Source organism: Cupressus sempervirens, chromosome 3 (genome assembly GCF_028749045.1).
Source record: "Cupressus sempervirens isolate cs-2001-9-10 chromosome 3, ASM2874904v1, whole genome shotgun sequence".
In the NCBI taxonomy this organism is placed as follows: domain Eukaryota; kingdom Viridiplantae; phylum Streptophyta; class Pinopsida; order Cupressales; family Cupressaceae; genus Cupressus; species Cupressus sempervirens.
This window is the reverse complement of record NC_143120.1, coordinates 772601423-772745601: the sequence shown is the minus strand read 5'-3', so window position 1 is coordinate 772745601 and position 144179 is coordinate 772601423. Positions and strand designations below refer to the sequence as shown.

The 144179-nt window shown below is 35.1% G+C and overlaps 1 protein-coding gene across 2 annotated transcripts; it reads left to right on the top strand.

The window, feature by feature from the left end:
- Positions 1–46424: 46424 nt before the first annotated feature.
- On the top strand, positions 46425–139782 carry LOC149569080 (putative ubiquitin-conjugating enzyme E2 16). 2 transcript variants are annotated; one of them, XM_089821866.1, is made up of 7 exons: positions 46425–46607; positions 46718–46821; positions 46986–47088; positions 47172–47235; positions 138234–138322; positions 138450–138575; positions 139409–139782. In XM_089821866.1, the coding sequence occupies exons 1-6, from the start codon at positions 46581–46583 to the stop codon at positions 138543–138545; spliced, it is 483 nt and encodes a 160-aa protein (XP_089677992.1). In that variant the 5' UTR covers positions 46425–46580; the 3' UTR covers positions 138546–138575; positions 139409–139782. The 2 variants fall into 2 exon arrangements, with proteins under 2 accessions (XP_089677992.1, XP_089677991.1); XM_089821865.1 differs by lacking the exon at positions 139409–139782 and having other exon boundaries at positions 138450–138972.
- Positions 139783–144179: the final 4397 nt, after the last annotated feature.

The window sequence follows — 144179 nt, the reverse complement described above, 5'->3', positions numbered from 1 at the left end:
GCTTGATTTGTCTACCGGATTCATATTTAACTTAGATGACTCTTTCCACTACCTTGTGTTACTTTGTCATTGACTCATGTCTCAATAAAATCTCCAACTTTGTGCCCCCAATGTTGCCTAGTAGTTTCAAGAAACTACTCTAAGGCTCTTGACTTATGTAGTTGGAGGCTCCCATCCTAGGATTCCCTCCAAAAATCTATTTGCTTCCCATCCCTAATTTTCCATGTCAAGTGGTCTGTGATTAAATATCTACACTCCAAAAGGAAGTTCCACACAGCCAAGCCCTGGGTGGAACTACCACTATCAAAATGCAATCATCCTCCATGTTGTCAAGATATTTTGCTCAGAGTATCTTTACCCATCTTTGGTTACCTACACTAAAGATCTACCATACTAATTTGGGTCCAAGAGCCAAGTTGAGGAAAGACTAATCCCTTATCCCTATACACCCCCCCCCCACCCCCCACCCCTTGGTCTGCAAACTTTTGATGAAGCCATGAGATGGACCTTCTCACCTTCCTTAGCTTTGTTCCAAAGGAATTTTCTCATACTTTGCATAATTGAATGAATAATTTTCTTAGGGATTTTAAAGCAAGCCATAGAGTAGATTGGCAAGGCCATTATTACTATTCTCAGCATAATAATTCTTCCTGCCAAGGTCAATCATTGTCCCTTCCAACTCTCCATTCTTTTCTTGTAACCTTCAGTCAACTTGTTCCATATGTGCCCTTTACCTGCCTTGCCAAAGAGAGGCATGCCTAAAAATCTACCTGGAGTTGAGCCAATTCTTACTCCAAAGAACTCTCCAATTGCCCTCTGTGACCCCCCTTTGATATTGAAAAAATATATTTATGATTTCTCCTAGTTAATGGCTTGCCCTAAGGCCATACTATATTCAGTCAGGACCCTGTGCATACATTTTGCCTCTGCCATCAAGGCATCCCCAAAGAAATGAGTGTCATCAATTCCTTGAGTAATCAGTATGCCTTTCCACAATCCTTGGGTCCTCTTTCTAGAAATAGATATGCCCAGGGCTTCTGCCAAGATAATAAACAAGAATGGAGATAGCGAGTATCCCTAATGAATTCCTCTATTGGTACTAAAGAAACTCTAAGGGCTACCATTCACTACCACTAAAGCTCTAAAGTCTGAGATCATACTCTTAATCCAAGTCAACCAACCTTCATCAAAACTAAACCTCCTTAAAACTTCCAAAAGAAAGCCCCTGTCAACCCTGTCATAAGCTTTTTGAGTATCCAGTTTGAGCATCATTTTCCTTTCCTTGCTTTTCCTAGCTGAATGAATAGCCTCATGGGCCACAATAATGTCATCTAGAATGCTTCTATTTGGGGTAAAGCCACTTTGTTCGAAGGAAATAATGGGATCTAACAACAACTTCAACCTATTTGTAGCAATTTTTGTAATAATTTTATAAACTATGTTATAAAGCAAAATGGGTTGGAAATCCTCATACCTGGATGGATGAGCTTTCTTTGGGATGATAGAAATCAATGTATTGTTGAAATCTTTCAACATGAAACTTGCACTTCTTAACTCTTCTATGACTTCCAACACTTCCTCCTTAAGAAGCTCATAGAATTTTTGATAGAAGAATACTTGGAAACCATCCGGTCCAAGAACCTTCTCATCACCAAGCCCAAACACTGCAACTTTCAATTCATTCATCTTGATTGGTTCCAAAAGCATTTTATTGTCTTCTTTTGAAATAGTGTGTGGGATTACACCCAAAATCCTCTCTTGCACCCTACTCCTATCCTCCTGATCCTTCCTCCACAAATCCTCAAAAAAAATGACAACCTCCTTGTTGATGCTATCCATATCCTCTATAAAAACACCCTATTATATAGTTGATACATCTTTTGGTCTTCATTGAACTATGAAAATACTTAGTGTTTCTATCCCTAGCTTTAAGCCAATGCTCCCTAGATTTTTTCTTGAAGAAGATTTCATCCCTTTTTAATACTTCCTAGTAATTGCCCAATAAATCTTGCTCCATTTTGAAATCAACATCATCCATCCCTGAACTCAAAAATTTGCAATTTAAAGCCACAAGGTTAGCCTTAATACCCACCCTTAACTAAAAAATTTTTTTGAAATGTGTCTTATTCCATTCCTTGAACCTAGCCTTAAGATGTCTAAGCTTGGAGAAGAAACAAAAGTTTGTGTTTCCTTCAATAGATAAGGCACTAACCCACCAATTTAGCACTTTATCAAAGAAACCTTCCTCTCTAAACCACATCAATTAAAATTTGAATGGACACCTGACTGGTATGCCATCATTCTTTAACACCATTGAAATCGGATAATAATCAAAACCTGACAATTCCAGAATCTTTCCTTCAAAGACAACAAGTTGTGTCTACCATTCTCCTAATAGAGATTTTGTCTAGTATTTCTGCAATATGGGAGAAACCCTTCCTTCTAGTTGTCAATGTCAAATGACTTCCTTTTATGGGTACTTCCCAAAGCATGTTGTTTTGTACGAAAAGATGAAAGTCTTCATGTACCAAGCCTAGAGAGCGCGCTCCTTCCTTTTTATCTGTCAAAGTCAAACTGGCATTGAAGTCACCTACAATCACCCTGGGCTCATTGCCTAGAGAGGCACAAAAGGTAGAACTCTCCCCCCACACAACCTTTTTCTCTTCTAATTTGGTGGGCCCATACACATTGATCAAGACCCTTAAGAAATTGATAGTTAGTGAGGAAAACCTAAAAGATTGCCAAAATCTTGCCTTCATCATGGGATCTCCCTTAAGGATTCTTAGATTTTAGAGTATACCCAATCCACTAAAGGCATCAATCGCCTCAACAAAAAAACCTGACCATTTCTGTCTAACCCCAAAAATATTTGCTACCTCCTCAACTTCCATCTTAGTTTCTTGTATACAAACAATATCTTCTTTTGCTTGATCAAGCATCTTTTTTCAAGAGCATTGCAGCCCCTGACATTCCATGTAAGGAATTTCATGGTCTCCCAAGAGAGACAATGTCCCTCCCAAATCTCAGGTAGGTTTGACCTCACATATTACCTGCATCTACTAATAATTCCAAATTATTTTTCCTACCTTTTTTCTTTTGTGATCCTCCTGACAGCATATTATTCTTAATTGATTTAGTTTGTGAGATGGTACGCTACTCTAAATTCCCAAGGCCTTCCTCTTCCATTGAGTCGCCATCTCCCAACCATTCCTCAACCTCAAGGATTCCTCCAAGATAGGAAACCACCATTTTAGTGGGTGAGGAGAGAGTCTTAACCCCATCATTGACCTCGTAAACCTTTAGTTTCTAAGAAGGAAAAAGTGAAGAAGTAAGGGAAAAACCTCCCCCCCCCCCCCTTCCTATTCACCCACTACCACCTATTCTTCTATCCCATTCTCCAATACCTTTGAGAAATCCTCCTGAGCAACCTTCAAAATGGACTCTCTATTGACACCCTAACCATCCAAAAAATGGTTGTCTATACCTAGATCATCTAGTTCCCTCATGTCCCCATTGACAATACCTTCCTTAACCATCGAACAAACTAGTTCAAGATCCATGCCAGGGTCCGAGCGAGTATCAGTTGAGACATCAGCCCAAACAGGTTCCTCTCCCACTGTTCCTGAAGGGCTAGTGTCCATTCGCAACTCCAAAGGCCCTCCCTCCATTCGTTCCTTCCCTTTCTTGGTGTCATCGCAATCTTCCTCTAAGTGCCCCCAAATCTTGCAAAGTTTGCAATGACTGATGGCTTTCTCTATCTCTATCTCTTGCCACCAATAACCCTTAGTCATTCTAATTTCAATAGCATGAGAGAGAAAAGGATGAGGTTTCCACATAATACAAATCCTAGCACACTGGCTAAAGTCTATCTGTTCAATGCATTCATCCACTTTAATGAAAGATCTCAATCTATCCCCTATCAATTTGAAAATATCCTTGTTCCAATATTCATGAGGGAGATTGTACAACCCGATCCAAATCGACACTTCTTCCACCTTAGCTTGTTTAGGATTGAAATTAGGAACCCAATCTTTAATGAAGAAGTTCACTCTGTCCATCAAAAAGGGCCCATTAAACATAACCCTATTTTTCTCCTATTTGGATTTCATAATGACTTTAAAAAATCCATTTTTCATGGTTTTGATCGTCGTCTACAATCCCCAAGTATCTGTGATCCATCGTTTCCTTTTAGCCAAGGGTGGCCATCCTCCCCCACTTCATAAAGAATTCCCTTTCTCTCAATAGAGATACTATGGTTTTCCATCCCTCATAATCAATTTGAATGTTGATCACCTTATTTTTTACTGTCTCTAGGGTGTCCTTTGTTAAATTAACTACTCTTAGCTACCTATTGACATCCCTTCTAATCCATCGCCCTCTGTCTCCAGTTGTCCTAAACTTGGGTGGAAAAACTTCCCTTTGATGTCAGGGACCCTCATTTGTGTGCCTTTGATCCTCTCTTCAAATCTCCTTGTGCCCTTTTTGTCTTTCAGGCTAGAACCTGGGTGGTCTCCATGGAAACCTAAATCCATTTTGCCGATCTCTGTCCTGCAACAACCAATGCCTTCGACCAACCTCTCGGAACCTTGGTTTCCACTGCCTCTTCACCATAGTCCACTATAATTTATATTGATTATTTTAATTAGTATTAAATAGATTTTTTTAAAAATTATTATCAAAATTAAAATTAAAATATTTTTTATACAAATTGATTTTATTTATTATTCTAGAGGATTATAAATCTTATTATAGTTTATCTCAATTTTGGTATTTTTATTTAATTTTAAAAATATATATTATTGATTATTTTAATTAATAAAAATAGATAAATTGATTTTTTAGATTTATTATCATTAAAAATTTAAATTATATGTTTTTTCAATTAATACAAATCTTTTTTTTATATCAGTAAATGGCCAAGACCTGATATATATTAATAATAATTTTTTTACAATGAAGTAGCTCCGTTCAAACGAGCAACAGTAGGAAAGAACAAAGAAAAAAACCTCTAGTCTTGCCCGAGACCATAGTCCTATATTATTACATATTAAAAGGGGCATACCCTAGTTTGAGAGTTAGAGACTAATTTTAAAATCAGGAAGATACTTTGTGTGTTTAATCCTTTTAACCTTTTGATTATGATCATAATACAACAAGTTTGAACGTATTGCAATTCTTTGGTTGAATTCCACTTTTAGAAAAAGATTTCACTTATTAACTTGTTGTTTTGAAAAACACTTAATGAACACATTAGTATGGTTAGGAACAAATAAGAAAAAAATTAAATACTCAAGTTTTGGGATCAAGATTAAACAAGTGGAATAGGATGGCATAACCATTCATCTTATGTGATTATTTTATCTATCTCTCTGTATCAAAGATATGAAGCAAATATATTCATAATAGAATTCCTATCAAGTAGAAATTGTTACATACTACTAAATCCTAATAAACCATGCATTTGGATTAGTCTAGATTTGTTCTGATTTTTGTTTTGATTATAAACATAGAATAGGATCACTACCAATTTTTATATTTGGACCAAATTCACTAGAGAGATTTGAAGAAATCCAAATTTATTCTATACAAAAAAATAGACTCATTACCTTTAATTAAACTCCAATTTGCATATTAATCAGAATATTGAATTACATGGCTACTGTCCTATTAGTGAGGAGATTGAAGTAAACTTAATTTCTAAGATAATTTGAATAGAAACTATCCTTAACATAAAATCTTGTCTATATTGTCCTAAAAACAAAAAGAACTAATATATCTTAACCAAAATGACAAACATAAATTAGTATCTAGATACCTGGTGAACATTATTTGAGAGGGAGTCTCTTAGCAAACTAATCATTGAAGATAAATCCCTCCTTAATCTATTGCAGATATTATAAGTACCTATAAAAGATCTGAGCACTAAAAACTATAACACTATAAACTACTAAGATAAAATATTATGTTTGCATATGAATATACAAAAGCACAGTCTGAATTAGAAGACCAAGATTGAACCAAATTCCCAAAATAGAATAGGACTGAGGCAAGGGAAAAAAAATAGGGGAAGCCTCATTCCAAAGTCAAAATCCAAAACCCTGATTAGAAGGATATCAACCGATCATACACCTATTTCCAATGTACCATAACTATTTCTTTCTTAGATTGAAAATTTAGTAGGAAAACAAAGGAACTTTTTTTTCCTTACTGGTTTTTTTCCATATTAGGAATAAAAAATTCCAAGCCCTCCAAATTATCCAAAATGACTCTACGCTCTATATATGACTTGAAGATACCAAGATGAACTCAAAGCCAAACTTTATCAAGGTCATCCACAATCCCTCTCCACCTGAGAAGAAAATGTATGTTGGCTTCCATCTTCAGCCATGCTTGGAAAAAGGTAATGTTTTCTCGAATAACAAGAGATAAGCATCTGGGGACAATGACTAAATACAAACAACTAGGAGGGTGTGCCATATACATTTCAGGAGGGTAATCCTAAGTTTATCATCTATGCTCATAATGACTTCTTCCAGACCTACACACCAGACTAGCTTAAAAATATTAGAACACAACCTTAACATATCCTTTTTTTCAATCTTGGCTCTAGCCAAGCATCCTACAAAAGCCCCTATAATATCACCGTTGGTTCTCCATGAAAATTCATAATTGAAAACACCTTCTCCTATGGCACAGCTAATCACTAACCTAGATATATCATCCACTTGATTAAGCACCCTATTCCATCTTTCTGGTTTAACATTACCCCTAAAAGCCATGGTCCTAAACTCTATTGCATGGAATAGATTGATATTGGTTTCCATATAAGCTAGCTACTAGACTGAAAGAAATAGGAAATACTAAATAAATAGAAAGGTAGCCTAATACCAAAGGATCTAGAAGGTCCTAGAGAAATGACATTATTCCTTCTAAAACCTAAAAGCCAACTCAAGCTAAAACTATGATGACACCTATCAATAAATAGAGTGGGTTCAGAAGATGAGATAATAATGAAAAATACCTTCATTAATTAGATTGCTTAAAGTCTTATAAGACTTGTCTTATGAAGTCTTCCTAACCAAATGTTATCATCTCATTTAGAGGGAAGATTATACTAAAGCATTCATATCATATTTATTTATATGTTGATTGATTATTATTTAATTCTTATTTTGGCTTGTCCATATTCCTTATTTGGTAGCTTAATACAATCAGTGACTAGATAAATAAATTGATTTCTGACTATTTATCTTATATTTAAAACTGGTTTCTTCTTTGCTCATTATATTTTAAAATGTTATTAACATCTACACCTTTATTTGCTAATTGATCTGCATTTTTGTTACCTTCTCTAAAAATATGGTAAATCTGAAAGTCTTTGAACTGATCTAGAATATTAAGTACTTCTTCCAGTTTTGAATTTAAGACCCAATTAGGTATCTTTCTCTTTCTAATGGCATTAAGAACAATCTAAGAATCACCTTCAATAATAATCTTAGATATACCTATATTTAGGCATATATGAAGACCTTCTCGAAGGGCTTCTAGTTCTACTAGATTATTAATGGTAGGCTCTATAGATTTAGCCCTTTTGACTGTCCACTTACCTGAATCATCATTAATAATGCATCCAATACCTGAATTTCTAGGATTACCTCTAGAGGCTCTGTCAAAATTTAATTTCACCCACTGAGCAAGTGGCAGGATCCATCTGCAATTATCTCTAGCCTCTCTACTCTTTATTTTATAAACTTGTGGAGGGTTAATAAGATTTACCCATTTCTTTTTCATTAGTCCATCCCAGTTTGAAAAAGATGCTTCCTTTATCTTAAATTTCCTAATATGTGAATTTAAAGTCTCAACTATACAAGCCTCAATCTTTTTTATAAATTCTACTGACTGCATTTCTTGATTGCAGAAGATTCTTCTATTCCTTTCTTTCCACACTTCCCATATAAGAATAGATGGGAAAATATTCCATAAATTACCATATATTCCACTATTATGATTAGTTGGCCATCCTAAGAGGAGATCCACTATGGTTTTAGGCATGAGAGTAGTCCAACTCATCATTTGTCTAAGCCAGTCCCAACAATATTGAGTATAGTTGCAACTATATAGTTTGTGATCAACATCTTCACTCTCTTGCTTATATAAAACACATCTTGACGATCCCTCAATACCTAGTTTTTGGAGTCTATCAGCAGTAAGAATCCTTTTCTAGAATGCCAGCCATAAAAGGTAGATAGGAGGCATCCCAACAAAGATTAAGTGGAATATTCACTTCTTCCCATCTTTGGGAGTTTATAATAGCTCTATATCCTTCTTTGACATTGTACTTGCCCTCTTTTGATGCTGACCAAATGAGATTATCTTTCCTATCTAGTTGCTTTATCTTCCTTTTGTGAATTATTTTCCCAAAAGCCTCTTTTACTACTGAGTCTATGTCCAAGTTTTCTATAGATTTCCATTCCCACTTAATTCCTTCATTGGTAGTTTTCATTATTTTGTAATCACTCACTTTGCTCCCTAGAGTTTGATAAATTATTCTTTACTACTTTTTGGGAATCCCATACTATCTAATGAGGGATGTCCATCCCATGAATCTACCCAGAATAAAGCTTCCTCCCCTTTACCCACATCCCATGTGAGTTTACTAATGAGAGTTCAGCTTTTAGCTATAAAATTCTAGCTTTTTGATCCTTTTGGTAGGGATCTCATTCTAAAAATTGAGAAGGGATCATTAGTGTTAAGATATTTGTTATACATGATTTTTGCCCATTTATGATCCTTTTCTTTAAAAAGACACCAGGGCAATTTAGCCCCTAATGCTTCATTTTGCCAATTTAATTTTTTTATTCCTAAGCCTCCCAACTCCTTTGGTTTAGATATTTTATTGCATTTTATAAGAGCCAATTTTTTTGAGTCCTCACAATCATTCCAAAGATCATTTCTAAATTTTGCCTCTAACTTCTTATTGATGAGTTTAGGAAGTAGAAGACATGATAAAGGGTAGATTGGAAGTGTTGACAAAACTACTCTATTCTTAGTGATTTTTCTAGCTTTTGTCAACCATTTATCTTTCCAACCTCCTATTCTTGCATCTAATTTTTTTTGTATCATATTCCACTCCTTATTGTATTTATTTCCTTTTTCTAATTCTATTCCTAAATATTTACATGGAAAAGTTCCTTTTTTATACCCCATAATGTTACAAATTTGTTTTTCAATGTCAGGTTTGGTGTTAATAAAGTAAATTTTAGATTTGGCAGCATTAAATTTTTGTCTCGATGCTTCCATATATTGTTGAATGATAGATTTAATATTTCTCTTTTATAGTGCTTTCACTTGGAAGAATAGTATCATTTGCATATTGATGATGGGTAATATTGGGAACATTTTGAGTAAAATTAATACCATTTATTATTCCCTCATTATGAGCTTTAGTTAATGCTCTCCCATATACTTCTTCCATAATAATGTATAGGAATGGAGATAGGGGATCTCCTTGTCTTAAACCTCTTGATGTTTCAAATAAAACTTCTAGGGTACCATTGATAAGGATTGAAATTTTGGTTGTAGATATACATTGGTATATAAGATTGATCCATTGGTGTGAAAATACAAAGGCTTCTAGGGTTTTGCATAAAAACCTCCAATCAACCATGGCATATGTTTTCTGGATGTCTAGTTTCATAAACATACTCATCATTTTATTCTTTTTAGTTGAGTGAATAGTTTCTTGAATGACTAGTATTCCATCTAGGATTGATCTTCCTAGTACAAAGCCTATTTGTTCTTCGGATATAAGCTTAGAAAGTATTGGTTTGAGTCGATTTGCTAATATTTTCAAAAATATTTTGCATATAGTATTACATAAAGCTATTGGTCTAAAATCTCCTGGGTTTACAGGGTCCTCTATTTTACGGATCAAAGTTAGAAAGGTAAAGTTGATCTCAGATAATAAGGATCCACCATTTCTTGAGGCTTTGATTGCTTTCCATAGATCTAGTCCAATTATATCCCAACATTTTTTATAGAAGAAGGCCTAGAATCCATCAGGCGCTAGCAATTTTATCAGGATTCATACTGAATAATGTTGTTTTTGACTTCTTCCATAGAAATGGGTTTGTTTAACATTTTATTTTCTTCTGGTGAAACTATTTTAGGTATTGCTTCAAGCATTTTTGCTTGAGCTACCCTATTTGAGCTATCAAAATTGTTTAGTGTATGTTGAAAATGACTTGCAAAAGTCTTGGCTATTTTATCTGGATTGTCTGTGATTAAACCCATGGTGTCTTTGACTATATTTATTTTTTTTATTGCTCTATTATGAAGAGTACTATTATGGAAGAATTTTGTGTTTCGATCTCCTTCTTCTAGCCATTTTTCTGTGGACTTTTATCTCCAAAAGATTTCTTCTTTTTCCAAAATACTTTCCTGTTTGGCTAGTAATTATTTTTCTAAACAAAAGCTATTATTATTAATTCATTTTTTTATTACTTCAGCATTAAGTTCTTTTATTTTTTCTTTGATATCTAATTTTTCTTTAAATATATTATTAAAATGTTTTTTATTCCATTTGAGTATTTTTTCTTTAATCAATTTCATCTTGGAAACAAAGATATACATTTTAGAACCTTTAAAATTATCTTGTTTCCACCAATTTCTGATAAGATTCATGAAGTTTTGGTCTAGAAACCACCTTTTTTGCATTTAAAAGGATTTCTATAAAGTTTATTTGGTTCAGAAAAAACAATTTGAACAAGATAATGATCTGATCCTGCTATAGGTAGGATTGAGGATTGAATATTAAAATTGAAACCACTGAGTACTCCTTTGATGAAAAATATCTCCAATTTCTCAGCTATGTAGGTGAAATCTTTCCTTTTATTGTTCCAAGTATATTTCCCATTATTTACCAGAACATCAGTTAAGTTATTACTTACTACCCAATTTTTAAAATCCTTATTTGCTTGGGAGATTTGTTGTGAACCTCCAATTTTTTCTTCTATGTTTAAAATAGTATTAAAATCACCGTAGAAGAATGGTTTCATTACTATGTTTATTAATAAACATACTAATTTCTTCCCATATGATTTTTTTTTTATCTATGTTATGAATTGGTCTATATATATTTATTAAGATAAATTGAAGATTAGTTTTAATGCTTTGAACTCTACTACTCATCCAGGAATAGCTTAATTTTAAGATGTTGAGGATAACTTTCCTAGGATTCCAAATTATGCCTAAACCTCCTGAGGCTCCTCTAGATTCTTGTAGATAAGCATTCCAACTGCCTAATTTCTTTTCTAGCTTGATTCCTTCTTCCTTATTTAATTTAGTTTCTTGTAGCATAATTAATTCAGAATCAAAATGTTTTAGATTTTGGAATAGTAATTGTTTCTTGCTAGGAGCATTTAAACCCCTAGCATTCCAAGTAGTGATCTTCATGCTGACTTGGGAAGGTTCTTCCCCTTCCCTAGATTAAATATATGATTGATCTTGTGATGTTTTTTTGCCTGCCCATCTGCTTCTCTAAGTTACTTCAGAGATTTCCTACCTCTTTTGGCTTTCAGTTTACCATATTTGGGAACATTTATCCCTTCTTGATTCATTAAAATACCTTATTGCTCTATGTTCTCCTTTGCATTTGAGATGATATCAGATTGTTTTCCTTCTATTTCAATTTTTTCTTCCTTTTCTACTTCTTGCAAAAATTGTTCTGCACAGGTATTATGATCCTCTATGTTATCATTGGCTTGTGTTGTCATAGATTTGTCCTCAAAGTTTTGTTTATCTTCCTCTTCTATGCTTAACAGATCTTTTTTGAAGTCTTCATAAGAATAATCGTCTCCACCCAGTTTAAGCACTCTCTATAATAAATTTTCTTTTTGTGCTTCACTGCTCTTGTCTAAGTTCTCAAAACTAAATACTTGGACTAATTCATCAGTTAGTAGTTCCAAATTGTCTTTCTCACTTTCATTTGTAATTTTCTTGTCCAATTCCTCATTTCTAATCGTATTGTTATTCAAAAGGTCATATAGGTTCTGTGTTATAGTTCCAATTTTCTTGCTTTGATCACTTTCTTTTACCTTGTGCTCACTAACATCATACTTGGGAGACATTTTATAAGTGACTGGAGTTTGCCAAAAATTAATAAATTAATTTTTTCCTTTATTATTGGGAATTTTGTTTTCTTGCTCTTGTTCTACTTTCTGTCGTTGTTGAATCTCTACTATTTCTTTTGTATATATGAGTTTTACCCATTCATTCCTTTCATCTAAGAATAGTAAGTTGTTTTCTAGCACTTCCATACTACTTCTCAACTTATTCAAGTCTTTTGTATTTTTATGTAATGCCTCTCCTTCCTCATTAGGTAATGTAATGCTTTTGTCTTTCTTTACTTTCTTTGTTCTTTTCATCCTTTTTTGCATGTTGATCCTTGTATTCTGTTGTCTAATGCTGCTTAAGTTTTGTGTAAAATTTTCTTTACTTCTGAAGAGCTTTCCATTATTCTGTATACTAGGATCAATTCCATTGTTGACCTCTCTAGTAACCATTTCCTTAGATTCTTTGTTCTTTTTTGGACTTTCTGTTATCCCAATATCCATTTCATGTTGATCTTTATATGTTAATTCTACCACTTTCCCCAAATCTTTCTTTGGAGTAAGTTGTGATCTGTCAAAATTGGAAGAAAATGATCAAGAGGACATATCTTTCCTTACTAAAATATTTTCAACATCAGGTTTTTCTCTTCCTACTGAATCCTAAGTCATCCTCAAGAGATTAAAGGCATTCTTTTGGTGTTCTTTCTGGTTTCTAATCCTAATCATAGGAAGGTTATCCTCAAGATCTGTCGTTAGTTGAATCTTTTTGAGAATGGTTTTCCTTTCATCATTTAATCTAATGATTTATGAGATTTTAACCTCATTCTTGAGGCAATTTACATTATATATTGCTAAATTTGTTATTATTTTAATAGGCTTGAAATTTATTGAGTTGACTTTACAGTTTATCAGTAATCTAACATTATTACAATATTCAAAAGATGCATCTATCCCAATCAAATCTCCCATACAAAATCCTATCTTTCTAATAATTTCTATATGCATTAGTTCTAGAGGCATAGATTGAAGGGTTATCTAGGTTGGAATCAGAAAATTTAGCCTATCTTCCTTGCAATCTGGAAACCATTCAAAGAATCTAACAACAAATCCTTTGAAGTAGCCATTAGAATCATACAGAATATCTTTTTTAACAAACTCATTCATACAGTTAATATACACTAATCTATCAGAATGGTGAGATATACTTACCTAATTTTCACAAATTTTTTCTAGCCAGTCTATAAGATTGAAAAATTCTGCTTTAGGCCCATTCAAAAATGAAAAGATACCTACTTTTTGACATTCCTGCCATCGCTCTTCACTGTTCTAATTGTTAATAACGATGACATTTTCGTTGGGTTTAGGAGGGTTATGAGATTGGTCCTTGGTTGGCCATTTTACTGACATACCAGGATTTTTTGTGACAAAATTCCTACGGTGAGGCAGGCTATAGGGTTTAGGGGGATGAGTAGATGGATGGTTGTTAAAAGAATTTGTGGCATCTGGGTAAGGATTTGAGAGAGATTTTGACTATTGTAGAAACCCTATTCTTGAATTTTTTTCGCATATTTGGTGAGATTAAAAAAGCGAATTTGCTTGTCAAGCTTTTCATTTGAGAAGATAATCGGTTGGGAACAAAAAAAAACCTTTATTTGACTCCGAATTTACTCGAGTTGTGCTATTTTCTTTGCATTTTGGCAAATTTTGGTTAGCCCCTATTACCGTCCTTTTTCTCAAATAAACCCCTACTTATATCTTGCTTGTTTGTTTGTCATTTTGCAAATTCAAGATGATTGTTTCATCTAAAACCAAGAAAGCATTCGTAGTTTTGATCGAAAATGTTGCAGGAGGAACTTTAGAGGGATCATAGCCTAGTTTGACCTATTCTATCTTTCTTTCTTTAGGGTTTTGCCCAAAAAATAGTGTCGTCTGTGTGGATGTCTTAGGCCGTGCTTTGATTTTTCAGCTTCTTTGTTTGGAGCGATTCATATTTTTTGCACTATTTACTGCTCTGCTTGCCATTTCACATTGGAGGAGTGTGGATTAACACTATAAGGCCTATACTATTTTTTAAATTTTTATGTAGATTTTGTTAATTAATAAAATATATGATATTTAGGCAAGAGCCTATAACATAATGGTAACTTGTGAGCCTCTCAATGGAGAGGCCTTGGGTTCGAATCCACTTGAGTTTAACACATAATAATTCATCTCAAATAAATAATAATTAATCTAGGCTTCGACCCATTACCTATCAAAAAAATTTAAAGATATGATATTTATTTTTTATGATATATATATATATAGAAAATATTTATTTAATTTTTAATATAAAATGTAATCTTAAATTTAGTATATAATTATTTTTTAATCAATTAAATAGATGATATTTATTTTTTATGAAAATAAAAATATTTAAAACTATTTATTTAATTTTTAATATAAAAAGTAATTGCAAATTTAGTTTATAAAGTTTTGAAGATATTATTATATTTTTTTAAAAAATTGAAAATATTATCATTGTATTTATTCTTCTTTCTTTATACATTTAGGGATATTGTTATTTTTTAATTGATAAAGAAGAAAATTTATAATGATTAATTAAAAAAACAAAAAAAAAAAATTATGTCTTTACGTAGATTTTTTTATTTAGGTAATGGGTCGAAGCCTAGATTAATTATTATTATTTGTTGAAGTTTATTGTTATTATATGTTAAACTTGAGTGGATTTGAACTCAAGCCCTCCCACATAAGAGGCTCACAAATTACCTGTTGTGGTATAGGCTCTTGCATTTTTTATGTAAATTTTTTAATTAATTAAATACATGATATTTGTTTTAGTGAAGAAAAAAAAATTCAAAAAATGTTTATTAATTTTTATTATAAAAATAATCTCTCTCTTTTTTGAAAAAAGAGAGGGTAAAAATTTATTCAATCAAAATCAAATTACAAAGCAAAGGCCCATGACCCACAATAACACTACATATTCCTGTCTCCTAATAATAGCTGCTCAACAATCCCACTATACTCATAAGGTAACTCGTCCCTCCCACTAATATTCCAACCATCCATGTTCTTTGAAGCCCACTTCACCAAACAATCAACCACGTTGTTTCATTCTTTAGGGATATGACGAAAGGAGACAATCTAAGGAACTACAAAGACTTAAATTTTGTCTAACCAAAGAGGCTAGTTGCCAATTAACATCCTCCAAGCTCTGATTATTCAACATGTCCACAACAATTTGAGAATCAGACTCGTAGATGATCCTCTTCCAACCTAAAGAGCAACCTCTCTCAACCATAATCTTAATAGCAAGGGCCTCCACCATATTATTAGAGTGTTGACCTTTGTAAATAGAGAAGAGAAAAACCATTCCACCATCATTGCCTCTACCTAGGCCCCCAATACCAGCATGACCAAGGTTCTCATGAGAAGAACCGTCCATTTTAATCTTCAAGGTCCAAGTCAAGGGAGGATTCCACCTCCCATCCCGAAAAACCTATTGCTTGACATGGCAAGGTCTTTTTCCAAGAGAGCATCCTCATCTACTATCTCCTAGATTCAAATTCTGCACAATAGCAAGATCACCAGGATCAATACTTTCAGACATATCACACTTAGCAAAAATAGTCTCGTGAAGCCTACTAAGAATCATCTTCCACAATTGCAAACTTCCTAATTTGGAATCACAAAATATTCTGTGGTTCCTCTCCAACCAAAGGTTCCAGAGAATGAGAGTTGGCCCAACCATCCAGGCAACCCGCAGAAAAGAAGTCTTCGCTGGAGGTCTGCCCAAACTCTTCCAAAAATCAATCAAAGAAGTAGCATGAATACAACCATGTTTCCAGGCCTCCCACCATCTATGCCATATCTGTCCCAAAAAAGGGCAAAGAAAAAATAAGTGAGTGATACATTCCTCATTGTTCGAAAAGAGGAAACAAATAGAAGGTCCCTGAAAAATTCTTTTGTGAAGATTCTCCCAAGTGAGGCATTTGTTTTGAGCCAGTAACCATAATAAAAAATAACATTTGGGCTAATAAAAGTTAAACCAAACCTTCTTCCACCAATACACCTCAATTGGACCATGTAGGTTCATGTCAAGCATAGCATAACCTTGAGCCACAATAAACTTGCCTTTTGTTCTAGGACTCCATGCCAAAGCATCCTGCTCATTAAGGAAGCTACAAAACCAACTTTCCAAAGCTTTAGTAAGAACAACATGATCCTCATCAGAGCCACCCATGAGCCACTCTTGAGGGTCCTTCCAGCAAGTCACCTCCACTTGTCCCATACGCTTGACCATCTTATAATGCTATACTATAAACCATCTAGTATTAGTAAAAATGTGGCAAAGAGGCTGAAGTTCGGGGAAGCTAGAAAGAATGGGAGGGTGGTCGTCCCAAGAGTCCTACCAAAATAGGGCATTAGAGCCACTATTACAAATCCAGAAGAGACCCTCCTTAATAAGTTAAGCTCCCTTCTTAAGAGTGTCCCAAATACATGAACCTTTACCTGCCAGAGTAAATCATGGAACATCAAGGCAATTAGCACCCAGAAAATAATTGTGGGCAAGAATCTTGGCCCAATCTGAATCCTAGCTTTTGTACCACTGTCAGTACAACTTGGCAGCCAAAGTTGTGGCAATAAGAGCCATTGATCTAAGACCAAGGCCCTCGGCACGCTTTGGCAAATACACAGACTCCCACTTGACAAGGCTCCACTTTCAAGATAGAAGGTTTCTGAACCAAAGGAATTGCTGAGATAAAGCATCGAAATCTCTCACAAAGTTGGAAGGGGAAACTTGAACACAACACCTATAAATTGGGAGAGATTGCACCACAGTCTTTAGGAGAACCACTCTCCCAGTAGAAGATAACCATCTATAATTCCAATGACAAACCTTACTCCATAGTTTATCCAGAATCCCCTGCCAATAATCTTTACACTAGGAACCCAAGACCAAAGAAATCCCAAGGTACATCAAAGGAAGTGATTCAATTTGAAATCTAAGAATCCTTGCAATCCTGCTTTGAATAAGCCAAGGAGTGTTAAGGAAATAAATCAAAGACTTATCATCATTAATACACTGACCTGAGGCTTTCAAATAGATATCTAAAGCTTGCCTAAAATTCACTGCCTCACTAATTCTAGCCATGCCCAATAACCTAGTATCATCCATAAACTGAATATGAGAGTAGGAAGGAAGATTATTGTTCCAGCTACAACCTTGGATAAGACCTTGTCTCACTTGAGATTTAATAAATCTATCAAGACCCTCCACCATGATAATGAATAAATAGGGAGATAAAGGATCCCCTTACCAAAGTCCCTAAGAAGCCCCAAAAAATTTTGTAGGTTCCCCATTAATGAGAACTGAGAAGGAGGATGAGGTCACACAACTTAGAACCCAATTCACCCACTCCTCATCAAAACCAAAGGCTAAAAGATTTTTCTTTAAAAACTCCCAACTCACCCGATCATAAGCTTTAACCATGTCGAGTTTAATGAACATAGGTTTTGCCTTAGATGTAGCCATAGAGTGAATAGCCTCCATTGCTATCACAACCCCATCCAAAATTTGTCTTCCTTCAACAAAACCACCCTATTTAGAAGAGATCAAAGAACCAAGGAGTGGTTTGAGTCTCTCAGCTATCAATTTGGTGATGATCTTATACACAACATTACACAATGCTTTAGGCCTAAATTGGTCCAACCAGTTAGCCCCTTCCTTCTTAGGTATGATAGCCACAAAACTAGAATTCAAAGACTTTAACATCTATTTATTTCTATGAGATTCCTGAACCACTTCTAGGAGATCAAACTTTATTATTTCCTAGAATTCTTGGAAAAAATCAATCGGGAAACCATCTAGGCCAAGGGCCTTACCTTTTTTCATATTAATAACAACTTTCTCCAATTCAGGTAACAAGATAGGACGTAAGAGGGCCTCATTCATTCAACAGGGACCAGGTGGGGAATGCAATCCAAGATGGCATGTTCCTCAGTCCCAACAGAAAGATCTTCCCTAGTAAAAAAGATTAGAAAAATAATTAACAGCTTCCCTAGAAATTTCTCTACAAGAAGAGAGCTAATCTCCATCAGTTGAGACAAGAGAGGATATGGAATTTCCTGTCTCTAAGCCTTAACCAGGTTATGGAAGAAAGTAGTGTTCCTATCACCTTCTGAAAGCCAATCAACACGAGATTTCTGCTTCTAGAAATTCTCCTCCCAAAGCTCCCATTCCTCTAGTCCCTTAAGAGCCAAGGACTCAGCTTTACTCAGATCAGAGGTCAACCCTTGGTCTCAAATTTGACGAGTAACAGTATCCAACTTGGTCTGAGCAGCTAACTTCTAAGCATGGAGATTCCCAAAATATTATTTATTACATCTCTTAAGAATGTACTTCACATGTTGAAGCCTCTTACTAAAAGTAAACATGGTCATTTTGAGGACTCAGCAATGACAATGTTTGGACTGCAAATGTCCACCCATGGGCCAAAAGAGGACCAGGCCACCTCTACTAGTAGTTCCTGCCCAAGCCAGAAGAAACATTGACCCCCAAAAGTAGAAAACAAGCTTGCCCCAAGCATAGACATCCTTCAAAGGTCGGGCTAGGCCACGCAAGCCCTAGTGAAAGACTAAAATTTGCTCACCATCTATCTAATTTCTATCTTTGTTTCTTATCATATAAAAATAATCCTAACTTCTTCTTTTTTTATTAGTAAATGGTTGAAACCTTATGCATTATATTAATAAAATAATAAAGAACACAAGTGCTCAGTTCAAGCAAGCACTGGTAGGAAAGAACGGAAAAGAAAACCTCCAGTCTTTCCCAAGACTTTTATCTGATTCACTTTTACATCTTAAAAGGGGCATACCCCAGTTTACATGCATGTTCAATTTGTCGACATTTCAAATTGGGAATATCTTAAACATGCTCATTCCAGAACCTGACAAAATTGCTAGATAATAATATTAATGAAATATTGGAGTGATGGACATGACTCTTTTGTATTTGGAAGAAAGGATATCATCCCTCCCCACACACTGGCATAAGACTTATTTGAAACGTTAGTAATGAAAGAGAAAAATATATACTCCTATTTAGCAACCCTTTTGTGCCTAATTGATATGTATCTTTATATTTAGGTAAGTGTTTCTAAGATGCAAGGTTATCCTAATATGTGTTTGAGTTTTATTAAAATAACTAAAATTACCCTTAAGCCTATCCAACTTTGTTGATCCTTAGATGAGTATTAATTGTTATTTTGATTCTTGCTATGTCTCTGTATCATTTTTATTTATCTGTGATGATAAGAAGTGACAATGTGTCAGCTATAAAATGCTACCCGACATGGTAGTAAACTAATAAAAGGCTAAAGTTAAGACTAATTAAATTTTAGTGAATGAATTGTCTGGAGATTAAAAGGGCCAAAAGATTCTAGCCTTGATGAATTCAATAATGATACAAGCTTTAGATCAAAAATTTGAATGTGAAACGAGAGTAGATTCAACAGAATAGGGTGCACAACTACGATATCCTCAACACCACATCTCTGATTATTCCATGTAAAGACACCATTGGTTGGCTTCACATCAATGAGATTAAGGATTAAATCATATCGCTGAGCAGATTTGAAGACAGGTCCAGCCTAGCTAGCCCTCCTTGTTTTTCCTCCAGACTAGTAACAGCATTAAAATCTCCAGCCATAATCCATGGAAGAAAAGGGTCCAAGGACCAGATGAATCTAATATGAGATTTACCTATAAAATTAGTAGGAGCATAAATATTGGATAAAAGACACCTTTCTCCAATCACAAAGCTAGAGGCAACCAAAGAAATGGAGGACCGACTAGAGATCCACCATAAGGGGGAAACTTTCCTTGGGTCCTAGAAGCAAGCCAACACCCCCCCCCCCCCCCAAAAAAAAAAAAAAACTGTTCAAGGCACCCATCCCCTACCAAGAGCCCTAGGGCTAGATATGCGAAGCACAGTTAACCAATCTATCCATTGTAAGTTTAGTTTCATGAATAAAGACCACATCAGGAGACTGAGACTCAATTAATCTATGAACAACCTTTTGTCCGGGGATGTTGTTCAACCCCCTTACATTCCATGACAACACAATCATTTATGGGGGTGGGAGAAATGAGAATCAATGGGTTTTGTAGACCCCAACTCAAGAAAATTTTCACTCATCATCTTCACCTTCTCCTGAACAGTCTTCCTACCACTCTTTGACAGTTTATCTAGAGGCCCCTTTTTGAAGGATTTCTATTATATGCCTAAGGAAAGAGGAGCCTTATTACACTTTGTAGAATCTGAGGTCCCCTTGGGCGTAAGGGGGTTAGGAGTCACCAAGACTAGGCCCTTCAAACCCTGTGACCCATGAAGATCTCCAATATCCTGAACAAGAGGAGGCAAATCAATATCCAACTGTCCATCCTGTTGGTCCCCTGTAGATAAAATCTGATCCTCCCTCTACATATCCCCAACTTGAATCTCATGCTGACCTTTGGCCCCAAAAGAGAACTCAACTGGGATACTTTCTTCTTGGACCAAGTCTCTAAGAGCATCAAACCTATTAAAGGTGCCATCAGTCCACCTATCCATCCAGGTTCTCTTCTTACCTTAGCCTTTGTTACAAGACTTAATCTAAGTAAATCCCTCACTATCAATAGGCCCATTAGATAAAATAGCCTTCCCCTTGTCCTCCCTAAGGGGTCTAGGAGCAACCAAGGTAGGGGACCTATTCCTAGGACATCTGAGATGTAAATGCCCATATTCATGGCAAATTTTGCATCTAAATGGTAGTGTCTCATAATCCAACTATTGGATCTAGGAAGATGATCCCATGCAAATCTCCATAGAATCTGGCAACAAATTATTTAAATCAACTTCTACACAAATACGGGAAAAAGAAATTACCTTATGATCTTGAGTCTATGTAGTTGAACCCATAGGTTTTCCAAGAAGCAGCGAGATTGAGTAAAGAATATCTTCCCTCCAGAATTCCAAAGGAAGTCTATGCAAGTGAACCCACATCAAAAATCGTGAGGGGATTTCCTCGGCCAAGTTAAAGCCCATGTGACAAGGCTTAATGAAGAGCCCCACCTAATTAAATAAATAAGGGCCTCCTTCAAATGCCTTATTTTTGTCCGTCATGCTTGAAAAGGTAACCATAAAATAGTTATTAGCTACTAATAGAATCTCCATATCTCCTTCTAGGTTCCACACCTGGCGAGCCCAGGATTCCAACACAGGTAAGGAAAGGCGAAGGCCCAAAAATTTACAAATATGAGCATGATTGTTCCAGTATTCAACATCCTATGAAACTTGCTCAAGTTGAATAACCAAAATTGGCCAATCCTCGGCTCTCTACAAACATCCATTAACTTTCTTTAATTGAAACATCCCTTTTGGAGAGGATTTGCCTTCCCCCGATTGGGGGTTACCATTCAGATCCTTACTATTGGCATGCATTAATGAAGATGGCTCACCCATCTCCATATCTCTAATAGAAGGCTAGGAGGAGGCCATACCTTGATCCACCATGCACAATTGAACCCGAACTTAACAAAAGAAAGAGGGAAGGACAAGGCAGAAGCCACACAAACACAAACCACCGCAAGCCCCCCACCAAGGACTCAGCAATGACAGTGTTTGGAGTGCAAACATCCACCCACAGGCTGGAAGAGGACTAGGCCACCTGTATTAGCAGTGCTCACCCAAGCTAGAAGAAACATCAACCCCCGAAAGCAAAAAACAAGCTCACCCCAAGCGCAAACATCCTTCACAAGTTAGGCTAGGGCACGCAGGCCCTAGTCCTAGATTGAAATTCACTCACCATCTATCCAATTTCTATCTTTGTTTCTTATCATATAAAAAAATCTTAACTCCTTTTTTTATTAGTAAATGGTCAAAACCTTATGCATTATATCAATAAAATAATAAAGAACACAAGTGCTCAGTTCAAGCAGGCACTAGTAGGAAAGAACAGAGAAGAAAACCTCCAGTCTTTCCCGAGACTTTCATCTGATTCACTTTTACATCTTAAAAGGGGCATACCCTAGTTTACATGCATGTTCAATTTGTATACATTTCAAATTGGGAATATATTAAACATCCTCATTCCATACCCTGACAAAAATTGATAGATAATAATATTAGTGAAATATTGGAGTGATGGACATGACTCTTTTGTATTTGAAAGAAAGGATATGATCCCTCCCTCCCTTCATGCACACATTGACATGAGACTTATTTGAAACATTAGTAATGAAAGAGAAAAATATATACTCCTATTTAGCAACCCTTTTGTGCCTAATTGACATGTATCTTTATATTTAGGTGATTGTTTCTGAGATGCAAGGTTATCCTAATATGAGTTTGAGTTTTATTAAAATAACTAAAATTACCCTTAAGCCTATCCAATTTTGTTGATCCTTAGATGAGTATTAATTTTTATTTTGATTCTTGCTATGTCTTTGTATCATTTTTGTTTATCTATGATGATAAGAAGTGACAATGTGCCAGCTATAAAATGCTACCCGACGTGGTAGTAAACTAATAAAAGGCTAAAGTTAAGACTAATTAAATTTTAGTGAATGAATTTTCAAGAGATTAAAGGGGCCAAAAGAGTCTAGCCTTGATGAATTTAACAATGATCCAAGCTTTAGATCAAAAATTTAAATGTGAAATGGGAGTAGATTCAGCAGAATAAGGTGCACAACTGTGATAGCCTCAAAACCACATCTCTAATTATTCCATGTAAAGACACCATTGGTTGGCTTCACATCAATGAGATTAAGGAGCCAATCATATCTTTGAGCATATTTGAAGATGGTTCCAGCCTAGCTAGCCCTCCTTGTTTTTCCTCTAGATTAGTAATAGCATTAAAATCTCCGACCATAATCCATGGAAGAAAAGGGTCCAGGGACCAGATGAATCTGATATGAGCCCATAAATGGGATTTACCTGTAAAATTAGTAGGATCATAAATATTGGATAAAAGACACCTTTCTCTAGTCTCAAAGCTAGAGGCAACCAAAGAAATGCAGAATCGACTAGAGATCCACCATAAGGGGGAAACTTTCCTTGGGTCCTAGAAGCAAGCCACCCCCCCTGAATTGTTCAAGGCACCCACCCCCTACCAAGAGCCTTGGGGCCAGATATGTAAAGCACAGTTAGCCAATCTGTCCATTGTAAGTTTAGTTTCCTAAATAAAGACCACATAAGGAGACTGAGACTCAATTAATCTATGAACAACCTTTTGTCTGGGGGTGTTGTTCAACCCCCTTACATTCCATGACAACACAATCATTTATGGGGGTGGGAGAAATGAGAATCAATGGGTTTCACAGACCCCAACTCAAGCAAATTTTCATCCATCATCTTCACCTTCTCCTAAACAATCTTCCTACCACTCTTTGACGGTTTATCCAGAGGCCCCTTTTTGAAGGGATTTTGTTGCATGCCTAAGGCAAGAGGAGCCTTATTACACTTTGCAGAATTTGAGGTCCCCTTGGGCATAAGGGGGTCAGGAGTCACCAAGACTGAGCCCTTCAAACCCTGTGACCCAGGAAGATCTCCAATATCCCGAACAAGAGGAGGCAAATCAATATCCAACTGCCCTGCCTATTGGTCCCTTGTAGATAGAATCTCATCCTCTCTTTGCATATCCCCAACTTGAATCTCATGCTGACCTTTGGCCCCAGAAGAGAGCTCAACTCGAATACTCTCCTCTTGGACCAAGTCTCTAAGAGCATCAAATCTATTAAAGGTGCCATCAATCTGCCTGTCCATCCAAGTTCTCTTCTTACCTTTGCCTTTATTACGAGACTTAACTTGAGTAAATCCCTCACTATCAATAGGCCCATTAGATAAACTAGCCTTCCCCTTGTCCTCCCTGAGAGGTCTGGGAGTAGCCAAGGTGGAGAACTTATTCCTGGGACATCTATGATGTAAATGCCCATATTCATGCAAATTCTACATCTAGATGGCAAGGTCTCGTAATCCAACTATTAGATCTAGGAAGATGATCCCATGCAAATCTCCATAGAATCTGGAAATGGATTATTTAAATCAACTTCTACACAAATATGGGAAAAATAAATTACCCTATGATCTTGAATCTGTGTAGCTGAACCAATAGGTTTTCCAAGAAGTAGTGAGATTGAGTGAAGAATATCTTCCCTCCAGAATTCCAAAGGAAGTCTCGGCAAGCGAACCCACACTGAAACTCATGAGGGGATTTCCTCAACCGAGTTAAAGCCCATGTGACAAGGCTTAATGAAGAGCCCCACCTGATTAAATAAATAAGGTCCTCCTTCAAATGCCTTATTCTTGTCCATCATGCTTGAAAACATAACCATAAAATAGTTATTAGCTGCTAACAGAATCTCCATATCACCTTCTGGGTTCCACACTTGGTGAGCCCAAGATTCCAACACAGGCAAGGAAAGGAAAAGGCCCAAAAATTTGCAAATATGAGCATGATTTCTCTAGTATTCAACATCCTCTAAAACTTGCTTAGGTTGAGTAACCAAAATTGGCTGGTCCTCGGCTCTCTACAAACATCCATTAACTTTCTTTAATCGAAACATCCCTTTTGGAGAGGATTCGCCTTCCCCCAATTGGGGATTACCATTCAAATCCTTACTATTGGCATGCATTAATGAAGATGGCTCACCCATCTCCATATCTTTGATAAAATATTGGGAGGAGGCTATACCTTGATCCCCCATGTACCACCGAACTGGGACTTAGCCAAAGAAAGAGGGAAGGATGAGGCAGAAGCCCCACAAACATAAACCACTGCAAGCCCCCCACAGAGGGCTCAACAATGGCAATGTTTGGAGTGAAAACATCCACCCACAGGCCGGAAGAGGACTATGCCACCTGTACTAGTAGTGCCTGCCCAAGCTAGAAGAAACATCGACCCTCAAAAGCAAAAAAGAAGCACAAACATCCTTCACAGGTCGAGCTAGGGCACACAGGCCCTAGTGCCAGACTGAAATTCGCTCGCCATCTATCTGATTTCTGTCTTTGTTTCTTATCTTATAAAAATAATCCTAACTTATTTTTTGATTAGTAAATGGTTGAAACCTTATGCATTATATTAATAAAATAATAAAGAACATAGATGCTCAGTTCAGGCGGGCACTGGTAGGAAAGAACAGAGAAGAAAACCTCTAGTCTTTCCTCAACCTTTCATCTGATTCACTTTTACATCTTAAAAGGGGCATGTCCCAGTTTACATGCATGTTCAGTTTGTCTACATTTCAAATTGGGAATATCTTAAACATCCTCATTCCAAAACCTCACAAAATTGCTAGATAATAATATTAATGAAATATTGGAGTGATGGACATGACTCTTTTGTATTTGAAAGAAAGGATGTGATCCCTCCCTCCCTTCATGCACACACTGGCATGAGACTTATTTGAAACGTTAGTAATGAAAGAGAAAAATATATACTCCTATTTAGCAACCCTTTTGTGCCTAATTGACATGTATCTTTATATTTAGGTAATTGTTTCTGAGATGTAAGGTTATCCTAATATGTGTTTGAGTTTTATTAAAATAACTAAAATTACCCTTAAATCTGTCCAATTTTGTTGATCCTTAGATGAGTATCAATTATTATTTTGATTCTTGATATGTCTCTATATCATTTTTGTTTATCTGTGATGATGAGAAGTGACACTGTGCTATCTATAAAATGTTACCTAACATGGTAGTAAACTAATAAAAGGCTAAAGTTAAGACTAATTAAATTTTAGTGAATGATTTGTCAGGAGATTAAAGGGGCCAAAAGAGTCTAGCCTTGATGAATTCAACAATGATCCAAGCTTTAGATCAAAAATTTAAATATGAAACGAGAGTAGATTTAGTAGAATAGGGCACACAACTGCTGTTGTAGAGGTAATAAAATAGATGAACCAAATCAACTAGTATCACGATAATGAAAATGAGGAAAAAATCCATCAAAGAATGAAATAGAAGTTCACATCTATTTTGAGATAATAGTTAACATATAAATATATTTAGTCGACCCTATAAGGCAAAAATTACATAATCAAAATACCTTGAGAGGCAAAAATGGAATATATAGAGTGAATACAAACAGAACTACCGAAATACCAGAAGACATAAAAACCACACGAGATATATAGAAACAAGGAGACAATCTACCCATATAAGTTAAAACATGAAATAGACATAGTGTTGGGAACACAAGAGAAGAACAAAGAACTAGAAAACCACTCTGAGAAGTTAAAAAATGGAGAAAAGAGAAAGCCCTATCAAGACAACTACTAGAGGAGAGAAAAAGAAGACAAACAAGATCAAAATGGAGCTCAACTCCCAAGATGTCTTCCACCTGGCAGTACCACTCCATGCCCCTCCAGTCGACACAAATGTGCATGTTAGTTACAACCAAAAGAAATATCCAATTACAGGTGATTTGCTCCATGCATAGCATAAAGACCCTCTTGTCTTGCATAATCAAAATAGAGAAAACTTCAACTGGTAGGTCCAAAACATCGTATCGCTCCTTTTGGGGATGCAAAGGTCATCATCAATGTTTCCTAAGACAATATCTAGCTCATAGAGAAAGGGTTCCTTAAAAACAACCTTGCAAAAATCTCTGAGCACCAATATATCCCTATCCGCTTTAGTATATAATTTTTTTAAATTAATTAAATAGATGGTATTCATTTTTTATAAAAATAAAAATATTGAGAAACTATTTTTTTAATTTTTAATATTAAAAAAAAATCTTAAATTTAGTATATAGAGTTTTGAAGATATTATTATAATTTTTTTCAAAAAGGTGAAAATATTATCATTGCATTTATATTTTTTCTATTTTATTCATTCAAAAGTATTATTATTTTTTAATTAATAAAAAAATTGTAATTATTATTTTAATTAATTAAAAATATATTATTATCTTTATTGATAAAAGAACAATTAAATTAAAGAAGAAATAATCTTGTTATACTAACATTTAAGAAAAATATACAAACTTTTTTATACTCTCATTTTACTTATACTTTTAATACTTTATTCAATGAATGCATTTATTTACTCAAAGAAATATAACTTTGGAATTTCTTATAATCAATTTTATTCATGTTTCTATTATTTTTACAATATTATTGTTTATTTTTATTTTTTAATGGGTTAGTAAAAAAGATAATTAGTAATGAATAAAAAATAGGTAAGAAGAGTTTTTTCAAAAAAAAAATTAAAAATATATAATGAAGAACATTATTTTGTTAATATGAAAGATTTTTCAACCACTGCAAAATGGTTTTATGGTTTTCTATAGGTTGTTTTGTGGCTTTCAAAGTGGTTTAATAGTGTGAAACAAAATTTTCAGACAATCCCACATTAAAAGTCTATCAGCTAATTATTTTCAAGTTACAATAAAAAATTTGTGATAGATATTAAAACTATATAGAATATAAAGTTTTTTAAAAATTCAATGTTGTGATTGGACAATTAAATCGGTTCTTTTGTGGCTATCAAAGTGGTTTATTGGTGTGAGACAAATTTTATGGGCACTCCTACCTTAAAAGTCTATTGGCTAATTATTTTCGAGTTACAATAAAAAAACTATAATAGATATTAAAACTATATAGAATATAAAGTTTTTGAAAAATTCAATGTTGTGGTTGGACAATTAAATTGGAAAGTTGGTTTTCATGAATATAATAGTTTCCTAAGGTAGAAACTTAAAATTACATCCTCTAAAATTAAACTAATTTTAAAGATAAATTAAAATAATAATAAAATAAAAACCTAAATGAATTTAAAAAATTAAACTAAAACTAAAAATAAAATCATAGATGATATTAAAAATATATTAGATTTAAATCAATTAAAAGGATAGAGAGATTAACTTGATATTTTAATTTCAAAGTTATTTATTTTCTAAAAAATAGAAAAAAAAATATAGCGAAAGAAAAGTTATCTGGGAAGGGGGCTGACAATAAGCTAGCAAGAAAAATTTATTTAAGGAAGCAAAGGCTCCTACATAAAGCCACCAAAATATTTGTTATGGAAAATTAATAAGAGAAATAAAAAATAAATTACAAAAAGTAGCAACACAAAAAATTACACTCTCCCACAAATACCTTATTGACTAAACAAAATATAAAAATTAAAAAATCATCATTTAATTGAAAATAACATGATTAAATATAGCACACGTAAAAACAAACAAAAACTAAAATAATTATAAAAGCTAAAAACTAAACTAATTTAAAAGCTAAAAACTAAATTAATTTTAAAAATAAACTGAAATAATTTAAATAATTTAAAATTAAATCAATTTAAAAAGTTAAAATTAAACTCGATTTTCTAAAAGAAAACATAGATAAGTCAATAATATATATATATATATATAAGTCAATAATGTGTGTGTGTGTGTGTGTGTGTGTGTGTGTGTGTGTGTGTGTGTGTGTGTGAATAAATAAAGAGATTTTTATTTATTTATTTTTTGATAAGTCAGAGGTCGAAGCCATTTGTTAAACAAAAGTAATTACAATCCAACTCAAGTAGCACCAAGATGATGGAGTTGGGTGATAGTCCTTTAGTACTGTCCAAAATCATTGGATACCAAAGTGAGAAATAGATTCAAATCTTTGGGAGTAGATTTCTTTATTTCTTGTTATGAACAATAAGCCCTTTTGTTTGTGTAACCTGAAAAGATGTAGATGCCATCATCTAATAAGCACTCTATACTACTTTTTAGGGGCTAGTGAAACTTTAAAAAACCTTATTAAGACATTAAGCTATTTTAGACTATGTTGCATCATTAAGATTAAACAACATATATCAAAATTTGAAATGAATCCTGCAACATTTGAAATACTATAACTAAACACATAATTGATAAGAGGAAAGGATCAAAAGACAAAAGATTAATGATATTTCAAAATGCTAGTTTCCGTTCCAATTCATCCATTCATTACAATCCAGAGAAAAGAGAAACATTTTGGTTGAAACTGTGCAGAGACAAATATGGGAGATAGATTAATCGACTAACATATATGATGGGGATGGTGAATCCTCCACCTCTGAGACCGCCTCCTCTGTTGGTGGCAAAAATTCCAAACATTCCATAATCACCTCAATTTCATTTTCCCATGCACCAATACATTTTTTAGCCACATACTAATCCAACCAGTTTCTTACTTGGGTTCTCTTGACATGAAAAAAGAACAGGAGAAAATAAATGTGTCTATGTATGACTGGGAACCATTCAATCACCCTAAGTGGATCAAAACAGGACAAGATCAGGTAGAATGAAACTAATTGACATCCCTGCTAAGGAATATCATAGTGACAAGGTCTGCAAATCAGGAGATCTTCTCTCATGTTAGCCAAAACTTTCTCCAAATTACATAAGTGTTCTAGCTTAAACAAACAGTTGATCATCATATTAATGTTACCCTTATCAATATCAATCAAACTATACATGGCTATGAAAATTGTCGGGATATCACTATGGACCCAATACTAGTCAGTGTTCATAATGAATTCCTTGCCCAAGATTTTGAAAACAACTCGAACTACTAAAAAATGTGTATTGAGGAGGACTTCTTTGAGATGAATACCAGAGATAGGTTCGTCAAAGGCTACTTGAGATGGGGGGGGGGGGGGCTTTTAACCTGATGATGGTATTCATCTTGAACCTCTTGGTATAGCCAATTGGACTCAACCTTTTAAGTAATTAAGAAGGCCCTCCAGATACCTTCTGACACTTTACATACCTAATGACTATTGGAATTATTAGTAGACAAGATTATGAGATGCTTAGGATGATACCCAATCGAATGTAATTGCTATACCAATACAAAAATTTGGAATGAGGACAAAAAGAGGAGAAAATATAAAAGCTTAAGAAAAAAAGTGTACTTTAAACAAGATCATTTATCCTTACTTCGTGTATCCTTTCTATTTTTTTAAATGTATAAATGAGAGAGCTCCAAGGAACTAAAAACTAAAATCTAGTATTGTTACTAAACCTATTTCTTGTTAACCCCTAGATCCTAATTTCTAGTCAATAGATCAAAATGATTTCACAAGCCATTCGAATTCCAAATTATAGATTAAGTTCTAGTTGTTCTTTTAAATCAACAATACCCATTTACGATCCATTATATGAATTAAAGGAAATGATAGAAACATATTATTGCTTGCCTTTGCATCTGTCCAAAATATAAAAAGGGACTAAGAAAGAGTAAGAATGTTAGCTTGAGATAAATTAAAAGAAAACTATTTTATCCATTCTAAGAGTGGAATTACCGCATCTAATTAAATCGTTCCTCAATGAGAGACAAGATATTCAATAACATAGTATCTTATAAATACATACATATAAGTACAAACTTTTTTTAGTTTTTACTGAATAGGACTTGACAACCTTAGGGGAAAAAACCTTTCTTTCATCAATAGAACAATATTACAGACTTTAAATATACCGGTTGTTTCAAAGCTATCTAAACTCCTACTAAAAAGATGATTTTTTTCATCGAGCCTAAGATACTAAGACAAAATTTGGGGTACTCCCCAATATATCAAAAAAGCTCAAAAATGGGTATCATTCCTTGCAAAAGAAAGTGGGTAGAGTTTCCATTATTAAGTCATTGTCAAACCTTTTCCCTTATCATCCTTTCCTCTAGAACTCTAGCCTGTTGACATTTCTCCCTCATGTTTCCTTACCTTAAACTTTCTTGGACATCTATCCTCTTCAAAATCATCCACTTCATCCTCATAATCAAGACAAGTGACATTGGCATAGTTCAAGATGTCCTCATAGCCTTCCACACCTTCCTCCTTCAGGTATTTTACAAGCTAGTTAGGATCATCTAAATGTTTAACATGGAATAAGGCCAATAAGAAATTTAGACTTCTCATTCTTATATTTATCTTATCTTTGAAGGTTTCTAGTCATCAATACTCAACATTGAGAATTCTGGAACTAGCTTACCGTTAACCTCCAACTTATCATAATTCTTCACTCTCAGTGTTGTTAGGTTCAAATTTATTTTCCGCAAGATAGTATCCATATTCTCTAAATACTTTTTGTGAAACAAATTACTACATAAATTTTTTGTTACCTCTCTATCTCTGAAAGAACATTGTCAGGGTTAGGAATGTAGAGGTAATGTATAAGTCCACTCTTGTCCTGTTGGTATTCTCCAAATATTTTTCCCCAAATAAATGCATTACAACTTCCATCACCATAGTGGAGGAAACAAAGTATACCTCTCAGTCTTTCCTTAGTAACAAAATCATTTACCTCTATTTGTTATTTCTTACATTGCATATGCAAAATGGTATCCGTCTCATCTACAATTGTTGATAATGGTTGTTCAATTACCTTTTTAATAGTAAAAACTTAGAGAGGACATGATTACAAGGAATTATCTAGTGAAATTAGGAATAAATGATCACCACTCCTTACCTCATAATGATGGTATTGTACCATTTTCCCATAAATAAACTGAAAGATATAACAAATGTCTTTCTATGGACAATATTTTCCTACATCACAAATATTTAGAGCATATGAAGAGGATCATATATCGATGAAAGACATGTTCATTTCAAATTAAGTATTTATTCTAAAATCTAAGCTACACAAAGACACTCTTTCTAATAATTGCTAAAGGGGTCTAATGTTTAGATTTTATACATCGGTTCTTAGGGATTCATCAATACCTAAGCTAGCTAGCTCATTCGCTCTCTTATTTCCCTTGCGATAGATATGGTTTATTATAATTTTATTGAAGGATTTGCATAGTTCTAAAGCTTTTTCTAGCTTTTTATTGAGCCTCCAATTTGAAAGATATCCCTTTCTCAGAGCATTTATGATAATGGCAGAGTCACCTTCTATTTCTAACTTGTTAGTTTTCATCGATTTACATAACAAGAGACCTCCCACTAAAGTAGAGATTTCTGCCCAATTATTAGTTGCTTCTCCAATGTATTTTTCTATATTAGCAAATTCTTCCCCTTTGTCATCATGAATGTAACATCCTATAACAAATTTTCTTAGGTTTCCCCTAGAGGCTCCATCAAAGTTAAACTTGAACCGACCTTTTTCCAGGATCTACCAAACACATTCTTCTCTTTTAGATTTACCTTGAAATTCCCCTCACCTAGAAAGGGAGGGATTTTTAAACCAATCCACCCACCTCTCATCTTCTCATCCCAGTATGAAATCTTGGTTGATTTGATGTTAGAGTTGAGCAACCTATTATTTGTCAATTCAATTATTGAGATTTCCATCTTATTAATGAGTTGATTAGTAGTCATCTTGTTATCTTGGAAAATTCTTCTATTTAGTTCCCAAAGAACTATGGAAGGGGAGGAGATTCATAAACTATGAAAGATACTATCTACTCTCAAGAGAGGTCATAAAGACAACATACTATTGATAGAACTAGGGAAAGCCATCAACACACCCACTTGAGAACATAGTTATCACCAACACAACCTTGAGTAAGGGCAATGAAGGAAGAGATGATTTCTAGTTTTAAATTTATTTGTTAATTTCTTTTAAAAAATTTTAAAAATCATAGCCAGAAAAAAAAAATCGAGAAAGGGGCTGACAATTTTTCAAAAAAGTTATTTATGGAACAAAGTTCTCACATAAAGTCTATGAGCTTAATAATCCTACAACACAATGATATATAATCTAAGCTCTACATCTAAAACTTATGTGAAGGATAAAACTATGAAAAGTCATGAAACATAAATGCAAAAAGGGCATAGAATAAAATGTAAAGTGATAAAATAATTTTCTTGAACAAAAATAAAATATGCATCGAAATCATCAAAAAATTACATCTAATATAGAAAAGTAGTCATTCCTTAGTCAAGAAAATATATCTTAAACAATGTGATTATCAGTTTGTTAAAGCGTAGGGTGTTTTGCCAACTTAGTTACATAAAAATACAACAATAATAAACCTATGTTACTCTATTGGCATAAAATGGGAGGAAAAAGGCTCCTCGTCATTCTGAATGTCCATCAAGCCCAAAATGGATAATTACATAACCTTCAAATTCACCTCAAACTTATTTTCCAAGTTCTAACACATCTTCAACAACAAATCTATCTATCTAATCATAATGTATTGGGATGTGAGATGTAGGTAGTGGGAAAACCTATGGAAAGATCCTTGAATCTTCCCCACAATAATGAGATGAAAACTATGGTTAAAATTCTAAACAATTCCTAGTTTAGATGGAGTACCTATATTGATATTTCAAATTCTTATGTCTAAGAACTTCTATACCTATATTAGCTAATTCATCTGCTCTTTAATCGCCCTTCAAATGTATATATGTGATTGACTGTGATCTTGTTAAAGGTTTGACATAGTGAGAGGGCTCTAGATAAAATTGAGTCCAATCTCTAATTAATGAGGGATCCTTTCCTTATATCATTTATTATAATTGCATAATCTCCTTCAATCTCTACATTCTTGCAACCAAGAGTCTTACATAGTTCTAGTCCTTCAACTAAAGCAAAATTTCACCCAATTATTAGTTTCTATTCCTATATATATTGCTAACTTTGAAATCTTCATTTCTTATGAGTTATGGATACTACATTTAATGCCCGCTCTACCGAGATTCCCTTTTGAAGCTCTATCAAAATCATGTTTAAACCATCCCTCCTTAGGTGGTTGTTATTGACACATTTCTCATTTTCTCTTTGAAGTTTCCCCCCTGTTCCTATAAAGGGGGTAGTTTTGGACCTATCCACTTGCCTCTCATTTTCTCATTAGCCTCCTCCTTATTTTTATTCAAAACTCAACTGTTGGTAAGTTTGATGACATAAATCTCAATTTTAATTTAAAATTATTCTACACCCATCTTCTTATCTTGAAAAATTCTTCGATTGTGTTCCTTCCATAATTCCCATAAGACTTTGGAAGGTGTAGATATCCATAAAGAGCTATTAATACTATCAATTCGAAGGGGGGGCTAAGCATGTAGCATATCCATTATAGTTCTTGGAAATGTTGATACTCACTCCAATTGAACAAAGTCATTTCCAATATTGACTCAAATAAGGGTAATGTAAAAAAAGGTGGTCAATGGATTCTTCCTCATTTTTTCATAAAGGACATATACTTGGGCCTTGATATACCATTTTCTTAAATATTTATGAGGCAAGGACCTTCCTATTTAAAACTAACTAGGTGAAAAAACTTGCCTTAGGTAGACAAGCTTTATTCCAACATAACATTGTAGGGAGGGAGTCCTTTGTGCTCATCTATAGAGACCTAAGAAATTTATATCCCTCCTTCAAGTTGTATACCCCACTCTTTCTTCCATCCCACATCAACATATCCTTGCCAAAATTGAAATTTACTTTTCCTATTTGATAAGGTTCCTTTTAGATCTTTCACTACCTTAGGTGGAGGGTCCATGTCCTTAAAATCCTTCCATTTCTAACCTTTTCCTCCATCCTCAAAGGTCACATGGTCTATAACTCTTTCTCCTCATCTAGCTTCAAGTGTCAACCTTAATTGGCCTAGTTTACCATCCTTTTCCAAAGTACCATATCCTCCCCAAGAGTCTTTCTAGAAGAGAGCTTCTATCCCTTTCCCCAAGTTCCATGTTAGTCTATCGTAGATGGAGGATCTACAATCCATCATGAAGTTCCAAATTCTTGATCCTCTAGGCAACGATTTCTCCCTAAATATATTGATTGAATCAATATTACTAAGATATTTCTTTATTTGGATATTTTCCCACTTGAGGTGTGGATTCCTATACATTCTCCATACTAGTTTAGCTCCTAAAGTGTTACCTTAGATTTTGATGTCCTTGATCCCTACACCCCCCTTGTCTTTTGTTCTATATACCTTGTCCCAAGCTAACGTTGAATTTTTTCCCTTTTCCCCTATTCCCTACCAAAAGAAAATCCTAAGGAGTTTATTGATTTCATTCCTATTTTTTCCAGGGAGATCAATACAAGATAACTGATAAATAGGTTGTGGTGAAAGGACAAATTGTATCATCACTACTCTACTCGTAGAAGATAGTCATTTTCCTTTCCAGGAGTCCATTTTTATTCTAATATTTATTCTTATTAGATCCCATATTTTTTTCAAAAGTGCCCCTTTGTCTAAAGGGAGACCTATGTATCTACAAGATAAACTTCTTTTGAAATAAAAAAATTGGCAAATTTGTTGCTCTAGATTAGGATGGGTTAAATAAGAAGATTTCTGACTTCTCGGGGTTAATCTCTTGACCTAATAGACTGGTTTATTGACTTATTATTGTTTTATATATGTTTTCTTCCTCTATGGTATTTTTTCCCATAGAGCATAATGTCATCAACAAAGTGTTGGTGGGTTATCAGATCTGGGTCACAAGCAATCCTTATTCATATAATAGTCTTCTCGTACCTAGCATTGTTCATTGATCTACCTAATGATTTTGCCATTAAGATGAAAAGAAAAGGGGATATCAGATCCATGTGTCTAACTTCCTTGCTTATTCCAAAAAAGTCTTTGGGTGATCCATTTACTAGTATTGGTAAATTAGGGAAGGATATGCATTCAAAGATCAAATTCACCCATTGTCTTGTGAATCCAATGACATCTAGAGATTTCCTCAAAAAGCCCCAATCCACTCTATCATATGCCTTTTTAATATCTAGCTAAATTAACATACTAGCTCTCTATTGTTTTGAATGATATGTATGGCCTCTTGGGCAATAATCACTCCATAGAAGATAGATCTACCCTATAAAAACCTTATTTTTTCATTTCCAATCAAGTTTGGGAGAAATTTCTAGATTCTCATTTCCATAGTCTTAGTAAATGATTTTTAGAGAGTATCACAAAGAGCTATGAGACGATAATCATTAAAGGTATTTGATTTCTCCCTTTTCGAGATAAGGGCAATAAAGGTATTATTCACTTCCTTAAGGAGTTTTCCCAAATTACATACTCCTTCTAAAGCCTCAGTTACCTCCATCCCTATGAAGTCCCAACATTTTTTAAAGTAAATTCCACGAAACCATCTGACCGTGGAGATTTCTCAAGATTCATTTGCTTGAGGGCCACACTTACTTTGTCAAAGGTAATTTTTTTCCATAATGTTTTATTTTGTTCTTTGGATATACACTTTGGGATGTTCTTTATGATGCTTTCTTGTGCCCCTATGTTTTGGTTACCCTTACTATTAATATTTCTTCAAAGTACTTTATTTCCTCTTTTGTAATACCATATGAGTCCTCCTGATTTTTCCCATCCTTATTTTGAATGGAAGTTATTCCATTAGTTATTCTACGTTGTTTTGTATTATTGTGAAAGAATCTTGTGTTTCTATCCCCTACATCTAGCCATGTTTCTGTTGATTTTTATCTCCAAAATAGTTCCTTTTTGGTTAAGATGTCTTAATAATCCTTCATTAGGAACTTCTCTTTTTCATATAAGGATACATTCAGCCCTTTCTCTAACATCCTTGTTTAGATTCCCCAATTCTTCCTTATTTTCAAAGATATTCACAAAGCATTTAGAATTAATAGCTTAAGCATTTTCTTAATAATTTTGTGTTTGTTCATCACTTGGTAAATTTTAGACCTAGATAATGTCATTTTATTCCTATCATCTTTAGAAAGCCTCCATCCTTAAACCACATTTGTTCAAATTTAAAAGGACAATTGTTTGGATTTTTATCCTTTATGATGCATAACTCAACTGGGTAGTGATCTCCACCTAATATGGGTTTCACTTTTAATCTAGAGTAAAGGGCAATTTTTCCATATCCCCATTTAAAAGAAACTTGTCCAGTTTCTCTACAAAAAGGATGAATCCATTTCTCCTATTATTCCAAGTGTATCTATCTCTTGAAGTGGAAATATCTATTAGTCTATTTATGTTAATCCATTTGTCACAATCTTTTACTTCTTTAGGGAGTTTATGTGTTCCATCCTATTTTTCTGATGCCTTAGTTATAGTATTGAAATCCCCTCCTATGATTGAAATTTCTCATTTATAAACAGTTAATTTTTCTTCAATCTCTTTCTAGACTCTAATTTTTCCCATATTTTGAATAGGACCATACACATTAAAAATCCCAAAGCTCAACTTCATTTGGGAGCTTCTTTCTAAGCCACAACTCCAATTTATATGATCTTCTAAAGATGTTATAGCCAGAATCCTCAGGTCCCATATGAAAGCTAAACAACCCTAGGCTCCCCTAGCTGGAGGTCCCCATATCTCCCTAAATCCTAGTTTATTTTGTAAAACCTCTAGATCATTCCTATCTAGATTTTTTTCTTGTAATAAAATGAGTTCTAATTTTGTCTTTTATATGCAAAGTTTTAAGACCCGCTGCCTTTTAGAGGCCTTTAAACCCCTAACATTCTAAGTGAGGACATTCATGGTGACTTGGGAAGGATCTTCCCCTTCCCTACATTAAAGATATCGATTAATTTGGACTGACCATGAGAACATCCATCCCTCATTCTCAATTCTTGTAGGGATTTTCTTCCCCTCTTTTTATTGGTTTTTGCACAATCAAGGTTATCATTACTTGGCTAAGTCATGGTTGTCCTCATTTGTTCCTGATCATTTAGATCTCGATCTTCTAGTTCTACTAGTAGTTGTTCCAAGTTCACTTTCTCCATTGGATCATCACCTTTCAAAATTTCCTTGGTTCTTCCTCATCACAAATTTCATCCATAAATTCATTCATTAGCTCATTAACTAAAACTTGCATAAATGCTTAGAAATGTTCCTAACCTCTTCCTCCACTCTAGCTTGGGTATAGGTTCCTCATTTTAAGGGCTTGGTGGACATAATATTTCCTCTTGGATATCTATGTCATTATCCAAGTGATCCCCTCCTCCTCAATCCTTTTCCTCTCTCCTTTCACTTGTTTCAATTCCAAAGCCTTTTTCTTCCCCATTAAGTATTATTGCTATGCCTTTCTAAGGCTTATCGCTTTTGAAGGCCATATCCCTTGCCTTTATGATTTCTACCCCCACATTTTTTCTAAGATCTTGCTTGGAACTTTCCTCACACCTTATTTTGTCTATAACTATTTCTAACTCTGACTGGGTTGAAAGGAGGCCATTCATGATGAGTCTTGAAGCCTCCCCTCCTTGATCTATAGATATAATAGTTTCCACTATAAAACCAAAGAGAGTGAGTGAACACCATCTCTTATTTCCTCCTCTCACAAAACATCCCCTATAGGGGATTCCACAATGTCAAAGCCTTCATTTCCCTTATTAAGGATAATCTATGTGTCTGGAGGAGGATAAAGAAAAGAAGGGCTCCAATTCAGGATGAGAGTAGTTGATGTAGGGTCCTCTATGAAATATCCTTTTGCAAAACTAGGTTCTATCACGAGTGACCTTCCCTTAATGCAAATCTTTAGAGGCTTAGGTTTACAAATGTTGGCATCCATACTAACTATGATAATTGGATCAAAGAACCTCAATTTAGTTTCTACAAAATCTATATACTTTCCTAACTTGTGTACCCATTAATTTAAGAGTTTCTTTTGTTAGTAGTTCAGTAGGGAGATTAAGCAAACTAATATCACGATCTATTATGAAGGAGCTTGGGATGTTTGGGTTAAAGAGAGACAACCAATCAAGGACACTAAAATATTTGTCTTTGAAAATTAGGGCATTACTAAATAAAAATTCTTTTTTTTCAAACTAAAGTACAACAATCAACATAAAGAAAATAATTTTCCAAGATAGTTACTTCTAATTTCTTACCATAAGATTTTTTCAACCATCTCACAATAGATTCTACCTTTGTACTTGTTCTTGTCCATCTAGCATAGAGTTCATACTTTTGGCATTGTCGCTGGGTATATTCCAATTCATACCCTTGAAGATCTAGAGTGAGGATTTCCTCTTGCCAATTACCACTGTTCTAGGGACGATCACTTCCTGTTGGCTTGTTGGGGCTTCTTTACTAGTTAGTTCATCTATGAGATCTATTATGGATTTAGGCAAGGATGATCTCAGAATCAAATGTCCTAGAGGCATGAAAGGATTAGGATCTAAATGATCTCTAGACAGAGTCAATCTTGATCTTCTTGAAGAGAGTGATTTTGACCTATGTGAGTTCTCAAGACAAGGGTGGGAAGGAATTTGAGTTTTTGGGGGATACAACATTGCTTCTTGTCATCTAGGTTGTTTAGATTTTATGATAGTCCAACCCTCATCATCAAATTCATTATTCACTAGTTTAGAAAGATTCCAGGGAGCCAAGTTTGGAATCGATTTGCACTAAAAGGGGAGGGAATATTTTGTGTACCAAAAGATAAACCATTGTTTGTCAAATTCTTTCCTAGCCGTTTGATTTGGATAGATTGAACAAAACACAAAGTTCACAGGATTATTTTTTGCTTCAATATATATGTCAAATTGATGTGATTAAGCCGCATTTAATTTTTTCTTTTGAAAACTAAAATATTTGAACTTGATTCAAAAACTAAATAGAAACCATATTTTTTTGTCAGTATTTCATATTTGTGTAATAAAGGCAAAAATGTGAACCTAAACTTGAACAGAGGGGGAAGTCAATGGATCGAACAAAAGTAGATCTCAAATCCTTAGGAAGTCATTCAAAATTCTAGCAAAATGTGAATATAGAAATGGATAACCTAAACATTTAAATTTGACCTCAATATTTACATAGGGGAAGCTTCACAAGGGGAAATAAACAAAATACTTGTGGTCCCAATGATAATGATGAGGATAAAGATCACGAGGAAGGACAATTGATAATTGCAAATCTCCTAAAATAATGTCATTATGTTGAAGATTGTGAAGACAAATATTGTGATGAAACCCTTCATTTACCAATCTTGCCAGCAATAGCATAAATCTAGGGTTGGAGGGGATCCCATAATTGAAACACTCTATCTACACGAAAAACCACGGTCTATTAATATAAATATTCCTAAAGGAGACAATGATGACAAAGTACACCAAACTTCTAAAATTTAAATTAATGTTACTAATTTATGCAATTATATATTTTTATTTTGAAAAAAAAAGGAATTGTGGCTCTACAATTTTTAGTGAAAATATTTGAATCTTTGCGATCGAAGGCTTTTTGGTTGGCGGCGACGATTTCTTTGTCTCTGCAGCTTTGGCCATTGGCATGTTGGCGTCGTCTGGTGATTTCGATGGGGGTGGTAGGAGACAACTAGAGGTCTCCATGCATACCCTCGGTTCAGGTGATATCTCTCCATCCCCTCTCCTTAATGATATCAGTATGTTAGACATTAATTCCCTCTACAAGTTGGCCAATCCTGTACTTGGTAGCACATCTCTAGTGGTGGTAATTGATGATGGTATTAATGGTGACCTTGGTCATATCACCCCCTCAAGCAATTGACCCAAGTCTTTTTCTAAAGTTGGCTCAATCCTTTGTTGTCAACATGAAGGCCATGTTTGAGCTTGCTAGCCCCTGTACCAATGAAGCCGCTGAAAATGGTAAGTCCTCCTTGGCTTCCCTAGCTCCCTTTGCTATTGTTCCTAATCCATAAATGTTGGATGAGATTGTAAAGGAAAAGACTAGGTTAAGGAACACTGCTATATTTTTCTTCGCTATTGAATTGGATAAATGTCCTCCATAAAATTTATGGATAGTTGGTTTCGTAATTATTGGAATATTAAGCTAGGGTTTCACATCTCGTTATGTCATCAAATTCAAAAGGGTTTGTATGTGATTTTCTTTGTTAACTAGGATGCTCAAAAGGAAGTGCTTAAGAAACAATATTGGACCATGGGTTCTAACTCTTTTAGGGCTTTGGCTTGGTCGCCTATCGGCCCCTAAGTGGATTCTTGTCAAAAATATCCCACTAGTTCTATGTCATTTTTTACCACAATTGCTGGAACCACTTGGGAAAATAATTCTTATGGATGATACTGTGAGGTTGGTTCTTCATATGGATGCCATAATTTTAATCTCTCTCCTTCTTGGCAAAGAGATCCCTGCTGATATTTCAGTTAATATTTTAAATGAATCATATGTTTGTCCAATAGAAATGCTGGGTGGTTTAAATGCTTGTTTCCTCTTTCAAAAAGAGGGGCACCTTAGGAAGGATTGCCCTATTATTAAGAAAAAACCTGCTAAAAACCCTACCCTACCTATCCCTAACCCTCCCTCCAAATCGACCAACTCTGTTCCTCTTCCCACCGTTATTAACATGATTTCGCCTGAGGTCAATTTGGTTAAACTGCCTCCTACCTCCGATTCATTTTTTAAAGAATCCTCAGTCCAGTCCCGAGTTGATCCCTTCTGCAGACTTACCTGTTGATCTAAACTCAGATGATGGATTTATTGTTCTTCGTAATAAGAAGCATGAGGGCAACAACAATACTCGCCCTAGAGCCGTTATCATTGCTCCTAATAATATGGTTGGTCCTCAAGCTCCTCAGGTTCTTAGCCCTGTGGTGGTGCAAAATAACAATAAACCTCAGAGTGTAGACACTAGCAAAAATTCCTAGTCTAAGGACACCTCTCAGAAACTCCCTCCAAAAGTCTTCAGAGAGCTCGGGGATGATTGTTCCTTTGAGATTATCCCTGCTATGCCACATCTTGATGGTTCCTCATGTGTGCCATCAATGGATGTGGATTCCCAATCCAAGTATGAAGAAGATCTTAGAATTGATGCCTTAGTGGCTAAAAATAGGGGTAGGCCTCCTGGTTCCAAGAACAAACCTTCTAGGAAGAAATCGAGAGAGACCTTCGAATAAGGCTTTACCCTTGGTGAATGAAGCTAGAGCTGTGTGTTCTGCCCCTAGTAATGTTTATAAATGAACTTCTTATCATGGAATGTTAGGGGACTTGAATCTCCTAATAGGAAGTTTGTCATTAAGCATTTGATTAACTCATTCCAATCTATGGATGCTTTTATGATGCAAGAAATTAAAGCTGTTTGATTCATGCTTGAATCCAACCTTAATTTTTATATGGAAGGAGGCCATCAAATTTTTCACTAATCATGATAGAGGAAAAGGAGGAATTGCCCTCCTTGTTAACCCTAAATGGGGAAAATTCATTATTGATAATGTAGCTCCCCTTGCCAGAGAGTTGTTTGGTTTACTATTCAATATGATAATAGTTTATTTGGCATTTGCTCTATCTATGCCTCCAATGACCCTAAAGAAAGAATTGCTCTGTGGAATTGGTTGATCAATCTCCTTGATATCCCTTAGTTTTTCAGTGGAGACTTTAACATGATTGAATCTCAGGATGATAAAGTGTGGGGCAACCCTTTTTACTGGAAGGATAATGAAAAATTTCACTGGAATAGATTCTTAAACTCTAAAAATCTTTTTGACCATATTGTTGGTAATAAATATGTTAACCTTGGTATTTGGCACACTTGGTGCAATTTTTAGCAGGATCAATCCCGGATTTATTCTAGACTTGACCATTTTTATGCTAACAAGCATTCTTTCTCCTTCCCTCCTGATAGACTTGGTAATATTGTTCATGTTACTGCTACTACTCTTTCTAACCATCACCCCATCTTCACCTGAGTCAATTTCATTATTGGTCCTCTTCCTTGTAAGGTTAGTAGCCGCAAGTTCATTTTTAACTCCAGTCTCTTCCTAGATGAGGATGTCCTTGCTGCCATCTAGATTATTAGAGGTATCAATAGGGTTAATTTTCATCACCTTTAAGATCTTTATAGATGGAATACCGACCTTCCTACTTGGAAGAGTTTCCTTCAGACTATTGGTCAAAAGTAGGCCAAGGACTATAGATATATTGAAAAGCAATTATGTTTTGATCTTCAGGATGCTGAAAGCAATATTCGAGAGGACTCTTCTAACACTAACCTTTTGTCTCAAGCCATGGCCATTAACGATGCCCTCAAGAATCATCAACAAGTTAATATTCGTGGTGCTAAGGTCAGGTCTAGATCCCATTGGTTCCAATATGGGGACCGAGGTTCTAAGTTTTTCTTTAATCTCCTTAAGCATAAGCATTGCAAAGAGTCCATTGACAAACTCTCAATTGATAACTAGGATATCTCTGATCCTAAGGTTATCATCCAAGCCTTTGTTGATTATTACAAGGAGTTGTTCACCTCTGAGGACTCCAAGGAGGTTGAGGATAGTAGAAATAAGTGTAAACATTTGATTCCTAATAAATTGGATTATAGTAATATTTCTTGTTTATCTAAAGATATCTCTCTTAAGGAGATTGAGACTACTATTAAAGCCCTTAATAATGATAATGCCCTTGGTCTTGACGGGTTTCTTGTTAAATTTTATAAGGCTAATATAAGTTGGATATGTAAAGATCTTCAAGAGCTATATGTTGAAGCCATATCTAATGGCACTTTGGGTCATGAAATTAATAGGGGCATCATCAAGCTTCTTCCCAAGGATGGTGACAAGGCCCTTATAAAAAATTAGAGACCGATTACAGTTCTCAATGTCTCTTATAAGATTTTGTCTAAAATCTTAGCTCTCAGATTGGTCAATATTCTCCCTAAATTTGTTTATGTTACTCAGACTGGTTTTTATCAAGGGTAGATATATTCTTGAGAATCTTATTACTAGTTGGGAAGCCATGGAGTGGGCTAAGTGCTCCCATTAGAATTCTACTATGTTACTTCTTGATTTTGAGAAAGCTTATGATAGGGTTGAATGGAAGTTCATCATGATGATGCTGGAAGCCTTTGGCTTCCCCCTTTTCTTCTGTAATGATGTTCAGGTGCTTCTTAATGATGCCTCTACTCAAGTTGAGGTTAATGGTTCCTTTTCCACCCCCTTTCCTCTCGGCCAATCCATTAGACAGGTTGCCCTTTAGCCCTTACGCTATTTGTGATTACCTCGAAAGCTCTTTTTTACATCCTTAGGGATAACTCTTTGTCTCCCGAGATCTGTGGTCTGTATCTCCCTAAAGATGGTGAGCTTATTAACTATCAATTTGCTGATGATACCACCCTGTTCTTTGAGCTTTCTGAAAGAAACTTTAAAGCCCTTCAAGTCAAGCTTGAATTATTTTGCTCTATGTTGGGTGCTCGTATTTCTCAATCCAAATCCATCTGCCTGGGATGGGAAGAGCAACCCCCTTGCTAGTTTTTCGAGTACAATTTCCAATGGGGTGGCCCCAACAATATTGTTAAGTATCTTGGCATCCCCTTCTCTGTGGAACCTGCTCTTAAAGATATGTGGTCCTAGATTAAGGAGAAGATTGATAAAAAGTTTAATAAATGACATAATAGAACCTTATCCCTTGCTGGCAGAATACAACTCTGTCAAAAGATGTTGTCTTCATATAGTATCTACTACTCCTCTGCCTGGTTGTTAAATAATTATCAGATTTTGGAAATTCAAAAGGCTATCAAGCAATTTCTTTGGTCTGATGGTAAAGGTAATACAAAGATGCATGCTATTAAATGGGCTTGGTGTGATACTAACAAGATCCTTGGGGGGCTAGGGCTCAAGGACCTTAAAATTCAAGGTATTGCCTTATTTGCTAAATGGATCTTTCACTCCATGGAGGGTAATAGTCCTTAGAAGGTGTTGGTTAGGCATAATATTGAAAGAGGTTTTCCTAAGAAAGCTAGATCTTGGAAAAACCTCCCATTTGGGGATCTTATTGTTGGTAATTTCCTGGTCATTGTCCAAGGTTTTGCGGTTTTCAAATCTATTTGGGAAGCTTGGGATCATGTCAGGAATTTCATCACTAACAAGGACTGTTTCAATAATATTCAACTCCATGGTGAAAGATCCATTTGATGGAACTTGCACCTAAATGGAAAACATCTAGCCCTTTCCCAAGGATGTTCTGCCAGGTTGTGGGCTAAGAAGGGTTTTTTTCAATTTGTTGATTTTTTGAGCAAGATCATCTCATTCTTTGGGATGAGCTCAAAATGAAGTATAACATCCCTGACTCTCAAAAGAAGACTTATAATATGATTATTCAGGCCTCTAATAATCTCCCTACTGTTTGCCATGTTGACTCCCATAGGCATTTAAAATGTAAATGGCCGGATGGAGTTGTCATGGCTAATCTCAAGGCTAAAAATATTTACAGAATTATTGACCAAAATAAAGATATTATTGAGCATATTAATACAATTTGGTACTCTTCTCTTAAAGCTGATGTTTGGAAGAATTATTTTGATATCATATGGGCAAGTCCTCTTGAACCTAAAATTAGATGTTTTAAATGGCTTGTTATGCTTGATAAGCTTCCTATTAAGAGAGATTATGCTAATTCTGACATTTGCAACTTATGCAGGCTCCCTGAAACTGCTATTCACATTATTTTTGATTGTATATTTTTGGTAAATAAATTTGGAATATGTTTGGTATCATGTATCCTATTAATATGAATATTTTAGATATTGTTACTAGTCATATCATTAGTCTTCCTAAATACACCAATTTATTTTAGAATATGCCGTCCTCTAACATCCTCTGGTAGATTTGGAAATACAAGAACAAGGAGAGATACCAAGGTAAGCTGAGGGTTCTTACTAAGTTTTTTCAAAAACTCACACATCTTAAAATTTTCTTGCAAGTCCACGCCACTATGATGATTGAAAAAGATAAACTGAGGAGATTCCTTAAAGACGGTCATGCTACCTCCTTCTTCTACAAGCTAAAGCATGGATTTGAATGGAGAAGAACTCTGGATGATTTACAGGCCTTTGAGCAAGCTTGTAAAAGACTGAATAAAGAGATCAGAAAAAATGTCAACACCACAAACGAAGATCTGTTCATGTTAACTCAAATTTAGGAGCACAAGAATGTTGTCTGGATGGAGGGTCCACTTGGCTGGACTACATGGGTTATATCCATTATGATATGCTTCACTAGTTGTTATCTCTTCATGTTTTGATTTGTTGTACAGTTGATACTTTGATTTCGTGGTGAGGCTTGACCTCCTTGTTGTTACTCTTTGAGACATTTTGATTTTGTTTTTTTTGATCCTCTTATATCTAATAGAAAACAATTATATATATTTTTAATTAATTATTTTTTAATGCTTATAACATAAATTTTGCTAAATGCCATTTAATTACCAATTGAACTGCATACTATTTAACTACCAAATGAATATTTATGTTACTTGCGATTTTCGTAGACACCATTATAATTGGCCTATAGCTTTGCTCTAGGTTTTATGGAATTCATCATCTAAATTTAGTTTAAGCTTTAATAACCACGAATTTTCCGTTATAAAAAAAAGCATGAAGACTTTTTGCCCGTAACCTCTGCCCAAATAAGGCACTCGAAAGCTTTTTACTCTACGTCGATGATGTACCATCTTGTTTTTTTAACGGCTGTCGCAGGTTATTAACGTTAACGGGTTTTTGGGAAAGCATTCGTATAATTTTGCTTGGAGAATTGAGAAGCACTGGTTTTTCGATTCTTATATCACTAATCCCTATTTTCCTTTGCAACAATGAGCAGTACTTCAACTTCGAGAAAGGTAACTGAACTGCCTTTATATATTAGTTTAATTATTGGTTTTCAGGTTTCATCGATTGGCGGTGGGCATTTTGGCAATGTAATCCTCATCAAATACTGTTTGGGGTCCAGGGTCTGTCTAGAATAGCCTTAAATAGGCTACAAAAGGAGCTTAATGAATGGCAGTCTAACCCTCCCACTGGATTTAAGCACAAAGCAACCGACAATCTGCAAAGGTCTGTATTTTTAATTTTTGTTTTGTTTTTGTATTGGTTACGATGGTGAAATTGTTATTTCTTTAAGTTTTGAAAGATATGGCATAGCGGGCTGCTATATGGTCAAAGATATGAGAAGATAGTACAACCCGAACTTAAATTTTTTCGGCGACATTTTTCGGTAGGTGGATTATTGAAGTGGCAGGCGCACCAGAGACACTTTATGACAATGAAGTCTTTCAGCTTCAGGTTGATTTTCCTGAGCATTACCCAATGGAAGCTCCACAGGTTCGTTGAGTTTTGTTTGCGACCTTCTTACTGGATGGTTAGAGGAGTAAGTTTTTACGAATTAGGGCTTATTTTGGGTGCAGGTTATTTTTCTCCAGCCAACTCCTATGCATGCCCACATTTACAGCAACGGACACATCTGTCTAGGTATGTTAATACATTGTTTTCATTCTGTTATTTAACATTTGTAAGATCAAAGTTCTTGCAACTGGGTATTTATATGCTAATCATCAGCAATTGCTTGTGAAGAGGAATACAAATATTAAAGTTCTTTTTGGCACATGTCGAGCTTCGTAAACCCATTGCCCAAATTGTTCATTGGTGTTGAAGTTGGTTTATTGGTGCTGCTGTTAAGACTTCTTCATGTAGTCAGTTTTGCGATGTAGAAACGGGAATGCCATTTTAAAATAGGGTTTGGGAGATACTACAATATGGACGTGGTCTCATTATGTTCAAATATATTCTTAAGAAGATGTGTACAATGTCCCTGAGATCATGTGTACCCAGATCCACTATTTTCGTTGCAACATCATATCAATATTTGCAAGAATTGGGGGTATTCGTATTAGAATAATATAATGTTTCTTTAATGGTCATCTTAGTTAGTCTTTAGTTTATTAGGTAGTTTTTATTTCCGTCATTAGTTCACAATTGTTACTTTTAGAAGCACCGTCTTTGTAAATCTATATAAGGAGCTCTCATCTCCTTTGTTTAATACAATTACAACAGCATAGATCTACTATAACATGGCATCACAGTAGGTCGATGTGATTTTGTAAAATTTGGCAATTTTTTTAAGAAAACTTCAAGCCTCTTTATGATTTGGAATTTTTTTTCAGAAATTTGTTTTTTTAATTTTTTGAAATAAAAATCGGTGGAGGTATTTTATGAAATTTGTGGTTTGTCTTCGAAGATTTTTGCTGAATGCGTGATTTCTTAATTTGGGCAAAAGTCTCTGATTTTCAAAGGTTGAATGTATTTGCATGTGAGTTGCATGTTTTTACATGTGCATTTTGTTACTTGCATGTTGCTTGTATATGTTGTTTTACCATCAAAGTCTCGTGTTTTGCCGCATGAAGATTTTCCTGATGGTTTTCATAATTTTTTCCCTAATTTTTTTTTGATTCTGTAAGGTGCAAAGTTGTGTGGATTTCCTTTGTGGGTTTTTAATTTTTTCCTAAAAAATTATATGCTGGGTTTTAATGTTTTTCGTAAAAAATGAAGCTTTTGTATTGTCAGGTTTTGATTGATTTTTCACCTCAAAATCATGTTGGGATTTGATCTATTTTTACCTCAAAATTCGTGTCCCATTTTATTGATTTTTCTCCTAACAAATGTACCTTTTTGCAGTCTGTTTTGGAGCATCATGCTCATTTGCAAATTTTGGAGGGTTTGCTGATTTTCCTCAAAATTGTGCTAGTTATTATCAGTATTTGTCTCTATCTCCAGGGAAGAGAAACTCTATTATCCAACATTAGGTTGGATATTTTATGATGATTTCTGGTTAGATGTTTAGCTGATTCTAGAAGGGTTAGTGGCAGACTCATTGTAGTGGCAGTTTGAAGATGGGAGCACCCTTCTCTGTTTTAGTTTTGTGGATGGCTTCTTGGTCATTAACATTTTGCAGATCCAAGGAGGGTCTTAGCAACAACATAATGTTTTGTAGAATTTGTGACCAAAAGACAACAGTTAATCAATGATTGTTAAGGGAGGGTATTAGAATATTATAATTTTTCTTAAATGGTCATCTTAGTCTTTAGTTTATTAGGTAGTTTCTATATTTGTCATTAGTTCATGACTGTTTCTTTTAATACATCGTCTTTGCAAATCTATATAAAGAGCTTTCATCTCCTTTGTTTAATACAACAACAACAACATCGATTTACCATAACAATTCGAGATCCTAAAAGAAACTGAAAAAGAGTAAAACAATGAGTTAAATGGTAATGATTAGGAGCAAGAATGCATCATTTGTGACCATATGTTTGAGGTAATTTACATTTTGTTTTTGTGTATAATTTAAACCAAAGTAATGAGACTCGGACCCGGCTTGGACTCGACAAGGGTAACTTGACTTGTGACCCAGCTCAGACTCGCTAGTGACTCAGCAAAGTGACAAAACCTTTGAAATTTTGAGATTTTTTAGGATTTAAAGAACATTCCATGCACCCATTATTGAATAAAGCTTAAAGACATAATAACATCATGAAATAGAAGGTAATTTGATCACAATGCACATACTTAAAAGTTAAACATACATCAATTACATAAGTACAAAGGTAAATTACTAAATACTAAATAGTAGCTGAAAGAAATAGAAAACATATATATATATATATAAAATGATAAATCCATGAAACCCATCAAAATGTACTATGATCAACCAATGATGAAGTGGATCCAGTTGGCCCCCTACTCTTTTAAGGGCAACTTTGATTAGCATATTTCCATGAGGTCCATGGCTGAGCATTCAAATTCATTTGTGGGCGGCATTGAGTAGCTCAACAATGGGCATCCTGGGATAGAAAATCCAACACATAAATAGTCATCATTAAATGTTCCAGTCATATGTTAAGTTAAACAAAAAATTTAAAACAAGACTATAGCTACGACTCCTCATTCTCATCCCCAACCTCAATCTCAACCTCAACCTCAGTATAATTTATAAAATGCCTCTTAGTAAGGTGTCTAAAGTAGGTCTTGGATGACTCATTAGCCATAGCATCAGTTTGTAAGGTGCCTCTAGGATCAACTGTAGTCTATGCCAGTTCTTGTGAGGTGCCACTAGGAATAACTGTAGCTCTCTGGTCCTCTGCTGCTATAGCCACGACCTCAACCTCTCTGTTTGCTTTGTCAATCACTCTAGGTCCTTATCATCAAAGACAGGATCAGTAGCCTCAGTGATCCGCTCAAACTCTGGATCAACCTCCTCTAGAGTAATCAAAGAGGTGTCACTATCCAAAATCTCCCTGGTCCTAATGCACAATTTGTAATGCACAAAGACAAGCTTATTCATTTTCTCTACAGACAACTTGTTACGTCTCTTCAAGTGGATGTGCTCGAACGTGCTTCCGTTGTGCTCACATCCAAAAGCACTACTTGGCTAGCTCATTATGCTGATGTCGATTTGCTGAAGGTTTTTGGTTGAAGGTCCAAACATTTGCCACCATTTATCTGAATTTTGAAAAAAAGAAAAGAAAAAAATATTAGTCTCATTTCAAAATTTGAACTTTAAAGTTAGAAATTTAGAAACTAGATTGTATAAGGCTTAAGCTGCAATTTTTACTTGGCTGCAATTTTGTATGACCTTCTTTGCAAATTTGACTTGAAAAAATGGGCTCTGTTGCATTATTGTAGGCATCCATCTCAAGCAATATATTTGTGGCATTAGTGGCCATCTTCGATATCACAGTGTATAGGCCACTAAAAACTCCTCATCGCTTTGAAATCTTCACATAAATGGTATGCCGGATTGAGGTAATAGGCTGTTGTGTGGATGGGTCTATGAAGCTGATTATGCCATCTATCAATTATGTCCCAAATAGGGCCATACTTATCCTCAACTCTTACGTATTTGGCTTTAATAGCCTCCTTGGCCCTATCCATGCCCTCATTTATGTAGCTCATAGCGCGCTTCTCCCCATCAACAACTCAGAGGAGGGATACAAGGGGCTTAGTGATCTACAAAACAATTAAACAAAAAAAAAAAAATCGTCAATGATGAAACTTTGCAAAGTTGCACAACAAAAATAAAACAAAAATATGTATGAGATAAATTAATTTATAAAATTTTGAGACTTAGTTTTTAAGATTCAAATAACCTCCACAATCTCCTTACATGGTTTTTAAAATTCAAATAACCTCCACAATCTCCTTACATGGCTCCCAAAAACCTTCTTCATCATAAATGCATTTTGTTGCATCTATCCTTGTAGGGGTGGTGACAAAAGAGGAACTCCATTGTGGACTAACAAACATGCACCTCCAAGGTAACCTTGAACTCAGCAAGGATTTTAGTGTGATAAAATTAGAGGCAAATCTTGTGATACCGAGACGAGCCAACTCCTTTCCCTTCGTGTATTCCCTCATAATGCTGACGACCAAGGCATGATTATAGATGAACTTGCAAAGATTTTTGATCTTAGCAACACATGATTTCACCCATTCAATCTTGCCAATATCATCTAACATGAGGTCGAGGCAATGGGCCGCACATGGAATCCAAAAGATTCTTGGGTGTCTCTCCATCAAAAGTTTTCCTGCAGCAATTATAAATTAGTTAGTAAATAATTAAAAATTTAGATGTGTTAAAAAACTTTTAATTTTCAAAATTTAATGAAAAATTAAAATAAAAAATTTAGAAACTTGGAAGTTAAAATTTCACCTATAGCAACATAATTAGTTGCATTATCAGTGACTACCTGGACAACATTCTCTTCCCCCACCTCCCTTATGACCTTCTCAATAGCCTTACATAAGAATTTTGCATTTTTGACATAAACATGGTGGATCCTGAAAGTGAAAATAAAACAAAATAAATATCATTGAATAGTCAATAAAACAAAAAATTAGTTATTCAATAATACATTAATTTTAGACTTTGAAAAGAAGAGGATGATGAATTACCTCTGCTAGAAGCAAGAAAATTTAGGAGAGTCCTATTCCTCATATTTGTCCATTCATCTGTCATAATGGTACACCCCCTTTGGCTCCAAATCTTTCTATGGTCCTCCAACTCAAGTTTCATCTCCTCAACCATTTCTAGTGAGAGGGGCCCACTCAACTCATCTTCAGTGGGGGCTTTAAACCCCGCACCACAAATGGAAACCACATCAATCATCCCCTACCAAGAAGGAGTCCTGTTACATTTATAAAAACATTTTAATTAACATATTTCAACATCAAGTTAAAATTATAAAATTTTATTTTAAAAATTGAATTTAAAGCTTAAAATGTAAAACAATCAAATATAAATGAAGTTGAAGTACCTGGTTGCTTAAATGGAATGTTGTAGAAATACCAAAACTTGCAAATTGCTCTTCTTCCAGCTTCACAGATCTCCCTATTCTAGACCAAGCTCTCAAGTGAGGGTTGTGCACCAGGAGTGGAACGTGGTACAAAAAAATTGTCTAACCTAGATTTTCTGACTCTAGGATGAAAGGTAACGCCAGTACTACTAGTAGGGGCAGCGCCACTAACAGTACAAGGAATAGATGTATAGAAGAACTGCCACTAGTAGAAGTGCTAGGATGATAGAGGGGAAGGGAAGAACCTTTCCAACACAACCTATTGAACCGAGGGTGTAAAACTAAATACAAAAGCAGTTCTAGATGAGCGTGGAAGGGAAGTGGAACCAATCTGAGCTAACTCTGTTAATTGTTTTTGTCTTAATTCATTTTCTTGTTTATATTTTTGTAAGGCAACATAACAAAAATGTTGAGCCTCAGGAGTTGCAACTTTACAAGGCTCAACATAATGACCACGTATGCCAGCGATATGGTATTTCAATCTATTTATGCCTCCACTATTAATGACCTTACAAAATAGGCATTTTGTTTGAGTTCTACCTCTACTCGGAGAGTCTATGGTGTACTTCCAACACTCATCTTTTTTATTGCCTTTAGAGAGCTTGCATTTTTTAGTTGGAGGAGCCATTATGAGGAAGGAAAAATGGCAAGGTTGCTGCAATAAGACATTTTAGACCAAATATTACTATTTAAGCATTGTATTTTATGAAGATCTAAAGTAAAACAAAACCTATAAACATACACAAAAATTCATCCAAGAAATCCATTAGCATAGAGAAAAATCATCAAAATCCAAAAAATCAACTCTTACCTTTTTGAAATGAGTTGAGAAGTGTTGAGAAGAGCTCCTATAAATTCCTTGATGATCTAAATGCAAGCATATAATTGCTCCAATGTCACAAATGCAAGCTTTTTCTCCTCTCCCTTTCAGTTGGTTGCAAGACAATGACACTCTATTTCTCTTCTGCCTCTCTCTCTCTCTCTCTCTCTCTCTTTTTCTCACAATAGAGTGTTATGAAAGTCCTTTTAGGGTCTTAAGGATAAAAAAGAACCAAAAAAATGTTAAAAAACAAGCATTTTTATTGTTTTCACTTTGTTGGATGTTGATTGCCGCGGTTGGGTCAAGCTAGTCATGACTTGTGAATCATGCCTTGACTCGCGAGTCATGCGAGTCACCCTCTCTGACCCGCCGAGCCCGAGTCACAGGTCATTTTGACCTGGCAAGCCATACTTGACTCGTTGACTTGGGAGACTTGCGACGAGTCTCGTTACTTTGATTTAAACAATAATATATAATGGTTTTTATTAAGATTCAACTATGTAATTTTAGGTTCAAATTCACTGGACGTGAACCCATATATCATGGGGATTAGTGTTCGATTAAGTAGTTGTTATATCTTGGTAATGTGAAGCATCAAGAATTCTTGGAAGGTAGTCACCTGCCTTTTTACTATTTTAAGTGTGCTTAACCATGGAGTTTGCCCCAAAACCAAGCACTTAGCTTGATACCCAACTTACAAAGCTTTCATCAAGTGTTGTACCTTATGACACATAGAGTTTGGTTTGCTCATCAATTACTAATAGGAGGTATTTTTTGCAGCATGTCAAATAATGATTTTTGATAATATATTTCTTAGCCATTTTATTTCTTTTACTTGGATTGTTGTTTTGTTTTCTATATTTCTTTACAATTGAGATGTATCTTGATAAGGAACAATTTATCATAGAGATCTTGTTTTTGACTGATTAACCAAGTTAAAAGGCAAGGTCCCCTTTTCCTATTTAGTGAATTATTATGTTTTTTGTTTGTCAACTACTAAATTCATATGCTTATACTTTCTATCTTATTGAAAGTGTAGTGTGCTGTTTGTCTTAGCAACATTTCTAGGGCATTAGCTATTTAATCAAAATTTATTTGCAAATCTCTCCCTCCCTTGTTTGAGTGGGCTTGCACTACTATGATTCTATTGAAATTGGGAGCATACCTAGGAGGGATATGATTTCCATGTGGAACTCTAAAAAGCTGAATAATTGTATTAATCAAATACTTGAATAAGTTGGATATATAGAGTTTACAAAACCTTTTAACAAAAAGGCAAAAAAAAAAAATGCAAAGTTGTCTAAATATAGACGACTAAATCTAATCTAATTAAGACTACTAAAAATAAGAACCTAAATGACCATTAACTAAGATTCTAAAATAATGAGCTAAAATTAGCAAGAACCCAAGATACTAAAACTATTCTAATACACTATCTTAATGATCATTTTATCAATTACCTAACCGATTTAACAAAATCTTCTTATCAAAAAGAATAGTAGGCTTACTCCTCTTCAGAGCACTTTGCAATAGGAGCCTGCCTCTGAGACTCTCCCTGATTGGTCTCTTGATCTACCGACCACTTTTTGCAGAACTTCTGGATATGACCAAGCCTCCCACAATAGTGACATGTGATTTTCTTCTTGGAACTTTCCTTAGATGTGCGTTATCCTTTTTGCTAAGTGGACACATCTTTGCCTTTATCTATGGTGGTAAATGCTTGTCTTGTACTTACCATGTCACTACTGTGGCCAAACTACTATCTTCACCTAGCTTGCTGAAACTATTTATTACACAACTTATCAAATTTCAAATCAACATTAGTGGAGCTAATGATGAGTATCTCAATAAGGTGTTTGTTGGAGCATAGTAAACTCTCAGCGTAATCATTGCCATGTCCTCTTCCTAACCAATGACCTCCAATTGATCACAAATATCCTTGATCTTCATAAGATGCTCTTGTAGAGACATCTTCTCATCCATCATAAGAAAAGCAACATGTTCTTTAGAAAAAATGCTCGGCACTTGCCAGATGTGTCATGAAAGGCATTCAAGTGATCCCAAATCTCTTTAGTTGTCTTGCCTGATGACACTTCTAGAAGCATCTCATCTGTGACTGGTAATTTTTGTAGCATAATTGCCTCTCAGTTAATATCATCAAACTTGTCTTGTCCATTGCTTGTCGTTGTACGAGTAGTCCTACCTAGAATGACCACATCTTAACATAGGTACTCAAAAATTGAAAACATCCTTTGCTTCTAGGATTATAGTTCTTGCCATTGCCTGTCATTGTACAATAAGTAGTCTTACTAGGAATGAAATTGAAACCACGATTTTGAGGAAAATCACCAAACCCTTTTTGTAGATGGGGACTATGCCTCAAAACAGAACACAAAAAACCATGATTATTTTTAGGAGAAAAATAAGAAAAAACTAGATGCAATTTTTGAGGTGAAAAATTGATTAAAACTAGAGAGTAGAATTTGAGGCACGGATTAGTATGCAAAGCATTACTTTTGAGGGAAAAATTGGTAAAACCAATCAAATATTTTTTTAGGGAAAATTATAAACCCAACAGATAAATTTTCAAGGGAATAAATTATAAAATCCCATAAGAGAAACCTTCACGCAGCATACACAAGACTTTGTATAGTAAAACAACACACGAAAGGACACAAAACTCACAAAAAGCACATGCAAGTGCATGCAACAAACATGCAAGTACATGCAACCTTAAAAAATTAGAGACTTTTGCTCAAACGAAGAAATTGTGGAATCAAAATTTCGACCAAGCTTGTGATTTTCAGCAAAAATCTTCGAAGAGAAACCACAACATTTTCCTAAAATACTTCCGACAATTTTTATTTCAAAAAACAAAAAATAAATACCTAGAAAAAATTCTAGATCAAAAGAGGCTAGCCAAATATTATAGAATCCCATCAACCCACTCTGGTACCATGTTATGGTAAACTGATGTTGTATTAAACAAAGGAGATGAAAACTCTTTGTTTAGATATATAAAGACGATGTTTCTATTATGAAACAATTGTGAACTAAAGACAAAAGTAGAAAATACCTAATAATGTGAAGACTAGCTAAGATGTAAAATGACCACTAAAGAAACATTACAATATTCTAATAAACCTGTTGATGCGAGTTTTGTGTCACTACATAACATATTAGTAATTGGATGCTTGATACAGAATATCAAATACACAATTCCTCTCTTGAAAAGTTATCTCTCATGGGACATGAGTATAACTCCAATGTTCCTTACACCGTTGGATACTCGCTCAGTTATATCAATGTGATTTGCTGGTAATCACGTAGGCGGCCTTACGTTTTCTTGTTTGAGAAAAATTTGGATCTTGGTGAGAAAATGGAGATGGTGGTTCGGTGTGAATGCTAGATGATGTTGATGGCGCGATGATGGCAATGTAGGGTGAATGGCGATGGAAGGTGAGAATGCCGATGTTTTGGTTTACTTCTCTAACTAACCTCTTCTAAGCATGAAATTTGGCTACTCAACTACTCCTACTCCTAAGAATGGAAGGTTAGTAGATGGACGGGGATCGAATCTAATGAAGGCTAACCAGCGGCCCTACCTCCATAGATGCAACGCTTCAAAGGAAAGTAAACTAGATCACCACACAAAGCCTCCCAACCAGCCGCTAGGATGCTAGTGGCCTAGTGTTGACCCCTATCAAACATCTACCAAAGCTACCATGCAACTATCCATTTTATTTTACTCTTACTCTAACAACTTGAAATGAAATTGCTTCAACTTGAAAAGAAAATTTAACTATGTGGAAGTAGAAAACATGCAATAACACCCAATGTTCTTAGTCAACATGCAATGAAAAAGAGAGCACTTTGGTATTATTTTCGCAACAATTTCTCCAACCCCCCCCTTTTACAAATGAGAGCCAATGGCCTTATATAGAGGTCCAAAATACAATGGACGGTAGAGATCAAAACAAGATCGACGATCCAGATTGGATCCAAAAACCCTAATTAGGGTTGCCACCCCATCGGCCAATGAGAAGATGCCACCTCATCAATGGACCAATGAAAAAAGTGCAAAAGTGGCAACCAATGAGAAGGCACCAAAATGGTGGCCAATCAGAAACAAACACTTGTCCTATTCTAGAAGAAAGAGAAAGTTGCCACTTGGGCTTACATAAGATGATCTTCTAATATAATTCTTCCTTTTTCTTTTGTTCTTTTGGCTAAGGCAATGAACTTAGCTAGCCTTTCGTTAACTTCTTCCATAGGGGGACGAGGTGTGTGCTTCGCTCAGAGTTCTGTTGACTTTGCCACGCTGTTTGCTGCTTGTAGTATCCTTTCGTGATCCTTCTCATATTCCTTTGCAAACCCAATAAAAGCATTGAGTGAGGAAAGGGTGTTCAGATGTTTCCTTTTGACGGCAGCCTTTCCTAACTCATCCAATCTCGATCCAAATCCTGTCTCACTGACATCCTCCTCTCTAATACCCTCAAAATCAAGCGCCACCCCAACGTCGCTCATCATGGTCGAAATGGAAGTGTCGACACTTGGGCCGTGTTGTGCAATCTCATCATGAATTTGTTCAAGTGTTCTGAATCTGGTAGTCAATGCGACATACCAAGATTCAACTATGCTCAATCCTCTCTCATCAACCAACCGGGCTTTTTTGGTTCTTGCTATCATCCTTTTCTATTAGTCCTTGGATATCATCAACTGCGTGAGCCATTACCACCTCGCCTCTCGGCATAAGCATTTGCCTTAACCATAGTGGTGCAGTGCATCTCCCCAAATCCGGATTCGGTTCGACCAACAAAGCATCACCAACGGCCTTAGACGCCTGACTTATCTCTTCAATATCAATCGGCCCATCTTCTTCTCTACTAGTTTCTGCCATATTTCCTTGCTGGTTCTCCGAGAGAGGGGAGTACTCCGTACTTTCACTGTAGCCACTTGATTCCGAATCAGAGCTCACCTCCACTGCGGCCCCTTTATCACTCGAATTGACCTCTTGGCTTCTAGCCTTAATTATACTCTCCCTTGACGGCGCTGCCCGCTGTCTCTTGGCTAGAGGTTCCGAACGTTCTTGGCTTTTCTATACCTCCAAAGCCCTCTTCTTGCTATTTCTAACTGCCTCCGATTGCCGGCCACTTCCTTCACCCTTCTGTCCGATTGATTCTACTAGACCTTCCTTCGGTTTCATCATCTCATAAGTAAGGAGAACCTTTTGTCTTTGTAGCTTTCTCAACTTGGCATTATACCACGACTCGGTATGCAAATCTACTGTCCTTGTGACTGCCTCCAAGGAAGGATCCTGATGATCGTCCCAATCCACTGGATTCAACTCTGTTCCAACTACTGTCTCATAGTCTTCTCTCAACACACTACGATCATCCTCCAATTGATCGGGAATATCAAGGCCTCTCCATCTGATATCTCTCATCATGTTCATCGACAATCTCGAGAAAGCTAGCTTTCTCACGTGAAAATCATCCTTTGCATTGGCCCAAAAGTCCTCTATAGTGGGAACATGCTTAAATTCGCTTTCATGAGATGCCTTGATAAGACCAACAGGGTCGAATCCTTGCCTTGCTCTGTACCATCCTAGATGATACCACTCCAATTCCTTTTCCGCAGCCTCAAAGGCGGCCCGATTTGGGCAACTATCATTGCCAATTATAATTGAGAAGGAAACGCCTGTTTTCCCCTCATTCCTCATTACTCTATCATAGTGCTCAAGCTGCCTAGCCAATTCCATCAAAACTACCTTGTCGGGCGGGTATCTTGGAAGCCTCTTGGGACAAACTGTACTTCCTGCCACTCTAATGTATGTGAATTGCGGGAATTGGATGAACCAACTCCCAAACTTCTTAATCCTTGCTTCTGCTTCCGATGAAAGTCTCTTAGCAGGCGCCCCTTGTAATACCCTTACTGTCTTCATGGCGAATGCATCGCAAAACATCTTGTAATCCTTGTTATTGTGCAAATGAAGCTGCGGATAGCATTCATGCACCAAATATTGCCCCGGCCCATTACCAATCTCTCCTAAGGCCCTAAGTCCCGGACTCTCATACAATCTAGCAATTAAGTAAAACAGATAGGATCCCATGTAGAATTGCCTTTGGTTTTGAACTGTTCTAAGTTGCAACTCTAAATTTTCACTTATGATCCTAGCCCAATCAAATTTTCCTTTTCCCTTTTCAATTTCATCAATGAAGAAGTACATCCAGTTTTCGAATTGCATAGCTTGAGCTAGGCCCATGATCCGGCTGAGAAGAACAATGAGATCGCCATATTCCGGCTTGAAATCTGCCACTGTAAGCCTTGTTGATTTGTTAACTCCTTTCCTTCCTTCGTGTATCCAATTCCGCTTTAGATGTGAGAAGTAGGCCTCTTGGTTACCTTGAAATGATTTGGCCGCCTGATCCACCATTACAACTGTCATGCCCTTGCTTTGGGGAATATTAAATGTCTCTTCAATTGCTTGTTCGCCAATGTTGGCCAACACTCTCTTCCCTTCGCCAAAAATGATGGATTTACTGTCTAGATCAAATCTGGATGCACACTCCATAATCAATTCCGGACAAGGCAAAGTAGGAGGAAAAGCTGCTGCATGTACAATTCCGCTCTTGTATATCCTCTTTGCCAAAGGGGATTGTCCTTCCTTTAGTCTGTCCCTCATCCGTATCATGTCCACTGTAGCGATATTAGTATCGGTTATTTTCTTCATTTTCGAGAAGAAGGAAGTTTTGGGCGTCATATCCTCTTTGTCTTTCTTAGCATTTGCCCGCTTGGGATTCTTACTTGCACTATCATCCTCCATGCTTGTCGCCCTATTACGGGATGGTAGAGTGGTGGACCAAAAGGCAAGAAGAACCAAGTAGTGCAATTCTTAGAAAAGAGCGAAAGAATGGATGTCAGCTTAAGCACTCCTTGCAACTCTAGATGATGACTTTCACCTTAACTAATAATCTTACAGCAACTTTTCGGAACCCGGGATATGACATCAAAGAATTACAAATCCCTTTGCAAATTAGAAAACAAAGCCTCTAAGCTTATCCAACACTTGCCTTCTATGCAAAAATCAAACTTTCATATGTATCTCTTCTCCCAACAAAATTGCCCAAATCTGATATAAAAATTGCAGCCCCTCTAGAAAATCAGAATTTTGTCTTCCTCAAATTTCGACCCCCACAAAATTCGGCTCCCACAAAATTCGGCTAAGCATGAAAAAAAAATCTGCCCTTCCACAAAATTCGCCCAAGCAAAGAAGGAGCAAAATCTGTAAAATCTGCCACCTAGGGCACAAATCGCAGCCCACAAAGTGGAGGAAAAATCCCCAAAAACGCAAAAAATCTGGCCCTTAGACAAATCGCCCAACAATGGCAATGGAGAAATTGCCCAAAAATCGCCAAAAAACTGCCTTCCACCAATTTCGCCCAAGTCTGGAAATCTGCCCTTGCTTCAAATTCGCCCAAGCATGAGGAGCAAATGAATTGATGAAAATGAAATGGGAGGGGACTCCCTTTATAGCAGCTTTCACCTTCCTCCCAGGCTGGCCGACTTGGTCCTATAGAGGAAAAAAAAAACCAAAATTAAAGCTAAGTTAGTGGCCCACTTTAAATACTTTGCCAAAATTTTAATTTTCTAAAATGAAAACTGCACTTTTAATTTACTAATTAACCACAAATTGCAAAACGGAATTAAATGGTGCCTTGGGGATGCTAAAAATTTCTATTTAATGAGGGTTTGCTAATTAATACATCCTTGAAGTTGAATTTTGGCTAACCAAAAGCCATTTCTTAATATTAATTTACCAATTTCATTAAATACCAAAAGCTTTCAAGGCAAATTTAATCTATTAAAGCCAATTTTTGCAATTTTCCTCTAAATCGATTTTGCTAAATAATTAAAATTTTATGACAAAAAATAAAATTGCCTCTAGAGTAAAAATCGATTTTGCAATTTAACTTCATCCTACAAAATTAAATTCTATTTCACCAAAAAAAATAAGATTTTCCAAGAACCTAAGTCTAACGAAAAATTTCCTTATTTGAAAATCATTCAAATTTACAATTAAATCCAAATTTTCAAAAGAAATCGTCTAAGTACAAAATTCACAATCTTATCCTGCCAAGTTGAAATCAATTTTGAACTTATTCGGCCTAAGGATAGAACTGATAGCTCTGAAAATCAAGTTGAAACCGGGTGAAAAATACATCTAACCTTCTCCACTGGCCCTAAAGGCGATTAAAAAGGGGGTCCCCAAGAATTTGGGGCGATGTGTGAAAACCTCACAACAAAACCCTTGCACAATTTATGAGCTTTCCATTTATTAAGATGAGACTTAGAAGCATGATGCACATCTATGACCTTCGATGGTAATGTTTCTCTTGACGATGTTGCTTTAGTGGCAATTTTCTATGGGCATGACTTTTAATTGTAAATTGTTGTGAGGTTCTCACACCATCGCCCCAAAATTTTGGGGAACCCCTTTTCTTCAGTCGCCTTGGCAAATTTTTTGAGTTGTCCAAAAAATTTTGATTTGATTTTTGAAAACTTTAAGTCTTGGACACCTTCAGGCTAGAAGGGAGAGGGCTAGATATATTTTCACTCGGTTTCAACTTGATTTTCTAGAATAACCAATTTCATCCTTAGGCCTCACAAATTTCAAAGAACAACACTTGGCAGGGTAAAATTGTTAATTTTGTACTTAGACGATTTTTTATTTATTTAAAATTTGGATATAATTGTGTAAATTTGAATAATTTTCAAAAAAAATAAATTTTTGTTAGATTTAAGTTTTTTGAAAAATCTTGAATTTTTTTTAGTTGAGAAAATTAATTTTTGTGATGATGAAATCGAATAGGAAAATTGATTTTAGGTTCTAGAGAAATGATTTATTTTTGGCAAAAAAAAAAATTGCATAGCAAAGTCGATTCGGATTAATTGCAAAAATTGGCATTAAATGAATTAAATTTGCCTTGAAATTTTTAAGTCTTTAATGAAATTAGTAATTTAATATTGAAAAATGGCTTTTGGCTTGCCAAATCCGATTTTTTTAATGATATATTAATTACTAATCATCATTAAATGGAAACATTTAGCATCTCCAGGGCATTATTTACTTTATTTTTGCAATCTGGGTCTAATTGACAATTTAAAAAAGTAAATTTCATCTTGGTAAAATATATTTTGGGCTAAGAATTTAATTGGGGGCTAGTTTTGTGTTCTAATTAATGTTTCTTTTGCTCCTAGTGTCCCAGTCGGCCAGCTAAAAAGGGCAAGCAAATGGGGTATAAGAGGAAGTCTTTTCCCCTTATCTCCTCACTTCTCATTCCTCTTCTTCATGGTGCTTGGGTGATTTTGACTAAGAGCAGATTTCTTCTCCCTTGAGCGATTTTGCAAAGGCAGATTGGCATTTTCCTTGGACGAATTTTTCCAGCTAGGGCAGATTGGCATTGTGTTGGCGATTTTTAAAGATAATTTGGAGCTGCTCCCCATGCTTGGCGATTCATTAAGAGCAGATCTTCATCTCCCATGCTTGGCGATTTCCTTTTAGAGCAGACCTCTCATGATCTAAGTCTGATTTTATTCCAGATTTAGCAATTTTTGTCAAGAGGAACATCCTCCATATTGGGCGAGTTGGATAAAGGACAGAATTTCCCTCTTTTGGGTGGTTTTTAAAGGCAGATTTTCATGGTGTTTGGTGATTTTTCCTCTTAGGCAATTTGGATCTGCACTTTCCATTCTTGGTGATTTGCTGTGGCAAAAGAAGACATTTTCAGAATTGCAAAGTTGAGGGGCAGATTTGTTATGGTCCAAGTTCGATTTCATATTTGCTAGAGGGCTGCGATTTTGAGGTCTGATCTTACAACTTCTAGAGGTTGCGAGTTTCTCCCAAGGTTGGACGATTTTTGCTTGAAGAAGAAAACAAGTGGTAAAGTCTGATTTTTGTGGCATGCATGGACAATTTCAAGTGGGCCAAACTCTGATTTTTTCAGCTAGGGCATCAAGATTTGCAAGGGATTTGAAATTCTCAAATTTGATCCTAAATTCTAGAGGAGACCCGGCCATTGGTAAATGTAACTTCAAATCATTTAGAGTTGAAAGGGGTCCTTAAGTGGATTTCGCTCTTTTGTTCTTGTCTAGTTTTGTTTTCCTTGGTTCTTCTTGCATTCATCATCCGCCACTTCATCATCCCATCATAGGTTGAAGTTTGGAGATTGGTAAGTGTCCATGATAGGACATTTGAAGAGGTAGAAATAAGCTAGACCACCCTAGGTATTGGAGAGGGAGATATGAGTGTAGTCCATCCTAAGGCAAAGGCAAGGCAGAAATAAGTGGTAGTCCCACCCTTAGGTTGAAGATTGGAGATTGATAAGTGTATTGATAGGGCATTTGGCGAGGCAGAAATAAGTGTAGAATTCATCGATAAAAAGAAGTTTAGAGATCGATAAGGGTAGTTCATATCACTTAGAACGAAGGGGCAGAAATAAGTGTTTAGGATGGTAGATATTAGTGCAAGCAAGAACCCTAAGGGAACAAATACTAAGAAAGATAGAGGATATGATGCCCAAAACAACTTTCTTCTCGAAAATGAGGCGAATAGCCGATACCAGTCGATACAGTAAATATGCTACAGATAAAGGACAGACTAAAGGAAGGACAATCCCCCTTGGTAAAGAAGATATACAGGAGCGGAATTGTACACGCAACAACTTTTCCTTCCACATTGCCTTGTCCAGAATTGGTTATGGAATGTACATCCAGGTTTGATCTGATTAGTAAATCCATCATTTTTGATGAAGGGAAGAGGGTGTTGGCCAACATTGGGTGATAGGTGATCGAAGAAGCATTTAACATTCCCCAGTATAAGAGCATGATAGTGGTGATGATGGATCAGGCAACCAAATCATTTCAGGATAACCAGGAAGCTTATTTCACACATCTAAAATAGGATTGGCTACACGAGGGAAAGAAAGGCGTAACTAGATCATCAAGGCTTACAGTGGCGGGCTTCAAATCAGAATATGGAGATCTCATTGTCTCAGCCAGATCATGGGCCTAGCTCAAGTTATGCAATTCGAAAACTGGATGTACTTCTTTATTGATGAAATTGAAAAAAGGAAAAGAAGATTTGATTGGTCTAGGATCATAAGCGAGAATCTAGAGTTGCAACTTAGAATCGTATAAAACCAAAAGCAATTCTACATAGGATCCTATATGTTTTACCTAATTAATAGATTGTATAAGAGTCCGGGACTTAAGGCCTTAGGAGAAGTTGGAAATGGGTTGGGGCAATATTTGGTGCATGAATGCTATCCACAGCTTCATTTGCACAACAACAAGGATTACAAGATGTTTTGCGATGCCTTTGCCATGAAGATAGTAAGGGTATTACAAGGGAGACCTGCTAAGAGACTCTCATTGGAAGTAGAAGCAAAGATAAAGAAGTATGAAAGTTGGTTCATCCAATTTTTGCAATTCACCTATATTAGAGTAGTAGGAAGCACAGTTTGTCCCAAGAGACTTCCAAGATACCCACCCGACAAGGTAGTTTTGATGGAATTAGCTAGGCAACTTGAGCATTATGATAAAATAATGAGAAATGAAGGTAAGATAGGGATTACCTTCTCATTCGGAATTGACAATGATAGTTGCCCCAATCGGGTTGCCTTTGCAGCTGCGGAGAAGGAATTGGAATGGTATCATCTAGGATGGTATAGCGCAAGGCAATGATTTGATCCTAATGGTCTTATCAAGGTATCTCATGAAAATATGTTTAAGCATGTTCCCACTATTGAAGACTTTTGGGCCAATGCCAAGGATGACTTTCATGTGAGTAAGCTAGCTTTCTCAAGATTGTCGGTGAACATGATGAGAGATATCAAATGGAGAGGCTTTGATATTCCTGATCAACTGGAAGATGATGGAAATGTGTTGAGGGAAGATTATAATATAGTAGAAGGAATAGAGTGATCATCAGGATCCTTCCTTGGAAGCAGTCACAAGGGCAGTTGATTTGCATACCTAGTCGTGGTATAATGAGAAGTTAAGGAAGCTGCAAAGTCAAAGGATCAACCTTACTTATGAGAAGATGAAGCCAAAGGAAGGTCCAGTAGAATCAGTTGGACAGAAGGGTGAAGGAAGTAGCTGGCAACAAGAAACAATTAGAAACAAGAAATGGGCTTTGGAGGTTGAGAAGAGCAAAGAACATCTGGAACCTCAAGCCAAGAGACAGCATACAACTCCATCAAGAGAAGCATTATTGAGGCTAGAAGCCAAGAGGTCAATTCAAGTGATAAAGGGGCTGCGGTGGAGTTGAGCTCTAATTTGGAATCAAGTGGTTACAATGAGAGCACCGAGTACTCTCCTCTCTCAGAAAACCAACAAGGAGATGATATGGCAGTAACTAGTGGAGAAGAAGATGGGCCGATTGACATTGAGGCAATAAGTCAAGCGCCCGAGGCCGTTGGTGATGTTTTGTTAGTCGAACCAAATCTAGATTTGGGGAGATGCGCCGCACCACTATGGTTAAGGCAAATGCTTATGTCAAGAGTGCGAGGTAGTAATTGTCCGAACAGTTGAAGACATCTAAGGATTAATAGAAAAGGGTGATAGCGAGAACCAAAAACAAACGACAAAGACAGTGGCAAAGGTAATTAGGAGCGACAATGATGGTCACCGAAAGGTTCAAATTGCTATACCAATAGTCAACAAGGCATTGGATGAGATTGTGGCCTAAGAATATGAGATAGTGGAACACAACTTGGGAAGAAACACGGATGATATGGAATGTGAAGAGATTCAGGAGGGTATAGCTTCAATCAGAGAAAGGTTGAGGAAGGCAAATGAAAGGATCATAAAGTTGGAGGCCGAGAACAAATATTGGAGAGATTGCCAGCCTATCTAATAGTTGCACCAGGCAGCCCTTCCTCAAGACAGCGAGAGCAACCTAGAAGAAATATCAGCTCAGCTACATGAAGTAAGGGATTGGATCCATGACACAATCCAAGATGGGCGAAATTTCTTGCCTTCTTTTGTCTCAACATTTCAGTCATTAGTGATTGTCAGAAACAAATTCAGAGTATTTGAAAAGGAGTGGAAGGATTTCTTTCTAGTCAAGGATTTAGCTATTCCCAAGCTACAAGCATTCATTGGGATACTAGAGACATATTTGGAAAGGGCCAAGTTGGTTGATGAAGGAGGATTGAGTACGGATGAATCTTGGTTTGTTGCCTTGACTACTAGATTGAGAACGCTCGAGGAGATATAGAAGGCAATTGCACAACATAGCCTAAGCGTCGACACTTACATTTCAACCATAATGAGCGACGTTGGGGTGGCACTTGATTTTGAAGACATCAGAGAAGAGAACATCGATCAAGATTGGATGAGTTAGGAAAGGTTGCTATCAAGAAGAAACATTTGGGCACCCTTTCCTCCCTCTATGCCTTTATCGGATATGCAAAAGAGTATGAGAAGGACCATGAGAAGACACTACAGGCAACAAGCAACATGATGAAATTGGCTGAGCTTAAGCACTTTTCCACTTTTTTCATTGGTCTATTGACGAGGTGGCGTCTTTTCATTGGCTGATGGGATGGCAACCTTAATTAGGGTTTCTAGGATTCAATCTGGATCGTTGGTTTTGCCTCCTTATCTCTACCATTGGTTGTACATTTGGCCTCTGTATAAGGCCATTTGCTCTCATTTGTAAAGGTTGGAGAAAATTGTTGCAAAGATAATGCCAAAATTTGCTATTTCTTCCTCATTGTTGTGACTTGCATGGTGATTATGAACCTTTGGTATTATTGCATGGTTTCTACTTCCAAATAGTTAGAGTGAAATTTCCTTTCAAGTTGTTAAAGTTGGTTGCATTTCAAGTTTTTAAGTAAGAGTAAAGTAGATGGATAGTTGCATAGTAGCATTAGTAGATGTTTGATAGCGATCAATACTAGGCCGCTAGCATCCTAGTGGCTTGTTGGGAAGCTTTATGTGGTAAACTAGTTTATTTTCCTTCGAATCATTGCATCTATGGAGGTGGAGCCACTGGTTAACTTTCAGTGGGTTCAATCCCAGTCCATTTGCTAATCTTCCATCCATAAGAGTAGGAGTAGGATAGCAAGTAGTTTAGGACTTAGAATTTTGAAGAAGAGAGTTAGAAAGATACCAGTCATAAGAATGTTCACCCCCCACCACCATCACCTTCTCCATCAACACCATCTAGCATTCACACCTAATCACCATCACCATCATTCCACCAAAGTCCAAGTTATCCTCAAACAAACAGCGTAAGGCCACCTACGTGATTACCAACAAATCACATCGATATACTGAGTTAGTATCCACAGGTGTAAAGTACATTGGAGTTATTCTCATGTCCCATGAGTATTAACTTTTCAAGAGAGGAATTGTGTGTTTGATACTCCGTATCAAGTATTCAATTGCTAATATGTTATGTGGTATAAAAACTGACATTAACATAAACATAATTTGATAAGTGGCTAATGCTTGCTTATTAGAATTTTATAATGTTTCTTTAATGATCAATAATTTAATATATTTAATTCTCTATAGATATGATCATTCTATGATCTTCTTAAGTTTCTAATAAGAAACTTTCTATTTTGTACACTTGTAAATTTCTTTATAGTGATCTCTTTGATCATTTGTTAATACATCAAATATTTTACCAATTACTTTGCATAATATGGTATCAAAGCAAATTTGTTTTTAAAAAAACATAAAATTTTTCGAATGAAATTTTGTATGATTTTTTTGAAAATTCTTTTTGGGATTTGTTCATTCATTCGTGTCCAAAAGATTTCAATTTTCAATTTTTTTTTAAAGGTTTTGGAAAAATTTGCTTAGTCTTTTTGTGGCTAAAACTTGACTAGGGTTTTCTTTTGAGAATTTCATGGTCATTTTTTCTCCAAATCGCATTTTTGTTGATGCCATTTTCTGCCATTTTTTGAGTGTCTCCTGGCTGTCATTTTTTCTAGGCATTTATCTTGTCAACTGGGTGTCATTCTTGTTTGCAAATCACAACATTCTTTGGCTACTTTTCCTACAAACCGTGCCATTTTTTGGCCATTTTTCTGCCACTATCAGGGGTTTTTTTTTTTGCAGTTTTGGGTTTTTGCATGGTGATTTCCTCTACTAAGCCCTAGTTTTGACCTTCTTCAAGGTTGTTTCTCAGCAGCCATTTGTACCTGCAACTTCGTTTTTTAAGTTTATCTGTAATTTTAAAAGTTTTTGGCAGCTGGCTAAGGTTTCATTTGAAACTCTCTTTTTTCATGTCAGTTTGAAAATCAAGTTGCAGATTTTTAGTATGTTTATGAGATCTCAACTGGGTTGTCAGATTTTTTCTGTGTGCCTCATTTTTCATGTCATAGGAATTTTATTCTAATTTCAAATTCATTTTGGGTTTTTTGAGATCTCATTTGGGTCTTCGTTGGATGCTTGCAAATATGCAGTTGTCTCTAGTAGGCTCGACTCCCTTGCTCTCTGATTAATAGGGAGTTCTCAAACTTGCCAAGAACCCGGTCTTCCATGAAAGAACCAAACATGTGGACATTCATTGTCACTACATTTGACAGTTGGTTGAAGACGGGACAATTCACTTGCAGTATTTTCCTACAATGGATTAGACTGCAAACATTCTCACCAAGGCTCTTGGTCTAGATAAGTTTATTAAATCCAAGGGACTGCTTGGTGTTGTGGATAGATTGACCATTAAGGGTATTAGAATGTTATAATGTTTTTTTTAATGGTCAATTATGTAATGTATTTAATTCTTGTAGATAAGATCGTTTCTACAATTTTCTTAAGTTTCTTATTAAAAACTATTATTTTTTACACGTATAAATTTCTTTATAATGATCTCTTTGATCATTTATCAATACATCAAATAGTTTACAAACTACTTTGCGTAATATTGCTTGCCTTTTGCTTGATGTAAAGTTGTCTATAACTCAAGATAAGCTTAGAGATTTACTGCGACTTCCATGGGTTCCTGTAACACAAAATATTTGGGACAAATATTTTATACTTGAGGAGGTCTATAAATATTTATTTGAATCAAGAATATGACTTTTGAAACATACATGGTATAGACTTGCTATGAACACATTAGACATGATAAAATCAAGACTTCAGGCATACGATAGGAAGGCACACATTGAAGTAATTATGCTTAAAACACAATAGACATGCAGCAAACCCATACATGTAAAGATACATGAAGCATAGCCATAAATACATGGAAGGCATAGAGTACACACATGGCATGAAGCATAAATATATGCAAGGCATGAAGGCATACACATAAATACATGCAAGTCTTGTAAAACATGAATCATAAATACATGAAGGCACGGAGCAATACACAGAAAAGTCACATTAGGCACTTAAAAACACTTTAATCATGAAACTTACATACAAATACATATTACGCATGGATCAATATACATAAACACATGCAAGGCATGAAACATACACAAATACAAGTAAGACATGAAGCGTAAATACATCTCAGGCATGAAGCACACATAAGGCGTGAGGTGTACATATGACTTGAAAGTTGAAACATGCACATATTTTAATCTGTAGTGTCCTTTCCACTAATCAAACATGGTAGGGTTCTGAGAGGAATGCATGAGAGGGCGCTCAACGAAGCTCAAGGGCATGATATAATGCCCCTTGGTCTGCAAGTGGCTGGAATTGTGTGTGTCCATTGAACATTGGGGTGCCAACTTAGAGGGGTAGCCTGTTTCTTCTCTCCAAATTGTGTTTCCTTACTAACCCATACATGAGTTTTAGCATTCCTCAGTTTCATTTCCAACAACCAACTATCATAGGGATTGGAGAGGAACACAGTATAGCGTGTCTGTAATATTTGCTGCAACTAAGTCCAGGAGCGAGTATGAAACCCCTTGGCCCACAAGTGGCAGGAACTGTTATCCATCCAACATTGGGGTGGCCTACTTAGAAGGTGAACTCGTATCTGTTCTCCAGTCATGTTTCTCACTAACCTATACACAATTGCCTCTTTTCTTTTCCTTCAAATCGCCAACTTCAAGGATATCTTCTTCGTCAATCTACTTATAACATGTTCCTTTTTATTCATTGTTATTTCAGTACTTCTCTTCATCCAAAATCTGATATATTACTTTTATAATTTTATTCTATACTCACATTTTCTTTATATATTTCTGCTCAATGTCTGTTCCAAATCTGCTTTTGTTCATCCGATATTACATTGAAAACTTACCTAGTAACTCCCATCTCACCTTTATTACAATCATTTCATATGACTCTTCACTAAGGGAGGTAATTTTTCATAAGTTCTACTAAATAAAATGCCCCATCTTTGCTTGTAAATTTTCTATAAGTCATAATATATATTTTTCTGTACACACACTTTATATGCACTTAACAAACTTCTTAATATGACTTCCAATGGAGGGTGACTTTATACGTGAACACAACCTTCCATAATGATGCATTTTTTGCTAACACAAAATCCTTCAATCACCGTCTTAACAGTACAATAAAGTGTTGTCTTTTGAACTTAGTCACATACCCTTACCGATAGAGATTTCTATCTTAAGTATATTAATTTCTATATATGAAAATTGCCCCTTTCTCTATTTCTGCTTTTAGCATATGTATAGGCTTGACAATATTGTTCTTAAACATTAATATTTTGATCTGCATATACGATGAATTCAAATTTGGGCAATTGTAAATATAAATGCTGGTGCTCTTAACTTCAATTGCTGCACAGTATTATTTAACTTGAAGGCTTAAATATTTTTTAAGACACAGTCAAAGATCTTTGTCTTCCATTGCTGCTGTTAAGTTTATCTCTATTTATAAATATTGGTTTTTCTTTCTAATGAAATTGCCGCCTCTAACCATATATTTATTGGTGCGTATAAATTTTTGCTTTTTTAATTCTTTATATTTATCTTCTATCTGTGCACATCCATGGCATTGTAAACATTAATGGCTGTGCCTGTGTAAATTTTTCCTCTTGACCCTCAGGTTGGCAGGATCAAAGCTCTGATACCGATTGTAATGCCCCCTCTTTGCTAGTTTCAAATGACTGCCTTTTCTGAATGCAATATATATCTCAGAATTCTGATCTTGATTGATTGCTTATTCCTATTCCATTCACTTTATTTGATTTATCCACTTCTGCTTTCTACATCTGTATGTGTGTACATGTTATGTCCCTTTTTTATTCTCCCTATGATGATCTTCCTTTGATTTATCTTTTTTGTAGACCTTGTCTTTTGAGGAGACAACCTTTCGTATTTGATTCCCGTTTTGTGTAACATTAATTATCTTCCTTTGGGCGCTTTCTTGAACCTGTTCTAAACCTCTCCAAAGCTGGTGTCTAGAACAATTTTCAAAGACTGACTCAATTTTCTCTTCCCAGCCTATCCTCCAAAATTTTCTCTTGCCATTTCATTTGAAAGATGGACAGCAGACTAGGATATTTTTGAATGGGCCCACCCAAATCTTCTTTATGAAATATGTGGCTACCTTAGACACAAGATATGGAAAGATGTAAGGGATGGTGGTGACTGATCATACATATGAGATTAAAAACAGTTATGATAAACTCAGATCTTTTGATCGAATCCTCCTAGAGACCAAATCTCCTTTAAATATTTCAACAGTTCAAATGGTTTGCAGTAGATGAGTTATTTCCTTCTATGGCAGACTTAAATGGAGGTGACCGGACACAGACTGGACTTGGATGGAGACGACCAATTAAGACTAAGACTCCCCGATTCTTAAGACTCCACATAAGCTCCTTTAGTGTTCATGCATATCCAACAGGAAGAATATTATTGTAGTGCTTCCTTCAATGCAGGGTAATATTGACATGCATTTAAGAATTCTTCTTCCATTTGATAAAGCAGTCCATCTGTGATCATAAACTTGCCTATTGGTTATGAGTATTTCCTCACATTGTTTGTAATGGAATGCCTTAATTTCTAGGTGGTGCACTCCAGTAGCTATCCTTCATAATTAGACCATGGTCTGCTTGTAATGTCCCATTTTCAAGATAGGATTCAATAATAAAGAAAATAAAATATAATCAAAATTTAATTAAGTTTAATGAATGATCAAAAGGCTGATATGAAGAGTCGTGACTCTCAAACATGAGATATGAAAGGGAAATCCTTCCATTTGGGGATGTCTGTCCATCAATTGATAATCAATCAAAGAAGGAAGCAATTGATTAATTTGGGAAAAAATAAACAGATGGATAGTTGTGACATTTTCAAAGGGTAGAAATCATGAAAGGTTGCGAACCCCCAAGAATAATGTATAAAAGGGAGATCATTTCCTTGGGAGGAGATCATCAAGCAAGGAATAAATAAACTATAAATTGAGAATGAAGAAAATCAATTTGACAATAAATTATTATTCTCAAAGACAGCAATGATGGTGGTGACTCATTTCTTGTGAAAGGTGGTGATGCCTTAATTATGAAGGGTGGTGACTCCTTGAAGAAATGAATTATAAAGGGGTGAATAAATGATAATTTTAAGGAAATAAACATAAATCAACTAAATAGGAATAGAATCATGCGACGTTGCAAGTAAATTAAATCATGTTTTCAAGAAGTGAGAACATATATAAGAAAACATCAATACAGCATCACTCATTGATCAATTCAATCAGGATAAAAACATCAAGTAGCAAAAGATCAATGCAATCATTTAAATATCAACCATTCAAACATACATCATTCAGATATCCACCATTTAAGTATCAACCATTGAATCATCAATTCAGAAATGCATTCAGCAATCTATAATTTCAGAAATTCGTTCAAGAATCATTCTAAAAGATTTCAAATAATATTCAAAGGATCAATTGCCAATCTGACAAGAAATATTATTCAGCAATAGTCTAGCAAATATACCATATTAGCAAGTTATCAGTTTTGAATTCTAGTTATTGCTTGAGAATCAGACAGGATCTGGGCTTGCAGGGTGGACTAAGATTCGGAAGGCTAGGGCCTTTTCCTAGCTTTTCGCAAGCTAGGGATGCGTGCCTTGGTATTGTCATCGGATGGGGTTTAGGTGTTAGAATGTATAGTCCACCAATACAATTGGGGGGTGTGTGAATCAATTATCCAAATTATCCAAAAACGATATGAGCAATATAATCAGAAACCACAACAAGATACCCATACACAATGACACAGATATTTTAACTAGGGAAACCCTTGATTAGAGGGAAAACCCTGATGGGGATGGTATCCACAAGATGATGTACTACTATAAATATTCCTTGTTAGAGGATGGACCCTATTAGGAGTCTATAACAACATTTAGTACATATTAGTCCTTGTTAAGAGATTTTGAATCCTTTTTAGGAAACTTTGAATTCTTGTTAGGAGATTCCAACCCTGTTAGGAGTTGTGCTAACCCTATTAGGAGTTGTGGAAGACAACTGTACCCACTGCCCAAACAGCTTCACCCACGGCCCAAACAACTTCAAGGTTAAGACCAATGAACCCACTATCCAAATGATCTATGTATTATTCCTTGCAAAATAATAGAAATAAATACTACTTCCTTTGTCCTGTCAACCGGAGCTCTGCTCCTTTTGATCTTGTAACTAGATTACAAAACTCGCATCCAATAATCCTTTGGATCACTTACTCACATTCAGTAAACACTCTGCTCCTTTTCGCACTTCACACTTTATATAACAATCACAACATATATACAAACAAGGAAAACATCTTTCCTTTATACCATATCTTCAAAATAATTCCTTGAGTTAGCCTTGAGGCTTTCCCAATTAATTATAATAAGAGAATTAATTAGTTACAATTACAATAGCACTGTCGGCTTATGCTCTATACAAAAATTCACACGTGCGATACTAGGGCTTGCACATCCGCTGATGTCATCATCCGACTGTCCTCTGTCACTGGCTGATCATGCATCTCTTTATTACATCTCAGATGAAAGATATAATACAAACATCATAAATTGCTTTCCAAGCACTCTTTGTACTGCTCTCAGTCAATCAAGTATAACTTCCATACATCTCCGATTTATGTGTTGCACATTGAACCATGTCATCAGGACACTCTACTAAACATGTTAATGACCGCACATCACTAAACAAGAAAAGCCTTGTCCGTACAACTAAGATCTCTCTCTGCTACTTTGCCAGTATTCACAGACTTACTCTATGTTGACATCAATGACAAACACAATCATGTATGCAACATGCCAATACTCTCCAATGCTTAGGATACTCCCCCAAAGTATTATCATCAGCATTCATGCTAACAATCTCCCACTTTGGTCTTGATGCCAACATAGATGAAAAACATCTAAGCTCCAAGAATACCAAAACAATACTCTGCTGTTGTACTCATCTTCTCAAATCCTCTTCATCAATCAAATCTGAAATCCTCTGGAACACTGCTCTATTCTTCTTCTTCTTTAGGATCGGTAACAGTTGTTCACAGTAAACAACTCACACTACATATCTCCCCCATAGAGATATTCCTCCTCCTTTATATGAATCTTTCTAAATCTCCCTAATAAAGTAGAGATTTTCATGCACTCTCCCTATACATACTTAGGAGATGTTTTTCATGCATATTCTCTCCCCCATTGACATCAATGACAAAGTCCTCATTATGTCATTTTACTGCTCCAAATCTTTAGCTAGTGCAAGTGTACAAAGACACTGTTCAAGACCAAATACCAAGAGTCCTCAATGACTTAGCTTATTACAGATACTCCCCTATACGGGAAGCATCAACATTTAGTCTAGTCTAACAATAGTGCTCTGTACCACTGGATTGATGCACTTACTGCATTATCTACTTAGAAGTAGGTAGGGCCATAACCCCAAGCATACCTCTCAAGTACTCAAAGGTACCTTTAGGTAAAGGCTTTGTAAAGATATTTGCAATTTAATCTTTAGTACTCACATACTCTAATCTGCTCTCTTTTTCTGCTGTTTTCTCTCTCAACACATGATACTTAATATATATATGCTTAGTCTTAGAATGCAATACAAGATTCTTAGACACACTCACTATAGTTGTGTTATCACAGTAAATTATAATAGAGACTGCAAACTCAATTCTGATATCCTTCAGCATCTGTTTCATCCACATCACTTGATTACAGTTATTTGCTGCTGCAACATACTTTGCCTCAGCTGTACTGTGAGAAATACAATCTTGTTTCTTGCTTAACCAAGAAACCAATCTTACTCCAAGAAAGAATGCTCCACCACTGGTGCTCTTTCTGTCATCCATACTGCTTGCCAATCTGCATCGGTATATGCACATAGAGTGAAATCACTTGATCTATCATACCAAATTCCATAGTCAGATGTTCCTTTCAAATATTTGAATATCCTCTTTATTGCTGCATAATAATACTCCTTAGGATCAACTTGAAATCTAGCTACAATCCTAATTGCATTTGTTATATCTGGTCTGGTATGAGTCAGATATTGCAAACCTCCAATCATGGATCTGTACTTCTTCTGCTCAACTGTAGGTGTCTCATCCTTGCTAGATAACTTGTGACCTATTATCATAGTTGTACGAACAAGCTTACAACTTTACAGTCCAAACCTTTTCAACAAATCTTTGAAGGACTTAGCTTGTGAGATGAAAATGCCATTACTGTTCTACACAATTTGCAAGCCTACAAAAAACTTCATTTCTCCTACCATGCTCATCTCAAACTCATTCTTTATCTCTTGAGCAAACTTATCACTTGCTTCATCATTACCTCCAAATATGATGTCATCAACAAATATTACTATTATCAACAAACCATTCTCAATTTCTTTCATCAACAAACCATTTTCAATTTCTTTCAAATGCAAGTTACTATGTGCCGTACCTTTAGCAAATCCAAGTTTTGCCAAATAGCTGTCCAACCTTGCATACTAGGTTTTAGGTGCTTGCTTCAAACCATATAGAGCTTTCTTTAGTCTGCATACCATATCTTTGTCTTTTGTCAGAGGAAAACCTTCAGGCTGCTCAATATATACCTCTTCTTCAAGTTCTCCATTTAGGAAAGCTGATTTAACATCTATCTAATATACTTTGAACTTCTTATTCACTACGTAAGCCAAGAACATTCTTATTGCTTCCATTCTAGCTAGAGGGGCATAAGTTTCCTCATAGTTTATGCCTTCTTGCTATGAGTAACCTTTGCATACAAGTGTGGCCTTGTTTCTCACGACTTCACCTTGCTCATTCATTTTGTTTCTAAATATACTTCTGCTAGGAGTTGTCAACTCAACTCGTTCTGTTGCTCTAGGCTCAGATCTCTGCTCTTCAATCTGATTCCCATTTTGCAAATCATTGTTAGTCTCAATGATAACTTCCACATTTTCATGGTTAGCCTTTGGATCAAAAATAGTTACCGAAGCTATTTCTTCTACTACTTCCTCTTCCTTAACCAATTCAAGCTCATTATCTTTATCATCACAATCATTCAATAATCTTTTTATACTTGCTTCAAATTCTTCATCTTCATTTGAAAGTGAACTCTTTCTAGATTTTCTTGCTCTCTTAGGACATCTGGATGAAAAATGACCAAACTCTTTACATGTCCAACAAACAAAAATTTCCATACCTTCTGGCTCTCTTTTCATAAGCAGATCAATACTTTCTTTGATCTTCATGTCTTCTTCGGATGTGGATCTGTCTTTACTTGTGCATCTATTCTTTTGTATGCAACAAAAGGATTCTGGATTTGGAAACTCAATGCTCAGTTCTTTACACATCTCTGATGTCTCACCAAGAAGCTCCATCTTCTAGGTGTCAAAATTTCCACCATCAGACTTAGGACTGTCCTTTCTGAAATAACTTGCCACTGATCTCCCAAAGCTGTTAAGCTTTTCCTTCAAGGATCCCTTAAACAAACTTAACTATATGGGCAATATAATCATAAATCACAAGAAGATACTCATACATAATAACACCAGATATGTTAACTAGGGAAACCCTTGATTAGAGGGAAAACCCTGGTGCGGATGGTACCCACAAGATGATGTACTAATATAAATATTTCTTGTTAGAGGATGGACTCTATTAGGAGTCTATAACAACATTCAGTACATATTAGTCCCTGTTAGGAGACTTTGAATCCCTGTTAGGAGTTGTGGAAGACAGTTGGACCCACTGCCCAAACAACATCAAGGTTAAGACCAATGAACCCACAATCCAACTAATCTTTGTATTATTCTTTGCAGAATAATAGAAATGAATACTACTTCCTTCCTTTTTCTTGTCGACCACTGCTCCTAATCTTGTAACCAAATCACAAAATTCGCATCCAGTAATCCCTTGGATTGCTTACTTGCATTCAGGAAACACTCTGTTCCTTTTTACACTTCGCACTCCATATAACAATCACAACATATATACAAACAGAGAAAACATCTTTCCCTTTATACCATATCTTCAAAATAATTCCTCGAGTCAACCTTGAGGCTTTCCCAATTAATTATAATAAGATAATTAATTAATTACAATTACAATAGCACTATTGGCCCATAATCTATACAAAACTTCACACATGTGATAGTAGGGCTTGCGTATCTGCTAACGTCATCATCCGACTGTCCTCTGTCACTGGCTGACCGCGCATCTCTTTATTACATCTCAGATGAAAGATACAATACAAACATCGGAAACTGCTTTCCAAGTACTCTGTTTCTATACTACTCTTAGTAAATCAAGTACAACTTCCATACATCTTCAATTTATGTGTTGCGCATTGAACCATGTCATCAGGACACTCTATTGAACATGTCCATGACCGCACATCACCAGACAAGAAAAATCTTGTCCTTACAACTAAGATCTTTCTCTGCTACTCTGCTAGTCTTCATAGACTTACTGCTATGTTGACATCAATGACAAACACAGTCATGAATGCAACATGTCACGACTCTCCAACGCTTAGGATATTCCCCCAAAGTAGTATCATCAGCATTCATGCTAACATTAGGCTCATGAGGTGAGATAGGGTTTGGAAAGATGATGTCTTTTCTTACTTTTGACGAACTATTGACTAGGTCCTTGTTTTAGGAATGAGGTCTTTTAGCTAAGCAGCAGATTTTGAAAAAATATATTTATAGGGAATTCATGATTTGATCAATTTGGGTACAGTGCTAAGATTTTTTGACTTGACTATACTCATATTGATTGCAATCCTTCATAAAATATCTTGAGTGAACTCTATTATTCTAATTAACATCTCGAAAAGAGGACATTAAACTGCTGGATTTAACTCTGGAATCTTGGTGGACTTTGGGGAGTTGAGATTGCCTTTGGTACTTGTTAATTTTAATCTACATGTACAATAATTAATCTATTATATAAGTACAGTGACTTGCAAGTACAGTGATGAGTTGTCTCTGGCAAAGCCTTATACTTTCTCTACCAAATCATGTCTTTTCCGATTTTTTAAAACAAAAATCATGGTTTGTGCAGATCCCTTTACTATTTTTAGTCGGAAAAAGGAAGTTTTCCAAGGTCTGCAAGGGTTCTCTGTTCTTGTGACGGAGGTTGCTGTTTTATCTGATCTTTAGAGGGTTTTGCAAGTTTTTTCCTCAAAAATTGTGATTTATGCTATCTAAGAGTATTTTACATGGAAGGTTTTGAATAATTTCCCCCTCAAAAATCATGAAAGGCTTTGCATGGTTTTTTCTGAAAAGTTTTATTTATTTTTTTATGATTTTTCCCATAAAATTGTGGTTTTTTGCTGCATATTGATTTTGGTTTTTTTTACTGTTTTCTATGAAAATATGGATTTGATGATTTCTTCACAAATTTTTGTTTGATCTCAGCATCACATCAATGGCTTGTTGATTTTTCCACAAAATTATGATGCTGTTTTGCAACAGCTTCTTTTGATGGTTTTTGGCAAATTCACGGTTTTAGAGATTTTTGCTGATTTTTTATCAACAAAGATTGAAGTTTTTTGAAGTTGATCTCAATTTTCATGTCTCTAGATAACGGTAGGGATGGCTTGGTCCAACATCAGGTTGGAAGACAGTCAACTTGTTCTTGTTATAGGTAATAGGAGGAAGTTCTATAGAAGGTGGTTGGCTGAACAGAAGTCCAACTAGGGAGGGTCTCAGAAGTAGGCTAATGTTGTAGAATATTTTGAAGAGAAGGAATTGTGGCCAAATGACCTGCAGATTATGTCAAGTCTTCTGTAGGGCAGTTAGTAGAATGGCTATCAAGAGAGGATATTAAAGATACATAGTAATATTTAGTAAAATGGTCATGTAAGTAACTTTCTTTTAACATAGTATACATGTTGCTTATGTTATGATTGCGTGATTCAATTCTAGGAACACTTGTTTACGTAAGTATTTACTTGGTAAGATGTAACACTAATCCTAATTCGTATCAATTGCGATTCTGGGGAAATTTTATGGAGATGTTACATCTTGCCCCCCCTTAATTTGTGCTACCTTCTTAGTTTTGTAATATATTCTCAGAATCTCTAAAATTTGTGATCCTATCAGAGGGCTTATTATACTTACCAATAACAATGAGTTTATAAGCATCTGTTTTATTGATGAAACTGTATTGTTTCTTAGGTTTGATAAAGTAATATTGGTAAATACCTGTATAGACTTGAAATTTAATGTTCTGCTTCTGGTTCTAGGAAATTCTCTTGTAAATTTACAGTGCTTAGAAAAAATGCTTACCATTCTGACTGCTTTTTAAAATATTAAGGTGGGATTGTGAGGGCCTAATAAAATTGTAAAATATTTAGGCATCCCCTTTGTTGTAGAATCTTCTGTTAAAGATGTAGGATTGTGTTTATCATAAGATAGAAAAGTAAAATAATAAATAGCATGGACATCTTCTCGCTCTTGTGGGGAGAGCTTTACGAATGTCAAAAAGTTTTCATCTTTTACTACATGTTTAATATTACGCTTCTACGAAAATTCTTGAAATGGTCAGAAACTTTCTTAGTCTGAGGAGAAGGGGAGCAGGAAGAGAAAATGCAATGAATTGGAGATGGTGCTATTTTTCTAAGAAATTGACATTTGGAAGTATCTCAGGATACATAACATCATGTTTGGGAATTTCTCTCTCAAGCCTACTGGTTTGTTATTTTCTGTTGTGTATGAGGAGTTTATGAGTCATTCAAGTGGTTGGACATGGCATTTTTCCTAAGGTTGAGGGTCCATGTGGTGGAATCTTGGTTATGACATTTTGATATCTTGGAATGTACAAAGTTCTAGATTCCTGCATATTAAAATAAAACATACTCTATTTAAAAAAAAGCTTTGTATGACATGGAATTCCATGTACAAGTTTACAACCTGGTTTCAACACGAACATATGGATTAATGATAGTTGATCAATACCCTTGAAGTTTTTGTTATTTTAAAATTCACATGGAACTCTTCCCCGTTCAATAAAAACTGTAAGTCATTCTGGTTTGTTAAGATTTGAACCAGAATAAATAGATTGCAATAAAAACTGAAATCACAATAACAAAGAACACAAATATTATCCTGGGAAAAACCCTCCTCACCAAGGGAAAAAACCAAGCCCACAGAAAGATGGATCCTTTATTCAGTTCATCAAATCAATTATGAAGAATCTCTGCCCCTAATAGATATCTTCAACATACAATGATCACTCAATGATCAGAGAGACTAAAATTCAACAGAGCATTTGTGTATTTTAGCCTGCTAGATACTAATATTCTAGTGGTATGCTTGACGTGTGAGCAGCTTCTGTATATTCTTTTCCTAAGTTACCAATTTGGATGCGGATTCCAGAAGCGGATATAGGATGCAAGGATTTTTTTTTTTGGATGCAGATGCGAAAGAAAATATGTGTGTGTGTGTGTGTGTGTGTGTGTATATATATATATATGGGCAAAGAAATGCAAGAAATATCAAATATATTAATATATGTTGAAAGAAATGCAAGAAATATCAAATATACTAATATATGCAAAGAAATGCAAGAAATATACAAAAACAAATCAGTTGATAGTATGACTATGAATCTATGATACTTAATTTTTTATCAAAATTCATATGATATATCAATATCAATATGTGCTCATCCAACATTAGCGTTTGGTCTTGGACAATAAATTCAAATAGGTCATGTTAAAGATTCCAACAAAATAAAAACATAGTTAATGGTTGAAGATTCAATCAATCAGAGTCTAACTTTGAATCATAGGGATTCACAAGAAAATTCACATTCTCATCATCATCTCCAACTGCTGAAAGATCATTTGAACCAAACATGGTTCCACTTATGCTAGATGCACCATGTGCTACACTATCATTATCACCGTCTCCAATTGTAATAAGATCATGAAGTGTTGCATCCAAATCTGCACACTCAGGGGCTACATCCCAAAGCTTTGTTGCCCTTTCCTTGTAATGATCATTCTTATGTGACAAAAGATGCAAGTTGGTGTAGACAAAGACCAAGTCCTCAGCTTTCTTGGAGCCCAACTGGTTGTGCTTCATTGGATGGATAAAGGAGTATGTACTCCAATTTCTTTCAGCAACAAAAGAACTAGCAACCTAGACAGTTGTCACAAAACATACAAATGAAAAGCAAATTAATTTTAAAGAATGTGTGAAACACTAAATTCTAGAATGCAAGCGTAAACATAAAAGTTTAAAACAAATTTACAAAACAAAATAAAAAACTTACTTGTGATAGGACCTTGATTGCGAGAGTTTGAAGATACTTGAAAGGTTGACCATACATGTACCACCATGTGATAGCTCCCATTCTATTTCGGTCCTTTAGTGCAAATGGAGAATGCCTTAACACCAAAGAAAACAACCCAAATTCTTCCCTCACTTTTTCATGCATTTCTTCCAGTGGGAAGAGTCTTGTAAGAGCTTTGTGGCACCCCTCAGCAACCTCCTCATCCGCAAATGGTGCAACTCTACCCAGCATACCAACTACCTCCTCACTATAGTACCTAGGAGATAAGGCATATGCAAGGAGGTGCAATGGGGTAGTCATCTTATTCTAGTGATGGTGGATAATTGCTTGCACTTGTTTGCATAAGGCTTCGCATTGTGTGGGGTCACTCTCATGTGCTTGTATAGAATGTTTTATCTTCTCAATCATGGTGTCCATGCCATCATACACATCCCCCAAGCTAGGTGTATCTGTATTAGCAAAACGGAGCATAGTCATGATGGGCTTAGTGAAATCAATTACATATGCCACACGAGCCCACCAACTCTCATTCAAGATCAAATCCCTGATCCTTTGTGCTCTTTCTGAATTTGAGATCTTCCATACGCCCCATTGATTACCAATGACCATTTGGCTTAATGCAGCTTTTACCTTGAGGAGTCGTGTCATAACAATTGTATGAGATGCAAAATAGGTCTCAACAACCTAAGCAAGTTAACAATATGTCAATTGACAATATAATTATAAATTTTATTTTTAAATTAAATTACAAAACTATGAAACTTAGTAATTTAAATAAATTAATTTACCTTCAGGAACTCCAATTTGGAGTATGTTTTGAAAATGGATTGTGACATGTGTTGGTTGGCCACAAACATTTGTATGTCCTCCCCCTCTTTGTATAGTATCTTCACCCACTCTACTTTTGTGCTAATCCTTTGCATGATCAAGTTAAGGGAGTGAACAATGCATGGGGTCCAAAAAATGTGCTCATACTGACTCTCAACTAAAGTAACCTCACTCCTGCAATTTTTGGCATTGTCTATGACCATTTGTACCACATTCTCACTACCCACCATCTAGATGGCCTCAATGAGAATTCTAGAAACGAATTCAAAATCCTTCACTTGCTCCTCACAATCGACAGCCTTCAAAAATATTGCCCCTTTGGGGGAAACTGCAATCACATTAATTAGTGGCTGGTTTCTTGTATTCTTCCAACCATCTGACACAATAGTTAGACCCGAAGTTTTCCAGTTTTTTTTGATTGGTTGAAGGTCTTTCTTTATAGGTGTCTTCTCTTGTTGCAATAGAGTTGTACGTACCTTTTTATGCCCCGGGCTTGTGTAGTTAGCTGGTGATTCTTTGATTGCTGCCACCATTTACTTCCAATTTGGCGATCTCACCAAGTTGAAAGGAAGCCCATTCGCATAGAGGCAACGTGCAAGAGCTTCATCAACACAGTCTCTTGCCTCCAATTTAAATGTAGTGTGCAATGGGCGTCTTTTGTGGGTTGAAATTCCCACTTCTTCCTCATCCCCTCTTGGCACAGTTCTTTCCAAGAATGGGTGTTGGGAGGATGCAATTGGTTCAATGGGTGCATGCAGCTTGGTCTTTGAGGAAGGACCTTGATAGTAGCTTTTTTCTGATCAATTGATCAATACATCAACAACTTTTTGTTCTCTTACAAATGAAAGTATTTCTACACTAGTCATCCCAGTACCATTTTTGCCTTTGTACATTCCAAATCCTTTGCCAGCAGGGCCCAAAAAATGAAGCTTCACTTGGGAATATGAGTTATTGAAAGGTTTTCCTTTGTTACTCTGACAATAATTGCATTTCCAATAGTATGAGCCATCTCTTGAAACCTGTGATATCCGTGTTGTATGTCTCCATGAGGGAAAACCTATATCAATTTTGAAATTATCAGTCCCTTATCATCCTTGGCCCCCCACTGAACTTTGACTAGCACTACCATTGGTATCCATTCTTGCCTAGTTTTTTGCAACTTATTCTATAAGAAAATAAATAATTTTTAATTAAGTCCTAACAAGTATGAACATCATTCATACAGGTAGAAAGAAGTGAGAAAAAAACTACTAAAATAGATACCCAAAGTTGCTTCTGCATATCTTTCAAAAAAAAAGAATTGAAAAAAAAACTAAAAAAAATCTTCAAGAACATGAAAAAAATCATCAAAAACTCTAAAAAATTCATCAAAATACTGAAGAATGGGATTGATCACTTACCTTGAATGATTTAACTCCTTTGAGAAAGCTATCTCTCCCTCTTTGATTGATCCTCTTCGAAAATGCTTAACTTGGCTTCATAATGACAATGAAAACTAGAGACGAAATGAGAAGTGGCTGCAGGTGCAAAGAAAGTTCCAAAATGAGTTGTGAATGCTTCAATATTCACTTTTAGGGTCGTTTTAGGGTTTCATAGCAAAAAATAGCCTAAAAATCAATTACAACACATGTTTAATTGGCAACTTAAGTCTTATAAAATGTTTTTAATGGTTTTTTTTTTCACTTTATCACCTGCTAGGCTCATAGATGCTTCTGGATGTGTTTGGAAGCCTTGTGGATGCTAGTTAGAAGCCAGCCGTAGGCTCTCAGATGCGTTTGGAAGCCAGAGAGATTGGCTTCCAAATGCATCCGGGAGCCTAAGGCTGGCTTCCGGCCAGCATTTGCAGGGCTTCCGAAAGCACCCTACATCCGTCCGCATCCGATGTGGAAGCCTCTGCCTTCTGAGACGAATCAGTGTCCTAATTCTTTTCTAATGGTATGCTCAATGTGTGAGCAGCTGTCTTTATGTGTATTCAAATTAAGATGTGATGTTGATATCTGAGTATCATGATTTATAAGGTTATAATCTATTGAATGTTAGTCTCTCTAATCATTAAGTGATCATTGTATATTGAAGATATCTATAAAAGCCAGAGATTCTTTCTAATTGATTCAGGAGATGTTCGTTGGTATTCATTGTGCAAGATAGCATGCATGTTGTGCTGATTAACGTATAAATGTTGGACTATGATTATTGTTTAATATTGTTAAAAGAGATAGATGTATATCGATCCTTATTTGTGGGTGTGTTGAGATCTCTCTTAAGGAAGATTAGACAACAAAGAGGTTGGATCAAAAAGCATCAGGATGATGAGAGATTACATAAGATCCAAGTAACCATGGGACCGAGTTGATGGCACATAACTTCAGTCTCTCTGAAGAGGAAGAAATGATATTTAGAGGGAGCTTGAGCAATGGATGAAATGTGCCAAATCCTTTTGTTGAGAACCAACTAGCTTGTGTAGCGGTATGAGTGCTGAAGCTCCTTGCTAGATCTATTTTGTTATGATAATCAAAGTAGTGAGGGAGTCTCCATTTAGAGGGAGTCTGTGAATTCATCACAAGGAACCTTGGACGAGGAGATGAAAATGTTGATATTAGATTTTGAAGGAGTCTGATTTGGTAAGACAAAAGGTTGATATCTTTCGCAGAGACAGCCTTATCATCATGAAGACTTGTTAATGAGTTCCTCTTCGTGAGGGACAAGTTCGAGGTGCAATCCCTTTTTTAATGTGTTTCTCTTTGTGAGAGAAGTTCGAGGTGAAATCGCTTGCTAATGAGTTATTCTCCGTGAGAGAAGTTCGAGGTTGAATCCCTTGCTAAATACTAAAATACTAACGGTATGGTTACATTTATATTTAATGCATGATTGTTCATCATAGAAATAACATGAAGTCAATATGATCACTGAAACATATATCTTTGTAATAATGCATATATTACCATTTCCATATATTTTTATATCAGATAATGTGAAGTAATTATAGACAACTTATTCTTTACGTGCAGTCATATTCAGCAAATGAGTGATTATATATATATATATATATATATATATATATATATATATATATATATATATATATATATATATAAAGACAAGGATGTATGAAATGATTAGTCATTTATAATTTAGTGCTATATATATATATATATATATATATATATATATAGGGAGTTTCTCATACTAGATATCTCTAAGTACTGATACAAATTGCTAGTTGTACTAATATGCTATTTGTAACAAACGGATTTTCATAACAAAATAAAGAAGAACTAATATCTAGATTCACATGGAAATGAAAGAGTTTTCTTCAACTGACTATTGAAACAAAACATCTTAAATCCTTTTCATGAGACATTAACTGATCAAACCACTAATGATTAACTGAAATAATCATTTAACTAATATAACTGAAACAATGATTAACTAAAGTAACTGAAATAATGATTAACTGAAATAACTGAATTAACGTTTTCCATCTTTCCTTGCATACAAGTAAAGTAAATACATAATCTGTTACAAGAGTTATATAAATGTATAACAGAAATAGAAAGAGGAAACATACAAGAAGTAATTGGTAAGTCTTTAAGTAGTTGTGCAAGCTTCGGCTTTCGGTAAGAGGAGAAGCATTGACTTAGGCTTAACCTCCCAACCGTGGACCATATCCATCCCCACACAATCTTTTCAAAAAAAAGACTCCCCCTACTTCGGAATCGGGCTTGAGGTACTAGTAGTCTAGCCATATGAGCATTTCTGGTGTTTAGAATGTCTGCACAATTATGGACGGACATGTTTGAATAATTGGCACTATTGACATCATGTGATTTTAAGAAGGCAAGCATGTCTTTTTAACGACCTTGGCCAAGGTTTTTGGATGAGTTCAATTACCTGATCACCATTGCTTGACTTGACAATAGGAGAACAATAAATATAAACATGCATAGTTGTTATATAGTTGTTATGTCACATCTGATTTTGTTTCCATGTTATTGCAGATTTCTTTCTCACCTCGTCACCTTTTCCTTAGCCATACAGTCAAGTGAGTCCTAGGTGTTTAAATTTTAGAGTAAACAACTCATTCTGCTGATCCTCATCTGGTGTAAGAATAATAACATATTTCAGTATATCACAGCTTTTATGACTGGAGAAATAATCTTAAGGCTTGCAAGAATACAATTCGATTCTGATATACTTCAATAAAATAAGATATATGAACTTATCATTAACAGTTGGTCTTGACGCAGTATGAAAAGACCTGACTCATTGAGAAACCTATTTAGTGATATCAAACAAGGATGAAGTACAACATTTCATGGAAATATTCCTTACTACTGTAAATACAAATATAGTAGTAATTAGATAAAAAAACATGTATCAATCGGATATGGGAAGCCGACCACATAACCTGGTTAGATTTGAAGAAAAGTGAGCCTTGGCTTGATGCTAACAACCAGTTCCTTCATGGGAGCAATCCAAATGCAAATCCCAGAGTGATTATCTATTTCGACTTTCAGTTAAGGTAGTCCTTGAAGAAAATAACGTAACAAAAATTTCAAAGGTAAATCGTGTGGAGGGAGAAATCAAATCATGTTTTACTGGCTTATCTCGGCTTTCATAAATAAGAGGCATTTGAAGATAGCAAGTCGTAACTCATGAATAGTTAAAAGATTTTGCCTTCTTGAATCATCAATATCAAATGCCAAATGTTCATTTCGGCCTCTTAAAAGGAAAATAAATAAATACGGAAAAGAACTTGAAGGTTATAAATCAAAAGAATATTATAAACATATTTATTTACTTACACGTAAATAAATTTAATCAAAATGGCACATAGTAAATGTTTATCCAAGGTCGTAGCTTTTAAATATATATATTTAAATATATGTTTCATCTTGAAAGATTATTTTATCTTCTAGTACATGCATTTAAATGTACGTATTAAATAGATAAAATCTTGTATAAAAATAATACTATGTTGTCATCTTCAATTTTATATCTATGTGTATGTACATAAATATGTATTATAATGAAGTGATGGAAAAGTCAACTAAAAAACATTTGAGACATGTATTAAGTTAAACTGATTAATATTTTAATTGTTTATTTAATAGCTCATGTGTGTCCAATGATTGCATCCTTATATTCAAGTCGCTAGGTCCTTACCAAGATAGTTAGAGGTCATACTTGTCAACCAGATAAATGGACTAAGATAGTACCCAATTCCGTTGATCCCATTAAGCAATGCTTCTCTCCTTCGTCTTCTCCTACAATCACTCGTGCAACATTTTCCACAATAATAACAAGTTCCATGATAAATCCATAATAACATTTAACGCAAATATTAGCAAGGAATTTAATTATTAACCATAACTCTGAAACCAAGCAACTGTTAACTATTATCATCATTATATGACAAATAATTGACAACAACATTTTCATAGAATACAACTGTTATATTTAACTACCCTTTTCACATGATTACGAAAGAAAAATCCATTCAATTCCATGACTACAATAATTTAAATTAGGTCAAAAATTGAAATGTAACACTATTGTGGGTTTTTATTCTATTGATGCTTGTCTAATCTACTCCTTAATATCTCATTTGAGTGTAGGGAGTCACACCTTTTCATTTTTAACGCTCTTATGAAAGGGTCACACACTTTGGTTCTGAAAAGATACACATGTTTGATAACAACTGTTTCACCTTTCATTCCTTTTTTAATCCTCACCTATGTCTTAGTTTGAAGTCAGTCTTTACTACTTCTCAAATCTATAGATATCTTATTTAAGATCTGCATATCCTCTTCTAATTTTCTTCTTTCCTTCTCAATTCTTATTTCAGATCCCTTCTTATACTTCTGTTCTAAATCTGCTCCAGATCTCGTCTATTCCTTTTTTCCCTTATTACATTTAATCCTTCTTCCCCATTATTGTTAAGGTTGTAGCTTCAGTCAGATTGATTTTACCATGAGATACATTGTTGATGGTAAATCATCATTTAGATAAATATCTTATATATAATATATATATATATATATTATATATGTAATAATATATATATATATATATATATACGGTTATTTACATTACTAATGTACTAATATATATTAACTAGTGATGATTAACTGCATGAGAAAAAATAATCCATCACACATACACTTTATTCATTCCTTCATTAATCCTAAAGGGATTTATTGACACGAAATAATAATAGACCAAATTCATTTGGAAGAACCATTTTAGTTCTTGCAGAAAATAACAAAGATTGGAACAACCAACGATATGTGGGAGAAATTGGGGAGGAGGATTGGACATCTTGGTATACTCTATTCTATTTAGACATAGTTTTGATCAGATCACATTGACACAAATGGAACATAGACAAACTAAGGTTTGAAATAACTGCACAATACATGATAATACAATTTGACTATGATGAATAAGATCACATACACTAGCGCATCCTTCCCACTTGCAACACAACGATTGCAGTCATCAAGAATATAATTAGGGATGGAGTATTATCAAGGACAAATAAAAGTCAAGTATATTAAACTCCTTGCTTCCAAAAATGAATTTCATAGGGTGTCATTACACATGCAACACTCGAAGGAGTATTATTGGTGGTATTTGTTGTGAGGTTTTCACACCATCTCCCCAAAATTTTAGGGGACACCCTTTTTTGGGCAAGCCTTGGCAATTTTTGCAAATTTTTGGATTTTTTCAGTTGCCTAGGCAAGTTTTTCGGAGTTGTCCCAAAGTTTTCAATTTGAAAATTTTACACTTTGGACGCCTTTGGGCCAGGAGGGGTGTGGTTGGATTTATTTTTTCACCCGGTGCGAAACTTGATTTTCCAGAACATGTAATTTTATCCTTAGGCCAAACAAATTTCAATAGCAATATTTTTTTTCGATGGTTAGAACAATATTTAGCAGGATAAAATTGCAAATTTTTGGACTTAGACAGATTTTGGAAATTTGAAATAATTGTATAGACTTGAACATTTTCAAAATGAAATTTTTTAGATTTAATTGTTTTGGAAAATCTTAAATTTTTTTGGTCAGGATAGAAAAATTTTGATAGTGAAATTAAAATGGGAAAATCAATTTTGGATGCTAGAAAGTGATTTATTTTGGTTAAAAAATTAAAATTGCGTTGCAAAATTGAAAGTGGATTAAATTGCAAAATCTCAGTAAATTGGTTGAAATATTGCCTAGAAGATTTTTAGAAATGCTAAAGAAAATTGGTGATTTAGAATTGAAAATTGATTGTAGCTTGCTAAATTTGATTTTAATGATATTTTAATTGCTAAAACGTTTTTAAATGAAAATTTTGGCATCTCGTAGGCTTTCCTTATTTTATTTTGCAAATTTTGATCACAATCAGTAATTAAATGTGTTAATTTCACTTTGAGCTAAGCAAATTTAGCATGGCATTTAATCGGGGCCATTAATAAAGATGCTAATTTAATTTTGTTCACCTCCAGGGCAAGTCGGCCAGCTTGGAGAGATATGGAAAATTTGGTATAAGAGGGGCTCCCCCCCTCTTATCTCCTCATTGCATCTTTCTCCTCCTTATGTGTTGGGCAAATTTTCTTGGAGAGGCAATTTCCAGCCTAGGCGATTTTCTTGTTGGAGCAGATTTTCCGTGCTTGAAATTTTTTTTTCTTCTTCCAATTTGGGCGAATTTCTGTCCTAGGGGATTTGGGAGTAGATCTGAAATTTTTCTCTTGCATGGGTGATTTCTTGAAGTCTGATTTTCTTCCAAAGGCTGCGAATTTCTCCCCTAGATTTGGGCGATTTTATTTGGTAAAAGAGATGCATGATCCAAGGTCTGATATTTTGACAAATGTGGGCAATTTCAAGGAGGTCAAAGTTCTGATTTTTGCTAGGGCATCATTATTTGTAAGGAGGTTTGAAATTTTCGAGATCTGATCTGAATTCAAAAAGGGCCAGATTATTGGTAAAGACAAAATTAAGGTAAAATTCTATTCAATTTAGAGGTGAAGATTGTTTTAAAGGCGGATTCCACTCCTTCTTGCTTGGTTTCGTTTATCTTATATTCTTCTTGCATTCATCATCCATCACTTCATCATTCCATTGATAGGTTGAAGTTTAGAGAGATGAGTGTAGATTCCATGATAGGACACTTGGCGAGGCAAAAATAAGCTAGACCACCCTAGGTTGAAGTTGGGAGATATAAGTGTAGTCCATCCTAAGGTAACAAAGAAACATAAATAAGTGGTAGTCCCACCCCTAGGTTGAAGGTTGGAGATTGATAAGTGTAGAGATAGGACTTGGCGAGGCAGAAATAAGTTAGATTCCATCGATAGAGAGAAGGTTGAAGATCGATAAGTGTAGTCCATATCATTTAGAACGAAGGGGCATAAATAAGTGTTTAGGATGGTAGATGTTAGTGCAAGCAAGAACCCAAAGGGAACGAATACCAAAAAAGACAAGGAAAATATGATGCCTAGGACCACCTTTTTCTCGAAAGTGAGGCGAATAAGTGATACCAATATTGGTACAGTGAACATGATACAATTGAAGGATAGATTGAAAGAAAGACAATCCCCCATGGCAAAGAAGATCTACTAGAGTGGAATTGTACATGCGGCAGCTTTTCCTCCTACCTTGCCTTGTCCGGAATTGGTAATGGAGTGTGCATCCTAGTTTGATATTGTTACCAAGTCCATCATTTTTGATGAAGGGAAGAGAGTGTTAGCCAACATTGGCGGACAAGTGGTCGAAGAAACATTTAATATCCCTCAGTACAAAGGCATGACAATGGTAACGATGGATCAGGCGGCCAAGTCATTTCAGGATAATCAGGAGGCTTTCTTCATTCATCTAAAGCAAAATTGGTTGCACGAAGGTAAGAAGGGAGTTACCAAATCATTAAGGCTCACCATGTCAAATTTCAAATCAGAGTATGGCGATCTCATTGTGATTCTCAGCCGATGATGGGTTTAGCTTAAGGTATGCAATTTGAGAACTGGATGTATTTCTTTATTGATGACATTGAGAATGGAAAGAGAAGATTTGATTGGGTTAGGACTATAAGTGAGAATTTAGAGTTGCAACTCAGGACTGTGCAAAATCAAAAGCAATTCTATATGGGGTCCTATCTTTTCTATCTAATTGCGAGACTATATGAAAATCTTGGATTTAAGGCCTTAGGAGTAATTGGCAATGGGTCGGGGCAATATTTGGTGCATGAGTGCTATCCATAGCTTCATTTGTACAACACCAAAGATTATAAAATGTTTTATGACGCCTTTGCCATGAAGACAATAAGGATATTACAAGGGACACCTGCTAAGAGGCTCTGATCAGAAGCAGAAGCAAAAGTTAAGAAGTATGGGAGTTGGTTCATCCAATTTCTGCAATTCACATATATTAGAGTAGCACGAAGCACAATATGTCCCATGAGACTCCCAAGGTACCCACCCGACAAGGTAGTTTTGATGGAATTGGCTAGGCAACTTGAGCATTATGAAAAAATGATGAAACTTAAAGGTGAGACAGGGATTACCTTCTCATTTGGAATTGGCAATAATAATTGTCCCAATCCTGTCGCCTTTGCAGCTGCAGAGAAAGAGTTAGAATGGTATCATCTAGGATGGTATAGAGCAAGACAGGGATTCGATCCTAATGGTCTTATCAAGGCATCTCATGGAAATACATTTAAACATGTTCCTACTATAGAAGATTTTTGGGCCAATGCCCAGGATGACTTTCATGTGAGAAAGCTAGCTTTCTCAAGATTGTTAGTGAACATGATGAGGGCAATTAGATGGAGAGGCCTTGATATTTTCGATCAATTAGAAGATGATGAAAATGTGCTAAGAGAAGATTATGATATAGTGGATGGAACGGAGTTGAATCCAGTGGATTGGGATGATCACCATGATCCTTTCTTGGAGGCAGTTACAAGGACAGTTGATTTGCACACCAAGTCGTGGTACAATGAGAAGTTAATGAAATTACAAAGTCAGAGGGTACACCTTACTTATGAGAAGATGAAACCAAAGGAAGGTCCAACAGAATCAGTCAGATAGAAAGGTGAGGGCAGTAGCCAATAGCCAAGAACAGTTAAGAACAAGAAGAGAGGTTTGGAGACTGAGAAGAGTAAAGAACATTAGGAGCCTCCAACAAAGAAAAAAATGCAACATCATCAAGGGGGAGCATAATTGAGGTTAGAAGCTAAAGAGATAATACAAGTGGACAAGGGGCTGCGGTACAGGTGAGCTCTGATTTATAATCAAGTGGTTACAATGACAACACTGAGTACTCTCCTCTCTCGGAGAATCAACATGGAGATGACATGGCAGTCACTAGTGAAGAAGAGGATAGGCCAATTGATATTGAGGAAATAAGCTAGGCGCTCGAGGCCGTTGGCGATGCTTCGCTAATCGAACCAAATCCAGATTTGGGGAGATGCATTGCACCACTATGGTTAAGGCAAATGCTTATGCTAAGTGGTGAGGTAGTGACTGCCCGAACAGCTAAAGATATCCAAGCATTAATGAAAAAGGGTGATAGCGAGAACCAGAAACAAATTGTAAAAATGGTAGCAAAGGTAATCAGGAGCGACAATGATGGTCACCAGAAAGTTCAGATTGCTATACCAACGGTTAGCAAGGCATTTGATGAGATTGTAGCTCAGGAATATGAGATAGTAGAGCATAACTTGGGAAGAATCACAAATGACATGGAATGTGAGGAGATCTAGGAAGGAATGGTTTCAATTAGAGAAAGGTTGAGGTAGGCAAATGAAAGGATTGAGAAGTTGGACGCCAAGAACAAGTATTGGAGAGATTGCCAACCTATCTAACAGTTGCATCAGACAGCCCTTCCACAAGATAGTGGGACCAACACAAAAGAGATATCGGCTCAGCTACGTGAACTCAAGGATTGGATCCATGATACAATCCAAGATGGGCGAAATTTCTTGCCTTCCTTTGTCTTGACATTCAGGTCATTAGTGGCTATTAGAGATAAATTCAGAATATTTGAAGGAGAGTGGAAGGATTTTCTTCTAGTCAAGGACTTAGCCATTCTTAGGCTACAAGCATTCATTGAGCTACTAGAGAAATATTTGGAAAGAGCCAAGTTGGTAGATGAAGGAGGATTGAGTACGATGGAGTCTTGGTTTGTTGCCTTGACTATCAGATTAAGAATACTTGAAGAGGTACAGAACGAGATTGCACAGCACAGCCCAGGCGTTGACATTTCCATTTCAACCATGATGAGTGATGTTGGGGCTGCGCTTGATTTTGAAGATATCAAAGAGGAGAATGTTAATGAAACAGAATTTGGATCAAGATTGGATGAGTTGGGGAAGGTTGCCATCGAGAAGAAGCATTTGGGCACCCTTGTTTCCCTCAATGCCTTTATCGGATATGCAAAGGAACATGAGAATGATCATGAGAAAACACTACAAGTAGTGAGCAACATGATGAATTCAGCTGAGCTCAAGATGAAACATACACTTTGCCCTCCCATGAAGGAAGTCAATGACAAGCTAGCCAAGTTCATTGCTTTGGCTAAAAAGATGAAAGAAGGGTAGAACTATATTAGAAGATCGTTTGATGTAAGCCCAAGTGGCAAATTCTCCTTCTTCTTGGGTAGGATAGGTGTCTGATTCTGATTGGCTATGCCTTCTCATTGGTTGCCACATTTTCTTTTTTTTTCATTGGTCCATTGATGAGGTGGCGTCTTCTTATTGGTCGATGAGGTGACAACCCTAATTAGGGTTTCTAGGATCCAATTTGGATCATTGTTTTTGTCTCTTAATCTTTATCGTTGGTTGTAATTTTTGGCCTCCATATAAGGCCATTCACTCTCATTTGTAAAGTGTCAGAGAAAATTGTTACTAAGATAATACCAAAATTGCCTCTCTTTATCATTGTTGTGACTTGCATGGTGATTAATAACATTTGGTGGTGATTAAGAACATTTGGTGTTATTGCATAGTTTCTACTTTCAATAGTTAGAATTAGATTTCCTTTGAAGCTGTTAAAGTAGATTTTATTTCAAGAAGGTTGTTAAGTAAGAGTAAGAGTAGATGGATAGTTGCCTGGTGATATTAGTGGATGTTTGATAGGGATCTATAACTAGGCCACTAGCATCCTAGCGGCTTGTTGGGAAGCCTTGCGTGGTAATCTAGTCTTTTCTCTTGAATCATTGCATCTATAGAGGTAGAGCTGTTGGTTAGCTTTCATCAAATTCAATCCCTGTCCATTTGCTAATCTTTCCATTCGTAGGAGTAGGAGTAGAGTAGCAAGTAGTTGATTAGTCAGATTTCATTCTAAGAAAGTTAGGAAGGTAAAAGTCATTAGAGCATTATTACCTCCATCATCGCCACCATCAACATCATTTGGCGCTCATACAATATCATCACCATTACATCAGAAACCCAAGCTATCCTTGAATGAACAACGTAAGGTCGCCTATGTGATTACCAACAAATCACATTGATATAACTAAGTTAGTATCCACAGGTGTAAGGAACATTGGAGTTTTTCTCATGTCTTCATGAGTATTAACTTTTCAAGAGAGGAGTTGAGTGTTTGATATCCCATATCAAGTGTTCAATTATAGTGGTACAAAACTGACATCAACAACATTGTAGTATAAGCCAGAGAAAATTCTTAACTGACACTCATTCAATGGAGACTAAGAGAGGATTATAGGAAATCAGAACACATGGGGTTATCGAGATGGATATCAATTATAAGTTCCAAGTGTAATCAGTTCCTAGTTTGTATGAGTTAGACAATGAAACAAGATATGTATCATAGCACACTTGCAACAATTAAACACTTCACTCCATACTAGAGTTTGTATAAGAGCTAGTATCTGTTTAGAGATGGAAGCTATATCTAACAGAGAAACACATAAATGGAGGTGACAAGCCAAGTCAGTGGTTAAGATAACACTTCAGTAGATTGAATATGGTGATTGATAAAAATTCAAGATAATGACTTGTATATTGAAATACCAGTTTGAAGAAGTCAATAACAAAACTATGTTATCTTTTCCCAGAAATCAAAGGTCAAATAGAAAAACGCATCAACACAGTTGGACATGTGGTGTTATGATCCTGGTGGGCGGCCTCCACTAGCACCTCGGAGTTTTGGTGCAATGGTTCGTACCATGTGGTATTAGAGCCTCCACCCAGGTTTGAGTCTCAGAGTGGGTGGCAACATCGGCATTGCAGTGTTTGTTCGGGGCTCATACAACCAAGGGAGGGCCCACCGTATGGGCACACATCCAGCCCAAAGTCTGGAGTGCGGAGCGTGGTGAGATGTTATGATCCTGGTGGGCGGCCTTCACTAGCACCTTGATGTTTTGGTGCAATGGTTCGTACCATGTGGAATCGTTGTGCCCTAATAATAATAGTGTATAGTCAACAAAGATTGGGATTTATTTATTTAAACTCATAACTGACCTGTATTAATAGTTGAAAATATATCTCCTTATATATATTGGAATTAGTATAGTTTGCAAGGACAAAATAAACGGCTGCCAATAAGAACCAAGGCAGAAATAGGAGCCAAGGGAGCACACAAATGTGAATAAAAACACCACTAGCATAATAAGGAATCCGATCTAGAGTGAGTAAAGGAATCAAATCCTTAGAAGCATGACCATAGGGGAGCATACCAGTGTTCGATTAAGTGTGAGGGATACAAAATAATACCACAAGGGCATCTATGTAAAGGCATAGGAAGACAAGATTCGATTTACAAAACTCTATTGACATATATAACACTGATGACACAATTAGTGGACAAATTAATAAAGGATGGGCATTAATAGGATTTGGAGATTGATTTGGTGATCGGGCAAAGGTGGAGTTTGTAGGAATACCAAAGGATAATATTGGCATTTCTCTGGTTTGAGGCATAATGAGATAGTTTATGATTTGATGCGAAGGAGAGATAAGTATTTTTGATATGCCCAACATTATTTCAATTTATTTTTGGGATGATTTTAGGTGAAATTAGTAAGGAAATAATATGTTGAAAATATAGAGTAAAATATATATATAGAAGATTGAATATATGTATATATGTTCAAAATATATATTTATCTATATTTTATTATAATAATATTTATTGTTATGTAGAATTATTCTTATTTCTAATTTCAGTATATATTATAAGAACTATGTGCCTTGATCTTTTCCTTTGAGAATTTTAGTGCGGGAAGAAGGAGATTGAGATTCAGAGGGAGCATAATATTTTCATTAGAGGCAATCTTGAAAGAGAGGGAGCAGATAGTGAAAACATGTATTTTGAAGAGTAAAACACATACGATCTCCTTAAAACCACGGCAAACCCTACTACATATCAAAGTGAAAGGTGAGAAATATTCTACAAGGAAACTACAAGGTACAAATTGCAATTTGATGGAATGAGGAATTTTACATTGTGGGGGGGAGTAATAACCAATGTTTCATTCCCATTGGTTGACAAATGTTTATATAGAGACATCATCTTATTTGATACATATGGACCTTCATTGGAGCAGCTTATATCAAGAACATTAACGTGCAGATAAGTATTTATTATTCTTGAGTATTATATTTACTTGCTTATTGTATTCTCTCTCTTATTTGTAATTCTACACATACTATAAGAATTATTTGCCTTGACCTTTTCCTTTGTATCTGAAGTTGATCTTGCAGGAAAAGAAGAATGACGCATTAGGCAGCTTATGACAGTAGCTTAAAAGAAGCTGTGATTAGGCTGAATAAAGTGAGGATATTGAAGCAAATATCTTTGATGATTGAGATTATGAGTATCTTTCTACATTAAGAGGGAGTATGACACTTCTTCAAAGGCAACACAGGAGCTTAGAAGATTAATACTCAGAGGGAGTCTAGAAAGACATTGTGTGATTGCATGATTTTGATAGGCCTACTCTTGAATGCATCATGAGGAAGTATTGACTTATCACTAGAAAATTATAAGATTGATATCAGATTCATAGTGAGTTTGACAAGAATCCTTGGGGGAAATAAGCCTGTAAGGGAGTAACTATTGGACCTGACTTCTCAGGATCATTGTTTAGAGGGAGAATTTTGAGGTGCAATCCTTTGTGAATGATATCTTCTCTATGAGGAGAAGTTCTAATTGAAATTCCTTGTAATGCATTCTTCTCTGTGAGAGAGAATTGAGGTGAAAGCCTTTGCACCACCCTTTGACTTGGTTCATAGTGGTTACTATTTCACATATTATATGTAATGAAAGGTGACGATTTTTCATTGACATATATAAACAGAAGGTAACCATTGTAAGGTGACGATCTTATAAATGGTAGAGTTATTATCTTGTGAAATTTTATTAAGTTGTCCCAAAGTGCTGGAAGTCATGATAACAGACATGTATAAACAAAAAGTAACCATTGTAAGGTGACGATCTTATAAATAGTAGACTTTTTATCATGACTGACTTCATTAAGTTGTTGTCCCAGAGTGCTGGAAGCCATGATAACAAACTTATATAAACAAAAGGTAACCATTGTAAGGTGACGATCGTATAAGTGGTGGATTTGTTATCATGACATACTTCATTAAGTTGTTGTCCTAGAGTGCTGGAAGGTATGATAATGTAATTATCATACAGAAGGTAATCATTGTAAGGTGGCAATCTTATAAATGGTAGACTTGTTATCATGACAAACTTCATTAAGTTGTTGCCCCAAAGTGTTGGAAGTCATGATAACGAACATGTCATGACCAGACTTCATTAAGTTGTTGTCCCAGAGTGTCAGAGATCATGATATTTGTCATGATAGAGACCATGACATTGTGATTTCTTGTTATTTGATATACTATTTTAAATTGTTGTCTTGGAGTGTCGGAAATCAGACAACTCATATCCATCTACGATATAACATATTCTTTTGGTAGGCATAAAGGATTTGATGCCAGTGCACATACCAAAAGTTTATACGTATGATGGACATTATATGATTGATATTTCTTGTTGAGTCATACTTTAGATTATATTAAAAGATAACATCTATGTTGATGGATTTATGTTGATATCCCTAAATATGCTATTTTAGGAATGTCATACTGAGATGATATTTCTTCATATACTTATGAGTATAATGCGTTATATATCAATCCTCCCTAACTAAGAGGGAGTGTTAAGGTTGTAGCTTCAGTCAGATTGATTTTACCATGAGATACATTGTTGATGGTAAATTATCATTTAGAGAAATATCTTATATATATAATATATATTTTATATATAAGATATTATATATTGTATATATTATATTATATATATATGGTTATCTATATTACTAATATATTAATGGGTGAACCCACAATAGTGGGTTACACTTTTTTGGAGGAAGAAATTCCTCCAAAATCGCGAAAGGCAAATTTTTTAGCCAAAAACTTTCGATAGAAAGTAATCATCTAGTTTCGATAGAAACTATAAAAGTTTTGATCGAAACTACTTTTGATGGTAGTTTCGATCGAAACTAACTAAATATTATATATTAATTAGTGATGATTAATTGTGGAGGCATGTCTCTTCACGAGACATGTTTCCTCTCATATTTAGTAAGCCTTCAATTTGCATTTGGAAAACAATCAATACAATGGCAATTGTTAGTACATTTGTAGCGATTGTTGAAAAACAACATTTATATCTTCCCATGGGAGGTAGAGGTAACACCTCTTAATCATGTTTTCTTTTTGGCAAGGGTCACGACCCTTCATAATCATCCCTCCTTTGAAGACTCACAACCCTTCATAATTGACCTTTCATGATCATCCCTCTTTTGAAGACTCAACCCTTCATAATTAAAATCCCTTCAAAGAGTCACAACCCTTTTGAAGAGTCACAACCTTCATAACTATAAACCTTTCGAGAAACCACAACCCTTCATAGGTACAAATCTTTCAAAGAGCCACAACCCTTTAATTAAAACCTTTTCAAAGAGTCACGACCCTGGACCTTTTGAAAGTTATTTTCTTCCCTTTCCTTTCCCTTAGTACCTTCTTAATTCTTATGCTCCACTCTTTCTTCCTCACCCTTTTTTTCAAAATGAATTTTCTGTGCCTCCCTTTTGTACCTCTTATTTGAAGAAGATACAACCTTTTAATTCATGCCTTTTGACTGTTTAACTAATATCTGATTATTTTAAATATTATTATTTTATTTTTAAAATTTAATTATTATTGTTTATTATTTAATCCTATTTGACATGAGACTATGGCCAATTGCTCATGTGAACAATCTTTTAGTTTGTATCCTAGTGTGCTAGGTTCTTCCTTTATATGGTTGATGTATTGTGCTGGTTGATATTAGAGGTTGTCACTTATCAGATCTTGTGATTTGATTCAACTTACAAGAGATATTGTGTTCCATGTTTTGACTTGACAAAGATTGTGTAGCATTTTGAAGAAATTCTTTGCATTCCTCCCCCATCAGGGGATTCAATGTTGCGGCTCGTTGATAAAGATATAATTGTGTGAAGTGATGTTATGTTGTGCGTCCATAGAGATCTTTGAGACCTTTTGTGTTTGTTTCATCAAATTGTATTTGTTGCTTCATCCTCTGTATTGACTCAAGAGTTCTTGGTCCTTGCAGTGATCATGGCGAAGATTTTGGATTTGGGGGAAGGAGAGTTGACACAGTCTGATGCTTCACATGCTTTATTTTCCTTCTTTGTGCTTTGTAGATTATAGATGGAGTCGACCATTTGTGTTTTACATGCTACATCCTATTAGGACAATCTAATAGATACTATTTTATATTGTTGTGTATATGTAAAGGAGGTTATCCTTACAAGATGAAGTGTGAGTTATGGATGAGTTTGCATGAGACATTGTCAAGTAGAGATGAAATCAATTTAAGATGCATAAACAGTTTAAGATGCATCAACATTTCAGAGAATGTGTTTCAAGTCAGCTCATTCCTTGTAATCGTTGTATCTTGATCTAAGGTTGGTGCCTTAGTTTGAAAAGCTCTTTTATGTTGCTTTAAGGTAGGTGCATAGCTTGGTTTGTTGAATTTGGCTTAGAAAGAAAGATGAATAGCAATAAGGAAGAGCAAAAATAGATACAAGAGATACACAAGATTATCTTAGGAAAACTGTTCCACTTGAAGGGAAAGCCCAACCACACTACAAAATATCACTTTTATTAATCAAGAAAATTTGAAAGTACAATGCTTTTGCTTGATGTGTTGTTCATACACAAAGTAATCATACAAATATATAGAGTTTGAGAGACTCTTTACATGGCAACGAAAGGTCTCTTCAAATTCTCAAAACAAGTCTTCATATTTCCAAATGCATGCCTCTTCCAATGATGTATGACACATGTCACTATATTTAATATTTTTATCTCAATTATTACCACAAATATCTTCTTCAGCTGAAGGTGACTATAGCAGTTATAACGATCATATTTATAAAAAAATTAGAGATAAAGATCTCAGTCGTAGCTACAATCTTTGACACTCCCTCTTAGTAAGAGAGAGATCTTTAGCTATAGCAATCACACATAGCTGCAACAAAAATTGTTAATGAAAAAGTGTAATTCCAATAATTAAACAAGTTATCTCAGCATAACATAATTCATGGAATCACTCAACATGAAAAACCTGCAAAAATCAAAACCAACTGCAAAAATTAAAACCAACTTACATCACATACTTTCTATATGTGATGCTATCATGGAATCTCTCAACATGACAAGCCTGCAAGGTGCTTACATTAGGGACTATCTCAACGTGGCGCTATCATGGAATCTCTCAACATGACAAGCTTGCAAGGATCACAGCTAGCTTACATAACAAACTCTCTCAATGTGAAGTTGTCATGGACTCTCTCAACATGACATTCAATTCCCATCATGAAATCTCTCAACGTGATGACATCATGAACTCTCTATACATGTTCACAATGATTTCCCTTATAAGTGAAAGAGTTTTCATAGCTGTCCTTACAACTTAATCAATTTCATATGAATAAGAATTCATAATCAACAAGAAGGAAAATCACAGCTGAGACTTGTTCCAGCAGGAGTCTCAATTTCTACAATACCTAACTTGTCACAAAGAAAAAAAACTTATTAGCAACATGTATGAGAAAGACTCCCTCTCGACAGGAATGACTTTGATCATCACAAGAAGACAATAGATGAACCCTTCCTCTGAATCTAAAACATCTCCTTCTGAGACAACATCCTTATCCAGATTGCATAATCTCTCATCATCCCATAGCGCCCTGTAACCAATAGAGATTGAGATCAATCAATCACAGAGACCAATACAATTGTATATACTTTCCAATTATTTTAACAAAATTAATGATTTATATAATAAAGATATAAGAATGTAATACTTATCTTTATGCTGGTGCAGGACCAAAGTCCATTCAATAACTGTTGTCATCAAACATTGATGTGAAATACCACAGTTTATTCTGTAACAACCTAAAAATTTAAAGGGTTAATAGCCTTAAGATATTCTTTCTTTTACTGAATATAAGGAAAAATAGTTATGTACCCTTCACATAAAAACAAAATAATAAAATAAACTGATTAACAACAGTCTCATGAAAGGATCTTAACTACCAATTGAAAGATTTAAACTACCTTTTTAATGAACTAAAAAGAATGTTAAAAAGATTAACTAACTATATTACACATGATGAGTAAAATAATATCTAACTGCAAAATTGTAACTACCATCTCATATGAACATGAAATTAACTGCATAAGATATATAGCTGGAACTGAAATAAAGATGCAACTGAAAGAAAATAACGGAATACTAACAAGGTTTAGATTACATCATATCATGAGAAGTAGGAATTGCTTTGTTTTGTGCAAGTCTAGGCATTTGGACAGAGGAAAAGCATTAACAAAGGCTTAACCTCTCAACCACGAAACTAATGTAATCCACACTCATTCTCTACTGAGAATGGCCCAACCCTACACGAGACTAGGTGTGTATACATCATCTCATTCTACCACTTGAGCAACCTGGTGTTGAGTTATGAACTACATAACTGGCTAGACTTCAGGTACCTCCCAACAAACAATTCATCCGACTATGAGTTATCTTGACGTATGGTGATCATAGCAGCATTACTTTGCCCACTTAATCTACCTTGGCTAGGAATTTCCAAAGGACACTATGTGCCCGATCACCCACCACTCGACTTTACAAACCTAACTAATATCTAGTTCCCACTATGAGTTGACTAGATTTACTAATTTCAACTATTCGTAAATTCTTTATAGTTTTGATACATCTTTCTAATTTGGCTGGTTTATCAATCTGTCCAATTCATATGGACTTTGGTGTGATTTTCTAGTTTTTATTATATAATATTCAATTATGTAAAATAATATCTTTTTGTCTCCATAAATCATAAAAGAAAGAAAAAGGATTAATGATTAAGGTTGTAGCTTCAATCTACCATGCAAGTTATCATCTATCACGATCTGTTTAGACATCATAAGATGTCCACAATAAAAGGCCATGGTCCGTTTAAGGAACTTAATCCACCATGTAAGTTATAATCTATCATGATTAGCTTAGACATCATAAGATGTCCATTATAATGGAGGATTAAGTTATTGAAAGATCATCACCTTCCAATAACTTCTGTAAATACAAGTGATAATCATTTGGAAGATGTTAGTTCCTCATGATGTATAGGGGGCAGGCCCATTCAATCATGCTGTCACACATATGGATTTTTAGGTTCCCTTTGATTATTAATCTCTTGAGCTCCTCATCGAATGTTTCCTTTAATGAAGTGGTAGACTCACTCTGAATCAGAAAATACTTATGTATCTCCTTAACTTAAATTCCACTTAATATATTCAGTCCACTTTACTTTAATATATTCTTCTCAATATATTTACTCCACTTTATTTTAAATTTGTTCTTTAAATTCCTTTGTTCACTTTTATGAATCAATATTAAAAATCCTTTGTTCCTCATGGCTGGCATGTTTTTTTTTTCTATCTTAATTCTACCTTTATTACCACTCCCTACTTGTGGTGGGTCCCTCTCCACTTGGCACACACCAGAATTATTGGGGGATTCTTTTGAGTGGTTGGTACAATTCATCTACGTAGGACATTTGTGATTCGCTCTTTCATACATTTTATTTCCTTCTTTTCATCTTGTACAAATATGTGGCCAATAGTTTTTAGATTCACAAATTACATTTGCAATAGATGTATTAGTTACTTTTCATGGCTCTCCCTATGATGTTTTCTCACCTCTTATTATTATATGCTTTGATGTCTTATTTGTAAATGGCTCATCTCACTATCACTCATGTCAAAGTTGTTCTCCTTATTCATGTAGTCATGCCCTTATAAAATACCCCTTAAATGTATGTGGTGTGACTGATTCTATCTACTGTATGGATGGTAACATCCAAATAACTTCAGCTGATGGGTTAATTATTTCACGGAGTACAAAAGAAAATTTATTCTTTACCATGAATACAAACAGAGAACTATTCTTATCTTTAATAGTACACCTTCATATAGCGAAAATCTCCATCCCATTAAGTGTTTGGAATAAATTAAATCACAAGTGATTCATGCTACTTCCTTCTAAATTTTATGTTACATCATACCATGGAAGTCTGATAGATCAATATGATGTCATTCTAACCAACAAACTCTACAATGCCAGTGATGAAAAGAATCTCTAGGGGCCCCTCTTGTTGGGATTTGAAATCACATGGAATATTAGTGATGATTGTACATGGAATATTAGTGATGATTGTCATTCCTGTGAAGACGCCAGTGGGATATGTTACACTCCAGATTATTGACCATGTTCCCTTTTCAACTCATTGTTTCTACATTCCTTACTCATTATATCTAGCCGCCACTTTTTTTATGCTTTTGGTACGATGTCTTTCACACTTCAAATCTGTCAATGTCTCTCTTGCTCTTTTTTATTCCTTCTATTCATTTGTAGCCTGACTTCAATACCATGTTGAGTTATGAGGATTGTTGCAAATGTAATAGCACTGCTTATCATGTATGTGTTTTTCAAAGGCAACGATCTTACTCTTATTTATATTGTGGATGAAACATGAAGAGACATGTCCCTTTATGCGACGTGTCTATTCATTAACATATACTCTTTTAATTAATATAACTACATTTATATATATAATTAATATAGTATTTCTTTACTCTCATTATATTAATAATAATACTGAGATATATATAAATTTATATCTCATATATAGTGAATACACACACACACATGTATATATATCTACAATAGTATTATCTTATAGGTTTATACGACTGAAGCTACTAATCATCAACACCAACCATTTCTAATTCACATGAAATCTCTGTGGCCATAAGTTATATTCAGAATGTTTTTAAATTAAAATAAAATATGGGATGTAACACATTCTCTTGAAAAGCCACCGTGGGAAAAATGAAAAACTTGACGACCATCTTAGGAGAAATGACATTGGCACAAATAATATGATGAAAAATCTTAGACTCAGCCCCTTATTAGCTTGCGGTAGGATCTCAAATATTCCCGACTACTAGCGTCATAGATGACACTATACAAGACACTTGACAAAAAAGAGAAAAAAAGTAGGTAAAGTGATGCAAGTCCAACTTCAAGATATTAAAGGAGTTCCCTTTCCAATACCACTCTCATTCTCAAATATTATGATTGTGAAATGATTGGAAGAACCATAGACCACATGCAAATTGGTGCGAGAAGATTTCCAGGCTAAAATGGAAGGCACAAATGAAGACAACAATACAAGTCAAGTATCCAAAAGAAAGATTTAATAATCCAAGATACCTATTCAAATGAAAGACTTGCCGCAAGAAGATAAAGAATACTATAATGATGCCTTGAAAAAAAACTTCCAATTTTGACATAATAGATAATTGCCGAAACCAAAGAAGATGCTAGATAGAGAGAAAGGCAAGCGCTTCAGAGACCATAGTTAATTTGGCAACAACAATGTGCTATTGATTTGCATGCTATTAAGTGACACTTGATGTGACTTCAACATGGGGAACATGCATGAAGCCGTGGAGATCAAGAGAGGTTGAAAAGAAATACACTTGAGCCACCAATAAGAATCAGCAAAATTATTTAGTAAAAAAATACCTTGATAGGTTTTGTGCTTCAGAAGAGGGCAAGAAACAAATTATCCATCGACAACAACTATCAAGTAAAATGGAAGAAAATATAGCTCGATTGTGAGATAAAGCGAACCGTTACCAAAAATCACAAAGAGAACACATCATATGCTAAGGAAGAAGAAATGACAAAAGCATGTTCTTTCAAAGGTTGCAACTAAACTCCAATTTCCTTCCTTGAGCATTCAAACAATGAGACTCTGCAATGAATTGTCACTCTCAGGCAATTTGCCATTTACGAGAATTTTTCACTTTTAGAGATGTTGAGATTCATCATTCACAACTCCGTTGCAACTTCTTTCCCTTTCCTTGAGTTCAACCTATGAAACATAGAGGATGACTGCCCAACTTCCAAAATCACACTTTAGAGAAGCCTTGGGACTTGATCATCTATAACAAGCAACACCAAATCTTCAAAACTTTGATGTTAAATAATCCCAACTTGACATCAAATGCCAGGCTTAAGAAATTCCCAAAATGTTGCAAGATAAACAATATATAAATAAACCTTGTGAGGTAAATATACAGCAATGCTCAAAAGAAGATTCATGATGCACAATAAACTTTTGTTGTGGCAGCTTTCGCCATATTTATAAGAAACCCAATGAACCTTGGATATGAGAAACAAAGTTGTTCTTCTGGAGTTGGTTAAGGTCAAGACTGCCAACAACCAAAATATTTGGACATAATCTTTTGACTTCATTACCAATCACCTCCTTTGGATCTCCTATTTTGATCCATGCTTCACATGCAAGCCTGATTTCATTGAAGCATCTCTGTAATGCCCCGCCAGGGAACCCAAAAGAAGTAAACGTAAAATGTCACTAAGTTTGCCAAACATTTTTTTTATGAAAGATTAAAACAACAAGAGATAATATATTGGAAGCAACAACTCACATACATACAAACAATTCATAAACAAATTACATCTCTTAAGGGTTCCATGATGTTGAATCACATAATGCCTCGCCAGGGAACCCAAAAGAAGTAAACGTAAAATGTCACTAAGTTTGCCAAACATTTTTTTTATGAAAGATTAAAACAACAAGAGATAATATATTGGAAGCAACAACTCACATACATACAAACAATTCATAAACAAATTACATCTCTTAAGGGTTCCATGATGTTGAATCACATACATAAGCTTTATTTTTACTAAATCTAAGACATAACAAAATCCACATCATAGAATAACCACAAGTATGAATCCAATGAAATAATATACAATTACATAAGATGCCATTTGGTATAACTAGAATGCGTAATCATCCGCTGTACAAGTCACAGGGTATGAAAAGCTCAAATAATATACATCATGACTAAATGCATCTCATAAGATCTCCGATAATCAAGTACACTACAACAGAATATAACCATCTAATAGAAACACAAGATCAGGATGAAAGGAACAGCTGCACAAGTACATCCAACAATGACATCTAGCTGTCAGATCTCAATGGTATAAGAAACACTACCATCCGACCTCGTGGAACCTAAATGGCCCACTCCCACTGTGCTGAGGACATAATCTCAAGTCCCATACATATATCAAATCCAACAGTCATAACCAACATCTAGGTCAAGGAAAACTTGACAGCAATCTATCTCAAAGGTACCAAGACACAAGTAACATGTAAACCCAAAGACAACATAGACACGTAAGGAATCTACTATGTAAGTGGGCAAGTGTTATTGCATGAGTCAACTCTAAGGTTACCCTGGCAGCTTCTCTGGACTATGATCCCCTAGTGACTCTATGTGGCATCAGTATCCTCTCGTACAGACAAGGCATACTAACAAGGCAAGGTCGCAACCAAGCATCCTCTCTACTCCCATCCTAGCCTGTACTAGCACTCAAGGCATGGGCAAGGTAAAACACTGAATCTTGTTGATTCATTTTAACCTATTTAATGAAAGGTTATCACTTATTAATACTACTTACAATGGGTTACCTAAGCAACCTCTTTAGGGCTCTGGCCTCCATTGTAAGCCACTTCCCAACATACACATAGATAACCTACCTAAGCTCATAAAAAAAGATAACTCATAAAATCACAATATTCACCTTAGTCCTATACAAGCAACTGGAAAGCATCAAAAGATAACTGATCGAAACTCAAAGGTTACATGAAGAAAATCACAATATTCACCTCAGTCCTATACAAGCAATTAGAAAGCACAATAAACCATTGATCCATAACTCAAAGAGCAAAACATAAAACCACGACATTTCATACATCATAAAACAAGAACTCCTAGGCCTCTGGTAAACATCCAAAACTGGTTAACATACTAAGTCAAACCCAACCCTTGCTCAATGTAAACCATACATCACACTAAATGTAGTTTCATAATTCATTTGGTTTGAAAACATACAAGTTTGATTTTTACAAATAGGTTCAAGTTTTTTTCGTTTTCAAAAGACTCAACATTCCATTAGAATGACCCTAGTATAAAACCCATTTCATATAAATTGAAATACCTTTTTAAAACAAAATTCGAATGTTATAAGTGAATTGCTCTTAATTAAAAAAATCAAAATTACAATTTTAAATTTAATATATAAATATACATATATATAATATTTTTGTATAAAAACTAAATAACAAAGATCTTTAATTTAAACATTATTGAAATCTATTAATAAATATTACATTATTAATAATAATTAATTTATTAACAAATTATTTATATTATTTTATTAATAACTAACAATTACTATTTTAATAATAATAGCATTTAATAATAAATATATTTAAAAAACAATATAAAAAAAACTACTTAAAGAAAAAGTTGAAAAACACCCTTACCATTTTATTTTTAAAGCCCATGGGCTAAACATGCTGTTGCGATAGCCTTGTTGTCGCAACAGTAGGGTGCTACGTCAACAGTACTTGTTGCTATGGCAACAGTTTCGCCATGCATAGACTCTATATAGAGCCGTTGGAAAAGAAAATGGGGGGGTGGTGGGGGATGCTGGCCCGCCTCTCGATTTTTATATATTAATTTTTTTTTATAAAATACAAAATCAAAGCCCTCTCCCTCAAATGCATACAAAAACCACATTTTTATAATGTAATTACCACAACAATTTTTTAATTACTGAGGTAAGTATATTATATTCAAAAAAAATAAAAATTTGAATATAGATTTGATAGGGCAACCAAATTTAAATAATTAAAATTAATAAATTAAATCTGGTTTTCTTTTCCAAACCCTATCCTAATTCATAATTTTCTAAATCAATCCAATTTTTCAAATAAGAGTATTCAATAACAAATAATAAAATTTCTCAAACAAGGGTTTTTAAATTTGATTTTTGTTCATAGACATTTCAACAATGAAGAACAGTAAATTTATCAACAAGGGTTTCAACTAGAACTATTTTTGAAAACAGAGCCATAACAAACACGAAGAAGACAAAGGAAATTAGAAGGGAATTTACAGTGATAATCTCAACAACGATCCTACCTCAATCTGATGCATAACCAGACGAATACTCAGAAGTTGTAAGAATTCCCATCTTCTCGAAAGCCCTCTTTCTTGAAATTTGCTCTTCTAAACCTGTGTGTGGAGAAATAGCTCTAATTTCTTAATAAAGAGCTTTCTCCTTTAGGGTTTCGGTTTTGCAAACACCCAAACCCTTTTCTTTATTAATTTAATTTATTTTTAGTTTCATGTGCAAAATTTTTGCATTTTAATTAAAATAAACTTTATTAAATTTATTCTCTCTTTTATTAAATCATGAGACGTCTTTAATAGTATATTTATTAATTTAAATAATAATAATATTTAGAGTTCATTGATAAAATGAAACTCCTAAAATAATAATTATTAAATTAAGTAAATGTTATTATGCCAAATTTGGAACTTTAATTAAATCTTTTAAATTTAATTCTTCTATTTAATTAATTTCTCAATTAATTAAATGTAATTAAAAATTGATTTTTCTTTATAATTTTTTTGTTAAATTAAATCATGTAATATTCTCTTAATTTGATTTAATTATAACTAAAAATCACAACAGACCCACAAAAAAAAAAAATCCATCTGAAAGACAAAGCACGGATTCAAACACAAGGGTCAAAATCTCGAATTCAAGTCACTTTGACGAATTCAGAAGGTTAAATAACTCAGATACGTGTCCTATTTTCTAGGACAATTGGCTTAGGGTTAGGATTTGGACTATAATTATCTCCCCTCTTTACCATTGAGATACTGTGATAGGGCACGCTCATCCTGACAATTTAGGGAAGTTGATGCCTGGTATCTGCAATCTACATAAAAGCTGAGCATGTACATATACATATAAATCTAAACTAAATAGGCAATGGCAAGGAGTGGTGCATCGTGTAGATCTTGACTAGTAGGTGACTGCGACTCCCTTAACCACATCAGAAATGTCAAACATAAAGTAAAACATGCATGTACACCATACACATGCAAGTATGGGGTAAGTAACCATAGAAAACCTGCATATAACTCGTCCATCTAACTATCATTATGAAATAACTGAAATCACTATATGAATCATATGAAGCATTATCATCGAAAGAATAATCATGAACACATGAAATAACCGAGTATCAAGTAGCTCATCAAATAAATTAGCTGAGTATGAAATAACATCCAATCAAATCACATAACCAAGTATCACTGATCATAAAACATAACCATAAAGGTGGCCTAAAAGAATTCAGCAATAACATGAAAAATACTCTAAGAAATGAATACCCTTTGTTTTACTTTGTGCTTCAATTCGTTGAAATCATCTAGACAAACAAAGATACTATGCACATCATTGAATGCATCTTGTTGATTTATTTGGATTGCTGCAAATGTATTAACACTGCCTCTTCGGTATGTGTTTTTAACGGCAGTGATCTTTTTCTTATATTGTGGATGAGACATGGAGAGACATGCCCCTTCATCAGGCATGTCTATTTCTATTCATTACTATTTGATTAATATGACAATTGATTATTTAACTATATATATATATATATATATATATATATATCACACACACACACACATATATCTTCATTTTAGTTTCATAGGTTTATCCAACTAAAGCTACCGAACATCAACACTCCCTCATAGCTAGGGAGGATAGACACAAGATATTACCTCAATGTAAAATCAGGGATGGCAAGTTTCAAGAATATCTTTGATCAGAATATATCCACTGTTTAGATATCATTTCACGATATCAAGAGTAATGACCTCTTGAATGTCAAATTACATGACATTCACCAAGTATTCTTTGATTAATGGCCTCTTGAATGTTGAGTTTCAAGATATTCACCAAGTACTCTTGAGTAATGGCCTCTTGAACATCAAGTCGCATGATATTCGCCATGTACTCTTGAGCATTGGCCTCCTAAACATCAAGTTGCATGACATTGACCAAGTACTCTAGAAATGTTCATAAGGTATGTGCATATGTATCCTCAATGATACTTACCATAGGAACATTCATGGTTTGTTTATGGAACTTGATCTATCATGCAAGAAATAATCTATCACGATTTTTTTCAGCCATCATAAGATGTCTATCACAATAGAAAGCCATGGTCTATTTAAGGAACTTAATTCACCGTGCAAGATATAATCTATCATGATCTGTTTCAGCCATCATAAGATGTCTATCAAAATAGAAGATTAAGTTATTGAAAGATCGTCACTTTCCAATAACTTTTACAAGTGATAATCATTTGGAAGTCGTCAATTTCTTGTGATGTACATAGGGGGTAGACCCATCAAAATGCAGTCACTCACATGGATTTTTAGACTCCCTCTAAATATCAATCTTCTCATCCAATTTTGCCTCTGATGAAATGTCAGGCTCCCCATGAATTTGAAATCAATCTTCCTTTTCCTTGTTGGTGGGTCCATTTTATGTGTCATGCAATCTCCAACTTTATAAGTGGCTAGCGTGGACAACACTTTGTGAGTACAATCTGTTCGTACTAATCTCAGTAACTTTATGTAGGATATAGTTCATTTTCCTTGTAAATCACTTAAATCGCTCTTATCCCTTATGATTATTATCTCTTTTCCATGCTTCTTGGTGGGTCCACCATATTTGAATTATTTTATATATAATATTCACTATAACTCACGTGCTTGCATAGACCGAATGCACCCTTAGTAATTTCAAGCTCCAGTGCTTTACTATTATATGACTTATGTTTTTGCTCCTTTTCTTTATTGCTTTCAATTTTTCCTATAGCAGTGGCACGTAGGATCGGGTCCTTTATATCATGACTCTCAAACCTTACAACACGTGTGATTGATGTGTCACCCTTTGTAATACGTCTCCTTTCCTTTCTTTTGTTTACCGTGGCACTTTGTTGTACGCGCACACCCAATATAGTATCCATACAGGTATCATAACCCTTCCTTATGTTGTTGTGAGGAAATGTCATAGGCTATGTATGTGTGCATAATCCTATGATGCCTCTGTGGAATCATCGCCCAAAGGATGGATCTACGTAGAAGAAGAGTCTTGGATTCACAAAAAAAATACAATGATTAATGCTTTTGTTACTCCAAAATTGGCACCCACTTAGATCGCTCTCGCATGAGGTAGTGACATAATGGTTGGAAGTATATTGCAGTCGCAATGTTTATAATCTTCAACCAAATCCTCCTGCATATGCATATTTGATAAAATAGTAGAGCTTATTTCCCTGATTTTTTTTCCTGTATCATTAGTACACAATGGCATATGTGATGATTCCAAGGCCTTTTCTTGTATGATGATAAGCGATATATACAACTTAAAATCTTGGTGATGTGTGGTTTTGATGAGTTTATTGAAAACCCATTCAAATGCATTCCCGCTGCTAATATTGATGGTAATGAAAATAACCAAAAATTATATAGAAAAAAAGTAGTAGAGCTAATGACATTGGTTCAAGAAAAGACCATTTGAAACCATCATGGACATCAAATCTCTATTGTAGTTAGGGATAACTTTAGTGGCGAATTTCACTCATCGAGGACCTTGAAATTGGCGAAAAAATTGCACTTTTAGGGTGGCCATGTCGCCCACACTATGAAAATTGGGTCCCATGCTTAGGCCAATCGCCAATAACGATACATAATAATTTTTATTGTTGTAATGACTTTGCCAATGTAATCTAATCTTTTGACATGATAAATTAAATATTTTCGCCTACAATTTCCGAGGCATGTCTTATTCGATGGTCACATTCGCCAATCTATTGAAAACATTTAAGTCAGTTTATTTGTGAAGTACATAGACTTGACAAGTGTCTCTATTCTAGAGACTTTCCAAGGAACTTTTTATCCTCCTAATCTTTGGCCCGAAATAGATTTTATTGTGGACAAGTGTTATTATTTTGGAAATTTTCTCTGAAACTTGTTCTTTAACATTTTAGCTCAAAATAGGATTTATACCCTTGTTTTAGGATCATCTAACGGTTATTAGAAAGGGTTATATTTTGGATGATATAAAATTATGGTTTCTAGGTATTTGTACTTTTGGTCCTAAATTTATGAAATAATTAAAGATGCGCTGGGGTTTTACAAAATGTTCATACGACAATTTATTTTTTTGCAAATAAAGTTAAATTTTTTCCTATTTTGAAAAAAAATTTGCCAATACAAATTGATTTTTTGCCCCTAAAATAATGTTGGATATGCCACAATTTTATTCATTTTTCCAAAGGGGGGTTTCTCAAAGTTATCCTTGATTGCAGCTATATACACAATGCTCTTAAATTGTCAATGAAATAGAAATTTGAGATACAAACATAGACTAATGGACAAAAGAAGACTTCTTTAATGCTGTTATCTAACCACGCATTGATACCATGTTGAATTTTGCTTAGAAATATTGATTAACAACAATAAGGAAGAGCAAAAATAGATACAAGAGACACAAGATTATCCTGGGAAAAGCTTTCCACTTGAAGGGAAAACCTAGCCACACATCAAAATATCATTTCTATTGATCAAGAAAATGTTTGAGTACAATGCTTTTGCTTGATGTGATGCTCATACACAAAGTAATTACAAAGTAATTATACAAATATATAGAGTTTGAAAGACTTCAAACATCACAATGAAAGGTCTTCAAATTCCCAAAGCAATTCTCTTCATATTTCCAAATGCATGCCTCTTCACACGACATATGACAGATGTCACTATATTTCATATTATCTCAATAATTATCGCAAATGTTTTCTTTGGTCGAAGATGACCATAACAATAATGATCATATTTCTAAAAAAACCAGAGATAAAGATCTCTGTTGTAGCTACAATCTTCAACAGGGTTGGTACCTTATTTTGCAAGTTTTTTTAGGGGAACCATGCTCCTTGGCCTGTGGCCTAAACTCTTCTAATCAAATAGTCATATAGTGTGAGTTTGATTATCGTTGTGGTTTTTGCCTCATTGGGTTTGCCATGTAAAACCTGGTGTTCACTGATGCAGGAGCGTGCCGAGTGTAAGGGCAATCTTGTGTCACCCAAAATATTTTCATTTCTATCTTTTCAATAAGGGCTATTTTAGTGCAGAGTTGCTATTTGTGTAAGTTGGTCTTATGAGCTCAGAATGTCCTAATTTCATAGGTGGAGGTTCATCTTATATATAATAGCCTACCAGATGAGTTTCATTGCTATATCATATGTTTTGGTGAAGTTATTGCAGATTTTCGGTATAAAAACTTTAGGCTCAGTTTTGAAGGCCTAAATGGCTCCGAAACAAGGTCAAACCTCGGTTGATGGACGCTTGTGCAATTAATTGTTGTAGAATAGGAGCTGCCATTTCCTAAAAGGGGTTATAATAAACAATCGGGTCAACAATTTGTTTTGAGGTTGGTCAACCTCAAGAGTTCGGGCTAAGTGTCTAGAACCTTTCCGATTCGTGGAAAATGCCTATATGAGTAAGGAAGGCTTGTAGGTTGTCTATGCCAGTGTTGGCTGGGGATTTGCAGCTTTGTCTTGTAGATTATTATACGAAAGGCGCTCATGTGGGTTTGCATATTGTATTTTTGAATTTTGTAATTCCATACTTGTGGAGATAATAAGAAGCCCATATTTTGTTCTCACAAATTGCTATTGTTTTTTAATTTTCTATTGTGTGTTTGCGGTATTAAGGGGACATCCTTCATCATTCACATGTTTGTGTCATTATTGCAATATTTGGTATTTGGTTTTTGAAGACCGCTTTTGAATTTGAGAATGATTTGGATGAAATGGTGACAAATGGATGGGATATCGATGATGTTGTGGATCTTGAAGTAGAACTGAAATATACACTGGAAAGATGAAGAGACTATTATCCGTCTAAAGAAACAAATTGTGGAGGGATAGATATCTGCTAACATTCTGGAAACAAAGTTGAAGATCGAATCAAATGAGTGTAATATACTTGAAGAAGAGTTTCTTTTTTAAGGAAGGAGTCGGCTAAAGAGCTAAGGAAGGATTGCTTCATACCTGAAGAACTAGTAGTAGTCAGAAGCGAGTTGGAAGGTATGGAGGTACAAATTGATAAAAGCCTGAAGCTTAAAGGCTGGAGTGAGCTATTGAATGAAATGGTTGACTTTCAAAAGCCTTTGAAGGATAAAGGTGAACTCAATTTTGGCAAATGAGACTGCTCTACTTTCTCAAATAGAGATGACAAAAGTAAAGAAAAAATCAGGGGCAAACTCAAGATGGATGGTGAAGACCTAAGGGGTTTTACTCTTGTTAGAAGCGAGAAGAACTTCATAACTTGTCTGTACACCTGCTCAAACCATTTACCCTGTATCTTTAAACGGTGAATATTTTTCATGTGATAAATTTGGACATAGAGCTAGTGAGTTTAAAAGTCAGATCAGATCACAACTATTTATTGATGAATGTAATGGTTGCAAGAAGCAGATTTGTGAATGTGACCAACACTAGAAATGTGCAGTCTTTCAATGGTTATTGTTATGCTTGCAACATGTTTGGGCATAAGGCTATTGAATGCAGATTTAATTTCAGAAGGAATCAAAGAAGCCCATAGCAAGGTTCTACTTGCTTCAATTGTTATAAATCAGCATATTGCTAGATTTTCCCAAGCGAAGGTTGAGAAGACCATTGTCCTAGTGAAGAAGAAAATTGAGATAAATGAAGCAAGAGAAAAGATGTAGAGGACATGGGTAAAGAAGACGAATGAACTTGTGGAAGAGAAATCTTAGGATACATTTGTACCTTTTGGTGGTGCAAACATTTCCTGTAGAAACTAGATTGTTAGTTCAGTTGGAGGAGAAGGTTTTGATTGCATATCTTATGTTCCCCCTAGCGGTGTGATGTTGATAACTTTTTGACATGGTAGATTGTGTGAAGATTTCATTTTGAGATTCTACTGAGACCAACCAAAATTTATTAAAGTTAAATAATGTTGTGGATTTGTGATGTTCTCAAATTCGTTTAACTCCAAAACAGATGTGCATTGGATCTCGATAGGCGTACAGGGTGAGATGTACAGTTGGACTAAGGTGATGTATGGACTGCTTGGGCTGTACGATGGGTGCTTGGATGTTGTACGATGTTTTCCTTGGAGGCCATACAGTAGTGTATGAGGGCCTTACGATTGAGGGAACAATTGATGGCCGTACGGGGAAGGCAATATGAGCCGTACAGGTTGTTGGTGTTATGGCTGTGCGGTGAAGGGTGGGTTGGCTGTATGATATGCTTGAGGCTGGCCATACGATACTCAGAGGCTGGTTGTACGGTTTGCTAGGAGAGGTAGTAAAAATGGTGTGGGAGTTCATACGGTATGTAGGGTAGACTTGTCATGAGCAAGATGCTATGAAGGCCATACGGTATTTGCACTGAGTGTTGCAAGTAGCGGATGGGGTACGAAAGGAAAATGGTTTCAGATCGACACACAACTATCAATCCCGAATACATCAGACAATGCCAAACAAGATTGGAGAGTTGAGCACAAATAACCTTCAATTAATATTTGCCAAAAGATGGTGCTCTGATTTGCCAGATCTGAGCGAAATATTGCATGCAACAACGGAATAGGGTGAGGGTTGAATCCCATCGAAACTGCATGAGCCAAATAGGGAAGATCTTTCACTTTCGAAATGGTGAAGTAATCTAGAACTTGAATAGGAATTCGTAGTACAAAGAAATAATCCAAAATGCATATGTAATGTCCCATTTTAGGACATTTTGGATTTTCCTTCTATTTTGTATCCATTTCGTAATGTTGTTCTTATCTGATCCATTTCATTATTTAGTAACCTATATTTATAGGCATATTTCTAAGAGTCATGCCCTTTCATTAATTATATTAATAAAAGAATTATATTATAAATATATATGATTATATATTTTTATATTAATAATATATATTAATATTAATTATATATGATTATATATTATAATAGTATATAATTATATATTATATTATTTTAATATATAACAAAGATATAATATCATATACTATTGTCATACGGATATATATTAGTTATCTATGACATTAATATCTTATTATATATAAATATATAATAATATATATATATATATATATATATATATATATATATATATATATATATATATATATATATATGTACATTTATATAATATTTAGAATTATATTATTAAGATATATAATAATTTATATTTTCATCTTAGTATAATTATAATATTTTATATACATTATTGATTATTTTAATATTATAAACTTTGTATATAATATTTAATATAAAATTATATGTCAAAAATGGGGACATCACAGTCCTCCCTCTCGAATTTGCTTGTCCTCAAGCAAAAATATTCATAGACAACTCCTTCATAGATACGAACATATTTGCATACAAAAGCCCTAAAAAATTTATGAAATATACATCTTAATGAATGAAAACACGAAGCAAACATGGTGCAGATAGATGAAGACACGAATCAAACACGATGTAGACACATCATACATTCTTTGTGATTTTTCGCAATGAAGTAGAGTAAAGGGAATGATTTATAGCATATAGTTCCCTAGTACACCTTTTGATTGTGGATCCTGCATACACAAATAGTTATTAGCATGCACATGTGTATAATAGCTTCAAAGAAAAGATTAGTCATGATAAATTAGTACTGAACCAATATCCTACCAAGCCCAAGAGCGGAACTTTGGCCCTCTTGGCCTTGATGGTAGCCATTGACATCCATCAAGGTGGTCTACTTAGCAAATTCTTACTGAATTAAGTTGACATGATGTCAATCTTAACCAAATCTAAGCCCAGGAGCAGAACTTTGGCTCTCCTGGCCTTGATGGCAGCCATTGACATCCATCAAGGTGTTCTACTCAGATGGTAATCTTATTCTTCCTACCTAAGCCCAAGAGCGGAACTTTGGCCCTCTTGGCCTTGATGGTAGCCATTGACATCCATCAAGGTGGTCTACTTAGGAGGTAGTCTTATTCTTCTTAAATATCCTACCTAAGCCCAAGAGCGGAACTTTGGCCCTCTTGGCGTTGATGGCAGCCATTGACATCCATCAAGGTGGTCTACTTAGGAGGTAATCTGATTCACTCACATAATGGACTCCCTATAATTTCGAGATTTAAAGTTGCTTTATATTTGGTGGGCTTCATTATAGTCACGTTCCTAATGAGCTATAATTATTCTTTATTCAAATGGAATGTCTTTTGTTTTTGACTTGCTATTTAATTCCTCCATTTACAATTAACTTTGGTCCATGATTCATTCGTCGGAAAAGAATGTAATGATTTATATAATATTTTTCTTACTTTCTTCCTTGATTTCTTTAGTCCTTCACACTTGCTTGCAATTCTTTTCAATTTGATAGTCTTGAGCAATTGAATCGATTTATGCAATCTGATTGTAGTCACTTCAAGAGAATTTGAAGTCCTTCGATCTTGGGCATTTCATCATAGTCCTCTATAAATTAATTCATAAATTAATACTATTAACACTATGTATAGAGTGTTGACATAGTGCTACATCACCATATTACTTTAACGTGGAACCCGATCTTGTGCACGATCTGATGCTACTTTGTACACCCCGTACTAACCAGATTGGCTGTTTTTATAGTGATTCTTCCTTGTATGTAACTAATCAACTCTTGATATGCAGAACTGTCATCTTTGTTAGCAGAGATGATTTTGAACTTGTTTCAGTTTGGGATGACGTATGAAGGGTGCAGAGGATCGGGACGGGTGGACAGAAATAGGGGTCATAGTAAAAGATAATCCTCTCCGTCCGTTTCAGCTTCATTAATTATTATTATTAGTTATATTTGTCTTTCCATATTTCAAAGTGGTGAGAGATCCCTTGACAATGATAATGACAATAATGTTAATAAAAAGTCTCGTGTAAGAAGTTGGCCCAGTGATGTAGATGCCAAGCTGCTTCAATAGCTTTGCTGAACATGTTTTGTTTGGAAGCATATACAATAACGTTGATATATATTTCTTATTTGTGCTGACTATATTGCCTCTGTAATTTGTTTATATATATATTTCTCTGCTTTTTATAGCCGACAATATTCTATTAAGACTGACTTGCGCTAATTTCCCAAGACGTCCAACTTAAAAGAATGCAAGGTTCTTAGCTGCACCCAGTTTGGCGACTCCCCACTACCACTAATCACACATTTCTGTTGGAAAATGGTCATGAGAACCCATCTTCAAACTACCTCAATTCCTCTTCCACTTCAATCCCCACAATCATAAATCCTTTGCACAAGAGTCTTGTTGTTATGTGACCGGTGGATCGACGAATGCCCACAATTAACCCACATCTGCTTTGAAATAAGTTGGTCCATTGCCCTGCATTTTTTGATCCATCCCTCTGCTATTCCTACCCTTCCCATTTTCCTATTTGTGCTTTCAAGCTATTTGAAGGACTGTTTATGGTGTTTGTAAATTCCTTCTGTTTATTTAGTGTGTAAAGCCGATAGTCTTCGATAGATTTATACGTCGGCTGGCAAACATTACCTTGAATTTTTCAGTTTGGGCATCGTTGTTACCGTCTCCTTGTCCCTTTCCGGGTAAAGATAGTCTGAGGGAGATATTGTCCATCTTTTCGCTTACATTGATGATGAGTGTTTTCAACTTTGCAATTGTCTCATTATTGAAAAGATCAATTCAAGAGTTCCTTATTAAGAGAAACATAAAATTGTTCCTCACACATAAATCCATTGTAGGAGAGACAACCTGGGCAATGTCTAAACAACAAACTAAAATGCAATCATGTCTAGGGGTTCTCTTTTTTTTTTTTTTTTTCCATTTCGATTTTTATTGCTTTACGTTTTATTGCTTACACAAAGTGACATGAATACTGTTAATGAAGACCTGATAACTAGCCTCTGCTATCTTGACTAGTCCTCGCTAAAACCAAACTTTGGCAGAATCACCTTGAATTCTATTGCAATTTTGAGATTATAGTCTTCTAATAAGCGTTTCACAAGCTGGCAGGATGCTGGCTCCGATACCACTTGTAATGTCTCGTTTTAGGACATTTTGGATTTTCTTTCTATTTTGTATCCATTTCGTAATGTTGTTCTTATCTAATCCATTTCATTATTTAATAACCTATATTTATAGGCATATTTCTAAGAGTCATGCCCTTTCATTAATTATATTAATAAAAGAATTATATTATAAATATATATGATTATATATTTTTATATTAATAATATATATTAATATTAATTATATATGATTATATATTATAATAGTATATAATTATATATTATATTATTTTAATATTTAACAAAGATATAATATCATATACTGTTGTCATACGGATATATATTAATTATCTATGACAATATCTTATTATATGACAATATATAATAATATTTATATATATATATATGTACATTTATATAATATTTAGAATTATATTATTAAGATATATAATAATTTATATTTTCATCTTAGTATAATTATAATATTTTATATACATTATTGATTTTTTAATATTACAAACTTTGTATATAATACTTATTTAATATAAAATTATATGTCAAAAATGGGGACATCACAACATACCTAAAAACTACCTACATGTCGTGCTTAAATACTCGTTGGGTAAACTATCCAAGGGTGTACAAAAATAGCCGACGACTACACCTACCTATTAAAACAATTAAATTAAAAATGGGTCCGAGATATATTAAATCAATCGGCCCATTAACAAGGTTTAATTAAATATATTTATTTTATGACGGGGACATTATAGTCCTCCCGTCCCAAAATTTGCTTGTCCTCAAGAAAATGCAAATCCGATTCTAGGAAACTTTCCGTAATCAGCTTCTTTAGTTCTGAGTCAGGGACAAAGTAGGTCTTATTGCCGAAGTAAATAATATCATTAATAACTTTGTATCTTTCATTGTGTATACAGCCATCCATCAACTGACATACAAAAGTGTTCTTGGAGTACTCGACCAATAGATGGGCCAGCCAATTATCCAAGGAATGGGGTAAAGTGTTGACTGTCATGTTTTTACTTGCAACGCCTGGGATCATATCATGTTAAAAAATGGCCTCCATCTTCTTCATTGTGACTTCCCATGATCCTTTAGTTGACATTCCTCTTACCAACACCTTCTTGCCATCTGTCTTGAATGAAAAGTCCATCATTTTGAAACTTTGGGTGTACTGGTCAAGAGTTTCCAACCACTAGATGCCCAATATGATATCAATATCAACCAAATCTATGACAAAGAAATCATTTGTCATGGTATAGTTTCTTATGGAAATTTGTAGCCATGGGATCACATGAGTGCAAGGTAACAAGGTTCCTCCAGCAACCTTAACCTCAAATCCTCAATGTTCTATTGCATGCAAACCCTTGCTAGCGGCCAAAGATGAATTCATGAAGTTCCCCTGAAGTGTGCCACGAACCTTGAAGATACTACTTCTAGCCGTTGTAGTGGGGGAGCAATGGAACCCCCTTTTTGTATTAGGGCATTTATTCTCTCCCATTGGGTAATTTCTTCATTAGTTGCAACAGGTATTTGTCCTTTGTCGTCATTAGGAATCACCTCAATGTAATGAATCTTTCCCTTCCCATGGCAATGATGTCTAGGTCCCCATGGTTCTTTGCATGTGAAACAAAGCTTTTTCCTTTGGAGCTCTTGCCGAGAGTCTTCATCAAATTGAGATTTGTTTTGAATTGGCTCCTTGTCTTTGTCTTTTGGTGGGGACAATGTTGGCATAGCTTTGTGAGTTTTGGAGGACGATGCGGCCATGTCACATGCCTTCTTAATAGCCTCGTTGAGTGTGCACGGGTTGAACCCTTTGATCCAACCTCTCAAAGGCTCTTTCAGCCCATCCATGAATAACACGATTTGACATCTTTCAGAGATATCTATGACTAATAATGAGAACCTTTGGAACTCAATTATGTAATTGTCTACCGTACTTGTTTGTTTTAGCTGAGCTAGATCTTTGAAGTTTAGTTCAAGATCCTTCCCATCGAAACAGTCAACGAGTCTCTCAGTGAACTCAACATAAGATGTTACTTGGTCGTAGCCAAGAATAACCAATCCATGGTACCGCCATTCTTACGCCACTCCTTCTAGATGGAGTGTTGCGAACTTGATTGCTTCCTCCTTGGGCATCGGGTTGAGTTGGAAATAGGTTTCTGCCTTCAGAACCCATGCCTGTGCAGTGATGGCTCTAGATCCATCAAATGGTAATAAATTTACCTTTCCGATCTTTCTCCTAAGATCATCATTAAAATAACCATGATTTTCCGCACCTGAATATCTCATTCTTAGATCAACATGGTCTCTGTAAGATCTATCATCTTCCACATTCACGTTCCTCCAATCTTCCCAAAGTTTTTCTTGCATTTCTTGAAAAGTGGGCATTCTTTCTTTGCATGGTGCTTTTGTCCTTGGAAGGAAGATGAGTATCGAGAGTCGAGAGCGAGAGGGTTGAAAGTTTGTCCTTCTCGAAACAGAGTTGTCGCTATGTCCATTTTGTTCTCCTGTTGTCTTTCCCTCAACCAATTTTCGTAGAGTTTCCTACATTAGCCTTTGGGTTTTGTTGATTTGCATTTGGTTTCTGCTCAGCTCTCTTAAAAAATTCATGAGTTCTGTCGTAGGATCTTGATGATCTGCCATTCTACCAATAAGGTTATTTTTCTTTCTCCTTCGAGTATAAACTTGCATTCACTTCCATAGGCTGGCAGAATCAAAAGCTCTGATACTACTGTGATGTTCACAAATTCGTTTAACTCCAAAACATATGTGCATTGGATCCTGATAGGCGTACAAAGTGAGATGTATGGTTGGACCAAGGTGATGTACGAATTGCTTGGGCCATACGGTGGGTGCCTCGATGTTGTACAGTGTTTTCCTTGGAGGCCTTATGGGGAAGGCAATATGAGCTGTATGGGTTGATGGTGATATGACCGTACGGTGATGGGTGGGCTGGCCGTACAATATGTTTGAGGTTGGTCGTACGGTACTAAGAGGTTGGCCATACGATTTGCTAGGAGAGGCAGTACAAATGGTTTGGGAGGCCGTACGGTATGCAGAGCAGACTTGTTGTGAGGAAGGTGCTATGAAGGCCGTACAGTATTTGTACTGTGTTGCGAGAAGTGGATGGCGTACAGAAGGAAAATGGTTTCAGATTGACACACTAAACTATTAATCCCGAATACATCAGACAATGCCAAACAAGAATGGAGAGTTGAATGCAAATAACCTTCAATTAGTATTTGCCAAAAGATGGTGCTTCAATTTGTCAGATCCGAGCGAAGTATTACATGCAACAACAAAATAGGGGGAGGGTTGAATGCCACCGAAACCGCTTGAGCCAAATAGAGAAGATCTTTCACTTCCGAAATGGCAAAGTAATCCAGAACTCCAACAGGAATTCGCAGTACAAAGAAATAATCCAAAATGCATACCTAAAAACTACCTACATACCATGCTTGAATACCCGTTGGGTAAACCAACCTAGGGTGTGCAAAGATAGATGACGACCACAACTACCTACAGAAATAGTTAAATTAGAAAGGGGTCCGAGATATATTAAATCAATTGGCCCATTAACAAGTTTAATTAAATATATTTATTTTATGACGGGCATTACATAATTCTTGTCACTATCGCCCATTTCATGAGACCCCTGTTCCGGTGAGCATAGTGAAAATAGCAGGTTTGATGTAGAAACCAATGTTTTCCATTGAAATAATATGCAAAGTCCCCTTATGTGCACGTCAATATAGCTAGAATGAAGAGAAGATGCGATAGAGCTGAAATAAACACATTCCATGACCCACCTTGGATTCCTACTTTCTTGGAGCGTATGTCAGCACATCCCAGGGATTGGTCAAACAAAATATAATTCATAATAACATAAAAACTGCACTCTTTGCTAAATGTGGAGCGCATTTTTCAAAGCATCAGGGAATTCCTCCAAAGAAAATTGAATCCTTAGCACCCTCAAACATGCACTCACCGTGGAATTTGTCCAAGGGAAACAAAATACAAAAATACATGACACCTTCTAAATCGCACTCTCCACACACTTTGGAGCGCAGTTTTGGCACTATTAGGGATTCGTCCGGTATGAACAAAATCTGTGACCCTTTTATTGTGGACTTTCCTACCTTCTTAGAGTGTAATATCAAGCTCATTGTGGATTTTAGTTGCATGGAAATAATCCATGATCCACTCAAAAAATCCTACCTTGGAGAAAAATGGTTGCTGTAGAATTCTTCCATCATGGACAAAATACATGACCACTCAAAAAATCCTGCCTCGGAGAAAAATTGTTTTTGTAGAATTCTTCCATCATGAAAAAAATCCATGATCACTCAAAAATCCCGTCTTGGAGAAAAATGGTTGTTGCGGGATTCTTCCATCATGGATAAAATCCATGACCACTCAAAAAATCCCTTCTTGGAGAAAAATGGTTGTCACAGAATTCTTCCATCATGGACAAAATCCATGATCACTCAAAAAATCCCCTTGGAGAAAAATGGTTGTTGCGGAATTCTTCCATCATGGACAAAATCCATGGCCACTCAAAATTTCCGCCAACAAGAAAACTAGCCATCTTGGGAAAAATGGCCAAGGGTTGGAAATTTGTCCTTCATGAAAGAAAAAATGACTTTAAGTGTTGAAAAATTCCTCCTTCATGGAAGAAAAAAGTGTTGGAAATTCCTCCTTCATGGAAAATAAAATGGCTGAGTGTTGGAAATATATCCTTCATGAAAAAAAAAGGTGTTGGAAATTCCTCCTTCATGGAAGAAAAAATGATTGAGTGTCGGAAATTCCTCTTTCATGGAAGAAAAATGGCTAAATGTGGGAAATTTCTCCTTCATGGAAGAAAAAATGGCTAAGTGTTGGAAATATCTCCTTCATGGAAGAAAAAAATGGCTAAGTGTTGAAAATTCCTCCATGGAAGAAAAAATGGTTGTCTGAAATTCCTCCATGGAAGAAAAAATGGTGTGTGTCGAAAATTCCTCCTTGATGGAAGAAAAATGGCTTTAGTGTCGGAAATTCCTCCTTCATGGAAGAAAAAATGGCCAAGTGTTGGAAATTCCTCCTTCATGGAAGCAAAAATGGCTAAGTGTTGGAAATATCTCCTTCATGGAAAAAAATGGCTGTGTTGTTGGAAATTCCTCTTTCATGGAAGAAAAATTGGCTGAGTGTCGGAAATTCCTCCATGGAATTAAAAATGGTTGTGTTGTTGGAAATTCCTCTTTCATGGAAGAAAAATTGGCTAAGTGTTGGAAACTCCTCCATGGAATTAAAAATGGCTAAGTGTTGGAATAACTCCTTCATGGAAGAAAAAATGTCTAAGTGTTGGAAGTTTCTCTTTCATGGAAAAATGAAAATGGCTAAGTTTTGGAAAATTTCTCATTCATGGAGTAAATTGCAAGTAGTAGATAAAATTTGGCTTAATATCTTTCTAGAGATAGAGAATATGTAAGTGGTATATATGTTTCATTTTGATTTTTTTTGCATGATTCTTATATTGCTTATTTATATTTTGTAGGAGGAGAAACCTCTAGTTCTATAAATTCAAGAAAGATGCTCAAGTCCCAAATTCTAGTTCCAGCATCAAAGACATGGTAAACTTTAAGAAAGTCGCCTCCAAAAAAGGATATAAATTATTGGTGAATCTTTCATTATTTAAAAAACAAAATTATTTCTATTAGCAAATTTCTCAAATTTTCATTCTAAATATGATTAATATTGGCGATTATTTTTTAATCATATTTTTTTTGTTTAAAATATTGATGAATCTCAATAATAATAAGAAGTTCATTAATTATCGTGGAATATTAAAAATCAAAATTGAACATTTTTTTACCTAGGAATATTATGAGGATCGTTACATATACTTTAAATCAATAGTGAAAACTAAATATCAGTGATATATCCCTAAAGTAACTAATAATTATTATAATTATTGGTCAGTTCAATTCAATTTCTCCAATAATATATTATATTTAGGTGACTCAAATCTAATCATGTAACGAATATTGTGGCAAATATTTGAATTTAATTTTTTTAATAAAATAAATTATTGAGTGATTTAAAATATTCTAGAACTAAATTTTATAAAACTATGGCAATTTAGGCTGTGTCAAATCATAAGTTATTAGCCAAATTACTAGCCAAAAAATTCTAAAATTAACCAATTTGCGAATATTAGCTACTAAAATATACCTTGATCAAAGACATCCAAATACTAAGTGATCCGGTCCCAGACATTCAAAATTCAATAATCAAAGTTCAAATTCAAAAATACAAGAACATGGCGATGGAAGTTCAATATGAAGAAATTCTGAAGTAACATAATCATCAGTAAGGGATTCCAATCCATTTCTCGGAGATAAATTTCCAAGTAAGTACATGGAAGATGAGAATGTTTGAAGAGAGATTTTTCAGAAAAAGTCAGTCAATGTTGGATCTTAGTTATAAAATGACGCAGTTGGAAAGGATTTGATCTTACATGGCCTCCATCATCATTTCATGGCATCCAATTATCTTTGATGAAGAATTAAGGTCTCCAAGTCAAACTTCTATGCATTCAGAGAATGGAATCAAGAATAGTTCATTCAAGGAAGACTGAGCATTTATCCAGTAATGGACATGCATAGTGGATACTTATTGCACTCCACTATTAGTATAGATTCCTTTTCTTTTCCTTAACCCTTATTAGGGCTGATGTGGAATGATCCAAGCAATCTATTGTAATTGAGGACCAATATAAGGGCCTTAATCCTCATTTGTAAAGAGAGGATTTTCTGAGATTGTTGCTATGAGCTGCTAAGATAATAGAGTTTTCATTGAAGCTTGGTGAGTATTTGATGTGTCTTGGTGCTTGCTCATCCTCTCAAATTCCCTCAATTAGATCCAAGTTTAGCCTAGTTAAAGTGTTGTGATTGCAATGGAGAATATGATGGTGTATTGATGAGTTCCTTTGGTTCATACTTTTGACGTTTTAATGATTCTAAATCATTGTGCAAAGTTAGCCTGAAGCCATTTCATGCATATGTTTAACTTCAATCATTCATATACATTGTTCTTTATGATGGTGTATGTGGTGGTATGAAAATCTTTGGCGTAACCCTTGAAGACTGCACCAGTTCACGTGTAGTTGTAATCATTCATATAAATTGAGGAATTCTGTCCACTAGAGTACCATTTATTGTCATCACTACTCTTAGGATTAGAATATAATTCCTGAACTCTATCCTACTTCATTTTTGCATATTTTGTGAAAACCATCAAATTACTTCATTGCAAAACATTTAGATAACTCCCACATCCCGTATGGCTTGAAATGAATCTGAGTAAACACACGTAAGGCCCCTTGTGATCATCAGCAAATCACATCAACCACCGAGCTTATCCACAATCAAGACCCGACATTAAAGGAACCTTGAAGTCATAGTACGATATTTTGACAATCTTAGCATACACGAGACTTTATTCAAGAGGATAAGATATTTCAGTATTTTTTCTACTGTTTGGTGGGTCATAAAACACACATCAACAGATAACTTGTTGGGGCTGCCTAGGACAAGCCATTGGTGGTAAAATCTGGTCAAGCAATGATGAAATCTTTTGAAAGCATAGTGAATGAGTCAAAGGCGATACTAAAGGAACCTTTAAGTCATAGTATGATCTTTTGACAATCTTAGCATACACGAGACTTTATTTAAGAGGATAAGATATTTCAGTATTTTGTTCTACTGTTTGGTGGGTCATAAAACACGCATCAACAAATAACTTGTTGGGGCTGCCTAGGACTAGCCATTGGTGGTAAAATCTGGTCAAACAATGATGAAATCTTTTGAAAGCATAGTGAATAAGTCAAAGGCGATAAAGTTGCCAGACAGGAAAATGAAAAATGGTTTATCCAATATTAACAATTCTGAAAGCTATGGTTACTAATATGTCATAAGGAAGCTTTATTACCCCATAATGTGTGGGACAACAAAATGTAGAATGAAAGGAAATTATATGTTTGCTGAAAGAACCCTACCACATCTTACAAAGGCATAATGATGATCCATAAATGTGTGGGGCCCTAAAAAGTTTCCACTTGCACAAGAATGTATAAATGTCCGACAGATATTGCAAAAGAAATAGGCAACATAAGGTAGGGGTTTTTTGAAATTTACTTGGTGGTGTTTTTCTAGCTCTGATTTGTTAAGGTTGCTGCTGTTTGAATTTGATTGTTTGAAAATGAAAAGGAAGAACACCTAAAATATCTACTGCACAAAATATTGTCAGTGGAAAATTGGTTGAATAGTTTACAATAAAGATTATTAGCGAATTAGCCACTCAAATACTATCCAAAATTTCTTTTTTGTTGGTCTTAGCATTAGAATGTTTCTTAGTTGGAAGAAATAATAAATGTGGCAAAGAAAACACAGATAAGGTTAAAGAGGCATTTGAAGTATGGTATAATTTGGAGGCAGATGTTGACTTTGTTAAATTCTACTATGAAATGTCAAATGAGGATATTGCGACAAAACTGAAAAAAAGGAAAATAAGGAGATGATGGTTGATAAAAAGCTCAGCATGGCAAACATGCATTTTTAATGATAATTTTGTAGACAACCTTTATGTAGTGATCCACAAAATCAAAATTCTGAAGATAATTTCTTTCTAAAGAAGGTTGAGAATAACATGCTCGCAAAATTTGGCTGTAAAGTTCTTTGTACTCTAAAAAATTATTAAGGATGATAAATCATAAATATGAAGATTTCTAACACGAGAAAGGATGTATGTTGGTTATAGAAGGGGTCATCATTCTATGTTACAAATTGATGCAACAAATTTTAAAATTGATGAAGTTTGTTCTAGTGGACTATACCTAGAGAGTGATGGAGATTGTATTGGGTGTTCATAACACCAAATGAAATAAATGTCAATGAGGATGGTCCTATGGAGATGGCATGTGAACAAAGGATGTTTTGGTTAGTGCCAAGGCATAATGACTTATTTCACGTTTGCTACCTAAATGTTTGGTAAGAAGACAATTCTAGTCTTGAATATACACTGGAAATTATGATGATATTTGTTTTTGTTGGATTCCTTAAGGGGAATATAAGATAATATAAGATAATAATATTAATGTCCAACGAAAAACCACGAGGGTTTATGGGACTGAGCATACAAACACAGGAGCCGGCCAAAGCAAGAGCACCAAACAACGACTAAGAAGAAACAAAACAAGACATAAAACCAGAGAAAAACCAAGGTAAGGACTAAGGATCCTTCCTTGGTACAAAGAAATCAGTCACAGAGGGAATCAAAAAAAGTGGTAGAAGAAATGTCTAAATAATGGTGTAATGAAGTTTGTGATTCTTGTTTTCTATGATAGGGAGAGTTTTGCAACTGTCAGAATGGGGGAGACCTAATGTCTTTCTTTTCTCTCTTAAATTGAGGTGGTTGTTGCTTTTAGGGGGAGTAGTGAAGGGTGTGATTTCTTGATTGTAAGGAGGTGTTTTAGAGATGAATTTCGCTAACAAGGGGGTTGGTGATGCTGATAGAGTCATAAGAGGGGGGAGATTTAGTAAAGCAATGGCAACTTAGAAAGAAGTGCAATACAAAGATATCCTAGTAAGGGGGAGAGAATTATTAGAGGTATAGTTAGTAGTTATTTCAGTGTTGCGCCTTGTCCTTGATGTCAAAGGGGGAGAGAAGTATAATAGGTCATTAGAATTTTTGTCATTGATGTTTCCATCAATGAGAAACAAGGAGATTGTTTGCATTATGTATTCGGTGATGTCATTGATGTCAACCTAATGAGAAAGTGTATGAGTTTAGTGTTGGTTCTAATGAAAAAACTTGCCTTATGTAGATGAGTTGTGAATCAAAGAACCAAAACTCAAAATCGGAACGGAATCGGCAAGGCTGACTTGACTTGTGAATTGGCAATGACTCAGCTACGAATCCACAAAGTTAAAAAACCCTTGAAATTTAGAAATTTTCAACGATTTAAAACTTATCTCATGCACCCTTTACTGGATATAACTTAAACACACTATATCATCATCAAGTAGAAGCTAACATACATAAACAAAGAACGTAAATGATAAATACATCACATGCATGAAATGTAAATTGTAGCTGAAGTAAATAGAAATCATAGAATCATAATGACATAGATATATAGAATTATAAATGTTGTCAAATCATAAATGACATCAAGAAGCGCTGCTTGGTTGACTCAAAATACGGATGGCAATTTTATGAAGGTTTGGGGTTGAGGGCACAAAAATTTGTCACCATCTATTTGAATCTAGGGAAGAAAAATAGTGAAGCTAGGGATTCATCTATTTATTCCTTCCCCCTGCCCGGAAAATGACTAGTATGTGTTAAGAGGGGATGAGACCTAGCTGATGAATCCGTGACAAATACATAAGGACTTGGCAAGATTCGACAATAAGTAAGCTCGGGAGGGCATAAAAAAGATTGGTTTATCAGCTTTCAATTAACACAAATAAGCATCTAGGTAAGGTGAGCTGTTGGATCCATAACTGGAGAGTTCGTATTCGATTGATTGCTAGCTCCATTTCTCTCACTCTGCATGCAGACGAAGCACCAGAATCTAGCAATACCTCTCTTAGCTGGGTTTCCTCAGCTTCTTGGGATCGACACAGGTATAGATCTATTCCAAACCTACCAGCATAGGAACGAGTGGAGGACCGATTAACTTAATCCTACTTGCTAGGTCATCCGATTCGACAGTTGAACCTACAATTCTAGTTGGGATGGCAAGGCTGGATTAGAGAATGGCTTGTATTCCGGAAGAGGGTTAGATGGATTGATCATTGAATCTACTATTGCAGGATGGTTACAAAATCAACAATTAAAATGCATAACTTATAAGCCATAAACATAACAATTAACTTAAAGAATATATTATTTTTACCTCGCTGTAATTATGTCCAAGCATCTTTCGCTATCCTGCTAGAGAAAATTGCTTCTTGATTATTGAATTTGTCTATCTCAATGGTTGCAGTTGAGGCATTGTCATCACTACTCAACCTCTGCATCACTGCATATAGGCCGGTTAGAACCTCCTCATCCGCCTTGAAGTTAGGACGGAAATGAAATGCTAGATTTAGGTAATAAGCTGCTGCATGGATGGGCCTGTGGAGCTGATTCTGCCATCTCCTATCAATGATTACCCAAATGGGGGCGCACTTCTCTTGGACTCCTGCGTACTTATTTTGCACTCCAGCGTACTGGGATCTAATGGCTTCCGTGGCCCTATCCATACCCTCATATATGTAGCCCATAGAGGGCTTCTCCTCATCAATAGTTCATAAGAGAGATACGAGGGGCCTGCATATAATGTACAGAAATCATTTGAGTCAAAACTTAAATATAAAACTAAAAGTAAAACTGTAAGTATAACTAAATGATTAAACAATTAAATAATAATTAAATTGTAAGACATTTACCTTCAATATTTCTTTAGTAGGTCTCCAAAAACCATCCTCATCAAAGATGCAATTCGCCAGATTTATCCTTGCAGTGGTCGTAGCAAAGAAAGAGAAAGTCCACTCCTCCCCAACAAACATGGGCCTCAATTCTTCTCTTGATGTGGACTGCATTGTGATGAAATTTGAGGCAAACTTCGTGATGCAAGGATGAACTAACTCCCCTCTTGTATTTCTTTATTGTGTTGAGGACGAATGCATGATTGTAGATAAACTTGCATATATTTTTGGCCCTTTCTATGCATGATTTTGACCCACTCAAGCTTACCAATGTCTTCCAACATGAGGTCAAGGCAATGTGCCGCACAAGGAGACCAAAATAGTGTGGGGTGCCTCACCATCAAAAGTTTACTTGCAATAATTTTAAATCAATTAGAAATTTACTTATGTTAAGAAACTTAGAATTAGAAAAGTTCCAATAAATTTAATTTCAAATCTTGAAGGTAAAAGTTAAAACTTAAAAGTTTACCTATAGCAACAGAACTTGCTGCATTATCTGTCACCACCTACGCCACATTTTCTTCCCCACCTCTGCTATGACTTCCTCAATAACCTCACATAAGTATGTGGGTTTTTTGACATGAGAGGAAGCATCAATAGATTTGAGGAACATGGTGGATCCTACAAAATTTAAACAGAGCAAAATAATTAATTATCATGGATCATTAACAAATAAGCAATTAACAAATTTAAATTTAAATTATTTAATCACAATTCACAATGCATGTAGAAAAGTAGCGTGATCAATCACCTCCACAGAAAACAAGAAAATTAAGGAGTGTTCTATTCCTCCTATCCCTCCAACCATTAGTCATTATGGTGCACCCCTTTTGGGTCTATGCCTTTCGGAGGTCCTCTAGCTCAAGCTTCAAATCTTTTACCATTTCTTCTAAGAGGTAGCCACAAACTCAGCCTCAGTAGGGGCTTTAACCCCAGACCAAAAACAATTATGGCATCTATCATGCCTTGCCAAAAAGGAGACCTATCACAAATAGATTATGACTAGATGAGAAATCATTATGTAATATGAATCTATGATTACACAAGTAGAAATAAGTAAAATTAACTTTAAACTAAAAGAAAACAAATTAAAAAGAAATAATTACCTGGCTGGAATAAATGGAATGTTGCAAAAGTGCCAAAATTTGCAAATTTGTTTTCTGATAGCATCATGAATCTTCTTCTTCCAACCCATGGTCTCAAGCGAGGGTTGTGTGCTAGGAGTAGTGTGCGACACAAAATAACTATCCAATTTGGACTTCCGCACTCTAGGTCCAAATGTAATAGGGTCGGTCTCAGTAGCAGAAAGACCAGCACTGGCACTAAAACGGAAAGGAGGCTTGGAAGAACTCTCTCCAACACAACTTGCGGATGCGAGAGCCAATAGCGTTTAATTATTCATGTTTTTTCTTATTTAACTTGTTTGTATGTCTCGTATTGCACATAACAAAATGTTTTGGCTCAACAGTTTGTTGAGTGCACAAGGTAACATCATGTCCAGGTATGCCAACAATATGGTATTTGAATCTATAGATGCCAGCAGAATTTATTTCTTTACAAAACATACATTTTGTTTGATGTTTTGTTTTTAGGAAATTCTTCGGTAAATTTCCAAGCCTTATCCTTTTTGGGCATTCTGAAAAATGAAAGTAAAAGCTGCTGCAATAAGAAAATTCAATTAAAAACTTGAACTAATAAAAAACAGCAAACCCTACTTTCTTTTGAGAAAATTGTAAATACATGTTTGCAAATTTGTTTTAATAACATCTAAAAACATTGCAGGGTTTGCAAGATTGCACGTAGCAATTTAATAAAAAAATTCAAGATTTACAAATTAAAACCAAAACATTTTAACAAAAAATGAAGAATACATGAGCATACAAAAAGTAAATCAACAATTGCCTCTTGCAAATGAGTTGAGTAGTGATGCTATTGACTCCTTAATGTTCCCAATGCAAACTTATGGCCTAGTCAAATTGATTTGTGATCTCCTTGATGCTCTTCTTTCTTGCTGGTTGTAAACCTATGGTTTCTCTTTTCTCTCCCTCTCATTTTTCCTCTCTTCTTGTCATACTAAACAATTAGAAGGTCTTTTAGGGTTAAGGAAAATAAATGTTAAAATTTTTTAGAAAAATCCATGTGATTCTTTTGTTATTTAAGTTGTCCAAGAATGTTGCCACACGACAGATTTCTGGGGCTGATATTGACAATATTAGTCAGGACATGTTTCTAATGTCTTTTTAGTGTTTCAGTTCAAATATCTTATACTGGGTTGCTTTGCAAGTGAAGATATGGTGTCCTGTGTACGACATTATTGTTTGTGTTGGTCTTTGGCTGACTTATTTGATTCTGGTGATTTGCTTTGTGTTCTTCTGGTCTGGATATGCTTTGGATGTTAAGAGTTTGATATGGATCTTGTACTGGCATATTAAAATCGACATTGAATTATAAGTGAGCCTAATGAGTTGATCTTATTGATTTTTGCCAATAAGGCAACCAAACAACATTAAAATGCCAATCCATTAGCTTAGACAAATTTGAATTTTCCTTGATCTTACAGGTTGCTCTATGGTCTGGAGATAATTCCCCTGTTTTGTTTTCTGCAGTGATTCTCATCTGATGATTATTATATACTAGTTTATTCCCCTGTTTTGTTTTCAGCAGAGATTCTCATCTGATAATTATTATATACTAGTTTCTTCTTGAGCTTTATGTCTGAGTGTGTATCGAGTACAACTTAGATTTTCCTTAATTCATTCTAACTTGGGTGCCTGCTCATATGTCTTTTGGAGAGCAGTGTTCTTGTGTGATTGCTTAATCAGGAGGTCTGATTGTGTACTCGTTATATGTAGCATATGTAGTATTCTTGATTATTGAGACATCAAAAGAGAGCAAAGCTTTGTAATTACTTTGAGCATTCAATAAAAGGATCTACTTTTTGGGTGTGGCTGGATTTTTCCCTTGAGGAGGGTTGTTTTCCCAGGGTAAATAATGGTGTCATCTGTTCGTATGCTTATCTGATTTTCCATATATTGCATTCATATTATTCTGGTTCAAAAACATTAACACTCTCAGTATTCTTCAATCCTAACATTAGCAACCCTAGAACTGTTCTTAGCACAACTCTTCATAGCAGAAGAATCAACATCTATAGACTTAGACAAATACCCCTGTCCAACCAATGTAGATGAAGATTTTGGCAGGCCTGTAGAAGTGATACTTGTTTCGGATGCCCCATCACCCAAAGAAGGTGGGAGAAACCCTTTTCTCAGACTCAAAAAATCTCATCATTAGAAACCACCTCTTTAGCTTTCTTAGACTTAAACGGGCTTCTAATAAAATATCTAAAACAAGCTCATCTTAATCATCAAGTACATCATCAATGCCTTCATCCCCATCTAACAAGGAAAAACCAGTTGTAGAAAAAGTAGAAGAATAATCTTCATCCCCATTCAAAAGAAAACCATTCTTCCCTTTAACACAAACCTGAGAACTGACAGCCATACCCAGGTTAGCTGGAAGATACAAATTAAAGATTTGTTGTCGTCTACATTCCAAAAACCATTCTTCCCTTTAACACAAACCTGAGAACTGACAGCCATACCCAGGTTAGCTGGAAGATACAAATTAAAGATTTGTTGTCATCTACATTCCAAAAATTGGACCAAGGTTTAATAGGCTCTTCATGGGTTCCACAAAAAACTGCAGTAGATGTCCCCCACCCCCAACAGAGAACTTTTTATTACAGGCAGAGGCAAATATGCGTCTCCCGTAACATATCCTATGGACATCCCCACATAGGTGTCCAAACCTTTAGCATAACTGTTGGACATGCTCATATAGTCACCCTTGACTGTCAGGTCAAGACAATAGCATCATCATCCCTTCTGACTTTCCACACATTAGAAGAGTGGCAGGGGCCCATAGAATCTTGTAAAAACATGGAGGGGCCAGGCTGATATTTGCGGCTAGAAACAAAGGACTCTTGCACTGTGGTAGCTTAAACAGAGAAATGGTCACTAGAAACTTGATCTCCATCATTGTTCAGGTTGTCTTTGTCCGAGCCATCTTCTTCGTTATGAGATCTTAGGGTTACAACATGTATATGAAGTTATGAACCATCTGTGCCTGTGTTACCCTAAGCTAACACTAAAAAAATTAAACTCTAAACCTAACAATAATTAGAGTTACGATAAGGACATTTAGATGAAAATTTTCTTGATGAACTTCTCATTTGAGTTTGAAGTTGGCTTTCTTTGTTTTGACTTTTACTCTGGATATCTCATAAAATTTGTGGCCATTGTTTTCCGCTACAAGGGTTCTAGTCTTGCATGCAGATCTCTATTTTGTATATTTGGAGTCCATTATAAAATCATGGATTTTTCAATCTATTCTTCTGTAGTCACCCTAAATAAAGGAAACTATATCTCAGGTGGTTTTATCTCCTATCCCATCTCTTTCGACTTTTCTCAAACTAGGTACACCTAAATAGCATGGGGAAACAAGAAAGGTCATGTTCTAGGATTGATTAGTAGCACTGTTGACTTTGACACTATGTTTCATCTCACATATTGAGTTCTCACAGAATCTTTGGTTCAATGTTTGGGAGACCTTTGGAGACATGCTTCACTCCATTCCTATATGAACTTGTTATTGATAGTCTTGTGCCTCTTGATGATTATGATTACCTATCATACGATGATATAGAAGAGCATCTTGATTATTTGCATGTCTTGGTAGTTGTGATGCTCCTTTTTCTCCTACAGATATATCCAATGATGCTTTGGCTTTTATGACTCCTAATCCAGATCCAGAGGCTTCAACTTTATCTATGAGTTGTTATTGTAAGGTTGAGAATTCTTGCATTCTAACATTAGCAAATTTACCCCCGAGTGTTCATATTCAGACATCTTGTCTGACTGGCATAATTGAATAACATATATTCAGATCACATCATCTCCATGACCTGTTGGCTTGAGAGATTCTTTTTAGTTGGTACACTGTATTCTTCTAGATTTGGTACATTGGGATCAATACTTGACAGATTTTGTAGGTTTGTTTTGTGAATGTTGTCATATACACTTGGAGGATACACATGAGGACATCTATCTCGTCTTTAATGATAATCTTATTGTAGGTTTTGACACACCAATGGTGCATATGGATCTAGTTCTTCATTTATCCCCACATGGTTTTGTTCCATTATCTTCATTTGCTGGACATGATTTAGTTTGGTCCATTAGAAGAGTTTAGAGACAATAACATCATCCCTCATTGTAATCTTTCTTCCTTAATGGGAAGACATCTTGCATCTCTCCTTGGTTTTGTTTCTTTTTAATGGGTTTAACATGGTCTGACATTCTTGAATCTTTATCTTCATCCTTTGTCAAGCATCTATAATTACAAGAGATTATACACTTTCAAGGGGCTACATACCCTCCACCTCTCTCCCTCACCCACCCCCTGTCTCCCCTGCTCCCTCCCTTCCTCTCTATGGGGTGAAATATATTTTACATTCGGGTTCGGGTTGTGTCCTCCCTCCTTCCAACACCTTTACATGTTTGCATCTTTTGTGTCTTTTGGAGGGTGTTTTTTGTTATCTTATTCCATTTGTGAGAGAGATCCGTTTGTACATGAGTATCTAACATGTCCTTATAATCAGGACAAATCTTTGGATATCTGATGATTTTTCATACTAATTTGCACTTAAGTGGGGCGATGGTGTGAGCTTGGTATACAACTAGTTTCATATTAGGTCTTATTCACCCTTACATGAGCAACTTCGTTATTTTTTTGTGCGTCTTATCCTAGGATTAAGGCATTGGATATGATCTTGATATACCCTAGGGTTCATCCTTGTCTTTACAACACATATGCATTGGATATGATCTTAATATACCCTAGGGTTCATCCTTGTCTTTATAACAAGTGTTTCATCATTGTGTATTATGCCAGTTTTATTTATGCATCTAATATATATTTTTGGTTTTATAGCATTTCCATTAAGATTGCAGGTAATCTTTGGCTAGGTGTAATGTTTTTGTAAATTTTGGTTGTGCATTCTTTCAAGCTAAAATAATTCATGTGAATCAGCATCATCGAAATATAAGATATATGCTTGCAGAGATGTGACCTTTTGCAAAGTATGTTGCCTTTTCAAGAGGAGCTAAATTATGTGATTCACGATCAGCAGAAAATGCAAAAATTATAATATTACAACTGCAATCATTGCTTCTTGTTGGCAGCTAATCAATCATGTCTTACACCAAGCAATCCATGCGGCATTTTCTTCTTATTCATTTCTCCTATTCATGCTTTATTTGCTAGTTTCTAGAGGTCTTTCATGAGTTCTTTACTGGGCTCAGGTAAGTTCTGCATTTATATTTGTAATTCGTATATTTATTTATAGTTTGGTTGCTTGTGTGCTACATAACTTTTATTGCCAGAAGGCTTTTATATTTGCTGCACTTTAAGGTTAACACATTATTTGCCTTATTTGCACAGATATTCTCTATGACTCCTGGTCACCAGCCATGACTGTAGGTTCCATCTGCATGAGCATCCTCTCAATGTTATCGAGTGCTACCACCAAGGTTTGTAAATTGGACCTAATCTTATGTTTGTTTATGGGGCATTGTCATTTACAGTTTTCCAGCCTTGAGCAAACTTTTTAAATCCTTGATTTGTGAACTTTAATTTGCTCCTGCCTTTGAAATGCAGCAAAGGCCACCAGATAATGACCGTTACGTAAACAATTGCAGAAATGGTAGATCACCTAAAGATACTCAGTGGTGGTTCCATGATGATAAGGTGTAATAGGTGTACTGTGGATGCTTGCTAATAAATGTATGGGTGTTCTCCTCAAGTCTTCTAGATTAGAACACCTTTTTAGCATTATTTGTACATGCATTGAGTCAGAAAAATTCAGTCTGTAAGTGGTTATACTTATGGTCACTGAATACTGGTGCATTGATAGAGGAGTTATCTACTGTCAAGTAAAGAATTCATTTCTTACTTGCTGATATTCTACCTGTGGTCAAATATGCAAATGCATATTATCTGTCTTTCTGCAACCAGATTGTTGAATGCATTTTTAGTTTTTATGACGAAATGGGATATTAAGCTTTTTTCCTCCCCCAAGTGTTGTATATTTTTCCAGGGTTTGCAAATTCTATGTACTTTGAGATCACTGTAAATAACAGAGAGACTAATGACGAGATCAACTTTTACTGGGCTTTCTTAATTTAAGCATCTATGTTCTATTTGGTGAGGAATTAATCAATTTATTCAGCACGAGACATCTAGGTTTTTGGATAAATAAGAAAGTTTCCATGAATGGTTTTTTCAATTCCATTGGCATGTTTTGTGAAGGTGAATTTTAAGCATTCTAGATCCTGACTACATTGACAGAAATAGAATCAAATTGCCATTGAACAAATTAGAGTAAAAGGTCAGTTTTCATACAGCATGTTTATATTTGGTTTACGTGCATAGTGGCTTCTGCACAAGATGCTTGTTTGATTGATGCAGTAACAATCACAAATCCAAAGTCTCTCTTCTGTCACCTATTTTTGTATTATACTAATATGCATTGCACATAATAGTTTTTAATTTCTTAAGTTGTGTTTTTTTCTCTTTTTCATCCAATTTCAATCTTTTTCTTTTCTTTTCTTAATCAGGTGAACTCAAGATTTTAGCTTGGTCAGAGCCCAAAGAAACTAATTAGGGGATCTCTTTCTGGAGGCTTTATGCTTAAGACCAATGGGGGTCTTGGTCCCTCAAGTATCACTTTGTTCAAATATCTGAGCTTAACGATCCAGGCGTAGAATAAGCAAGATTGCCCAATAAAGAGGTACACAGCCCGTGAACGTATCAGCTCAGCAAAAGCACATATCTGTAACTCAACAGCCCAACAGGGATTTGAATGCTGGACCTTGTTAAATCCAGAACCACTAGACTATATCTTAATCTGACTTTTTGATCTTTAATTTTCTTAATATTTGTTTTTTTCATTTTATCCTATTTATTATAGTTTATCTACTTTCCTTGAGCAGTTCTCCCTTGTTGCTTCCTGTCTGATGTTGTTCAATTTTGAGATGCATCTTTCAACATACATATTCTTTTTTTATCATCCGTCTTTTCATTTTTAACCTTTTTTGCTATATATTATTGATAGCATCTTCCAATATTTTTGGAAGTTAACAATGATCTTATTTTCATCCTTTTCTTTGAATAAATTTTTAGTTATATATAATTTTCATTAATTTATAATATATATTATTATTTATTTATTTATTTATTTTGGACTTCTTTTTTATTAACTTATTAGTAATTTCTTACTGCATTCACTTTTGTCAAATTAATCAACTACTTTGCATATTTTTGTTGAAAATAAAGTAGATTTTTGTAAAGTTAAGATTTATTTTGTTTTAAAAATAAAGTAGATTTTTGAAAAGTTAACATATATGTTTGTTAATATAATTTATTGTAAAAATTATTTTCTATTTTTTTGATTGGTTTCGATTTTTGGTGTTATAGAGAAATTTGTGAGGCTGGTAGAATTTTTAAAATTGTTTTGGATTTATTAGCTGATAGGCTTATTCATGGGGATAGGTGAATGGAGGTTGGTGCAATTACCCCACGTACATTTCAATCTTTCCATGCCCATTTTTCTCAAGTTCGCAGAGTACAGGACCGACGACGTCCTTGTTATACACAGAAGGTAACTAAATAAAATACACCCAATACCAGGTTGAACATCACATCGAAATCAAGCCAAAATTCCCCAAAACCTTCTATTTTCATTGATCCTCTCCAAAAAAAATAAATTACAAACACTTTTCCTTTGTGCATTTAACAAATCAATTTCAATTAAAAAACTGTTCACAACGAATTTGAAAAATTCGGCTTCTTCAAACAAAAATTCGAAGAATTCAAATGAAAACGGACTTTAATCGCAAAAAAAAACCTGCTGCAAAGAGGAGCAATCTAGATAAAGAGGCACCCATTTATGCAGAAAATACATTTATTAATGATCTCCACTTCCAAATAGACCCGTTCACGCCTTTTCTATTATCATTAATAATTAAACATAACTTCAAAGAAAGATCAACAATTAGAACAAAAAAGATCAACAATCAGAGCAAATTGAAATGTTTCTTGGTGTCCAGGCTTGAGATGACTTGTGCTCCATGTGATTTAATTTTCTAACAAAATTAGATTATTATCGCGAGGAAATTGGGCATTTCCAATCTTCATCCAGCTCAAATTTATTGAATTTAGAAACTTGGGTATCACGCCTTCACCTTGAACTTTGTGCTTCAATTCAAATCTTTAAATCTCCATCAGATCTTCTTTGGTTTTCTTCAGCCCTAGCTCTTATAACTAACTTCATCCTTATCTTTGAAACTTCTCGACCAATCTTTATTTTCATCAAATGTTGACTTTCAATAATTTTTTTAGAAATTGTTCTTTTGCTTGCTCAGTCAACACTACGCTTGGTCAACACAATGCTCGGTTAACACTACTCTTGCTCGGTTAATTCTACTCATATTTTACTTCTTTAACATGTGCTTAGTAACAACTATAGTAGCTTGGTTCATTAGGTTCTTCATTCACCAACCTAACTGTCCTCTCACTTCATCACTTCATAACTTGCTTATACATGATTTCAAGACTTAATAAAATCATGTAAAACAATTAAATCAACATTATATTGTCAAAGTCTAACTCACCAAGTGCCCATTGAAATCCATACACTTATCAACACTTTCTTCATCATTATACTTTTCTTCAAATCCTCTTCATTAATCAAATCCTCTTCATCAATCAAATGATATGACACTTTATTGAATTAGGATAATGTCTTACCAATTTAGGCTTGACATCTATGACAACATAACAAGTGATATGAATCTTTCACATACATTACCAACATTATTAGTTGAGACTAACAATCTCCCCCTTTGACACAATGACAACACATTATTACATATTATGACATTATGAAACAACAAGCCATCAAATACCAACATAAACATCTTCAGCTCTAACTTCATTTAGATTTTCTACAACTTCATGATTTGTGCTCTTTACCAGAAAATACAACACATTTTCTTGGTTTTCGCCTACTAGGGCATTACATTTATTCCACATGTCCAATCATTTCAAATTGAAACCAAGTGCAATCGAAAGGGCATTGGCTTTGTTACATAAGGCTTGAAACAATGTTTGCAAAATCAGCTGGATCTTTTATTGTAGATCACGACTGGCCACACAAATGGGTTCAAAATATTCTTAATTCATTCACCAATTTAGAAGTATCAAGCAAATACCTATTAGCTTCATACATTTTAGAAAATTATTTATTGGTTAATTACAAAGTTAGTGAACCAATTTCCCATGATTGAGGATCACTAGGAGTTGGGTTCATAAAATAAAGTAGAAGGAAGAATTGTAGACATTTTTTGGAAAATTAAAAAAGACTGAACTCTAATTTTATCAGAAACTGTATAGAATTTATCGAAAGAATTAATCAAATATTAGATGAAAATATCTAGTATAAATAATATTGAACATTACAAAACAATAGAAAAATATTTTAAAAATTAATAGATTTTGTAGATTTTCATATGATTAGTTCATTGTTTCAAGTCATTCATCAATAGGGTAAATACATTCACCTCCTAATTGAAGATACAACCAAATCTAAATAAACCTAGAAGCACATGTGGCTTTACTTTTTCACCTAAATGTAAAGCCTCACTTCATAAGAAAAGAAATTATAGTGAATTGATAAATATTCTTTTAAAATGAATGAATGGACATTGCTTTGGAAAGAATGTCATCATGTAATTTTCACCACATAGAGAAATATTGAATCATTCTTATAAGAAAGTATGAGACAACTACAAAAGGAACATAACACTTCAATTAGGTTGGCACCCTCATGCAAGCCGTTAACCTCATCTCCAAGCCCTCTTGCAAATGGTGCAACCTATGGATCAAGGCATTTCCAAGACTGAGTAACTAGTCCCTATTTCCAAAATGTAGATATAATTAATAAAATTCATTACTAATCTAAGCATGCACTAAAAAAATTGGACAAAAAAAACATCTAATATATTTTAGATTTTAGGAAATAACCACTAGTATGGGTCATTTAGTTGCTAGGTTGCAAGCTATTAACATCATAATCTCCAAGCCCTTTTGCAAATGGTGCAACCTTTGGATTAGGGCATTTATGAGCTTGAGTAACAAGTCCTTATTTCCAAAATTTAGATACAGTTAAACAAAAGTCATTACTAATCTAAGCATGCACTACAAAAATTGGAAAAAATTAAAACATAAACTATATAATATATTTTATTAATACATGATATACTAAATGGCCAAAGGTAAAGGAGAATATCATAATGTTGAAATAAAACAAATCAAGAAAAGAAAAGAAAATCCCATATGGGTGTAGGCATAGGGTTGATTACTAGGATGGTGAACTAATAATCAACAAATTAAACAATTTCAACAACTTTCAATGCTGCTATTGACAAGATTCAATTATGCCTATATCACTGTTATGGGTTAAGTGCATTAAATATTCAAACATCAAAGTAAAAGAAATCACTCAACAAAGACAACAATGTTTATCTTGTGGAAACCTAATTTGGATGAAAACCATGTATGAGATCAGTGCTCATATATATTTGTACTCTTCTAGGATACACTTTGTGAAGAGATTGCCCAATTAAGGGTTACGAACACTATTAGGTCTATCTTGTAAAAGGATTTTACTCTAGATCTGTTAGGATCTTCACTTTGTTAGGAGTAACCTTTCTAAAGGATTTCAACACTCTAATCTAGAATGCTACCCTATAAAAGGATTTACAATAGACCATTTAGGGTCACCATGTTAAGAGATTTCAACTAACACAATGATGAGAACGTGACAAAATCAGAATGATATGTAGTTTTGGCTATCTTTCTATATTAGATCCTTTAGATTTCTTTGACACAATTACATACCATTATCTATCCTCTATTTTAAACTTTGACCATAACCCACTTACTACTGCTACACTCCAATAACTCTATCTACAACTTATACTATTCTTCCTTTTTACAACCACACTTTTTTCAATCATGATGCTAGGCTTGTTTTATTTCTTTCCTTAACTAGATCATCAAATCATGAAAACCCTAAACCTAGATTCAACTGTCACAGTTCCATTATTTTATCCTTTTTGTTGACTACACAATATTTCTTTATATTGTCTCATGTAGAAACTTCTTGAACAATCTTATTTGCCTTAACCTAATACTAACTTTGACTTTCCCATTACTCTGATAGGATATGGACATTATTTTGATATGCCTTAAAGTGTTCAATAGGTTTATAGGCAATACCATCACTAACACTGCTTCCCATTGTTTATTCCAACTGTTACCCCAATA

Coding starts and splice junctions, on each gene's coding strand:
- LOC149569080 (XM_089821866.1), top strand. CDS start 46,581: ATGAGCAGTACTTCAACTTCGAGAAAG. Junction 47,089..47,171: donor ACCCAATGGAAGCTCCACAG/GTTCGTTGAGTT, acceptor TTTTGGGTGCAG/GTTATTTTTCTCCAGCCAAC. Junction 47,236..138,233: donor CAACGGACACATCTGTCTAG/GTATGTTAATAC, acceptor TTATTTGCACAG/ATATTCTCTATGACTCCTGG.